At 51.5% G+C, this 139,201-nt stretch overlaps 4 protein-coding genes and 1 non-coding gene across 18 annotated transcripts in view; 4 read left to right on the top strand and 1 right to left on the bottom strand.

The window, feature by feature from the left end:
- Positions 1-49,164, top strand: part of Ube2f (ubiquitin conjugating enzyme E2 F (putative)) — a 53,412-nt gene extending 4,248 nt beyond the window's left edge. For 2 of the 12 annotated variants that reach the window (XM_027951651.2, XM_027951652.2), the window contains exons 3-10: positions 11,380-11,409; positions 15,532-15,597; positions 31,403-31,470; positions 37,773-37,843; positions 42,818-42,875; positions 44,327-44,359; positions 47,143-47,271; positions 48,895-49,164. In XM_027951651.2, coding sequence (XP_027807452.1) covers positions 11,380-11,409; positions 15,532-15,597; positions 31,403-31,470; positions 37,773-37,843; positions 42,818-42,875; positions 44,327-44,359; positions 47,143-47,271; positions 48,895-48,945 — 506 coding nt within the window. In that variant the 3' untranslated portion in view covers positions 48,946-49,164. The remainder of the gene's footprint in view (positions 1-11,379; positions 11,410-15,531; positions 15,598-31,402; positions 31,471-37,772; positions 37,844-42,817; positions 42,876-44,326; positions 44,360-47,142; positions 47,272-48,894) is intronic. The other 10 variants (XM_027951653.2, XM_071619503.1, XM_027951655.2 and 7 more) reach the window with 10 other exon arrangements.
- On the bottom strand, positions 26,069-26,171 carry LOC114105331 (U6 spliceosomal RNA). Its single transcript, XR_003584996.1, has one exon. It is a non-coding gene; the product is annotated as a U6 spliceosomal RNA (small nuclear RNA).
- Positions 49,165-60,431: 11,267 nt separating the features above from the next.
- Scly (selenocysteine lyase) lies at positions 60,432-90,075 on the top strand. Of its 3 annotated transcripts, XM_027951678.3 has the most exons (13): positions 60,432-60,573; positions 62,855-62,967; positions 66,411-66,508; positions 66,801-66,901; positions 71,230-71,410; positions 76,087-76,214; positions 76,397-76,561; positions 77,345-77,451; positions 83,269-83,305; positions 85,744-85,827; positions 86,229-86,328; positions 87,551-87,626; positions 88,990-90,075. In XM_027951678.3, the coding sequence occupies exons 4-13, from the start codon at positions 66,851-66,853 to the stop codon at positions 89,141-89,143; spliced, it is 1,083 nt and encodes a 360-aa protein (XP_027807479.1). In that variant the 5' UTR covers positions 60,432-60,573; positions 62,855-62,967; positions 66,411-66,508; positions 66,801-66,850; the 3' UTR covers positions 89,144-90,075. The 3 variants fall into 3 exon arrangements, with proteins under 3 accessions (XP_027807479.1, XP_027807477.1, XP_027807476.1); XM_027951676.3 differs by lacking the exon at positions 66,411-66,508; XM_027951675.3 differs by lacking the exon at positions 66,411-66,508 and having other exon boundaries at positions 60,432-60,582.
- A 983-nt stretch (positions 90,076-91,058) lies between these two features.
- Positions 91,059-117,811, top strand: Espnl (espin like). The gene is made up of 9 exons (XM_027951703.3): positions 91,059-91,352; positions 92,577-92,767; positions 95,015-95,201; positions 97,496-97,678; positions 107,914-108,045; positions 113,031-113,145; positions 113,666-113,778; positions 114,544-114,738; positions 116,210-117,811. Exons 1-9 carry the CDS (start codon positions 91,059-91,061, stop codon positions 117,809-117,811), a joined length of 3,012 nt encoding a protein of 1,003 aa, XP_027807504.3.
- Positions 117,812-123,350: 5,539 nt separating this feature from the next.
- On the top strand, positions 123,351-133,696 carry Klhl30 (kelch like family member 30). The gene is made up of 8 exons (XM_027951661.3): positions 123,351-123,411; positions 125,209-126,056; positions 127,152-127,284; positions 128,956-129,042; positions 129,609-129,764; positions 130,802-130,990; positions 131,719-131,864; positions 133,051-133,696. Exons 2-8 carry the CDS (start codon positions 125,283-125,285, stop codon positions 133,300-133,302), a joined length of 1,737 nt encoding a protein of 578 aa, XP_027807462.1. The 5' UTR covers positions 123,351-123,411; positions 125,209-125,282; the 3' UTR covers positions 133,303-133,696.
- Positions 133,697-139,201: the final 5,505 nt, after the last annotated feature.

The following is a 139,201-nucleotide window of genomic DNA, read 5'->3' as shown; positions in this document are numbered from 1 at the left end:
ATTTTGACTTAGCTTTGAGTTATGCAGGCTGATGGGTGATGGGTTAAAAGTGGAGTAACAATTACTTTTTACATCTTGTTCTTACCTCCTAAGCCCAGGAGAACCTCAGATTGTATTCAGAGCCTGTTAGCCTTTGGAGAGCAAGGGTCAGAGGCTGGGGCATGGGCTGGAGCACTACATTGGGTGAGCTGGACAAGATTTGGAGTCCTTTTCTCAGATTCTGGCCTCAAGGGTTCTACCTGCTGAGGAAGCCAAGAGCCAAGCAAACCAGAGGTTAGGGGGTGCTGTTGTGATACTTGGGCTGGAGAGTGTTTTAGAGCAGTGAGGAAGGCCTGGGCATCAGCTGAGGAGGAGCAGTAGAAGCTGACAAATAGACTATCCCATCTTTGACTGTCATCACCATGGTTAATAGCAGCTTTGGTATGGAGGGCCAGACCCTGTGTTGGGCACCATCTTAGTGCATTTGTGCTGCACTAATAAAATAATACAGACTGAGTAATTTATAAACAATAGAAATGTATTCTTGTTCTTCTGGAGGCTGGGAAGTCCAAGATCAAGGTACTGTCAGGATTAGTGTCTGGTGTCTGGTGAGGACTGCTGTCCTCTTCCAGATTGGTGCCTGGTTGCTGTAGCCGAGGGAAAAGTGTTGTATTTTTACATGGCAAAGGAAAGGAAGGGACAAAAGAGCCTAAGCTAATTTATAAGGCATGATCCATCTCTGTGGGCAGAGCTCATGATGTATTGCTTCCCCAGGGCCTCTCTTTATACCGCCACGGTGGGATTAAGCTTCAGCATGAATTTTGGCCACCTTCAGACTCTATTAGGCACTTTAGTTTAAACCATAGCAAACATGTTAGGAGTGATTCTGGTTTGCCTTTTACAAAGCCTTCCCAGGCTGGTCTTCGTTTTGCAGCTGAAGAGCTGAGAAAATGAAGAAACCTGCCCCCATTGCAGCTTTGTTGCAGCAGGATGGACAGACCCACTTCCTGGGGTGTGGCAGGCTCTGGGGGAGCAAACTCAGCAAGCAGAGGCCCAGTGAGCAGAAGTGCAAGTCCACAGGAAAGAGAGTGCTAGGAGGCTCAGAGTTCCTACTTCTATTCTGCAGGACTGACCTGGGAGCTTTCAAATGGTTTGGGGGCCTTCCCAAGCTTAGTGGGAGCCCACTGAATTTCACAAAGCAGGACAAGGTCTCAGCTCCAGGGCAAATACCTTTGGATGGTTGACAGGGCCTATCAGATTTTTCAACCTTGTGAGACCCATTCAAGGAGAGGTCCAGGTGGGGTGGGGGAGTCCATGCTGTGGGGCTGGTGAGATAGTTGGAGGGGTGATCATGATGAGAATCCCTTGACTTTTTAAAAAATAGGCTGTTTGAGTTCAGCAAGATTGCTACAGTCAGAACTGTTGTCCTGGGCTTCTGTGAGGATGTAATTCACAGGAATTGACAGGTTATAGAATTTTGTCATTGTGTATTTAGGACTTAAAGTCATAGACTGGGTTCCCAGAAGGGGAGGGAGGGAGTGTGTCATGCAGGGTACTTATTAAGCAATATCCTTGGAACAGTACCCATGGAGGGAAGGAGGTGAGAGAAACAGAAGGGGCAGAAGGAGGATTGCTTTGCAAGAAGTCCCCAGGACAGCCTCTTCTCTAGAGTGAACTTGGCCCCTAGAGCTGTCCCAGGCTGGTGAGATTGTCAGGCCTCCTTCCACAGTCATCACATGGAGGCTGGCCTGGGAGGGACTTGGCTTGGGGTGGGAGAGTCTGTGTAGCCACAAAATCCTGGAAATAGCTGAAGGCCATCTGCTCAAAGGCCCCTCTGAGGGGGCATCTGGACAATGTATCACAGTGGCTCTTCTGTGATGTGACTGGCTACAGGGCTGAGTGGACACCCATGGTGGGGAGGGATCTGAGTGGTTGCACAACCAAAAATCTCATTTATTGGAGTAGTGACAGAGGCTGGAGTCAGCCCTCCCTGCTCTGTTCCAGGTTGCCGGAAACCTTTGGCCTTGTCTGCACTGGCAAGGGCTCCCTTCTGCCACGCTGACTTTCGTTAGTGTCCCTGCTGGTTCTGAGGATGCCCTGCAGGCTGAACCAGTGACACTCTCCTAATAGTGGTTCCTGGAGTTGTTAAATGACTCATGTTTTTGGGTCTGTCTGGCCTGGCTCCTGGTAGCTGGGTCACAGAGGAGGGGCTGTGTTCCCTGTTGGTCTGCCTTTGTCAGGGCCTGACTGGGGTGCCCTTACAGGTGGTGTCAGCATTCCTGAGCCAGGGTTAGGCCCTGATTCTTCAGGTTTGGAGTTCTGAAGATGCTCCCAACCCCATAAGACACCCCTCAGAGCAGAACCAGCTGCTTCCTTGTCTGAAGTTGGCACTGGTGTTAGATAGCTAACAGCTGAATGCCTTTCTTTCTCCCTGTTCTTTCACTTGCTCACCCACCAAACACATGTTAGTGCCACACACTGTTAGTGACCCCCAAAAGACCCAAGGGTACTTCAGGCAGGTTGGCAGGAGCCCTCGCCTGTTAATCATGGAGCTTAAACACAGAGACTTGGAATTGAGGTCTTCAGGGTGGGTGTAGACTCGGGACTTTGTCCCTAGCAGCTCCATGGGCTTCCTATGATTCTCCTGTGTTCGCTGGTCAGGGTTGTGGAGTGTGGTGCTCTGAGCCCACCATCTGTGCTCCACTGATAAGAGTAAGGAAGGACTTCTGTGTCACTGTGGACCATCAGTGTATAGATGGGGCCCTGGCCTGCACCAGGTCTGCATGTGCCTGCATTCCAGTGTGGTTCCTGGAAAAGGAAGAAAGAGCATTTATTGTTTCCCAGAGGTACTCTCTTGAGTCAGTCCCTGCCCAGACCTCTGGCAGGTGGGTAGGGTTTGATCTGCCCCATTGTCAGGGCCATCATAGCGTTTGGCAGAGTGTGAAGCTGAGGGTAACATGCTACATTACACATTATTGAAATAAGAGCAGTGGCCCTGCAAGGAGGTATCCTACCAACGTGGAGGTAGGGTGGTTGGTCATGAGGTTTATCTTTGTGTACTCCATTGGGGCATTAAATACTGTTGAGGTACTTGGGGAGATTTGGAAGCCCCTTCAGGTACTCCCAGTAGTCTGGAAGGGCAGGGAGGTCCTGTGGGAATTTTGGACAGGGGCCCAGGTAATATGCTTATGAACAAACTAGGTGGCATCTGGTCTTGGGCCCCATTCTCAGTAACACCAGGCTCTTCTCAGGGGGCTGTGTCTGCTTTTCAGGGTTATAGCCTTGCTTCCCTAGAGTGTGGTGCTAGGAGGCCCTTGATGGTAGCAGCTAGGGGTCACTCAGGGGTAGCAGTATTCTCTGCAGAGGCTAATGCCCCAGGTATGGGTCATGTGCCTCCCAGATAAGTGCACTGCAGGTAGGTGTGGTGCAGGGAATGCAAAAGAGGCAGGATTTGAGAATTTTATTGCATAAAGACAGGAAGCCAAGGGATCAAGTTCTAGTTCAAGAACTGAAGGAGGCAGTGCTGCCAGTGGAAGTGGTTGGGTATCCTGGAAAGGAGCTGTTGTGGCTACCTGCAGGGAAGGGCTCAGCTATTCTGCCTGGAGTTGTTTGATGGGGCTTGGTGTTCCCTCTGGTTGTCTGCACCTGCTACTGCCTTTTGTCTTAGAGCAGCTGCTGTAAAAAACTGCCACAGGCATTTATATCTTATAGTTCTGGAGGTTGGACATTCAAGATAAGTTCCTAGTGAGAGCTGGTTGATTGAGTTCCTGGTGGGGACGCTCTCCTGGCTCATGAACAGCCACCTCCTCTTGGAATCCTCACGTGGCAGAGAGAACAGGAACTCGGGTCTTCCTTCCTCTTGTGAAAGCACTAATCCCATCCTAGGGCTCCCCCTTCTTGACCTCATTTGAACCTACTCGCCCCAAAATCCCACTTCCAAATACTATCACGTTGAGGATTAGGGATTTAGCATAGAAAAGAGGGGTCACAAATTCAGTCCACAACACCTTTGGAATGCCTGCTCAGTCTCCAACCCTGTAAGGAGAAAGGCTCCTGGCGTCTCAGGACACTCATGGCAGGGGCCGTGCCTCCCTATAGGCAGGTGTGTTTCCTTGTCTCACATTTCCTTAGCCCTCATGTGCTCAGCCCAGTGCCACATACTGGTTTCCTGGGCTGGGTCAGGCTGTGCAGCCCCTGCCTGTGAAGAGTGGGTAGATCCAGGTGGCAGTGGTAAGGAAGCAGCTAAAGGCCTGTGTTGTGAATGGCCCAGGCCAGGACAAGCTGAGAATGTGCAATGTGGGAGCCATTGTGGTAACTGGGTGGATTTTGCAATCATATTTGAGCTCAGTCATGCTTCAGGTGGGCTCTGTGGCTTGATCCTTAGAAAGAAAAAGAGTAATTTTTCAGAAGGAAGTTGTGAGTCATGGAATTGTGCAAGGTGCCTCCCAGAAATGCTGGACCACTGAGTGGTATTAGCATCTTGGAACCAGTGAGTCATTAGCAATTTAAAAATATTTTTGTGTTGTTACCTTACAGGTGGGATAATGTCTTTTGTATCCTGAGGTTTTGCAGGGAAGGGCCGCTGCTCTTCCAAGAGGCCTCCAGGCTGGCAAAGTGATGGGTTTGCTTCTTTGACCAGCCTTCTGTATGTTGACTCTGAGGTGATAACTATAGATGACAGTAAATTATACGTTGTCGTCATTTGAAGTGTAGACAAATTTGTCATTTATGACAACTCCCTGAGAGGATCATTGTGCAAGTGTTACTAGCTTATTTTATGTTCTCCACTGGGCCAGACCAAAATGCTCAATGTCTTAATTGAAACCTATGTCCCCAGGATTCTGTTTCTTGCCTGTGCTGGCTCTTGAACCAAAAGTCTGCAGGGGCTCTGCAGTGGGGTTCATTAATAGGCTTGAGTCGGAGGCTCAACCCTTGTTCACTTTCCTTGAGTGAGTTACACTGAACATGCAATTCATTGTGGAATTTAAATTCTTGACTATCACATGAAGTTATCTTAGAGCAAAACTTTTTTATTAAGTTCATTTATTAATTTATTTATTGTAATATTTATTTTTTAGTTGTAGTTGGACAAACACCTTTATTTCACTTGTTTATTTTTGTATGTGGTGCTGAGGATTGAACCCAGGGTCTCGCACGTGCGAGGCGAGTACTCTACTGCTGAGCCACAACCCCAGCCTTTAAGTTCATTTATGTGTGTAATGCTACCTGTACACATTTTTACATGGCAAAATGGTCAGTAGCATTTTCTGTACCTGGTGCTATAGTCTGAATGTTTGTGACCTCCCCAAGTTCTTGTTGAAATCTAATCACCAGTATAATTAGAAGGTGGGGCCCTTGGGAGGCAATTAGTTCATGAAGGTGGGGTTCTCACAGAGGGGTGAGTGACCTGTAAGAGACCCCAGAGAGCTGCCTTGTATCTTCTACCTTATGAGGATACTACATGAAGACACAGTCTTTGGCCAGAAAGTGGTCTCTCGTCAGATACCACGTTTGCTGGTACCTTGAGCATAGACTTCCCAGCCTCCAGAACTGAGAAGATAAATGTCTACTGTTCCTAGACCATCCGTGTAAAACGTTTTGTTATAACAGGCCAAATGGCCTAAGAACCTGGGGAAAATGAAAAGAATTCAGAGGCCAAGGCCTCAGCTGGAACTTTTTATACAACTAGTCTGCATTAGGGCTCGGGTATCAGGATTTTTAGAAGCCCCATATCTATTGGCTTGTGATGATAAATACATAAATCCAAAATTTACTAAAAATTAACTGAATCATTTAAAGTGGCTCTTTTTTTTTTTTTTTTTAACTATAAAGGAACTTTTGTTTTTGTTTGTTTGAAGTGGCTGTATTTTACAGTGTGTTAATTATTCCTCAGTAAAGCTGTTGAGAAAAATCAAATTGGCAAAACATTCCCCAAGCAAAGGCTGGGAATCCCTATTTGAGGTATGGTGTCCTTTGTTGGGAGTGTCCGCACTATCATCCCTGGAGGGAAGGGTTCTGGCCACGGTGCTGCTCATTTGTTGAGATGTCTGCTCCTCTCCTTCCTGCTTCTCCTGCTGCACTGTGTCACAGTCTATATTTAGCATTGGTCAGTGTCCTCCTTTCCTGTGCACCTCTTCCCCATCCCTGGCACTAGACTATACACTCTTGTACTTTTGTTACATTGTCCCTCACTAAAAATTCATACCTTCTGGGTATGTTTTTAAATTTCAAAAGGCAAAACTAAATGACAGGAGTTATCATAACTGTAGACAGACTGTCCCTCTGCCTAGGTGGCTTGGGCCACTGCCACAGAGTGAAGTGAGAGAAAGCCAGATAGATTCCTGTGGTCAACATCAGTCTCTCAAAGGAAGGTTCCTTGAGAACAGTTTCTTATTAATTCTTAACAAAAATATAAATAATACTGTAGTATTTGCTTTGAAACATAGTTTATGGATAAACAATTAAAAATGATTAGTGTGGATGATCCTTTTGCTGTCTTCCTCAGCCCTCTGCCTGCCTTACTTGTCCCCAGGAAGGGCAAGAATAGCTGGTCAGAAAGACAACTGAAGGTCAAGGTCTCAAGGTCAGTTGGGTCACTATAAACATCTCAGCAGTGAATCTTTCTTAGCTTACCATCATGCTGTTTTAAGTGAATACTTTGGATGTTCCATAACTGCCAAGAGGGCGGGCTTAGACAGAATTGGTTGCCTTCCCAGCCCCAGCCAGAGGGTGGTCAGTTGGTAGGTTTCTTTGCCCCACAACCTGCCTTGCTAAGATCTTTGCTCTTTTTCTCAGACAAGAAGGTCTCCCTGGCAAAGCACTGGCTGTGACAACCGTGGGGAGTGTGGGACTCTCCCTCACCCTAGCTCCTCCTCTGCCCCCTCTATTTTTCTGGGTGCCTCACCCAGGTTCCTGGGCCCTGGAGCAGGTACGTGAATGGTCACTTGCCTCCATCCACAGGCTCTGTTGTTCGTGCACAGCTGCTGCCACAGGCCCAGGGCCTCCCACACCCAGATCCTCAGTGTGCCTCTTGCTTTCCACTCGCCTCAGCAACCCTTCCCCACTTGCCTTCTTGGAGGAATAGTCTTGCTGCTGCACTGCACTTTCTTTTTTTTTAATATTTTTTTTAGTTGTTGATGGACTTTTATTTATTTATAAGTGGTGCTGAAAAATGAACCCAGCACCTCACATGTGCCAGGCAAGTATGCTACTGCTGAGCCCCAGCCCCAGCCCTTTGCCCTGCATTTTGACCATATATTTATTTCTTCCTGTCTTGCCCTCCATTTTCCATCTCCCTTGTATTCCAGCTCTTTGCGATGTCTCCAGTGGCCTTTCCTGGGGCCACATGTCCTCTTTCCCTGAAGCATTGCATTCTTGAGTCTTCTGCCTTTTGGCCTTTTTCTCACCTATGACTTTTCCTGCTCTCTGTCTGCTTTCTGGTGAAGTTCTCCCCCTACCCCTCTTTGTTGACCTTACCCATTCTCTTTATGACACGGCTTCTTGCCCTGGCTCTGATTGTGCTGGAGACTTTTCAAGTTTCTCATCCTGGGCTTCCCTGGTTGTGTCAAGCCGTGGTACCATCTCTGACCCGTCACCCCACCTTCTGTTGCCATACCTGTAGTTCAGTGTGCTCTCTGGCCCCTGGCCTCCCATCTTGGCTGGGTATCTGCTGCCCAGCACACAAGACATCTGGCCTCAGCTTTGCTCTTGTATAATTGTCCTCTGGAGGCAAAGCTTAGAAACTCTGGTTGAGAAATCTTCTTGGGCTGCCTTCATGATCTTGGCCCTCTTCTACCTTGCTTCCCGTCACTCTGCTGCTGTATGTGGACCTTTGCTCTGGCTGCAGGTCTATCGGCTTTTGTACGTTGCTGATTTGTATGCTGGGAATATCCATTTTTCCTACCTCTGTAGGATTAAAGTCTACTTATTCTTTGAATCCCAGCTCAAAAACCTCCATCAGTACCCCGTACACACACACTAGAAGGAATCTCCCTGGCCAAGGACCATTTTACTTTCTGCTTGAGGCATAGATTACTTTTTGGCCCATTTATTGCAGGGTATGCAATCAGCTACCAGACTAGTTTTTTTGATTTGTAATTAATTCATTTATTAAGTTACAAAGCATGATTCCTTGATGTGTGTGTGTGTGCGTGTACGTGTGTGTGTGTATATATATATATATATATATATATATATATATATACGCACACGCACACGCACACACCCATAATTGAAATGATGACTAGTCAAGCAAATTAACATATCCATCTCCTCACATGGTCACATTAGATCTCACATTATTCATTCTAACTGCAACTTTGTACCTGTTGATGAATATCTCCCCATTTCCTACTGCCCTTTCCTTGCTCCTAGTCCCGGTCACCATTATTCTGCTTTGTTTCTCTGTACTCTTCGGCTATTTTAGATTCCACATATTAGTGTTATCTGTAGTATATTTCTATGTCAGACTTATTTCACTTGGCATAATGTCCTTTAAGTTTATCCATATTGTCTCCAATGACAGGTTCTTCTTTATTAAGGCTGAATAATGTGCGCGCGTGTGTGTGTGTGTGTGTGTATAAATGTGTGATATATGTGTATGGTATGTATGTATGTATATCGTAATTTATTCATCAGTTCAGGCAGCTTCTGTATCTTGGCTATTGTGAACAGTGCTGCAGTGAATGTGGGGGTGCACAGATTTCCATGAGGTATGACCTCATTTCTTTTGGATATACATTGAGAAGAGGATTGCTGGGTCATGTGGTAATTCCATTTTTAATTTTGGGGGAATCTCCATGCTATTTTTCGTGGGGACAGGTGCATGGAGTACTGCAACACATGGCCTCCTCCAGGTACTTGGCCCCACACATTTTCTTCACACCCTCACCAACACTTGTTTCGTCTTGTCTTCTTGGTAGTAGCCATTCTACATAGGGTTGAAATGATATCTCACTGTGGTTTTGATTTGCATTTTTCGGTGTTTAGTGATATCGAGCATCTTTTTTATGTATGTGTTTGCTGTTTTTCTGTCTTCTTTGCTAAAATGTCTGTTCAAGTCCTTTGCCCCCACCTATTTTTTTAAGTACAGAGGATTGAACCTAGAGCATTCTTCCACTGAGCTATATCCTCAGCCCTTTCTGTGGTTTTTGTTTTGAGACACGGACTTGCTAAATTGCTGAGGCTAGCCTAAAATTTGTAATCTTCTTGCTTCAGCCTTCTGAGTAGCTGGGATCATAGGGATGCACCACCACAACTGACTCCTTTGCCCGTCTTTGACTCAGGTTGTTTTTTTCACTGTTATGTTGTATGGGTTCCTAAGATATTTTCAATACTTATTTCTAATTTCTTATCAGATACATGATCTGCAAATGTTTTCCCCTAGTCGTGGGTTGCCTTTTTTGCCATTCAGAAGCTTTTTGCTTTAATGTAATCCTGCCTGTTTGTTTTTTTTTTCTTTTTTTTCCTTTTCTTTCTTTTTTTTTCTTCTTCTTTTGCTTTTGGTGCTTGAGCTTTTGATGTGACTTACAAAAACTCATTGCTAAGGCCAAGTCAAGGAACTTACGCCCTTATATATTTTCCCTTGGAGTTTCATGTTTTCAGGTCTTCTGTTGAAGGCTTTATTCCATTTTGAGTTGGGTTTTGTGCAATTGTAGGTTATGAAGGTCCCCTTTCCTTCTAATGCCTGTGGATATCCGGTCTTCCTAGTACCATTTGTTGGCCTTCATCTCCCTATAGTCTTGATCTCCTTGCAAATTAATTGTGTGCTTGGGTTTATTTTTCACACTCTTTATTTTTTCTATTGGTCTATATGTCTGTTTTTATGCCATATCATATTATTTGATTACTATACTTTTTTAAATTTGAAATTAGAATATAATGCCTTCAACTTATGTTCTTCTTTCTTAGGATAGCTTTGGCTGTTTGGATGTTTTTATGGTTCCAGACAAATTTTGGAATTGTTTTCCATTTCTGTGAGGAATGCCATTGATTTTTGTTTTTAATACCTTTATTTTATTTATTTATTTTTATGTGGTGCTGAGGATTGAACCCAGTGCCTTACCCATGCTAGGCAAGGTTTCTACCACTGAGCCACAACCTCAGCCCTGCCAGTGAAATTTTGATAGGGATTGCATCAAATCTATAGATTGCTTTGATTAGTATGGACATTTTAACTATATTAATTTTTCTAATATATGAGCACAGGGTATCATTCCATTTCTTTGTAGCTTCTTCAGTTTCTCTCATTCATATTGTGTAGTTTTCATTATACAGATGTTTCAACTTCTTGGTTAAATTCACTATAAATATGCCGTTGAATTTTTTTTAATTCCTTTATTTTACTATTTTTTATGTTATCTTAAATGGGATTGTTTTCTTGATTTCTCTTTCAGATGGTTCATTTTTAGTGCATGGAAACAACTGGTTTTTGTGTATTGATTTTGTATCTTGCAATACCAAATCCATTTATTATTTCTAACAGATTTTTTTGTGAAGTCTTTAGGACCTTAAGTGCCATAAAGAATCATGTGTGCCAGGCGTGGTGGCACACGCCTGTAATCCCACTGGCTTGGGAGGCTGAGGAAGGAGGATCTCAAGTTCAAAGCCAACCTCAGCAAAAGCATGGTGCTAAGCAACTCAGTGAGACCCTGTCTCTAAATAAAATACAAAATAGGGCTGGGGATGTGGCTCCATGGTTGAGTGCCCCTGAGTTCAATCCCCGATACCTAAAAAAAAAAGAATCATGTCATGTGTGAACTTGGATAATTTTACTTCTTTTCTGAGTTGGATGTTTCTTCTTTCTTTTTCTTGTGTAATTGCCCTTGATAGTGATTCCACAGTACTGTGTTGAGCATGGGCACGTTGCCTTGTACAGGTTTGTCCTGTAAGCTCTTTCATAGCAGGCTGGTAGGAGGTAAGCAGTTTTGTTCTGCAGAAGGGTACTGAGCTTACACACCTGGTGATGTACTGATAGAAGAGGAACTGTGGTGTTGAAGGCCTCAGGAGAGGATTGAGACCAAGAACCGTAGCTACAAGGAGGCAGGTCTGAAAAAAAGATGTAAACACATTGTATGTGTCAATCAGATTTTAAGAGGAGTGCTTCTGTGACTCGGTGGAACAGTTTTCAAAAACACTGCAGTCACCATGTAATTTCTCTTTATTTAAGATGATTTGCATTTGTGTTAAAGTGAATTTTCAAGGCTTGTTGTCCAAATTTGTTGGCATTCTGAAAGTCACCTTGTATATCTGAAAACTAAATAGCTTGAGATAAAACTTTAGACCCAGTTTCAGTGTTTTCAGTGTTTTTTTTTTTTTCTTTTGTATTCTGGAAGAAATTGCTAATTTAGAACTGATGCATTTTGAAGACAAACATTAACCATAATCTCTTTGTTTCTACAGAGGTTGCAGACCTTGAAGCTAATTTACCTTGTAAGTATAGCATCACCAGTCAAAATTAAGTATTCTAAAATAATTGCATGAAGAAAGCTTGTTTTATGTTTAATGACCCTGCATAGCAAAAAAAAGCTGTTTTTCATGTATGTCAGAAATGAATTTTAATTTTGTACAAGAATTTCTAGAGGACCTACTAAGAGTACAGAGGTGTCTAGTCTTTGTGAACATCTCACATGCAGACTGATTTCTTAGTGTACCAGAGCTGTACCAGAGTTAGGTTTTGGATCTCTTCCACATGTATTTTGTCCCATGTCCAGTCTACTTTGTGAAAATTTAATCAATAACTGACAGTCCTATCTTTGTTAGTGACAATACCACTACTTGGGTCCAGAAGGTATTTGTCTGTGACCTGCCTTGGTGTTTGAGGTAGGGCTTCTGTACTGCTTATAGTCCACGAGTGTCTTCACCTTGATCAGTCTTTCCTGCCCCAGACACACAGGCCTGCCTTGGAGTGCCCACTCACCATGCCCTGCATGTGTGTAGTGTGTGTCAGGTTCTCCTTTTTTCTTCTATCAGTTCCTTCCCAAGCCTTTATTTATTTATGGTACCAGATATTGAACCCAGTGGTGCTTAACCACTGAGCTACATACCCAAGCCTTTTTATCTTTTATTTTGAGATAGGGTTTCTTTAAGTCCTTAGGGCCTCACTAAGTTGCTGAGGTTCTACAGGAACTTGCAATCCTCCTGCCTTAGCCTTTTGAGCTGCTGGGATTATAGGCATGCCCCACCGCACCTGGCCTCCCAAACCTTTTATATTTCCATAATAACATCAAAGTTTGAAAACTTGGACCATTTTACTATGTTTTTGAATTACAGCTTTTTGTCACACTTGCTTTAAAAACAGTTTAAGTAAGGATGTCTATTGAAATATTTTGTAAGTTGGTCTCCTGTTTTGGCTGAGTACTGCAGAGAACTTGGGGTATTGATGTGAAAACCCACTGACATGGCTAGGAAAGGGCTCATTTTCCCTGCCACCTGCTGCAGTCCTTGAGTGGTTAGCTTATGAGGGTAAGTACATAAACTAAGTGTTTAAAAGTTATTTTTAACGTATAGATAGATGAGAAGAGTGGTTATGACATAAAATGATTTTTACTTTGGGTCTCAGTCACAATGTTGCAAGTCCCTGGATTGCTTGCCCTCCAAGTGTTCGACTCAGAACTGAAGGCTTTGTCTTGGGATACTACTAAAAAGTTAACTTTCTACCTACTGAAGTATTTATAGATGAAATGATGTGCTTTAAAATGCTCCAGGAGAACAAGTAAATAACTGTGTGGGTGTAGGACAGATGAAGCACAACTGGAAAAAAAATTTTGAAGCTTAGTGATGGGTCCATTTTACTCTCCTTTGCCTTCACGAGTGTAGGTCACTTTCCTTTTCATTCAAGACTGCAAAAAAGTTCCCCTTACAAATGATTTATTTTATTCTTTTTTTTTTTTTTTTTTTTTAATACTGGGGATTGAACCTTGCTAAAATTGCTTAGGACCTTGCTGAGTTGCTGAGGCTGGCCTTTGACTTGACATCCTCCTGCCTAACCCTCCCAAGCTGCTGAGAGTATAGGCGTGTGCCACTGTGCCCAGCAGTTTGTTTTATTCTTGAACATGAATCTTACATAGATTGCTGGTTTGTACCAGAGTGTAGTTTCAAAACAACAAAACTTCACATCCCCTTTTTAAATTAGGATTTTAACTAAATAACTGAAAAAAGCATTTCAATGTCTGAGATAGCTGGTAAAAGACAGCATGCTACATGCCTCTTCTTTTTGCTCTTCCTCCCTACCCTCATCATGTCAGAGGCAGGATGTTTAAATTAGTTTATAAGGTAAGCTGTATTTTCTAAAGGCTGCAGCTTGTTACTCTTTCTCTCTGACTTTTTGCATGGTACTGGAGATTAGACATGCTAGGTAAGCAGTCTCTTACTGAGTCACATCTCCAGCCCTTTTTATTTTTTATTTTGAGACAGGATCTTGGTGTGTTGCTGAGGCTGCTCTCAAACTTGGGAACCTCCTGCTTTAGTCTCTCAGGTAGCCGGATTACAGGCCTGTGCCATCACAGCCTGCTGCAGCTCATTTGTTTTGAAGGGAACCAAGAAGACTCTTAAGTACTAAGTCTTCGTTATATTTGATAATCTTTCCAAAATGTTTACAAAGGCAAACACAATAATTTGCCCTGTGACAGTGTTGTTTCATAATTATTCAGAACTAGTTTGGACCTCTGTACATGCAGGTTCATAGAGATGTCTCTATTTGCAAAAAGTAGAAAATGTCTCTTTCATATAGATTGAAATATTGGAATTTTTGGGTAGCCCATGTTTGCATGTAGAGGAAAAGTTTAATGAAGTTTCTGCATTGAGTTCAAAGAAAACCTGACTTTTAACCTTTTTTTTTTTAGAATTTATCCTTTCTTGAGCTTTAAAATTTCTGTCCCCCATCATTTCATTATCTTTTAATCCACTTTGAATTTCTTTATTCCTGGTGGCCTTTCTTCTTCAGAGGACTCGTTTCTACATCTGTACCTTTGTTAGTGTGAAAGGAGGGAAATTCCAGCTAATTCTAAAGGATGCCAACCTTGGCTCATCATGGAACTGTTTCCTACACCTTCCTCATTTGTTTTTCTTGCATATATCTCACAAAGAAAGATGGTATTTATACTCTCAAGATTAAGGGAAATGAAGCCCTTTTCCAATATTCTGTACACAGATCTGAATGTATTATTTGGGGGAGAGTTGTAAACTTTTTGACCTCGAGTTTCTTTCTTTCTAAGGTAAGGAATATGGCACTGTTTCCACTAGGACTGCTCTAAGCTCTTCAAAGCTGAGCTGTCTTTCACTCTAGAAGAAAGCTCATCAGCAATCCTGAATAGTTTCTGTGTGTCATCTCTCAGTGTTCTGACTTTCACTAAATACCAAAAGGAAGTGAGGCCTATAATAGGGAAAGAGAGTCATGAAGTACTTATTAATTTGGGAGCTAATCTTGCTTCTGTTAATAACGTGTGATGTTGGGCTAGTCATAGAAACGCTCTGTCCTAATTAAGGATGTTGGACTAGAATGGTCTCAAAGGCCATTTCTGACTTTATATTTGAATTGTCCTATTTTTGTTGAAAATCAATATCATTGCAAAACTAAGTATTATCAGTGACTTGCAAGAAATAGTAGGTGAACTAAAGAATTTAACATTCTCAGAGTTTATAGATAAGTGTAGAAAATTTCTTCTTTTCTGGTTCCTTGGGTGTTTATCCATGAATGGTCACCACTTCAGTAGTGTTGGTGTGAGTGACAGAGGCAAGTGTGGACTACAGCCAACTCCCTTTACCTGCACCGGCAGGCATTGGCTCTATTCCCAGGGGAAGTTCCTTGTCCTGATCCAGGACACTTCTGGCTTGGGACCACTGAGCACAGAAAGTTCCCTCCAGGTTCGCAGAGCATCATTTCACCAACAAAACAAGCTGAGCCACCAGTTAGTTTGTGAAGATGTTCTTTTTTAAAATGTCATGGTAAACTCCAGTTGGAGCCAGTTCTCAGGAAGCACACTTATTTTCAACTTCTCTTCACCACAGTGGCCTGTATGTCTATGTGCTAGGGGAGCAGATTAGAAATTTGACCTGATAGTTTTCCTAGATTTTTTGTGTTTACCAGCCTTTACTCACTACATACATCACTCTCCCCAGGGGTGTTTTCTTCTTCCTCTTCCTCCCCTCCTCCTTTTCCTTTTTTCCCCCTCCTTGTCTTGGGGTTTAACCCAGGGCCTTGAGCATGCCAGCAAGACTCTACCCCCAAGCCACACCCCAGCCCTTGTTTCTTCAAAGTAAAATAGTGTAATTCTTGAAAGTAACAGTCAGATTGCTATGTTTAGTGATCATTTAAAGGTTGAAGGAAAATATCAATTTGGAATTAACTCATGAAAAACTATAAGGAGAAAAAGAATGGTAAAAGCCCCTGGTTTGCAGCTGGAGCCTGTTGGCATAATTATGGAACACACAGCAGGGTGGGTCTTGCATCTTGGGTTATCAGCAGCACTGTGGACTTGCTGCGTGCTCAGGTCGCCTTTGGCGTGCAGACTGCTGCTTACGCCATACTTTCCTGATGTGCTGTTTCTTTTGCAGGTACTTGTAAAGTGCATTTTCCTGATCCAAACAAGCTTCATTGCTTTCAGCTAACTGTAATCCCAGGTAATAAATATTCTTACATACTTCAGTAATAAAATGATTTTCAAACATCGAGTTTTTAAAAGTTTAAAGGTTATAATCTTTAACTTTCTCCGTTAGCTTTTTTAAAGTTAAGACATTAGCTGCTATTCCATATGAAGGCAAGACATGTGCTTTGTAGTCAAAGCATAGTAAGTGAACTTGAGGCATTTGGTTTACACTCCATTAACCATGTATAAACTTAACAACTAAAATGAATGTTGACTGAGTCTTTTGTATGCTGGAGTGTGGGCTGTGAAATGATGTGTGGGTTTCAGTTATGAGCCTCTCTTTGGAGCAGCACAGCCTTTGTTATGTTGTAGCCTCATCTGCAGAGCAGGCATCAAATGGGCTGCATCCCATAGGACAGCAGTAGGGTTGAGGAGACCGTGTGTACAGCACATGGCCCAGGTCCTGGTGCACAGAAACACTGCTTGCCAGCTGTCCTCATTAGAACCGGGTAAGTGTGTGCTCTCCAGGTTGCCCCTGCATGGCACCACCTCTCTCCGTGTCAGACCAGGCAGGAGAGGAGGACGGGGGGCTCTTCCAGCTGCGGTGCAGCCCCAGGAGACTCAGAGCCCGCTGTGCTGGGGCTGGAGCAGGCGGCAGTCAGCTTGTGCTGCTGTGGGGTGGCAGGAGGAAGGAGAAGGGGAATTCACCACAGACAGTCCTAGAATCCTGAAGTCTAAGTTCTTAGAATTTCTCTAAGAAAAGTAACATGTAGATGTTTGTAAAACTCCTACCAGAGTAGGAATTTCACCAGCTGGGTCCCCTTTCACTTTTGCTGCCTAAGGATTAAGCTGAAGCTGAAGTATTAAGAAGTATCCAAAGGAAGCCAGGTGTTCCTCAAGTGAATATTGTCAGTAAATATTCACTGTAAAGTCAGAAACGTTGGACAGAATTACCCCAAGGATTGTGGTAAAGAGGGGAAGGGATATTTGTCCTCTTGAAGTGTTGCTGATAGAACATGGCAGTTAGTGGGGGCTGAAGAGGTCTGACCTTTTGGAGTGGGGTTGGTTGAGGTTAGATACCCAGGGCTATTTTGGGGGCAGGCAGTCCACAGATTTTTCTGGCATCATTTGGCAAATGTAAAGTTCAGATTGTTATTTAGAGCTGAGGTGGGTAGAGAACGCAAAAAAACAAATAAGAAGGGAGTTTTGTCTTGGAAACATAGGGTGTTATTTTATTTGGGGGATGGAAAGGGAGTGAGGAACTAGGAATAATGAGTCAAAGCTACAAAAGCGGAAGAGAATACAGAATTTAAGTGGGTGATAATGAGCCTGGCCCTGACTTTGTGTAGGTGTGTTATTTGCTGTGGAAGATGTTTTATAATAACAAGAGAAATCCCAATTTCAAAATGTGCTTAATAGTGTTTAAATTGCATTTTCTCTATGTAGAGGCTGTGCAGAGGGTTCTGGGACATGCGTGTGAACTTGGTCTGGTACCCCATCATGCATGTAGGAGGAAAGTCCCAGGCCCGTTCTTAGAAGCGGCCTCTTAGTGAGGCAAGCCTCTGGGTGAGGAGCTGGTGAAGACTGCCCATCCCTTGCTGCCTTCCTCCGACATCACGGGCTCTGCCACGTTCAACTCGGTGCTGAGCACACAGGTGGTTTCTCGGTGACTCAGGGTCACCCTTAAGAGCCCCTCGAACTGTGTCTTAAGTAGTGTGTGGTGTTTCTCAGAAGTTCTTAGAGTGATCAAGATTGTTTCCTTTCACCAAGAACCTAGACCTGGGTGTTCATGGTGAAAGTTCCTCCCTGGCCTTTCCAGGTCATCCCGAGCAGCTATCAGGGGTTTCTTTTGCTTTTATGGTTGATTTTTCCAGGCTTCTGTCACATAATAGGGTTTCTGTGAAGTTTAACCTTCAGATAAATGTTCCTCTCCGGCTTTTTAACTTAAAGTTTTTACTGAATCACATGAATGTTGTGACTATTGAAATTGCGTATATGGTAGCATCTTTGTTGTTCATATAATTACTCTTGAAAATGGAAAATAATTATTATATTTTGGTATTCAGTATCTTATCAGATTAAAAAAATAACTTATTTTGGTGCCTATAAATACTTACTACTTCAGCATTTATATTTGTAGTAAGTACACACTGAGGACATTGTCATTGCATTGAACTGTCTGACACTGTGTAGCACCTGATCTTGTAGGGCCATTGAATAAGAGAGCTGTGGGGGCTCTTGCCTTTGGTTATTAGAGGTCTGTCAACTTTTAAAACTTCTCTAGTATCATGTTTTTCTTTAAAAAAATAAACTTTGGAACCATGGACTTCTTAAAACAAACAAACAACAACAACAAAAATATTACGGATATGTCTAAGCAGTGAAGCTTTAACTTCATGCCTAAGTAAAATTTCATGCCAGTTGTAAAACTGGCTCATTTGCAGCCATGAACCTACAGCTGGATCTGAAAACTCAAGAATGCATGTGAGATGGGCGTTCAGTGGTCTCTGCAGATTTGCATCTACGTTTCCAGCTCAAAACTCTTTGTCTGGCTCCTGGCCACTTGGTACCATTTTCATGGATTTGTTTTGGGAATGATTCTTCAAGCTTAGGAATAAATACACTCTTCAGAGAAAAAAAAAATGGAAATAGAATTTGGTGATGGAGGAAAGAAAGGGACTGTTGGGGGGTTCTCCATCAGCTTACAAAACAAAAGAAAGTCCTGGTCAGTCAAACAGGACCATGGGGATGGGCCCAGGCCTCCCATGGAGCCTTCTGGGATATTAGTGGGACAGCTTGAAAAACTGGGTCAGCTCAGTGGCCCAGCTGAAGGAAACACAGACTTTAAAATAACAGTGATTTAAAAAAAAATTTTTTTTTTTTTACTTTTAAAATCAGTTTTACTATAGTATAAAATTGCAAACAGTAAAATGTGCTAATTTGAACTGTCCAGCTTAAGGAAGTTTGAAAGTGTGTATACCAGTGCCACCATGACCCCAGTAAAGGTGAAAAACATTCCCAAGACTCCCAGTTTCCTTGTGTCTCTCTGTAACCAGTTGCTGCCCTTCATACCACCCAACATTTCTTTCTGGTTTTTCTTACCATAGTTTCGTTTGTTTGAATGAGTGGGCATTCTCATGCAAGCCTTTTTGGTTGTATTTTTCCTTCTTCTTCAGTTCCGCCTAAGAGTGGAATTTCTGAGTCATAGGAAGATGTATATTCAACTTTTGAAAAAACTTTCCACTGTGGTTGTACTGTACACTGACCAGCCACGTGTGAGAAGTTTCAGTTGTTCTGCACACCTCTCAGCATGTGTGTGTGACATGGCTTACCTTGGTTTCGCGCGTGTTTCCTAGTGCCAGATCATGTTGAATGTCCTTTCATCTACTGACTGGGCCGTTTGTCTGTCTTATGAAGTACCCAAGTCTTTTGCCATTTTTGATCTTATTTTGTGACAGTTCTGTCTGTGACCAGAGCATGTGTCCTCTGTCAGACGTGAGCTAGGAAAGTTCTCTCCTGTTCTGTAACTTATGCCTATTTTTCAGTGCTCTTTTATTGAGAAAATTTTAACTTTAATGATGGGAAGTTTTTCAGAAAAAATTAATGGTTTGTGTTCTTCGTGTGCTGTCCAAGAAATATTTGCTTGTCCCAAGGTTGGAAATATATTCTCCTATGTTTTTCTCTGGGAAGCTTTGTGGAAAAGAAGTTGATTTCTCTTCAGAATCATCTCCTGCAAAATGGTTATCTTTATACTCTTACTACGTGAGTTAGTGATTCTACTGCTAGATATTTACCTAGGAGAAATAAAACACACAGAAATGTGTGCACAAAATTCTGTAGCACTTTATGCATAATGATCCCAAAGTGGAAGCAACACAACAGTTTTTTCCTTGTGAATAGGTGAGTAAATTAATATACGTTCCTACAATAGAATACAACTCATCACTAAAAAGATGTAAAACTGCTAGCTGGGCATGGCACACACCCATGATCCCAGCAACTTGGGAAGCAGGACTTTGATCCTCCTAAGGCAAGAGGATCAAAAGGTCGAGGCCAGTCTCTGCAGCTCAGTGAGACCCTCAGCTACTTGGCAAGACCCTGGTCTCAAAATAAAAAGAACAGAGATGTAGCTCAGTGGTAAAGTGCCCCTGGGTTCAAATCCCCAGTACCCAAAACAAAAGTAAAAAATAAAACAAGAAACCATGTAGAATGCTTATGGCTGCAGCAACAGAGGTGAAGCTCAAAAGCTTATGCTCGGTAAAAGAAGATCACATTTCAGACAACACTGCTTTCTAAAACACTTCAAATGATGATCTAGAAGAAAAAGAGTAGTTAAATCCAAAGTATAAGGAAGGAAATATTAAATAATAGAAATGAATGAAATAGGCAAACAAGAACAGCAAATACTAGTTCTCTGCAGAAATTAACTGGATAAACCATAGTTCACATCATCATGAGAAAAACTTCAAATTACAGTATCAGCAATGAAAACGGGACACTGCTATTTTATAGTTTTCTGTGTCTTGCGAATTTTTGTTGAACCTAAGTATTTTGTGTTTTTGAGGCTATTATAAATAGGTTTTTTAATTTAAAGTTTTAATCTTTACTATATATAATTGATTTTTAAATATATTGATCATGTATCATTTGATCTTCCTGTTTGTTAGTTTTAGTAGCTTTTTGATATATTCTTTGAATTTCCATGGTTATTGTATCTGTAAATAAAAAGATTTTTACTTCTTTATCAGTATGTATGCCTTTTGATTCTTTTTCTTGGTACCTTTGTCATGATTTCCAGTACAGTGTTGAATAGAAGTAGTGAGGACATGCATCTGTCATCTTTATGATCCTAGGGGCACAGGTTTATGAGTCATTAAATATGATGTTGGCTTAGGTTTTTTATATATGTTGGTCTCTCAGGCATATTGTTTTTTTTGAGAGGTTTTTAAAATCATAAATATGTGTTTAATTTTTTCAGCATCAATTGAGATGATCCTGTGGTTTTTCTCCTCTGTTTTACACTTATTTGGTGAGTTATACATAGTGATTTTTGAATGGTAAGCTGGTCTCAGTTCCTGCAGGGTCTTGATAAGTTACTGAGGGCCTTGCTGAGTTGCTGAGGTTGGCCTTGAACTCATGAGTTTCTGGCCTCAGTCTCCCGAGTTGCTGAGATCATAGGCATGCATCACCATGTCTGGCATTCATCCTTGGCTCTTTTTAGAAAAATTCTTAAAATTTTAGTTTGGAGATAACCATTGTGAGGGGGATAAATTTGCAGAATAACAGACAGCCTTGCCTTGGAGTTTTTTTCCCTTCAAATAATTCTTAAAAAAAAAAAAAAAAAAAAATGGCATTCTCCTTTTCTTATGAATTCTAGGAATACAATTTGAGCTTTAGAGCAGCAGCTGTCAGTCACAGTGTCATCTGGCTTTTCTTAGGCAGGCACTCACTCCTGTCTTCCTTGCTCCTTGTCAGAACTCCATAATCCAGGGGTGGGATGCTGCTTTTCTTATGGTGGTGCTGAGGGGAGACTCCTGTTTCCCCATGCAGACACATCACACCTGTTCTCAGCTGAGTCCTGCCCTGCCTGGTCCCCAGCTCCCAGGCAGCTTACAGGAGCACTCAGCCTTCCTAAAGTGAATATAAAGCATGTTTTAAAAGGCATTCATTGAGCTGGGGCTGGGGCTCAGCGATAGTGCACTTGCCTGGCATGTATAAGGCACTGGGTTCGATTCTCTGCACCGCATTTAAATAAATAAAATTAAATTTTTTTTTTAAAAAAGCACTCATTGCCACGGTTAAGATACATTCTGGTGTTTACCAATAAATGTGTACGTTATCTATAAAAAACCCAAAATGACATAGCCATTTAAGTGCTAAGTTTTTTTAGCATTTAAATTTCTCAAATGTCCTTTTTAGCAGTTATAATTTACAGATAGTAAGTTCTCTGTTCTTAGGTATGATCTGCATTTTGACCAACATGTATAGAACTACCACCTCAATCAAGATAATGTGTCTGTCACCTTTTGCAAAAAGCTCCACCCCTAGCTCTGGCATTTGCTGATCTAATATCTTTCCTTACAGTCTTGCCTTTTCCAGGAAGTTTTCACACAGTGATTCTGAGGTTGCCGTGCTGTGGTGTGGAAGGTTTGATGGTGTGATGAGCTGCAGTTGTATTCATCGTATGATGGGCACTCGAGCATTCCCTGCTTTTGGCAGTTAGGAATAAAGCTGCTGTAAATATTTGTTCTTGGGTCTTCCTATGGACCTGTTTTCATTTTTCTTAGCAAAATGTATAGGAATGGGAGCAATGACTCAGGAAAATGTCTGTTTAACTTAGAAGAAACTATTTTTATTTTTTTGTGGAGTAGCTATACCTGTTTGCACCAATAATGCTTAAGAATTCCAATTGCTCCATATTTTCACCAGCATTTGGTTTAAAAATTTTAGTCATTATGATGGGTACATGGTTGTGTTTGATTATGTTATTTGCCTTTTTTAAGATGTCACTGTTACAACTATTTTTCCCTCTTGGGTTTTTTTGTTTTGTTTTTTTTTTTTGCGGGAGGGGAGTGGGTACTGGGAATTGAATCCAGGGACTCTACCACTGAGCTACATCCCCAACACTTTCTGTTTTTTAAATGTTTTAAAAAAATTTTTAGTTATACGAATACCTTTATTTTATTTATTTATTTTTAAGAGGGGCTGAGAATCGAACCCAGTGCCTCACACGTGCTAGGCAAGCACTCTACTACTAAGAATCACAACTTTGAAGTTGTTTTTTTGAGGCAGGGTCTCACTAAGTTGCCTGGGCTCGCTTCAAAGTTGTGATTCTTCTGCCTCAGCCTCCTGAGTTGCTGGGATGGTGGGCATGCGCCACCATGGCCAACTAGCACATATTTTTTTAGTTTAATTTTTTCTTTTTACACAATTTCAAGAATTCTTTATTCTAAATATATCTTCTCAGATGTGTGTTTTACAAATATTTTCCTAGTCAGTGACTTGTCTTCTTTTTTATACTTTTTTTTTTTTTTGGTACCAGGGACTGAACTCAGGGGCACTCAATCACCTGAGCCACTTCTCCAGCCCTGTTTTGTATTTCATTTGGAAATAGGGTCTTACGGAGTTGCTTAGCACCTCACTGTTGCTGAGGCTAGCTTTGAACTCGCGATCCTCTTGTTTCAGCCTCCTGATCCTATTTAAATTAAAAGAGAAGTTTTGTAGCTATAAATTTTAGTTAGATCTGTAGTCCATTTTGAGCGTTTTTGCACATTGTACCAAATAAGGGTCTGGCTTCTGTCCCTCTTGGCAAAAGATCGTCCAGCTCCTTTAGCACCATTTGTGGAAGAGGCTTTCTTTTTCCCATTGGCACCTTTTTTGGCATCATTTGACCTTGATTTCTGGACTCTCTTCTGTCCCATTGTTCCATGTCTAAGGTTACACAAATAACGCTGTCTTGACAACTGTGGCTTTATAATAAGTCTTAGAAATCCCATCGTCTGACTTCTGACTTCTGCCCCTTTGTTCACTTTTTAAACATAGTTTTTGCTTATTTTTGGTCCCTCTGTGTGTGTGTGTGTGTGTATATATATATATACATATATATATATATAAAAGTCAGCTTATCAAGTTCTGCCACAAAAAAAAAAAAAACAACGCTGCTTAGATTTTGACTGCGACTGTGTTGCATTTGTTGTAGATCAATTTGGGAAGAATTGCCGTTTGAATTATTGCATCTTCTGATCTGTGAACACGGATATGTCTCCATTTTCAGTCTTTATCTGAAGTAAATCAACTTATAAAGAAATACAATTTATTTTTGTGTAGTAACCCTATATTCCCAACCTTGGTCAGCCTGCTTTTAGTTCTAGTAGCTATGCTGGAGATTCCACAGTCTTCAGTGTAAACTCTCATGCACGTGTGAGCAAAGATTCAGGCCTCCCTGTCAGGCTTTTATTTTGGCAGTGTTGCACCCCAGCCCAGCCTTGGTGTGCTAGGCAAGTGCTCTGCCAGGAGTTTAGCCCCGCCCCGCTTTCAGCATCCATCCTTTTATTTCCTTTCTTGCCTTACTTTACTTCCTAAGGTTTACAGCACAGTGGTGGGTAGAAGTGGGGAGAAGAAGGATGTCCTTGCCTTGTTGTCGTTGTTGTTTTTAAATATTGTTTAGTTGTCAGTGGATCTTTATTTATTTATATGTGGTGCTGAGAATCGAACCCAGTGCCTCACACATGCTCAACAACACACTGCACCACAACCCTCCTTGCCTTGTCTCTAATTTTCCTGCCAGTTTTTCATCATGGAGTAGATGGTTAGACATAGGGTTTTTAAGAAACTTTAATAGAAGTTAAAGAATTCTTTTCCTAATTTGTTGAGACTCTTTATGATGAATGGCTATTGATTTGCCAAATGCTTTTTCTGCATTGATTGAAATGGCTGTATGGTTTTTTTTTTAATGAATCTGTTTTATAGCAAATTACATAGCCAGAATTTTTTTTTAAATGTTGAACTACTGCTGCATTTGTGAAATGATGAACCATATATTATGAGTTATGTGTTGGTGGTATTAATCCATTATGATGGATCGCTCAATTTGATATGCTTAATATTTTACTTAGAAATTTCTCGTCTATTTGTGAGGGATATTTGTAGTGTTCTTATGTTGGTTTGTCTGGTTTTGGTGTCATGGTAATGCTGGCCTTAGGATATAAATGGGCACATTTTCCCTTCCCCTCTGTTTCTGCATAAACCTGTGTAGTTTTAGTGTAAATTCTTTAAGTGGTAGAATTCACCAGTGAAGGCACACCGAGGTCTGGAGTTCTGTTTTGTTTGTAGTAAGATTTTAAGTATAAAAACAGTTTCTTCTTTCTTTTTTTTTGGCAATGGGGATTGAACTCAGACTGCCTAACCACTGAACCTCATCCCTAGCCCCCCCCCGCCCCTTTTTTTTAAATTTTGAGACAGGGTCTCGCTGAGTTGCTGAGGCTGGCTTTGAACTTGGGATCCTCCTATCTCAGCCTCACGAGCCACTGGGATTACAGGCGTGCACCACCACTCCTGGTTTCATACGGTTTCTTTAGTAGATATGAGGTGGTGTAGCTTCTTTATTTGCGTGAGCTTCAGTGATTTGTGCCTTAAGGTATTGTGCATCCACAGTTTCCAGTGTATTGGTATGAGGGTGTTAATTCTTCTTATCCTTTGAAGTTCTGTAGTCTGCACTAATATCCTTTAATTCCTGGTATTAGAATTTGTGTCATTTTTTTTTCTTGATCAGATTAGTGAAAGAATGATTCATTTTGTTGATCTTTTAAAAAAACAACTTTTGATTTCATATATTTTCCTGTATTATTCTGTTTTCAGCTCATATCATTGTTATTTCCTTTATTCTTCATGTTTTTAGTTTAATTTTTCTCTTTTTCTAATTCCTTTTTTGGATGGGGAGGTACCAGGGATTGAACGCAGGGGCACTCAATCACCTGAGCCACATCCCCAGCCTATTTTGTATTTTATTTAGAGACAGGGTCTCACTGAGTTGCTTAGTGCCTCACTGTTGCTGAGGCTGGCTTTGAACGTGCAATCCTCTTGCCTCAGCCTCCTAAGCCACTGGGGTTGCAGGCGTGTCCCACCACACTTAGCATCTTTTTCTAATTCTTAAGGCATAAGCTTAGTGCTATATTTCCTTTCCCAGTCCCAACCTTTTTTTATACCTAGCATGTGTTATCTTTGCTTAAGCAGCCTATTTTCTTAACATTTGCACATAATTTTGTATACATGTTTCTACAGATGTATGTTACACATACATTCTTCAGCGCTTAGACCCTCATTCCTTTTTATAGGTCTGGGTTTTCGTCGGTTGTTTTCCTTCAGCCTGAAGAGCATCCTTGAGGGTTCTTGTAGTGCAGGCGTATTAATTGTGTTAGGCAGCTTTCCAGTCACTGTAAACAAATATCTGAAGTAAATCAACTTATAAAGAGAAAATGTTTATTTGGGCTCACAGTTTTAGAGGTTTTAGTGCATGAGGGGTTAGTCCCATTGCTTTTGGCCTGTGGCAAGGTGGCATATCATGGCAAGAGCATGTGGCAACGCAGAACTGCTCACCTCATGCCAGGAAGCAAAGAGGTTGGGAGCAGAGACTAGGGTCCCACTGTCCCCTCCAGGGCACCTTCCCAAAGACCTCTCTGTAGGCCCATGTCGTAAGGTTTCCACCACCTCCCAGTAGCGTCAAGCAGAGGACCAAGCCCAGCACGTGCATCTTTCTTGGGTGTTCCTGATCCAGACAGCATCCCTCATGGCGAGTCCTGTCCGTGGTGTGGACTGCTGAGCCTCCCACTGACAGTTTTAGCATTTGAAGTCATTTTTCTGCCTTCTGGATTTTTTTTTTTTTAATGATAAGTCAATAGTAATTCTTTGTTCTAGTTTATGCTGTGAGTGTTTTATTCTCTTGCTGATTTTAAGATTTTTCTCCTAATCACTTGTTTTCAGCAATTTGATTATACTGTGATTTTTTTTTACATATATAATGTTTCACAAATTTGCATGTTGTCCTTGCGCAGGGCTGTGCTCCTCCTCTCTGTGTTGGTCTAACTTTAGTTATGTTTGCTCCCAAAGCTAGCACTTTGAAGTGATTTTCTTTTCATCCCACTTTAAGTTTATTGTGCTTTTTATATCTGAGCTTTAGTGTTCATAAAATTTCACATAATCTGGTCAACATGTCTTTATATATTCTGTCTCTTCCATATTTATTACCTCCAGTGTAAGTGAGACCTCCCTCAGGTTGTCGCTTCCACACTTTTCTCTCTGGGCTTGGTTTGGGGTGGCTCTGTTCCTGCAGTGTCTGCTCGCTGTGAAGCTCGTCCAGTGAATTTTAAATTTCAGATTATCATGTTTCCAGCTACTGATGTTTCATTTGTCTTGTTTTTTTCTAATTGTCCATTTTTTTTCCTCATTATGTTCATGTACTCCTCTAAATCCTCGCACCTCTTCATAATAGATAGCTGACTGTGTCTTCGGCCCAGTGTCAACTTTCCTGTTCCTGCTTGCCTCCCAGCCCTGGCTCAGGGTTTCTTGTTGCCCTGACCACTCCTCATGCCCCCAATGTTGCATAAGATAGAAGTTCTAGTGTGCAGAAATTTTGCCATTTAAAAATCAAAGTATGGCATCACTCTTGGAAATGTTTCCAGAGTCGGATCCAGCACCATGCATGCAGCTACCCCAGGTGTGCAGAGTGAGTGGCTGCACTGCAGGATGGATTCCTGCTGCCACTTATCCTCCTGGCACCATTACGTTTGTTTCATTTGTTCTACAGAATTTCAGTCTAAGGTGAAAATGTTTGTGCTTACAAGTGTTTGTCATTCTAGAATAGATAGATGGAGCTGCTCACAAGTCCCTTTGCTGGGAAGCATGTTAAGCAGCACTCAGGCTTCTGGCTCTCCTCCTCTTGTTGGCTGCCCCTCCTCCGTCTGGTCTCCCAAGCTCATCAGCTCATCTTCCTTTCCTACCTCATCTTTTGAAGTTAAGTGCTCTTACACTGAAAGGCTCTCAAACTCCTCTCTGCGGCCCAACCACGCTGCCGCCCCCCACCCCCTGCACACAGGACCCATCAGCTGCCCACTCCATTGGGATGTCACTTAATATCCATTGTTTAACTCAGGGTCAGAGACCTTAGCATCTTCTTTGACTACTTTCCCTCTCCTGCCCCACTCCTGATCTGTCTGCAGATCCTGGTGCTGCTCCCATCTCAGTGTCCCTTCACTGCCCGCTCTGGGCTAACCCTCTAATCGCTCACCTGGATGATTGCAACCTACCCTGCCCTCCTGGGCTCAGATCCCTCTCATGGTTCCTGTCTCCCCCTGAATCAGCCAGCCTCCTGGCAGGTAGTCTGCTTGTCACCGTGGACTGCTGACCTCTTTGCCTCTGCTGCCGCCTCCCTCTCTGGCCCGTTGGCCTCTGTGCTGTTCTGAGAATGCCAGGCCTCTTGCTGCTTCATCTGCCACCCCTGCCAGTGTCCCATGTGAGATGCAGTCTCTCCAGCCTCCTCCTTCCTTGCCTTTTCTCCTTCTGTTGGCTGTACTCGATGACTTTCTCTTCTGCCACTAGAATGTAAGTTTCCCATGGGCAGGCATTGTCCCCTGTTGACATGTCCCCAGTGCTTAGAACAATGTCTGTCACATAGTTGTCACTCATCAAGGATGCGTGGAATGGAATGATGAATTTAAGCAGTAGGTTGTAAATTTTGATGTTTTAAACATAAATTAGCATTTCATGTTCTGTGAACGCAGGACATTCCAGGACATGTTCTGTGAATGCACAACAGGAATAAGTGTTTAAATACCAGTTTCTTCATTTGTCTGTCTTTATAGATATAAATACTGAGAATTGCCAGTTCACATAAATAAGGAGACAGTCTTGGAAGGGGATTTGTTGTAGCTCTAACTTGGCGACTTTGCAGTTAAGTTCAAAGTTAAAACCAATAATCCGAGCAGGTATTTTCAGAATTGTTCAGCTGACTCCTAAACTAGGTGCCCTCTTCAGCGGTGTTGAAAACAGAGAATTAGAAACGCCTAACTTGGAGGAGGCTTTGCCACCCAGGATTCCAGGCCCAGCAGCTGACCATGAGTCCCACCTGCCACTTTCTTTCAGTGCATCTCACTTTACCTGAACGACTCAAGAGTTGAGAAAATTACAATAGTCTTAACTTCAACATATCTTTACCAATAGAATATCGAAAAAAAAATGGTACCACACTCTTTGTATTTTTATCTAAAAGTTGGAGCTGTAGATTTGGCTCATTTTATGAGAAATATCTGCCAAATTCATTAATTGTCAAACTAGTCACTTGCTCTCAAAGTCCTGCTTAACTTTCCACCACTAAGCATACCTCGACAGCCATCTGATTCCCTTCAGGGAGGGGAGGCATGAGCCGGGTGCTGGTAGCAGAATGCACCGAGGCTGCCTCATTGGCATTCGCTGCTTGCCTCTCGTGGGTGGGGGTGCCTTCTTTACAGTGATCTAGATTGGAGTTTTAATGGCCCCTGCCACCAGACTCCCTGTATCTGAACGCAGGACATTCCAGAGCGAACTGTTTTATTTATGGTGCCGCACTTTACCCTTATAGAAATTGGTGTGAGAAGGGAGAAACAGTTCTCCACAGCTCCTCCACCAGCTGGCCGGCCCCACCACTGGTCCTCTGGCCCTCGTGGAGTGTTTACGCCTTGAAGCAGAGCTTCCCCTGAGAGGGTGGAGGAGCATAGGTCTTCTTTTAAAGGTGGGAGAAAGACTGAAATAGGTCCCTTTGTCACAGGGTCCAGGTTTCTCCAGGTGGAGCCTGAGGATGTTGTGCCCTTTGGGAAGCTTTGTTCTCCAGGGTTATCCCATAATCTCCTTTGAAGATGCCCATGTGTGGTCCCTTGAAGGCAGGAGGGAGTAGGCTCCAGAGCTCCGGGAGCGAGAATTTGTTAGTGGGCAGCCTGGAGCTTTCTCCTGCTGTGTCTCCTTACTGCACTTTAAAGCCCCCTTTGCTGAGAAGCAGAACGTTTTCAGTGTCTGCAGCCATGGGTAGTAATAGAGTCGGCCTGTCTGTATTTGGAAACAGTGCCCAGGGCCATGTTCACACAATCAGGTGCTGATTGAGCCCTCTGATTGCCAGCTTGGAGTGCTGGGTGGGGTGGTGCAGGCTGTAGAGGCTGGTGCAGAGGGAGTGGAGAGCTCTGCGTCTGGAGTCACCACAGAGAACGCCTAGGGCGCAAGTTGCTTCCGGGTCTCCCCACTGCCTGTGACCTGGGCGTTGGGACTTCTGGGCAGATCTGGTCATTACTAAGCAACCTTGGTTGGGGCCAGCAGCTGTGCAGCTTCAGGGAGAAAGGAAGCACTGATTCAGAAGCAGGTGATTTTCCTCAGATTTGTTTTTTGAAAAAGAAAGAAATTAGAACACTCTGTTCTTGGTTTGCAGTGAGTTAAGATACAATTTGGACAATTATTAACTGAGAAGTGGTTGGGACAGAAGGAACATGATGAAATTAGAACCACATTTCAAAGTCCAAACTTTGAAACTGGTGGGCAACAGAGTTGAAATGTATTGAATCAGTGAAACAGGAAGCCAACCAGAGAGAAATTCAGTGTGGTGGGATGGCGTGGCTGGGCAGTCTCATGGATAGGCCATGGTGTGTGACGTGGGCCACGGTTGGTTCTGCAGGGTCAGCACAGAGTGGGCTGTGCACCTGCAGTGTTGATGAGCCTAGTGGTAGGCTTCCCTGCCTCAGTGGTCAAGGTCAGCAGGGAGACCCACATCCACAGAGTCCTTGGTGAAGGAGAGTGCACTCCACCTGTTTTATACATAAGGTGCCACTTTTAAAAATTCTCGTATCTGGAGTTTAACATTTTTCCAAACAAATATCTTTTCCAAAGAGTTTATACTATCAGTCACAAATCCAGATATATTTTTAAGAATCAGAAATATATAAAATAAAGTGCTGGAAGAATGGAATAGTAAATGCTGCAGGGACGGTGTGGTTAGGCATCCAATTAGAAGATAATAACACCTTATTCTGTGTAATGAGCTAGTGGTCTCATTAAATATAACATGTGAAATCACCAAATTACCAGAATAAAATGTAGGAGAGCATTTGTATAATCTTGGTTGGAAAAGATGATTTTCAAGCATGATATTAAAGACATAAAACGAACAAAGACTGATTTCTTAAAGATGGAATACTAGTGTTGAGAAATAACAAGATCAAAAGGCAAACAGCAGACTAACAAAAATTGCTAACAAAAATTAGGCAAAGGCTAATTCTCTTAAGAATCTTTTTATATTGATAATCAAAAGATGAACACCTTAGTAACATGTTAATGAATATTGATCATTCAGTTCTTAGAAAAAGTACGAATGACAAGCAATCTAAAATAAATTGCAGCCTCACTGGTGTTCAGCAGATGAATTTAAAATAAAAGAGAAATAGCATTTCTCTTCTTCATCTTGTGTCCAATTGCTTCCTATCAAAACCTTAGGGCTCAATGTAGCTCTGTGGTAACACAGTTGTTTCCTATGCAGGAAGCCCTGGGTTCCACCTCCCATGTGTGTGCAATCACACACACCCATATTGCAGATTTTTTCATGGTGGTAGATGTTTGGGGGAAAGTTGAGCCTTGGTTTTATAATGTTGCTAACTGTGGCACATTTCAAAGTTTGAAAACAGTCTGAGGTTTGGGAGTCTTTTTCCTGGTTATCCATGCTGGAGCGCCCTCTACAGGCAACAGCACTTGTAGCCATTTCCTGACACCCAGACAGTGCAGTTGGGAGAGAAGGGACTGCCTACGGTGTCTGTGAACCCGGGGCCCAGACATTATCCTGTAGCCCACCAGCCCCCATTTTCTGAGGGCCTGCTCTGAAGCTGCACCAAGCACTCACTGAAGAAGCAGTTTAGGTCCCGGCTGTGTCCCCAAGCCTGGCAGAGAGAGGATACTCAGCAAATATAAGCCCAGTGGCTAGAAGTCATGCAAGTGCTGGAGAGGCCAGGAGGAAGCAGAGGAGCTCACTCAAGCAGGAGGCAAGGTTAGGAGGGTGCACATCTATAACAGCGTGGAGCAGAAAGGACGTGGGTTGGCGAGCAGCCAGGCCCCCAGAGAATGCTGCTCTTCACTGTGCGATCCAGGTGGATCCCCTGTTGCCCAGGTCAGGGGAAGGCCCTGCCCATGTGCCTGCCTTTGGCTAAGGAACACTGCAGCCCTCATTGTAACCTCTTATTCTGTGTTTGCCATATCCTAATGTAGTATTTGTTTTTTGTTTCCTCTTTTTTTTTTTTAATTTAAAGGATTTTTTTATTTTGTTTTGTGTTTTTTGATAGATGAGGGTTACTACCAGGGTGGAAAATTTCAGTTTGAAACTGAAGTTCCTGACGCATACAACATGGTGGTGAGTAGCCTGCACCTGCACCTTGTCTTCCTGCACCCAGGGGGTGTCTGCCAGGAGGCCTGTGGCCACACAGGGCCTTTGCCCCTCCTCACGCCCTGGGACCCAGCACAAGATTGCTAGTGTTTCTGTGGTGAATTCACTCATCAGTCATACTTAATGCAGTAGACAAATACATTTGTTCAACAAGTGGTTGTGAATGTTATGTGCCAGGCAGTCGGCCTGTGTATTTCACGTAAAATCTTACTTATTAAGAAAGGAAAAAAAGTATATTTTTAATTTAAAACTAGTTTTGTTTATGGTATAACACCAAAGTTCCAGAAGTCCATAACATAGGTACTTTAGACTTTGAGAGAATAATAGCTTGTTGTAAGCTATGAGTAGTTTTTACCCATAGGTACATGTTAATCCCTCAAAGACCCTCCTAGATAATAACGATACCAAATACTATCACATCTCTCTTGGCTTTTGAGAACTAACAGAACCATTAGGGAGGTGAAATAAAGGGTAAAAAGCCAATGAAGCACTGAAAGTGGTAAGTAGCAGACAGGCTGATGGTGACAGGAGCCAATGTGTGGGCGTTCAGAGAAGGGAAGGAGGTCACTTTTGGAACGTGGTGAAGACCAGTGTGACTTCTAAAGAACCAGATTTGGGTTGTCCTGATTTGGCCCATAGTGGGGGGAGGGTGCTCCAGGTGAGCTGGGAATGTGTGGATCTGTGGTCACAGGTGTGGAAGAGCTTCCCCTGTGGAAGGCAGGGGGCCATTCGGCAGAGAAAAAATTGGAGTCAAGAAATAATGGAGAAAACAACAAGAAGTCTCTGGTTTGTTGGCCTTTTCGATTTGGCAGCGAGAAGCTGTGGAGGATTCTGGGCCCGGGGCAGAGGGGAAAAGGCTGCGCCTGGTGACACACCTCAGGCTGTGCCCACAGCAGTGCCTGTGGTATCAAGGTGTATGCTTAATACAGGATCAGAGTGCAGGGGTGTAAGAGAAATCTGTGGGGGAACAGGGACAAGATGGAGTCTCCTGTTGGCCTAAGGATGTGGGCCTGGGGACACCATGTGCCCCATTATTCTGCTTGTGGCCGCTGGCTTTCTTCTATCTCCCATCCCACGCCAGGTTACAGCTCAGAGCTGCAACTCTTGTTTGAAGCCAAACTTTAATCTCTAGAAATTGATTTTTGCTGCACTACTATGTTAAGAGTTCTTTATAAAGATGAGGGATAGTTGGCAATTTAAGGGGAAAAAAGAAATTTAATTTTTAAACAAAGCATGTGTATTTCAGGTGTTTGTCTAGCCCATCAGTTACCCACTGAGACTTTCCACCTTTTCCAGATTACACACCAAAAACCTTATTGAGGCAGCTTGGGAGGTTGTTTGGCTTAAGTCCAGGTATTTAGAATTGGAGACAGTTTGACTTCTGGAAACCTAGGAGTATAGAATGTAAAATTCTAGGCTGGATATAGGTCATCTCTGTAGACTGTACCTCAAAAGAATTAGGACTACTGAATTAAAGGTGGTAAGTTCATGTTACTGTCCTTTGGCTAGCTGAGGGAGAAGTTTAGCATGAGCCCGTGTGCTTCTCCAGCAGGCCTTGAGGAGCCATTTAGTTGTAAAGTTGTTGTTCTTGTTATAGAAAGAAAGCAAAGCGTGAGAAACATGAAGGTGGGAGCAGTCGTGACAGAATGTCTATGTCCAGGGTTTCTGTTCAGGTCACCTCTGTCAGTCCTCCACCATTGTTCAGGGGCTGGTCGTAATATTCTAGTCTCTTTATATGGTAGTGAGTTAGAGCTCAGCAGGTTAACTTTTAAAACTTAATCAAAGCTGGGCAAGGTGTCATGCGCCTGTTGTCCCATCTCCTCGGGATGATAAGGTGGGAGGGCACTTGAGTCCAGGAGTTTGAGGCCAGTCTGGGCAGCATAATGATACCCTGTCTCAAAGAACCCCAAACAAAACAAAACTTACTAACTAGTTTTGCCAGTGCAGACAGCTGAATTGCTGAGGCCAGTGCATGTGCAGGGCTGCCCAGCTTGTAAATGTGCGCCCTTCCCTTTGTCTACACCTGGTAATGTCCGTCATTCTGTTCCACCCACATGTGACTTTGAGAAGCGGAGAGAATTGCAGGAAAATGGAGTATACTGTGGCTAAAACCCCTGAACCTTTGTGTCTTGTGTCCCTCAAGAATTGAAGTCTGTCCCAGAGGTTGACTCTGCTGTCCATGCTGTGGGCCTCTGCTCCGCAGTCCTGCCCATTACAGTCCCTGAACAGAGCAGAGGTGCATCGTCCTGCAGCCGTGCTACAGATCCCATGCAGTGTCTGGCCATTGGCTTGTCACCCTTATTCTGTGTTTCCTTGGTCTCATTGCTGCTGCTCTGGCAGTGTTCTGAGAGATGGGCTGGCCAGGTGTCATGCTCTCTGCCCAAAGACACCCAGAAGACTGGGGTGGCCTTTGTTCCTGACTGTTTCTGCTCTCTTTAGGCAAATGTGGGGTCCACAGCAAGGGGTCTCCAGGAGACCAGGAGGTGCAGTGCTGAGTTGAATACAAAAGCGTTTATAATTCATCTTTCCTTATAGAGTTCTTTAGCCTCTTCCCTCTAGCCTGTGAGCTCCTGGCAGGAGCCTGCAGCTATCTTTCAGACGCATGTCCAGTGCGTAGCCTGTGCCTGTCTTCTTAGGCACCTGTTGCTCATATTTCTGGAGCTCAACTCTCTGCTTAATACTGTAGAAAACAAAAAGAAGCCAACATGTGCAAGGGCCAGGCTGCAAGTCCTTGGATAGAGGTCATGAGTGTGAGCCTGGACAGACGGCTCCACTGTTGGCAGTGTCAGACCCGAGGCTGGGGACGCGTTGGTTCCTCCACTCCTGTGCCACGGCTTTGCTCACGTGACTTCTGTACTTCATGAAGACTTCAAACACCCAAGAGTTATGGTTTTTGCAGTGAAGGTTGGTTATATGGATTATAAATTGAAAAAAACTTTTAATTAATAAAGTAAATCATAATTTTAGAAAAACTTGCAAAGAAAAGTGTCCATTCAGTATCCATCCACACACATGCTCCCACATCCCAGCAACTAGAATTCAGATTTCCTGGTGAGTTGTTTTCTTCCTGTCCCTTTGTCTCTGAACTTTTCCTCACGCCTGAAGCCTGCCTTGTCATCTCTCAATCTTAGAAACTGGCTGATTTGGTTTAGTGACACTTATTGAGCTCCTGCAGTATCAGGCACTGTAGGCCCTTAGGAATTCCGGTCACCCTGGACACAGAAGCAGGACTCCTGGAAGCTGATTCCTTGGGTAGAGTGGACCCCAGAAGAGTACTGACAGTCTGAGTGTTGGTCACCAGGCAGATTTGAGAAGCAGGAGAAAAAGAACGGCTCTGTACTCATTTCTCTGGTTTCCTCCTGGAAGTGACTCGTGTCATGCCGCTTTGTTTGTTGTTGGCCATTTCCGCCCTGTGCACCGAGGGAGGGAAGCCAGAGACACTCAGATGACCACGATGACTGCAGGTACCTCCTGGAATCCCACTTGCCTCTCTTCATTTCATTCATTGTATTTGTACTTTGAAACTGAGATGGCATGGCTGTGTAGAACAGAATGTTGATCACCAGTGACCCCCTTTGGAAACAGGGTCACAGGAAAGCTCAGGGTCTCTGCATGGAGCTGTCAACACAGAGCCTGGCAGCTTGGACTCCTCAACTCACAATGTGACAGACACTTACTGTATGGTCACAGCCTCATTAGCAAGGGTGCCTCAAATGCACCTCCTTGGAAAAAATGGCATAGGACTCCTTGGCAAGCATTATCTTATTCCTGCTCAAAGTATATAGTTTTGTGAGGACACTGTAAAATGAGCTCTGTACCATGTGCTTGGAATATATAGTGACTTCAATAAACATTCATTGTACAGTGTGTACTGGGTTAAGCCAGCCCTGTATTGTTGGCCACTGGATGGCTGGTTTTTGGATAGCTTATAAAGCAGACCTTCTGTAAAGGGCAAAGTGGCAAACATTTTAGATATTCTAGACTATGAATGGTCTTTGGCATTTTTTTTTCCCCTAGCGTGGTACTAGGGATTGAACCTAGGAATACTCTACCACTGAGCCATATCCCCACCCCCTATTTATTTATTTATTTAAATTTTGAGACAAGAATTAAACTGATGAGACTGGCCTCAAACTTACGATCTTCCTACCTTGGTCTCCCAAGTTGCTGGGACTTTAGGTGTGTGCCACTGTGCCCACCTTACATTTAGTTTTATTGTGTCTTGGAATAAAGCTGTAAGGGGCACCTGTTTTTCCAAATCGTTAGCCGGGGGTCCACTGAATAATCCCATTTTCCTTGTTGATGTGTAATGCAGAGTTAAGCTCTTAGCTGTATGAATGGGTGCCAAGCACCGAAGGGGGATCCAAGAGTGAGGGAGGGAAGGACTCGTGAGACAAGGTGCTGTTGGACACTTTGGGTCTCAGAGTCCAGGTCCACATTTCTAACGCAGAGCTCCGCCCTGTCACAGCCTCACAGTTAAAGGGCGCCAGGGATAGAGGAGGCGTCTGTGTCAGCCTCTGCTTGGGGGAGCTGTGGGGCGAGGAGAAGCAAGGACAAACAAGACACTTGGGGAGCTCTAGTAGCCTCAGCTCCAAGAATGCTCCAGAAAAGGCGCTTGGTCTGGAAGAGCGTCAAGCTGGCCACTCCTTTCTGTCCCACCCCGGACTGTGGCTCTATCCAGCTGTGTGGAGGGGTGCAGCTCTGACCCTCCTCCTCAGCCTAAACACCTTATTGGAAGTAAACATCAAGTCAGCTTTATTCCAGACACGACACGTTTAAATGCATTCCCACTTATTTGCAGAAAACAAAGGAGAGCATGTGAAATGTATTTAAACTCAACCTAAATTCTTTCACCCTCAGACATGTAAGTTTGCACAGTGGATTTAATCACATGATTTTGTGGTTTTGGTATCAGGTAGAAAACAGTGTTTGTTATACAATAAAAGTGAAACTGTGAGTATTAGAAAAAGTAAAAGGAGAGTATTTGGATGGTGAAAGGCATTTAAAGTATGATATCAGAAGAGAAATTTTGATCCCAAAGATTAAAAGAAAAACCTTTCACACCTCAGAAAGCAGCATAAATAAAATTGAATACTAAATGACAAGCAGGGAGCATGTCACCCCATTTGACAAATGGTTGATCCTTTATGAGATGAGATTCTGATGAGACTGTGCCCGGATGCTTACTACATACCAGCCACAGGGGACTGCAGGAGGGCCCCTCTGCCTCCCTGCGTGGGAGGCGACTTGGCCTCCTGAAGGACACAAAGCACTGCATGAGAGCTAGGATTCCCGAGCAGTGTCGCTCTCAGGCCTTCATCCTGAGGAGTTATTTCCTACAAGGATGTGAGCAAAGATATAAGCACTGTGTGGAATGGCTTGGAGTGGGGGTGGGAACCTGCCTACCGCCCAGCAGTGTTGTTAGATGTCAGGAATGCAGGAAGGTCGCCTGAGGTGGTCGCTGGGATAGAAAGAGATGCAGCACGTGTTCCCACTCCTGTGAAGAAAAATGCTGTACACACACACCTATGTGTGTCTGAGGCCTAGAAGAATGCATTAGCTGTGAGTGGAGATTATTTCTGGGTGGAATTATTTTGTGAGTGTGTACAATTATAAAAACAAGTGAAAGGAAACTTAACTTCATTTATGTAATTATGCATATAATATTATATAAATAAGTGTTTTTCCTTTCATTTTTGTTCTCCCTTTAATTACGAGTGTGATTTACTTTTAAAATAGAAGAACTTTATTCTAACATGCCAAGTTGTGAATGATGTTGGTACCTTTCATGCCCATGGGCCTCTTCATTCTTCCCCCTCTTTAAGTGGACTGGGACTATTCTTTAGGAAAATGTACGTAGCGTTAGCACCTTCAGAAGCACACAGCCAGGGTAACCGGCTGGTCTTGTGAGGAGCAGTGACGTTCAGCTGTGGCTCAGCAGCTTGGTACTCAAAAGAGTGTGTTGAGCTGCGGCCAGGAGGGCATGGGAACTTTCCCTGGAATGTACTGCAGACTCTGGCTCCACAGCCCTGTGTCCAGGGCCCTCAGGACATGGCCCTTGTAGAGAGGTGTGGTTAGACTCATGAGAGGAGCACTTGTCCTGCCTAGGCAACTGGGACAGCATTCAGGGTTGAGTTAAGCCTGGAAAGTTAGCCTACATGTTGGGCAAGCCTTGAAATTATGGCCAGATGGGGACGTGGAAAGGCTTGGGCCACGGGTGTGACCTAGAGAGGTTGTTGTGGTGACATCTCTCTCTCTTTATGTTGCAGCCTCCCAAAGTGAAATGCTTGACCAGGATCTGGCACCCCAACATCACAGAGACAGGGGAAATATGTCTAAGGTGAGCCTTCTCCCTCTCATGCTCTCCTGGACACTGGGTGAGTGCTGGTCTCTTTGCATCACATCTCCTCTCAGAGGAGACCTTGAAGCTTGGCCAAGAGTAGGAAAGGTCTGGGGTTCACTGAAACAGCTGCTTCCAAGCCTTGTCTTCCAACTGTGCCTGCAGATGGCATCCTTGCGCTGCATTTTGTGGCCAAAGCCCTGCTGGCCTTCAGTACGGGATGTACCTGTTGGAGGCCACTGCCCTTCTGCCACCTCCCTTAGTGAGAGGTCACATTCCCTGGATGTTGCTGATTTTAGCAAGAAGGGAAAATATGATTAATGAAGCCCAGGAGAAAAAGTGTAGGTGACAGGCTAAGCTGTCCTCAGTGCTTGCCTTGGATGTACTCTGTACCAGAATGGGCTTGATAAGTGGGGTGCAGTGGTGATTGCCTGTATTCCTACCTACTCCAGAGACTGAGGCAGGAGGACCACTAGTTAGCAAGACCCTGACTCAGAAAAAGAAAAAGACTTGGGGTACAACTCAGTGGTAGAGCACTCTTGAGGGGTTCAATCCCCAGAATGGATGTGATACATGTAGGAGCCCTTCTGAAGTGACAGCTTCCCTATAAGCATGTGGCCCTGTGTGTCTCATTCTTCTAGTGGCACAAAGTGAGGGCTTGTGCCCCTTCAAAGGGTGCTGGTCTCTAAGGGAGAGAACTGGAGAAGATCTGTGGATTAGGTTTTTTTACTTTTTGTTTTTGAAGTAAATTTATCATTTGGACTTTCTTTTTCTGCATATCATCTCCTTTTCTTAGTAAGGCAGTGATGTTAATTGTTCAGACCAAGTGGATTTAACTAGAGAACCACCTCTGGCAGCCGTGGGACTTGGGCAGGCTAAGTATTCTGTGCTCATATTCTACTGTGCTAGGAAAGGAGGCAGTGTGCGTTTTCGAGCACATATCTTGGGTAGTATGAAATGCTTTGGTTGGAGGCTGTTCTTGGTCATGGCCTCCCTGTCCTTTTCTCCCACTCCTCTTTCCTCTCAGTAAACACTTACCACTTTGGAAGGAAACAGAATGTATGTGGCTCTGAGCTACTGGGAAACCTTTTAGACCTTTTCTGGCTCAAAAGTGCAGTCCGTGCCCACTGGCCCAATCCATTTTTATGTGTGCTGTTTCCTTTCTTGCCAGTCTTATTTTGATAGATAGTTAAACTTACATTTTATGTCTAGGCATGACTTTTAAAGTATGTTTCCTTTAAGCATCGAAACCTTAGAATCTGAAGTCCCTAGTTGCAGGTGTGAGCCCCTCTCAGCTTCCCCTGCTCACAGCCCTCTGACTCCAGGGGACTCGCTTCACTCTGCTTCCGTGGGTGTCTCCTGCTTCTGTTAGAATTGGGACCAGGATAGGAAATCCTACCCTTGTGGTGTCTTTTGGGAAACCAGATTATTAGCAAAGTATGGCAGCAGCTAGCAGGTGGCAGCCTGAGACAAAAGCCAGGAACCTTAATAGAACATTGCCCAGTTGAACCATGTTAAAACTAAAAACACATAAGCACAGTATTGAAAGACGAAAGATTTCTGTGTGTAAATCATACTTACCACTCACGCAAAAGATGGGCACTGCCCCTGGAAAAATGAGTAGCATCACACATGGTGATTCACAGGAGAAGCAGATGCTCAGCCTTACTGGTGACCAGGAAAAGGCACAGAAACACCACGAGGTGCAGCGGGTTGCTGTCAGATGGCCAACACTGAAGCAGTGCTGGGAGTGGGTGGGCCTGAGCAGGCTCTTAGCTGGAGGGTGCGTGTTTGTACAGCTCTTCTAGGTCCTGCAGCAACATGGTCTCCCTATAACTTGTTTTTACCCTTGGACTTGTCTCCTGCTCTTCTAGGGAATTAACCTAAGAAAACAATATCATCGTGTGTACAAGGGCCAATTCATTGTTGGTGAAAAGTAGACAGTATCTTTGCAGTAGTAGGGCCTGACCGTGCATCTCCTGGATAAAGGAGAGAGAGCCAGGCATGCCTGTAGTGTGCAGAGTTCACTGGCATCCTCCACCTTTGTTCTTCCCAGCAGGCTTGAGTAGCGCCTGGATCCAGAGGGACACATGTCAATTAGTGTGCAGGACCACTTCCCTCTTTAAAGGGTTGCTCTGATCGGCCCTGTCATACTTATGTGCCCTACTCAAGGGGCTGCCTGGTCTTGAAGGGCCCTCACTCTGCTCCTGGCAAAGGGTCAGAAACCCCTTGTTGGGGGATTGGAAGGCCCAAGGTCAGGAGCTAAGTGATTGTGCTTCAGCCTTTTTCTTCCGGAGTCCAGGCTTTCAGGCCCTAGGTGTTCTCTGATTCTTTTCTTAGTAACCTGATGACCGTAAGTCTTGCACCTGATAGTTGGACAACCCTCTGTTGAGGCCAGGCTAGAACTTCCTCAGTGACTAGAGCACCACACCTTGAGAGCCTCACTGCTGCCCACAGGCTGATAAGACCCATGGCCAGCAGACCCTGAACCTAGCCTCCCCAGTGGCACTTGCTTCCCAGGTACCTGCTTCCATGTGTGAAGTTTTCCTGCCCTGGCAAAACCACGAGGACACTGACAGGCGTCTCATTAACCTGAGCTCCCTCTGTTTCGCTTGCCTCCCCTCCCTGCTGCTGATCATGCCTAAGCAGGTGGAGAGCAATTTGCATTCCCTGCTCTTATGAGGCTTGCTGTTTGGTAGGTAAGTCCAGGAAACCAACAAGCACCTAACCAAAGGTGACATTAAAAGAGGATGAGCTAGATCAGAACTGCCCCCCCCCCCCCCCCCCCCCGCCACTCAGTAATAGTCTTGTACTGGACCGTAAAAGCCACTAGGATTTGACAGATGGTTCCCCAAAAGGTATTCAAAAGTTGTAGAAGTTTCTAATTCATCTAACATCAAATTCACTGAAATCTCTGTGAAGCAGAAAGATGCCTATCCAGTTTTTAGGTTTCATGATTTGAGTGTTCTTTTTAAAGTTCAAAGTAAATTTTAATGGCTTATTTAAATTTGGTTATATTTTTTCTCACTGATATTCATAGATAATTAAGATTTTAGCTTTGATTCAAATTCTAAGTATTTATTTTCTCCTGATCTGAATCCGACTTATGTGGATTTCGTGGATTTCAACATATTTTAATAAAAAAAGTTGCCTTGCTGGGCATGGTGGCTCACAGCTGTAATTCTGCTAAGTCAGGAGGACTGTAAGTTGGAGCCAACCTCAGCAAGTTAGTGAAGTCCTCAGCAACTTAATGAGACCCTGTCTTAAGATGAAAAATAAAAAGGGCTGGGATGTTGCTCAGTGGTAAGGTGCCTCTGGGTTTAATCCCCAATACTGCCCCCCCACCATTGTCTCAGCTTATAATTATGGCCTTTTTATAAAAGCCTGATATCGACAGCTAGCCTGGGGACTTCTATGTACAGATCAAAGTAATAGCATAATATAATAATTTAACAAATGCAAAAATAACTTTATCTCCAACAGAAGCTTGACAGTAACTCGGTTTTTTTCAAAGTATGGAATAACATATGTGAGAGAACACAGTGTGCATTTGCAGCTGATATAAAATGATCCTCAGGCATCAGTTTAAGAAACAGGACCCCACCACACCTCTGAAACATGGTGTGCCACCTTGCAGCTCAGTCCTTCCAACCAAGGAGTGAATCCTCTCCAGAATTTTGCATTAATCTGCTGAAGTTTTCCCTTCTTAGTTTTTAAAAAAATATCTACTAACTTGTCTTGTGAGAGCTGGTACTGCAGTGCACACCTGCAATCCCAGGTGCTTGGTGACGCAGGAGGCTGAAGCAGGAGGATTGCAAGTTCAAAGCCAGCCTGGGAAACTTAGCAAGACCTTGCTTCAAAATAAAAAAAATAAAGGGCTAGGAGTGTAGTTCAGTGGTAAAGTATTCCTGGGTACAATCCCTAGTACTACAAAACTAAAAAATAAATAAAATGTTTTTAAAATGTCATGTGATTTGTGTGTGATGGTGCACACCTATAATTTTATCAGCTTGGGAGGCTGAGGCAGGAAGATCCCAATTGTGAGGCCAGCCTGGTCAACTTAGCAATATGTAGCTCAGTAGTGGTGTATCAGAGTTCCATTCACATTACCCCCCGCCACACCCACATAAATAATAACAAAATGTCTGTGTGATGAACTCAACATCGTGGTGAGCCCCATCAGTGGTGGCTCAGAACACAGGTTCTGGGTTTGAACGACACACCACTTGCCAAGCGTGCTCCTTGGGCATGTTTTCTCTGTAAGACAAGGAAATGTTGGCATTTTATTCACGGGTTGTCAGAGGCATGAAGTAAGTTTAACGACACAACACTTTCCATTATGCTTGATACAAAAATGGTCAGCTTTGGGCTTTAGTTATTGCTCTTTTCTTTTTCTTTCTTTTTTTTTTTTTTTTTTGGTACTAGGGCAACTCATCCCAGGGGCACTCAACCGCTGAGCCACATCCCCAGTCCTTTTTATATTTTATTTAGAGACAAGGTCTCACTGAGTTGCTTACGGCCTCACTAAGTTGCTGAGGCTAGCTTTGAACTCATGATCCTCCTGCCTCAGCCTTCCAAGCCGCATGGGATTACAGACGTGCACCACTGTGCCCAGCTGCTGTTTTCATGTTTGTTGCTATCATTTTTGAATATTAAATTGACCAATATTTCTTGTATGTTGTTTTAAGTATGCTTTAAACATCTGTGGCTAGGATTAAAGGTACAGTAAATAAAAATAACACAGGTCATTATAACTGAATATGCATTCAACCTTGGAAGTAGAGAAGGCAGCCATCAGCAGGACAGGAAATAGCAAGCTGCAGAGCAAAGACAGGTTTCCCAAAAAGTAGATCTCCTTTTGTCCTAAGATAAAACAGTGGGCTGAGGACTCTAGTTGTATTCCAGCTGTGCCTTTGGCTCAGGTAACTTAGGTGCTTCCTTTCTAGCTGCTGTGCGTTTCTGTGTCTGTTTCAGTTTACTGAGAGAACATTCGATTGATGGCACTGGCTGGGCTCCCACGAGAACCTTAAAGGTAAGAGTTGGCACCTTTGGGGCACAAGTCCTCCTCTATGGTCCTCACCTGGCACCCCACACAGGTGGCCAGGCACGCCTGCTTCCTCCTCTCCCCACTGCCCACTGCCTGGGCTGCTTGGTGAAGCATTGGCTCCAGTCTGTTCTGGTTGGGTCAGTCTCATTGGCCAGTGCCAGGTGCCATTCAGGAGCCTGGGACAGGAGCACACAGTGCAGGTTTCAGAGCCACACCAACAGACAGCATAGGAAGCCATTGATCATTCAACAGGAGTGTGCCCAGGAGAGAGCTGCAGTCTTTCCTGTGTAGATCACTCCTGTCAGATGGTGGGTTTCTATCACCACATTGACACTTTGGAAGAACAGTGTAGGGAAGGGGTTTTGACCCCAGTCCAGTGTCAGGGAATATTGCAGACTTCATGCAGTTGTGACCCAGTTCCTCCCAAGCTTTGGCCTTCTCTCCAACCTTTCTTCATGCCCTTGATGTGTTCTGTCCTCTCGGGATTTAGTGTCTGCCAGATTACCTGGTAGGTACCCCCTTCTCCAGACTTCCACCTGGCAGACTCCTGCTCCTCCTGCAGGCCCCCACTCAAATGACTGCCACTTCCACTGTGGGACCTCTCCCCCAGGATTGGTGCTCTGGTGTTGACCTGCTGGCCAGCCCTCTGTCTGATACCCCACCACCAATAGAAGTGGAGCTTATTCCCACACCCAGCTCCAGCCCAAGGCCTAGCTCACACCAGGAGGGTGGGGATTGGGCCAGTGGGTGGGTGGATGAAAGAAAGCAGAGAAGACAAATAAAAATTACCAAATAGCAGAGAATATGGGATGATCATGAGATCCAGTTTAAAAAAGATGAAAGACTCTAGCTGATGAAGAGGCAGAGGGAGAAAGACTTTGTAGTTGAGTTGCAGATCTTGAGTCAGTACAGATGGAACAATGCAGCTTTCAGTTTTATTTTAATAAAAATCTCTAGTCCTTGAACCGTGAGTCTTCCTTGATTCTGGAAGTTAAGTAGAGCAAAAGTATTAGAACTCAGTAGGACATAGGTAATTAGTTTATCCATGAGCTCCGAGTGCAATTGATGTTAAAAACGACAGATATTATTTTAAGGTACTTTTCAGAAGTCAGAAGCCTATTTGTCATGGCTGGTGGGAGTGGTTGGTTGGTGGCAGAAGCATGCATGTGGCCTGTGGGCTCCTGCCCTGGGTCTGAGGAAAGGCAGTTGATGTTCCTTTTGACCTTATATTTATTCCCGTGGCTGCTTGGTCTCTAAATTTCCTGGCTTATTATACTTGAAAAAAAAAAAGGTTATTTTCTCTTTGTCTTGAGGGGAAAAAAAAGTGCTTAGGATAGGTTTTGGTATGGCACAAAGCATATTTTTGGTCATGGGTTTAAAGACTTTCATTGAGCAGGAGCCTAAAATTTTGTTTTCTGTTTTCTTTTTTATTTCAGGATGTTGTTTGGGGATTAAATTCTTTATTTACTGTAAGTATATTGATCAAACTCCCAAGTTGTTTTGCTTTCCCTGGTTTGAAACATAATGCTAATATGTTTCAATTAATTAATCCCCCTTAATGCTAGCCCAGGGGATTAAAAGCAAGCCATGCATGTAGTTACCCATCGTTCCTATCGCTGTTTATGGTCAGAGATAGAACTGTGGCATGGGAACCTCAGGGGCTTTGGAGTGACATGGGGAGGCCATCAGGGGAAGCCCTGCTGGGCAAGCTGCCTCCACCTTCTGGGTGACAAGCCTGGTTCCACTTGCTTTGGCTTCTTCAGCAGGTAGCTATTCCTCTGTGTTTTTTGTGCCCAGTCCCTGCCTGTGCCTGCCGTCTCACCAGGCAACCCATTTGGTGGCCCTCTTCTCTCCTAGGGGTCCTGGTTATGTGGATGATGTGGTCATCCAGGAACCCAGGACCTTACAGCCGGTTTCTGTTGTCTCTGAGCCTCTGAAGTTTGCTGTTCTTGGATGACAGTGCCTCTAGGCTGACTGGAATTGCAGGCAGGCAGGACTGGAAGGACACACCTGAAAGCTTCTACCTTGGCTTTTAAATATATTTGTTTCTTGGGCTGGGGTTGTGACTCAGTGGCAGAGCACTTGCCTCACACAGGTGAGGCACTGGGTTTGATCCTCAGCACCACATAAAAATAAATAACCAAAATAGATGTATTGTGTCCATGTATAACTAAAAATTTTTTTAAAATATACTTGTTTCTTTGAATCTTTACTTTCTGATTCAGAGAAGAGCTTTCAAAGCATCCAGGGGTATGTCTCCGAATAAAAAATAATTTCTACTTTTGGAAAAGTCCCAGGACCCTCTATGAACACACACCTGCCCTGGACAGTCTGCCAGGGTGTCCTCCTGGCCCTTGTTGTGTGTATGCACTATTCAGACGTGCCACAGCCAGGTCTGCTGCTCTTCTTGACAAGAGCTTCATACTGAGCTGAGCGTCCCTGCCTACCTTTGCCTTTTTGTCTGTGTTCCTGGGCGACACCTGCCCCACAAGCAAAGAGACCAGCACTTGCAGTGATTTCCGGAGCTCCTTGCTCCCTGGAAAGGCAGCACCTGTGGCTGTGGCCTGCACTTGGCTCCCAGGACAGTCTGGCTGTGCCCGTGGCTCTGTCACAGGCGTTGGTTTCTTCATGAAGCAAATGAAGTTCCATTTGTGTTGCTGCAAAGGGAGAGCATGATCTTAAGTCAGCCCAGCAGTGGGACTGTCGGGTTGAGCCTTTGCGTCCTCAGTTTGCCTGAGAGCCACTGAGAGCAGGAACTAAGGCAGACCTCTTGGGGGCCCTCTCACTGTCATTTGCTCCACCACCAAAAGCATCTCTCTGGAGCCACCTGTCTGTCCCAGGTTCCTCAACCACAAGCAGGTTTTGGCTGGTGACTTGGTACTGGGGAGTTGGTGGAAGGAAATGCACATTAGTTCCTTAGACTTTTTATTTAGAGAAATCTGGTGGTGGCTCCCCATCTCCAAGTGCTCAAAGCTTCCAGATCCTGAAGAGCCAGTCAGAGTGTGACTTAAGTCTGTATTGGTTATTCCATCTAATATTTTCATTCTAGGTGAGGTCTATGGTAAAGGGAAGTCTTTATATATACTAGGTATTGCGTATAGTATGTACTTATATATTTTGCCTATGTCTAGGACTTGGAGTCTAATTTTCCAATTCTTAGGTTTTTTTTTTTTTTTTTTTTTTTGCTATATTTGTACCGTGTTATCCACCATTCCCATATATATTTCCAAATCAGGAATGCAGTCCCCAAATTTAACATAATTCCTGAAGAGGAATATGGTTGTCCTTACAATGACCCATCATAGGGCACACCTTACAAGTCTTGCTGGCCTGAGTTTCAAGGAGAACAGGGAGTTCAGATATGGCCTCTGCTTCAAAGTCCAGGTGCTTCTGGGAGGAGAGGAGAGTGGGTAGGCCATTGCTTTTTAAGGTATCAAGAATCTGCTCCCACCGGGCACAGTGGCACACGCCTGTAATCCCCGTGGCCCAGGAGGCTGAGGCAGGAGGATCACAAGTTCAAAGGCAGCCTCAGCAACTGCAAGACACTACTAAGCAACACAGTGAGACCCTGTCTCTAAATAAAATACAAAATAGGGCTGGGGGTGCTGAGGTTGTGGCTCAGCGGTAGAGTGCTCGCCTAGCACATGCGAAGCGCTGGGTTCAATCTTCAGCACCACATAAAAATAAAGGTATTGTGTCCAACTACAACTAAAAAAATATTTTTAAAAAAATAGGGCTGGGGATGTGGCTCAGCGGTTGAGTGCCCCTGAGTTCAATCCCTGGTACTAAAAAAAAAAAAAAGAGTCTGCTCCCCTGAGGCGGGAACGCCAGCCTGTGAGTGGGTGTCCATGAAGGCGAGTCAAAGACAGGGAGATCCAGAAAGTTTGGAAGATAAACAACAGGTGCCTGGAGGCAAAGGTATCATTAAATAAAGGGAAAATTAATGTTTATAAAACAGAATGGGTTTTTTATTTAGAAATGCTCACAGTGCGAGTGGTTATCATTCTCCATTTATCAAAAATATCAGAAATTAATGAAGTTAATGTGGTTGCTATTTTCTCTATTCCCACTGACGTTTAGACAGTTGTATATAACATACCCCTGAGCTCTTGCAATCAGCTGTCAGCTATCTTTTTGCACAGAGAACCAGCCAGCCCAGCACTCTGACACCACAGGAGCTTGAGGACTCAGAGGTGCTCCCAACTCAGCTGAGCCTGCAGGTGGCTGATTAGGTTTTGTTGCTGCTTTGTAGGGTGAAGACTGTGACACCAGACAAGCAGATTCTCCGGTGTTCACCTTGAGTTTCTCTCTTTTTAAGGACCTTTTGAATTTTGATGATCCACTGAATATTGAAGCTGCAGAACATCATTTGCGGGACAAGGTGAGCCATGAACAGGGTTTTTTTTTTAGGTTGGTGTAATAGTAAAAAGACAAATCTACCTTTTTTTTTTTGGTCTTTTCTTTTTTGAAACTAGGGATCAAACCCAGGGCTTCGCACATGCAAGGCAAGTGCTTTACCTGTGAGCTACATCCCAGCCCTAATTACTACCATCTCTTGATTGCACAAATGAGAAATTGAGAGTGGTGGAATGCAAGACTGGAAGTTAAAGCAATTTATATATATATATAATGTGTTAAAGAAAACTTGTGTGACCTTGGGAAAGCGTTTGCCTACATAGAGAAGTGGTTTTTATTAGATGGGGTTTCCTAGTAAAATTGAGTGTTAGTAACAGGCAGTGACTCCTTGTTTAACAGCACAGGCACATTGGCAACGAGTAGCAGTAGACCCCACTGCTGGGCTCTTGCAGGCTGCCTCCACCTCACACAGCCTTTGCTGAGCTTTTTCATGCATACACATGGGGCTTGACCTTTTCCCAGAATTGTGGTCTTGTTTCTTACTCTTAATCTTCCATTCCTTTTTGTCCTTAATTAACTTTTTCCCTCCCAATTAATGCATCAACCAGCACTCATTCATTTCAGAAGCTGCCTTATGTTCTATGAAGTGACTCTACCATATTTTTTAAAAACCATTCGCTGGTGTTCCCTATGAAGTTTTTTTTTTTTCCAACTAGGAACAGTAATTCAATAAATATCCTTTGTAAATACAACCTGAAATACTGGTGGTTTTATATCAACAGAAGGGAGTCCTAGAACTGGGTCACTGGGTCAAGGATGATATGCATCCTTAATTCGAGTAGCTTTCACCTGGTTGTTTTCTGTGGCTGTGACTGTGCCTGGCCTGCTGGCAGTGTAGATGGGTGCCTATGTCCCTTGAAGAAGACTATTTATTTTGAAACAAAGCATCTACACCCATGGGGAAGGGAAAAGCATAATGGAACTGAGCTGGTAAAGTTGCTGTCACTGAATGTGGCCCACACTTGAGCAGCTGGCAGTGGGGCTGGGGTCTGTTCTCACTGTGGATGAGGAAGCATTAAACCCCGGGGTGCGGGGGGGTGGGGGGCGTGCCATCTGGCCAGGGTGCTTGAGATGACCTGGCATGTGGGCCTCCTATGGATTGTAAGGGCAGCCGTGTGGGTCTAGAGACATCTGAAGCTTTCCTGTCATTCTGGCCATGCAAGTCCCACTACTATCACCTGAAATGCCTAGGCATCCAGATGGACTCTGCTTCTTGTGTGTGAAGTTTGCACTTCATAGCATACCCACCTTTCCTCTGGGCAGTGCAGTCACCCTGAGGCTGGGGCTAGGCTACTTGTGAGCCATGAAAGATAAGCATGTTTTAAGTGGGCAGAAGGTCCAGGAAAGCCACTCTGGAAGGCAGATCTGGAAACAAGGGCCCCAAGAGCAGCAGCTGATGCTTGTGTTTGTGGTCAAGGGAGTCTTGGCTTGTGGGCCAGGTGTGATCAGGGTTTGCAGATGTCTCTGCCCACCCCAGCACAGCAGGCAGTGTCATGAGCCAGGCCTCTTACAGGGGCTTTCCCTCTGGGGCATCTGACTCTGAAGCGTTGCTTCCCTCAGTCATGCACACTCTCTCTCTTCTCCACAGGAGGACTTCCGGAATAAGGTGGACGACTACATCAAGCGTTATGCCAGATGATAAGAGGAGATGATTGCAGGCCCATGGACTGTGTGTCACAGTTTGTCTCTAGTGTGAAGCAGCACGAGGTAGCCCTCCTCCCTGTCCTCACGCTCCCTCAATCCCACGGGATTGTCCCAGTCCTGTGACCTTGTCCTGAAGAAGACCATCCTCCTGACCGCCCACCGTAGGCGGGGAATGCAGCATAAATACAGCAGGAAACGTGTTTGGGCCTCTAAAGAGTTGTCTGCCTCCCTTAACATGTTCACTTTTCTGAAACTGTGCTGTCTAGGCTGTCAGTGAGACTCCTGGGAAGTAGTAATGGGCTCAGCATTGAGGCTAGCGCTTGCTTCCCCTTCCCCAGCAGATGGGTATCCAGTGTCATTTGCAGATTGACAATAAGAAACTATGGCACACTGTGGTTGGATGCACATTCTCTTAGCTTCTCCCGCAAATGCTGGCCCTGCCCAGATGTGAGGCTTCCCAGAGCACAGTCATTCACTGTAGATCTTACTGAAATGCGTATTTTATTTAATGTAAGTATATTTTGGAACAGATTTGTAATTTGTACAATTTAATGCTTTAATTATTTTTTTCTATTCTCATTTAGTTTGTATTTTCATTGTATAGAGCAGATAGATGTTGGGTCAAGCAACTATTGAAGAGAAATACAAAGTAATGACGAAAGACATCACTCATTCTGTCCAAATGAGCTGGAATCTGGCTCCTAAATACCAGCTCTTGCTTTCCAATTCAGATATGGCAAGGACATTTTAGAGCCCTTTGAAGCCACATCTGGATGATAAAAATAAAAAGGCAGGGAGCCCTTTCTCACACATTGCCCAGAGGAAGCAGGCTGGGAGGGGTATGGTGGTCCTGAGTGGTCACTTGAGTGTCAGCCAGGCCCTGCTTGTCAGAGCCAGGCTTTTACTGTCCCAAGACAGGACAGATACTCAGGAGGGAATCAGCCCAGACAGTGTCTGGACTCTCGGGACTGTACTGTGGCTGTCTCTGAGTTGCTGTGGTTCTGGGGCCTATCTGGGGTGAGCCTCCGAGGCCTTGGAGGGTCATGGCTCAGCAGCAGCATGTGCCACACGTGGACAGCTTAATGCGCTCCAGAGGAGGAGCCCTGAAGAGAGGCAGGTGGCTTCATTCCAGCGTTCAGACATCTGAACCAGTAGAATCAAATGCAAAATAAATGTTTGTCTGATTTCATTTTCTGTCTAACACTCAGGTTTAACTGCTAGCTTTCTCCTTTGGAGTTGCCCCTGTCTGCCATCTATGGGGTTTACTTGACTTTTCTTAATTACAGAATGTCTGATTGTTTGGTTAACCTCTGGTGGAGATCCAGCAGGTCAGCGTCAGGATTTTACCCTTAGACTTGAGAGTGGACCCTGGCTAACATGCCACACATCTGGGTGCAGAGGAGGAAGGGTAGGCATTGTGGGTAGGGATGCTCTCATGAGAGTGCTTCTGTGGGAGAACTGGTGCCAGTGCTCATTGTTTCTTGGAGACATGCCCAGGGTAGGAAGGGACCACAGTGAAAGCCATGTCAGTTGTTAGTTCTGACTTCACGGTATTTGCACAATAGGAAAACACTTTGCTTATTGTCAGACTTTTTCTTTAAAACTGACGTTTCAGATGGTTGAGTCATTTCATCCTGCCCAAGAGAAATCCTTCAGAGATATTTTGCCCTCCCCCACCTCTAAAGAATATACCCAGTCTCAGCTCATGGCAGTGAGTAGTTCGTGCTGTGCTGGGTGCTTGACCAATGAGTTCCCTGGGACCTGCTGGTGACTGTGACCCTGGCTTTCAGACTTATTGGCATCTTGAGGTTCCTCCCCACTCTCAGGCCAAAGCCACATTTCTGGCCCTGGTCCACATGCCCCCAACCAACTAGTAATAGTGAATTTCTGATCTGCCATGGATGGGAATCCTAGAGGCTCACCCGAGACGTGGATTGAAGTGGCAGGCCCTTGGGGACATGGAGCTTTTGGACATCCAGATCTTTGTTTCCTAACTCCTGTTCCTGGCTGTGTTCTGCAGGGTCTCTGTGACTCTACTTACAGTTTGATGTGCAAGCTGCGTGTTTTTCAAGCACTCTTAGAAGGAATGACTTGTGAGTGGGCCTGTCCTGGGAGGCTCATGTCTCTCCTTAGGTCTCCCCTACACACTGCACCAGCAGGAGCACTCCTCAGAGCAGAAACTCCCTTCCTTCCCAAGAGGTTTAAAAATAAATCACAAATTCCTATGCACATGAGACATTTAACAAATAATAAAATCAAGCAATTATTTTTCATGTAAAAATTCCAAGAAGTGTTAGGCCGCCAATTATAGTCTCCAAGCAGAGACTTTCTCAGCTGCGTACCATCTATCCATTCCAAGGGTGTTCTCATCTTTATCCATTTAAAAATGTTCCATCTTGGAAACTTAGATTTGTTTATGATTTCACTATTCTTCACAAAATGTGCTAAGTAAAATGCTAAAATATAGTCTTAGTAAAATGTTTACCATTCTTTCGTCAAAGAACTTGAAAAATGAGAAAACCTGTGAATCCGCCCTTCCTAATGCCCTGCCCTGAGGAAAAAATACCTTGACAGCTTAGGGAGGCCAGCTCAGAGGAGTCATACCACCCATCGCTGTTGCCTTCTTGTGCTGGGTCATGGGTTACAGAATTGATTTATTGAGTGGGAAAAACATTTATTAAAAAAAAAAAAAAGTCCTTCAAAAAGCCTTTGCTGGGAGTGTTGGATTTGTTGAGACTGTGCGTTTATTCGCATTGAGTTATAAAAACAACTGAATCCTCTCCTGAGAAAGCTCAGAGGTGGGCTCATTAATTTTCATTGTCAAATTCATAGATCCAGAGTTCTTCCAGTAAATGCACTGTTTTTTAGCTTTCAGTAGGGCTGCTTGGAAATGACAGTGCTTGTTCCAAAACCTTCCCTTGCCAGAGGAGAGACTCCCTGGGAACCAGGCCTCAGACACAGGCAGGCACCAGTCTCCAGCTGAGGTGGCAGCTGTAGCGGCTCAGGGCTTCATCTAGGTTCCTTCAAGCCTTGGTCCACAGCTCACATGGGGCATTTTATTCTCTGCTCTGGTGACAGTGGAGCGCCTGGCAGGCCTCCTGAGACCACCTTGCTCTGCTCTATGTTGGGTTTTCGCCCCTCAGTGTCCAGCCTCGCTGGAGTTCCCATCCTGACTGCTGTGCTGTGCATGGTGCTAGAAGGCCGTCTGGTCTCGTTCCCGTCATGGGTATTCTCAAAAGTCTCTCTTTTTTTTTTTTGAGGTGGCCCATCAGTGGAAGGCTTTTTTATTTATTTTTAATTTTTTTTTAATTTTGTTCTATGACAACAGAATGCATTATAATTCATATTAGACATACAGAGCACAATTTTTCATATCTGGTTGTACACAAAGTAGAGTCATATTCTTCATGTCTTCATACATGTACTAGGGTAATGATGATCATTGCATTCCACTGTATTTCCTATTCCTATGCCCCCTCCCTCCCCTTTTCCCCTTTGCCCTATTTAGAGTTCATTTAATCCTCAAACATCTCTCTCTTAAAAAAAAAAAAAGTGTTCCAACTTCAGTGGCCTCACTGTGTTCTTCCTTCCCCTGGCCATGCATAGCTGGGTGCGGCACTGTAGGTAAATAGCCGTATTCCCTGTTTGAAGGGTTTCAGCCACAAGTCGGATTGTGTTCTGTCTCCATGGCCCCATGGCACTTGCTGTGGGCCTTGCCAGACCAGTAAGAATGTGTGACAGAAAATGCAGTCATTGGAGGAAGCCCTTACCCAACATCTGGGTGAGGCCAAAACATGCTGGGGGTTTGGGGACTCCCCAGACCCTCCCTGCCTTGCCAGAAAGGTTTCTAAAACACCTCTGTCCATCTTCTTCACCTTGTAATCAGACCTCTGTCCACTCTTGCTAGCCTCATTTTCGCCAGCTACTGACCCAAGGTCCCTGGCCTCAAAGTAGTGCTTTCCTGCCCTGGAATGATGTCCACTCTGCTGAGACACTTGGCTTCCTTCTTGGGGCTCATCCCAGATTCAGTTCCTGTGGTGCCACTACTGTGACTTCTTTCTGCTCTTACAGCAGGTGGCCACTTCTGAGGAACCTCCCGCCGCCCAGGTTTCCCAAAGCACAGATGCCAGGGACTGCACTTCTTACATATGTATTCCCACCCTTCCCCAGGTCGGTCCACGCCTGGAATATGGACCTTCTATCTGCACGGCTGGGTAGGCCATTAATGAGTAAATGTAGAAAAGTATGTCAGAGGCAGGCTGTTCAAAGAGTCATCCAGAGAAGTAGGCACCCTCACCAGCCCAGGCAGTAAGTCACTCAGGGCATTTGCTGCCCCCTAACTGAGCTAGCTACCCTTCCATCAGAAGACAGGTGCCAGGTCTGGGCAGAGCGTATTGCTTGCATAAGGGCCTATGAAGAAATACTGCAGAAAGAAAGAATCTCCAGGACACTCTTAAGGATAAAGATAACAAATGAAGTATAGGATCAAAAAAACTTGGAGGAAAATCACATTTAGGAAAACAGCAAGCTGCGTCTTTGACTCAGTTAACTAAGTCACAAGTAGAGAATAGGCTACAAAGGTAAAAATGAAATACAGAAAAGGAGCTGGAAGAGGAAATAACAATGAAGCCCACATCTGAATGGACAGGATTGACACAGAAAATAGATCAGTGATATGGAGACAAACTAAAGGGTTTTCCCCTGGCTGCAGAAGGAATCTGACAAGCCATCAGAAGAAAGATAAAGAACAGGGTACTAGTGCTTGCAATGTGAGTAACAAGACTGGATTTACTTTCCTGAGATCAGCAAAAACCTGGGGGCAATAGAGAAGTTTTTAGATTCTGAACATCAGGCAGTGCAGGACAGTGATTAGTGGGTGAGACTTACCAGGTCCTAGCTCTGAAAGGGCACCCAGGTGGAAAGCAGCAGCTCCCTGTTATGATGGCACTGGAGAAGCCAAGAGAGCTGGGGCTCCAGGGGCAGAGAGCCACACCAGACAGGCTGCAGAGGTCCTAGGTATGCTCATGAGAACACTGAGATTGGAAGAGCACCACCCAAAGGAGCAGAGAACATGACACTTGGAGCTCACACAGGGCCAGGAGAGTCCACATTCCCATGAGCTAGAGTGGAAAGTCAATGCTTTGGGTAGAGCACTCAAGGTACTGGCTCAGTAACAGGAAAATTAACCCTACAGGCTGTGCTGGTTCCATCCAAAAATCTTACAAGCAAGCTGTCCCAGAATAAAGCCCCCCCAAATATTTGTAGAGTGCCACAACAAGCAGCCAAGCCTGGGAAGCCCTGATTCCACAGGCCTGAGACCCCGGTCCCCTATCCAGAGGCTCCAGGGTGGCTAGACAGCACCTGCAAAAGCAGTTCTACAACCACAAGCACCAGCCCCCTGAAGCCTCTTTGGCCTTCAGGGACCTGAGAGGGCCTGAGACTCTGAGCAACCAGAAACACTCGTCTTGCTGAAAGGAGCCCAACAGAGTGAGTGCCTAGCCAGGCACAGTTCAGCCTCTGATAGCTCTAGGTTCCCTAGCCTGTGGACACTTCCTTCCATTTTCACAGGCAGACCAAAGAGACACCATAGCCCCTCAGCTGCACCTGTAATGCTAGACCTAAACACAGTGCTGCCTGATTAAAAAGGTATCCACAGTCTCCTAACTAGGGTGTCCAGGACACTAAGCAAAAGTCACTCGTCATAACGAGAACCAGGAGAACAACTTAAATGAGAAAAAGCAATCAACTGACCACTAGTGAGATAAACTGAATGCTGGAATTCTCCATCATAAAACCAATTATAAATTCTCTTGGAACAATAGAAAATACCTACAAATACACAGAATTTAGAGATAAACAAAAACATTAAATTAAAATGTGCAATGATAAGCTTTAAAAACTTCCTGGCCTGAATACTACAGTGGAAATGATAGAAGATAGAATAAGTAAATATGAGGACAGAACAATAGGATTTGCTTAATCTGAGCAGAAAACACAGACCCCCCCCTCCTTCCCTGCAACAAAGAACAAATGTCATGGGGCTTATGAGATAATAGCAAAAGACCTAATATACTATCAAAGTCCCAAAAGACGGCTGGGGATGTGGCTCAGTTGGTAGAGTGCTTGTCTAGCATACACAAGGCCTTGGGCTCAGTCCCCAGCAACACACACACACACACAGAGTCCCAAAAAAGAAGGGAGCTGAAAGAGTAACTGAAGAGAGAAATTTCCCATATTTGGTAAAAAGATGTGGATTCATGAAGCTGAGTGAATCCTGAACAGGATGAAATCAAATCCACACCAAGAAATCAACCTTCTAAGAACAAAACAAGAAATCTTGAAAGCAGCCGGAACAAATGGTACATTACTTAATGGGAAACCAACTTGAATGACGGTGGGTTTCTCCTCAGAAACCATGGGGGCCAGAGAAAGTGACAAATGCTGAAAGTTAGCCAGGCATGTGGTAACCCTGTAATCCCAGCTGGTGGGGATACCCTACCTCAGAAAAACAAGCAAAACAAAGTAAATGTCAATCATGAATTAAATATCCAGCCCAACTTTTATTTATTTATTTTGGTGGTGCATGGGGAGTGAACCCAAGGCCTTGTGCACGCAAAGCAAGCGCTCTACCAACTGAGCTATATCCCCAGCCCCCAGCCCAAATTACTTTCAGAAAAGAAAGTGAAATAAAATTCACTCAGATGAAGTAAAATTAAAGAATTTATTGGACTGGGGTTGTAGCTCAGTTGGTGGAGCATTTGCCTTGCATATGTGAAGCACTGAGTTCAATCCCCAGCACCACATAAAAACAAATACATAAAATAAATGTATTGTGTCTGTCTACAACTAAAAAAAAAATTTTAAAAAGAATTTGTTACTTGTTTTTGTCCTGTGATTGTAAGTTTGTCTACATCTCCTCTCAGATCTGACTGTAAAGATTGAGGGAAATTCTGATAGAAGATGCAGACAAATCTATAATCAAAGGACCCAGTTACTGCATTCCTGGAGAACAAAATTTTGTTTACAAAAAACACACCAGTTTTCACAGGAGTCTTATTCATACTAGCCATAAACTGGAATCAGCCCAACTGTCCCTTCAATCTGGGGTGAAACACACACAGCTACCCTGGAACACTACAAGCAGCGAACATGGAAGAGGGGGTGTGTTTATAGAAGCACAATATTAGGTAGAGATCCTTGATGGGATAGCACTGTCGTGTCTTTTAAAATTTTTTTTTCAGTTGTTGATCGACCTTTATTTTATTCATTCATTTATATGTGGTGCTAAGAATCAAACCCAGTGCCTCACATACATGAGGCCCATGTTCTACCACTAAGCCACAACCTCAGCCTGTCGATCTTATCTTGATCATGGTCCTGGATACACAAACCTACATGTCTAAATATGACACAGAACTAAATATCCATACCAGTGAGTATAGCTTGCAAAACTTGAAGGAGACAGATTGATTGCAATCAATGTCTGTATCCTGATTGAAATATCACATACACATAGTTATCAAAGATGTTGCCATTATGGAAAACTGGGTAAAGGATTTTTCTATTATTTATTTATTTATCTACATGTAAATCTACAGTCATTTTCAATAAAAATTTCAATTAAAAATATTCAGCACCAAACAAGATAAAATGTATAATGTATAGCATTCAGTAAAAAATTATAAGGCATGAAAAGAAGAAAAAATAAGGCCCACTTAATCAGGAAAAAAATCAGTCAATAAAAACAGACCCAGAAATCATAAAAATGGCAAACAAGATAGAGCATTAAAAGACTTCAACAAGTGGAAGAAAGGTGGTGCATATTTAAGTAAAAATAGAAATATGTAAAGGCAAACTCAACTTACAGAAGAAAACAGTGGATATAATGAAAAATACACTGGATGTTTTTAATAATAGGTCACATGTTGCAGAAGAAAACTCACAAACTTGAATATACAGCAGTAAAAACCATAAATGAAAGAAAAAATGGGAATCTCCCCCTAACCACAAGGACTTCAGTGAGCTGAGGGATAACTTGTAATTTTGTGTTCTCAAAGAAGCAAGGGAGAAAGGAATCTCTGGGGGGGGGGGACCTGAAAATAGCGACTCTGGAGTCTGAGGAGGAGGATTGAAGTTTGAAGCCAACCTCAGCAACTTAGCAAGACCCTGTCAAAAAAGGACTGGGAGTGTGGCTCAGTGGTACAGCATCCTGGGTTCTATCCACAATATCAAAAGAAGAACAAAAAACTGAAAACACCAAATCACATCATAATTGCTTTAAATTAGTGACAGAACAAAAACAGTAGGCAAAAAATAAATAAACACGTAGAGGAATAAAGAGAAGTGCAACAGTAGATTTCTCACTGCAGATAACGTGAGCATGCTGGCCCGGGAAAGACATCCTTAGAGTATGGGAAAAATCCTCTGTTTTCCAGGGAAAGTCAGATGAAGGCAAAGCAAAGACTCCACGAGTAAAACAGTTGGAAGCATAACCCAGCAACTAGCACCAACTATAAGAAGTTCTAGCTGTTTAGGCAGAAGAAATGGTACCAGATGAAAATGTGGAGCCATATCAAGGATGCCATCCATGGCAATATTGACATTTTGGGCGATAATTTCATGTGGGGGGGCCATCTTACACACTGGAGGATGTTCAGTAACATAAATAGCCTCCATTCACCATGACCCCAAAGAAGCCCCACTCCAGGTACAATAGCCAAAATTCTCTCCTGCACTGCCGGACACCCCCAGAGGCGGTCACCCTGGCTGAGAATCACTGCCTTAGATGAATGTTTCTTTTGTCCTTTTCCATCTCTACCCTTTTGAGCTACATGCTCTGAGAGCAGTCCTCAGTTCAGGCACCTAGGTCACCAGTCCACCGCTCAGCTAGGCCTGTGCTATTCAGCCTAACTACGACTATTTTTTTTTTTAATGAAGACTTTTTTAGAGCAATTTTAGGTTAACATGAAAATCGATCAGTTACCATAACACCCCCTTCCCTGTACGTGAATAGCTCCCCCCACTGTCGACATCCACAGTGATCCATCTGGGACAGCGGATGAACCTGTGACCTTCATCACCTGAGGTCTACAGTTCACATTCAGAGTCACTCTTGGTAGTGTGCATTCTTCCTCCTGACAAACATGACATGTGCCTGCCGTTGAAGCATCATGCAAAATACCTTCATTGCCCTAAAAATCCTGTGTTCTACGTTGCCTTCTTTAACTCAAGTTTTTAAACTTCAGTTATTACCATTATAAAGTTCAATCTTTGTGTGTGTGTGAGGGAGGGGTCTTGGGGATTGTTCTACCCCTGAGCTTTGTCCCTTATCCCAATATCTTTTTAAATTGTTTCATAACTGTTCCTTCTTTTTTTAAATATTTATTTTTTTAGTTGTAGTTGGTCACATACTTTTATTTTACTTATTTATTTTTTATGTGTTGCTGAGGATCAAACCCAGGGCCTCACATGTGCTAGGCAAGCGTTCTACCGCTGAGCCACAAGCCCAGACCCTCCTTCTTTGCTTTTTGCAATAACATATGCACTTATTTCTTGGCAGATCTCTCTAGAGCTTGTTCTGGCACTGTGTTAACTTTGTGCTATTCCTCCAGTGTTGGGTCATTACTGGACACTTATCTCTGTAACGGAGATGTCCTGTCAATCAGCTCAAGCATGGTGCCTGCCATGCCTGTTGCACCACGTGCTGTATTTGGTAGACTGGAGGGGCAGAATGCACTGCTAGTATGTGACCTCAGCTGGTGTGCATGTGGACACAGTTCTTCCTGTCACCTCTTCTCTTCTGACTCCACCACTACACTCCTGCATCTGGGAACACAAACACTCTTATTGCTGCCCAGCTGGTCCAAGGAGCCCTGGAGATGCATCACCCTCCCGGCTTCTCCAGCTCCCATCCCCTTACCTTTCGACTGCCCAGCCCGCCCTTGCTCTCCTGCCCATGCTCTTAATCTCCCCTTCACCTCCTCTGGGGGGCTTCAGCTCTTCCTGTTTGCAGTCTCCTCCTTTCAGCATCCCCTTCATCTGACAGGTAGGCTCATGTGCTTCCCCAGTCCTGGATGTTTTTTTGGCATCTTGGCATTCTTCTTTCACCCTTCTTCACTACTTAGATGCCTCTGGCTAAATCTAACAGGGCCTCTAACAGTCCCACATTCAGCAGACACTGTGGACCATTAGCTGCACTCTTCTCTGACTCTTTCCCATTCACACCCCCACCCCCCCCACACACACTGGCTTTAGGTTCCCATGAAGTCACTTGCCTCTTAATCCTTGGTATGCCATTTGCTATTGGCTGCGTATGGCAAGAAGAGAGCTCAGTTTGCAGGCAAGAATGACAGAAAATGAGGCGTTCACACGTGGGACTAGCCATGCTGATAAAATCAAGTTTTTCTGGACCCCAGCAGGAGTTGAAATTGGCAGTTATGGGAAAGCCAATTCAGGTTCCACCTCTTGGTAAAGCTGGCCTGAACTCAGATCCTGCTTCCCACCCTACCCAAGTGGGTGGGACACTGAACTTTTCCAAACCTGTTTCCTCATATGTAAAATGGGGCCACAGTACCTACCTGATACTTACAGAATTAAATTAGTGGATACCTGAAAAACAGGGAGAACAGTGCCTGGCATATGTTCAGGGGTAAAGTTAGAAACTATTATGATGCCAAAAAGGCCAGGGGTGAGGGATGTTTTATTAGAATCAAGAATCTGGATCTTTGTCCTTTGCAACTTACCACCTTAGTGGCTCACAACCAACCCCACCGTCTCCCCTCCCTTGCTCCTTCCTCCACCAGAAGGAGGCTCTGAAGTCTTACCGGGTCACCTGGGCAGTCCCCTTACTAAGGCTGTTCCTAGTTCTATCTTATAGCCTAAGCCTACCTTGAATCCGCCCTTCCTACATTTCTGTGCCCACCGCCCGGCTAACAGCCTCCACTCCAGAACCCCGAAACTCCATCCTCAATGAATGGGCTTCTAATTTCAAACAAAATCACCCAAAGAACAGGTCAAATTACGGGAGTCGGGGCGCTTCTGTAGTCGGGGAAGCCCTGCCGACCGACGCTGCCTCGCTCAGAGCCTGCGGCTGTCACTCCCGACGTGGCACCGTGCGCCCGGCACTTCCTTCCCACCCAAATTTGCGACGCGAGTGAAGCTACATGGCCCTGCTCTCACGGAGCCTGCTCAGCCGGGAGGCTCCCAGGCCGGGGCTCCTCCCGGCTCGAGCCGCCTCTCTCGAGGCCCACACTTGGGCCCCACCTAACGGAGCGGCGGTCACCGCCTCCAGAGGCGGGCGGCGCTGCGGCGGGAGCCCAAGGCCTGGTGAGGCCACAGCATTCTCCGGCGCTGGTGGTGTTCGAGGGCCCGCCCATATCCGTCACCTGACCCCGATCAGCCAATCGGCCCGCCCGCCCTGCCCCAGCCCCTCAGCAGCGCGCGGATTGGCCAGTACAGACGCGCCCCGTCCGGCGGCCCCGCCTTCCCCGGCGCCCGGAGCGCTCGTCTGCGCCTCGGGATCGGCGTGCTGCTGGATGGAGACTGTCCCGACGCCGAGGAGGGCTGCGCGGGGACGGGCGATGAGTCCACCCGGCTGCCTCCGAGAGAAGAGTCCGCAGGAGAGGTGCGCGCGGTGAGGGGCAGCAGAGGAAGCGCCGGTGCCCCCCTCCAGGAAGCCTTCGAGGCGCTGCGGTGCCAGGGTCACTCCCGGGGGTCACCGCAGAGGATGGAGGGAGGGGCCGCCAGCTGGAGGTGTGGTCATTCTGGGGGTTGGGGTGCCTCGGCCAGCTGGAGCTCACTCTCCAGGTGGAGGGTCAGGGTTCTCTTGCCCGCGTGTTTTCAGGGGAGGCCTGAGTTAGGCTCTTGCCACTGGAGTCCTAGGCCAGAGGTCTGGCTCTGGGGGACCAAGTCATCAGGTCTGGCCAATTGCCCCCAAAAACAAACTGGAAAAGTTATGATGAAGACCAGTAAAGGAGCTTTCATCTGTGTAGCTACACTGGGAAGACAAGGGGACTTTAGCCCAGGCTCTCAGGGGCTGGCAATGACTTCTGGTTTTTTTGGAAAGGGGAATGGGCAAAGGTTGGGGGTTTGTGTAGCTGAACGCATTGCACAGCTGCCACAGCAGGTGATTTTGTCAAGCCCTGTCTGGTCTATCATTATCTCAGGGTTTAGGATTTGATGGGTCTTTGTCAGGATAAGAAAATTGCTCTGGCTGGGGCTGTATCTCAGTGGTAGAGCGCCCACCTGGCCCGTGTGAGGCACTGGATTGGAGCCTCAGCACCACATAAAAATAAATAAAGACACTGTGTCCATGTACAACTAATATATATATTTAAAAAAAAGAAACAAAGTAAAGAAAATTGCTCTTGCCTTGGGCACAGTTTTGACTCATGTCATAGATGTTTATCCTTCAGACCTCTTGTTTCAGGAATCCCAGGTGACTGAAGAGAATGGCTTTGGAGAACTTAGGGAGCGGAAAAGGAAAGGCAAAATGGAGTTATATCAGCAACCAGGCCCTCCTTCAACAGTGCTTTAGGGAATATCTGAGCAGATTATCTGAAAGATACTAATTTGAGATACAAGGTTTAAATTCATTCAGCCAAGCAACAGATTGAAAAGCTGCAGTCACATTCAGCAAACTAGCAAACTTGGGGCACTTTGGGATACTTACAGAAAAGAACACACTTAAGTGTGTGTGGAAAGTCCCTGCAATACAGGGAGACTCCTGAGATTCTCAATCTAACACTCAGTTGATCAAGGATGACTAGTCCAGCTTTCCAAAGCCCCAAAGCCTATTGGATGATTTCACACAGTTTATAGAAAAGGTGGTGTGTGAAAAACTAATGCACATTCAGCCAGGCACAGTGGTACTGTAATCCAAAGCACTTGGAAAGCTGAGGCAGGAGGATGGCAAGTTTGAGACCAGCCTCGGCACGTTAGTGAGACCCTGTTTCAAAATAAGCTGGGGATGTAGTCAAGTAATATAATTACTAGTATCAGGCAGGATTCTCTACTATATGGATTTTTGAAAATTTCTGGTACTGGTAAAAAGATGCACAGATAATCTTAGGGATCTTTCCGAGGACTTGGATTTTCTTTGGCATTTATTTTATCATCTTACAAAGCAAGACCATGCCGTGTGGCAGCTGTTGTCTTTGGCACTGGTGATAGAGCAGGAAGAAACAGACGAAACCCACAGGCTCTGGAAGGTGCACTTTTATTACTCGGTTGAAATGGACACTAAACAAGGAACACATGTCATGTGTGGGTCACATGACAAGCACTGATGCCAGGAAGGAAGTCCAGGCTGGCCTACAGTTTTAAATACCGCTGTTGAACTCACCCAGAAGGACAAGTTAAAGCGGACACTTAAAAATATGAAGATGGGGTGGGGCCAGGGTCATTGTAATTCAAAGAAAACTGAAAGTACAAGCCCTGCCCCAGGGGAGGAGGCCCTGTGGGGGTGGGGGAGAAGCCCAGCAAGGAGAGTGTGGCAGGAAATGGGCACCCAGATTCCCTGGAGTCCAGAGACCATCCCATAATAAAGAGAAACTACTGGTGGAGTTAAAAAAGGAAATGGGAAGATTCCTTGGGAATGTGCAGTCAGCTGGGTGATCCAGGCCCACAGACTTTTAATCTTGCCAGCCAGTAGTAGGAAACTGTGAACATCTGAATGGATGGTCTATTGATATAAAGAAGTTGGAAACTGTAGATTACTAGATATTATCCTTGCATGTTCCATCAGCAAGGGGGATGTGGAGGTCCTCTGGAGCAGTTTGTGGAAGACTGTTGGAGTATGCAGGGGAATCCACTGCCCTGGACATTATTTGCTTCTACTGACCTAGTCCCCCAAGAGCAGCTGCTTACCTCCTTTTCCTAACCTGGTATGTCTTCCTTTTCTTCAGGAAAATTTACATGGACTATAATGCAACCACTCCCCTGGAGCCAGAAGTTATCCAGGTCATGACTGAGGCCATGTGGGAAGCCTGGGGGAACCCTAGCAGCCCCTACACAGCAGGTGATTCTAGAAGAGGCACCGGGCTTGGGCAGGGGTGGGGTGGGGCAGAGGCCTCCTAAGGGGCACTCACCCCAGTGATGGCTTTGTTTGCAAAAGATTTTCTGTCTAGCTCTCCATCTTTAGCTGCATTTTTTTCTGAAAAGTTCAGCTTTGTAAGTGGAGCCTTGTTGAAGCCACAGCCTCCGCCTTTGCTGTTCACTGTCACACGCTCTCCTTTGCTTTTTCTCACATAAAAAAGAGGTCTCATCAGGAGCTATTGGCAATGCCAGTGTCTACTAAAATCCTTTCACATACCTTACAGAATTTGCAAAATATGTCTTTTAAATCATTAAGAGCATATAGAATCCCGGCCTTTTTTAAAAATGAAAGTCACTTGGGCTGGGGATGTAACTTTGTGATAGAGCACTTGGGGCGGGAGTGCAGGGAGTTGCTCTAAATTTTGTTACTTTTGTTACATGTTACAATTATGAATATTCTATTTCTTTCTGATTTTTTTTCTGTAGAGCTTTAAATTGGAGATTTTGGAAAGTAATTTGCTTCAAGTCAGTGGTTACCTGGCAGCATTACATTGTGTTTTCATTCAGACAGGCAGGCTGTAGTCTAGCCTTTTGTAGCTAACATTTATTGATAACTATCTTTAGCCTGGTGCAGTGTCACGCCTATAATCCCGGTGGCTTGGGAGGCTGAGGCAGGAGGATCATGAGTTCAAAGCCAGCCTCAGCAAAAGCAAGGCACTAAGCAACTCAGTGAGACCCTGTCTCTAAATAAAAGACAAAATAGGGCTAGTGACGTGGCTTAGTGGTCAAATGCCCCTGAGACCAGTTCCTGGTACCCCCAGCCAAAAAAAAAAGAGAAACCATCTTCCCTGGATTATGATGAACTAAAATAACTCTTCAAACAGGATATCGCCTAGCCTCACGGTTCAGAAATGCCTGTGGGCAGCTTCAGGGGGACCCAGTGCTTCTATGCCTTTTGCTTATTCAAGTTTTACTGCAACTTAGTAACTAAAAGCTTCTTCAAATCAGATACTAGTAATTTATTAACTTGTTTGTTGGCTAATCTGGACATTGCCTTGTGTCTAACCTCTCCTTTGATAAAATTGAACTTTCTGAAGCATTAAAGTTGAGAATATGGAAAATGATTAAATGCTAATAAAAGAAGGAGTTTGGGAAGCTCTCAGGGAGAGTATTCTTAGCCTGAATAATATATGCTGTAGACTGTTAGGTTGCTTCAACAGCTTTTGTTTCCACAAGTTAATAAAAAGTGGATTTTAGCCCACTTTCTGTTGATATTCAGGTAGAAATGCAAAGAGAAGGAGAAGAAAGGAAAAATTACTTTATCATAGACTGCTTCCGTTTTCACAATCTCTGGATTCAAGATCTTTGCGGGCAATTTAGGGAAGCACTGAGCACGTGTGGTAAGCTTTGTAGCACCAAAACATGTACCAAAGCCTCACAGTAACTGGGTGTGACCTCTGTTCATCAGTTGAGACCTGATTTTGAAGCATGGTGCTGCCCAGAGTGGACTTCTGGGCCCTGTTGAAGTGAGGTGTGGGCTGTATCCATGACCTAGAAGAATTATATTCGCACACAGTTCAAGTGAAAAAAAGCATGTGTAAACACATGATCAGCATGATTTCATTGTTTCCCTTTCCCCACCAAAGAAAAATCAGTGTCTGAGCAAGTGTGGAAATTATGGTATGTAGTTTTGTTGTAAGAAATAAACACCCAAAATAACAGCAGCCTATACAGCTTGCAGTTTATTTCTCACACAGTCTGGTCCCATGTAGAGCTCCCTCATTAGGGGTTGGCTCCTCCTTTCTTACACCTCTTCCGTCCTCCATATGCACTTCTTGTTGTTGCTGTTGCTGTTGTTGTACTGGGGTTCAAACCCAGGGCCTTGTGCCTGCTAGGCATCAACATGCATCTCGACTCTTAAGGTCAAGATGGCTGCTCCAGCTCAAGCCATCATGTCAACAGTTCTGCCTGTCAAAAGGAGAAAAAGAGGAGGATAAAGGTATCCCCGAGTCCTTCAAGGACACTTCTAGAAATAGCATGTGACCACTTTGCCCAGAAATTGGTCGCATGGCCACATGTAATTGTTATGTGAGTTGGGAATTGTGTTCTTAATTCTGGGCAGCCACGTGCCAGCTGGAAAAATGGGCCATCCACCTGGTTGGTTGGGGCCTGGGTCATGAGGATGGTGGGCAGCCAGTAGAGATGAGGTGCTCATGTGTTGGATACTCAGGTGTTAATACCTGCACAGCACTTGTCATCTAAATTTATCCACAACTGACACACATAGTGTGATGAGCAGCTTTGCAGTACCAACACAGAGGGAGGCACCTCTTCAGGCTCTGAAGGAAACTGTTAACCTTTTAAGGCCCAAACTGGGTCCTTGCTAACACCCCTCTTTCCTGCCTTCCTGTTCCTGCCCTAAAATGGTAACAAGCATGTGCTTCCGTCTGCTGTGCTCTGCTCCTGCATCTCCGTCACCTGTGACTGCTCTTCTAAGCAAAGCCCTTAGACTGTGGGTGACAGCTGGAAGGAAGCCTTGAGTTGACAGAGTGAGTGTGCTCAGGCTGCTTTGGCTAGCATGCTAGTGAGGACTGTGAGGTGGGCGCCTTTATTATCCCAGGTTTACAGTTGAGGTCCCTGAGCAGTACGTGGACATATGGCAGACCCCGTATGGAACCCAGCTCTTGCAAGTTGAGTCCTGGGCCTTTCCCACCACAACCACCCTTACTACAGTCAGACGCCCTGACAGCACTCCCTGGGGACAGCACTCCCTGGGGCTCCGCAGTCAGGGAGCTCAGACCTGCCTGCAGCAGCAACCTTCCAGGAGCAAGGAGCAGGGTGGACCCTCCCACTTTGAAGTCCGCCATATGCTCTTCAGCCAGCTCTTGGGGGGAAGTGGGATGCCTCTGGTGGGGAGGACTAGAGGGACACTCCAAGGGGAGCCAAGAGCATGTGCCAGACAGGAGGCCTGCCCGCATCCGTGGACAGTTCAGAGTGAAGACCCTGTTAATCCTCACACTTCACATTGAAATCTCTGCAGTAGAGTTAAGGAGTGTGAGAATTGCTTTGTAAGTTCATCTTGGCTTTTTATATTTCTATTTTTATGGTGTTTTCTGTTGTATAGTTTTTAATAGTGCCTGCTGAACTTGTTTTTACAATTAAGACTAGCTCGTTGGAGTTTGAGGGCTGCGGCTCAGCTGACTGAGAATGGTCCCTGAAGTTCTCAGCACTCCTCCAGAGCCCCCCTTCTCTGCCACAGGAAGCATGGCTCCGGCCCCCCTGTCCAGGGAACCTGGGCAGTAGCTGGATGCACAGCCTGTGTGGAAGTAGATGCCCTTATCACACACGAGGCTGCCCTGCATATTTGATTTGACGTTGTATGTGGAATCATGAGTTCTGTTTTTGCTTATTTTTGTTGTTTTGCAGCATGATCTTAAGCAAATTATTCCACCCTTTCATTCTCCTGTCTTGATGAACGGGAAGCCAGGCAGATGGCCACAGCTTCCCCTGCCCTCTAGCATCCGGTAAGAAGAAAGCCGTGTCATAGGGAGCGTGGAGTTCCCAGGTGTGCCCTGTATTTGTCTCTGGCTCTAAATTCCTTAGACCCCAGTGGTTGCCACTGGTTGCTAGTGTTTTCCTGCTGCCCCCTTGCCCAGGCACTGCTCGGCAGTAGCACCCTGTGACCACACAGAGGACCTCTTTCCTCCTCGGTCACCCACTCAGGTCTCTTGCTTCTTTGTGTGTGGTGGTTCTGTTGAATGTGTTGATCAGACTTGGGGCTACAATGGTAATGAACTTCCTTTTTGGTTTCTCAAGGTAAAAAGGCCAAGGATATTATCAATGCAGCTCGGGAAAGCCTTGCGAACATGATAGGTGGCAAGCCTCAAGACATCGTCTTCACTTCTGGGGGCACTGAGGTAATTTTTTTTTTTTTTATTGGTTGTTCAAAACATTATAAAGCTCTTGACATATCATATTTCATACATTAGATTCAAGTGGGTTTTGATGACCCACCCTCTTAGCCATAAGTGGCAATAGAATAGAGAGCAGTTTGCTCTGGGTTTATCTTATGTTTGGTTTGTTTGGTTTTTTAGGAAGAGTTGTGCTTGGTGTTGATGTCTTACAAATAAGCTTGACATAATCAGTGAGCATTTACCCTATAAGTAACTTCCAGTGGCTGTTGGGTGTTTGTAGTACAAAGTGTAAAGTGGCTTGCTTTGTCTTGCTGCTGCTCCAGAGGGCCCCCTTGGCTTTGCCCTGGAGTCACACTCCTGTGAGTCCTGCTGAAGTTGTTTGCCTTATTGAGTTTGAGGTTTGGCGCATCCAATGGAACTTGTTTTCACATTGATAAAGACCTTCCAGGACCCTGCAGAGAACATCCAGCATGGCCTCTGCTCAGTTTCTTACTGAAAGAAAGAGGCAACAGCTGTCCACATAGAAAATCCACAAGAATCTACAGCTCGATGATCAGAATTAATGCCAAGCTTTTAAATCCAAATATCAATTGAATTTTTTTTTTTTTTTTTAATATTTTATTTACATTTTAGTTTTCGACGGACACAACATCTTTGTTTGTATGTGGTGCTGAGGATCGAACCCGGGCCGCGCGCATGCCAGGCGAGCTCGCTACCGCTTGAGCCACATCCTCAGCCCTCAATTGAATTTTTATATGCCAGCAGCAAAGAGGTATTTACTAGACATGAAAAATACCAAGTACTTAGGAAATCTAGTAAAAAAAGAACCAGGAAAGTTAGAATATTACTAAGAGCCTTCAAAGAAGTTCTGAATAAAGGGGAGTGCATCACGTCATAGCCTGAAGACTCAGTGTTATTATAAACATTTCCATTCTTTCCAAATTAATCTATAGCTTCAGTACAACCTCAGGTGAAATTCTGACTCCTTTTTGGTGAAATCTCACAAACTAATGTATATAAAAATACAAAAGAGTGGTAATTGGGAGTTCTGGAGATTAAGAACACAGTAGGAGGTCTTGCTCTAGGTGGAATAAGGACCCAATTGTGACGATTTATCAAGCTGTTAGGTGAAAATTAGTATCTTTGTGCTGGATTTCTCAAATGAACTACAGACAGTGTCAGCCTGAAGTCAGTTCTGTAGAAAGCTGTCATAATTAAGGCAGGGTATTCTTCAGGCAAGGCACAGTGGGTCTGAACATCGTCATGCAGGTGTGGACACTTGCCATCCAACGAGGGTGGCCATCTGTCCTGCTTGCTCAGGGCAGTCCCAGGATAGCTATTTCTGGCACTTGCAGCAGTGCCCTCTCACTCCTCAGTTCTATGATAGGTAGTGAGGTCATCAGCGTGACTGACGAAGACAGCTCAGGAAAAGAAGAAGATCTCCTCATTGAACACTACTGGGCGACACAATCACAGAGGAAAGGCCACTGGACTTCTGCTTCAAAACAGGTAGAAAAAATAGCTCTAGGTGGAATAAGGACCAATTGTGAAGATTTGTCAAGCTTTTAGGTGAAAATTAGTATCTTTGTGCTGGGTTTCTCAAATGAACCACAGACAGTGTCAACCTAAAGGAAAATATTGACCAATTCTATCACAGAAACAACAAAATAAACTTTGGTTCATTCAAGAACACTTTGAAGAAAGTGAAAAGACAGCTGGGCGGCTCAGGGAAACATCTCCACGGGAGCTGGCAGAGGACTGGCCAGCATCCACGGAGCAGGACCTCATGCGCCGGTAGAAAGCCCAGCTGGAAAATGGGCAAGAATCTGGACTATGCACTCCCTAGAGGACCTTGGTGACATCTGCACATGGAGCAGTCCTCGGCCCCAAGGGTGACCTCTGTGAGAATATAGGAGAACAGAGCCTCTGCTCGCCCACTAGGAGGACAGTCCTCTGATGCCGAGTGTTGATGGGGAATGCAGCTGCAGGAGTGTGGACTGAGGGCCACTGTGAGCCACAGGTGTTACCGTAAGGGGGCAGGCATGAGTGTCCTCCCAGCCAGAGTTCACACAGAGGCTCACACCCTGGAAAACAAGGCAGTGAGCCAGGACATGAGGACGAGGACGCTTGTAGCAGTGCTGTCTGTGACCGCCGGAAACTCTTCTGAATCAGAAAGCACGCCCGGTCGGGCGGGGTGATAGCACAGGCTCTGCGGCAGTGTGGACGAATCTTCAGGTGCTGAGGAAATCAAATGAGTGTCTACTGCAGAGCCGGGCCTCAGGGAGCAAAGGGCATCTGAGGCTGCCACCTGGGGCCTGGGCAATGTGACTCAACCCTTGGCCTGGATTCCCTGGCGCACCAGGAGGAGCCACCTGGGCCTCAGCTGCCGAGGGGGCCCCAGGTCTCCATCTGGAGTGATGTGGTCACATCCCTTGTGCATTTTTCGATGTGACTCACTGTTTGAACAGCTCACTGATGTGCTCTGGGTGCTCACTTCGGCCAGGTTTCTTGGGGTGGCAGGAGTGTGCCTGGCCTAGGTGGAGTCCTGGGCCTCAGCCTGGCATCCCCCTGAGGTAGATGGGGTGCGGGGCTCAGGACACCACCATCATTTGATTCACCCTCTGGATCTCTGGCCTTCGAGTCATCAAGGACCACTTTACATGGGATTACAGGGCCAATGCAGCCACTTAGAGCCTTGAAGACCCTTCTTTCTGGACCCAGGGCTGCTGTGTTGGGTGTCAGTGTCCTCTGCAGGGGACCTGGGCTAAGGAGCCACCTGGTGCCTCGTCATCCCAGCCATGTCCTCACTGTGTGTAGTTGGAGGCCGCTCCTCTGGTGGAAGCCTGGGCGCATCCTCGGCTCTCCCCAGGTGTGGCTGTGGAGCTGCAGTGGCCTTCAGAGTCTCGGGGGCACTGCCTGGTAAGGTGCCAGGGACTGCAAGGTGCAGTGTCTGATAAGGGTCTGCTGTGGGGTTTCTTTTCTGGAACTTGAATAGATTGAATTTCTAAAGGACCAGAAGCTTCTGTTCCCTTCCTATGAAGGTCAAAAGAAGCCAGGCGATTCCGTTTCAGGGTGCTCTGACAGGAGGGAAGGTGCCAGGGGGAGCAAGGCGCTGAGTCCCGTGGCAGCCTCGGGGGGTGCGCCTGGGGGAGGCCTTCCCAGGTGCGGGCAGCATCTCTGATACTCAGATGTTTTCATTACACTGTCCTTTACAAACTTTTTTTTGGAGGGGGGGTACCTTTTCTGCTACATTTAACAATAAGAATTAAAAAAGAAAAAACGTTCCCCCACCACACTCCCTCCTACCGTCATCCACGTCCTCTCCCCGCGGGAGACCAGCATTTCTCTTGTACCCTCCAGAGAGAGTCTGCATTATAAAGCCAAGAAGCAAAGCACCTTTGACTATTCTTCTCATTTTGCCTTTTGAAAGATTTTTTTTTTTTTTTTTTTGCAAATGGATCTGTGTTTCCCCTTTTCTAGGAATCATAGAGCACTGTACGTAATGCCATCCACCATTTTTATTACCAAGTACATTTGAGAACTTTCATTATCAGCACAGAGAGCTTTTCTGATGTTTTAATGCTACGTGTTCCATCAAGTACATGTGTGTGATTTATTGAACAGGTCCCCTTGGTGGTAGACGTTCAAGGCTTTTCAAGGTTTTACTGTTACAGTGCTACTTTTGATGACTTTTATATATGTAGCTAGCTGTAGAAGAAAGCCCCAGAGGCAGAATCGTTGCATTGCTGGGCTCGTTTGATAGCAAAGCCAGTGGCCCTGTATGGAGGCTGTGCTACTCAGACTTCATCAGCAGATTCTGCCTGAGCAGCTCTTCTGACAGCTTTATAAAATTACAAAATTCAAGCTGGGCACGGTGGCGCACACCTGTAATCCCAGCTGCTCAGGAGGCTGAGGCAGGAGGATCATAAGTTCAAAGCCAGCCTCAGCAATTTAGTGAGGCTGTAAGCAACTCAATGAGACCCTGTCTCAAAATAAAATATAAAAAAGGGCTGGGTATGTGGCCCAGTGGTTAAGCACCTCTGGGTTCAATTGCTACCAAAAAAAAAATTACAAAATTTATCATGTTGCTGAACGACAAAACAGACATGCCAACTCTAAATGAATTCTCAAGTTTTTGCAAGTTTGGAACCCATAAATCTTGCAAAAGCTACAGCTCAGGAGGTTGTTGTAGTAGTTTGAAGCTGTTTTTTTTTTTTATTATTTTTAAATATTAGACACACAAGAACAATAACAAGTGGGAGAGATTGTTACCCTCACTCTTCCCTGAGGACAGCGTTTATAAGTGCTTTTTCTGCTCTCTCTCTCTGCAGTCGAATAATCTCGTCATCCACTCCATGGTGAAGTGCTTCCAGGAAAGCCAGACCCCGCCTGGGGCCGTGGTGGAGCAGCACAGCCCTGAGGAAGGGGCCAGGCCCCACTTTGTCACTTGCACCGTGGAGCACGACTCGATCCGCCTGCCCCTGGAGCACCTGGTGGAAGGACAGGTGGCTGGTAGGTGAACCCCGTGGCCTGGCCCACCCTGCCACGCTGGTGGGGTGGGACACAGCAGAGCACAAACTGCCTTCTTGGTTTGGAAGACGATGCTCCGCTGTGTGAGCTGCCGCACTTTATTTACTCATCAGGATGAGCACGGTCCATCCGTTGGCCGCTTTTTGGCTATTATTTATAATGCTGCTACGAGCGTTGGTATAGAAGTTACGAGTTTCATCTTTGAGGTGGCATCTCACTGTGTTGCCCATGCTGGTCCTGAATTCCTGGGTTCACACAGTCTTTCTTCCTTGGCCTCCCAGGTAGATGGACTCCAGGAGTGTCCACCGTGCTCGACTGTAGAAATTATGTGAACATTGTGCTTACTTCTCTTGGATTATGTCAAGGAGCAGAATTGCTGGGTCATATGGTAATGATATCTGACAAGTTCTGAAGTCCTTCTAACTAGCCCTGACGTTTCCCATCAGCAGCAAGTGGGGATCCGAGTTCCCCACCCTTGCCAACATTTGTTATCGACTGTCCTATTGGTGACACTCCCTGATGACCAGTGTCGAGAATCTTCTCAGGTCTTATTTGTGTATGTCTTCGTTGAAGGAAAGTCTATTCAGATCCTTGTCCATATTTTAATTGGATTACGTTTTTTGAGTTATAAGAATTTTTCCTATATACTTAACTCATGTATCAGATACATGAGTTGCACATTGTTTTGGTATTCATCATGTTTTTCTCCTTTCTCTTCATGTTTTCCTTTGAAGAATGGAAGTTTTAAATTGTGATCTAATTGTGGGGTGGGGGGAGGTGTTCCCTGTGTTGTATCTGAGAAGGCTCTGCCTCACACCTACGTCTCTGATGCATCTTAAGTAACTTTGTGTGAGGTCATTTCACAAATGCTGAAGAAGTTCCCTTCCTCTCTCGGTTGGTTGGGTGCTTTTATCATGGAGGTGTTGAATTTTATCAAATGCGTTCCCTGCATTTATGAAGATGATCACGTGGGCTTTGTTTGTCCCTCTGTTAATAATGGTGTATCACGTCGGTTCATCTTTGGGTGTTAGACCAGTCTTGGATTCCTGCCATGAATCACATTTTGTCTTGGTATGTAACCCTTTTCTTGTTTCTAGATTTAACTTAGAATGGCTCCAGGTTTGTTTTTCTTTTCTTTTTTTTAAAAATATTTCTTTAGTTGTAGATATTGTAAATATTTCTTTAGATGGACACATTATTTATTTATTTCTTATGTGGTGCTGAGGATGAGAACCCAGTGCCTCACGCATGCGAGGCAAGTGCTCAACCACTGAATTCCAGGTATTTTGTCAAGGATTTTTCTTTATCAGTATCTGTAAGTATTGATCTGTAGTTTTCTTTCCTTATGATGTCTTTGACTAGTTTGGTGTTGGGGTAAAATCCGTCCTCATAGAATGAATTGGGAAGTATTCCCTCCTCCTCTGTTTTGGAGAGAGTTTGTGAAGATGCATTTCTTTTTCCTTAAATGTCTGGTAGAATTCACCAGCAGCATCTCCTGGGCTTGGACTTCTCTTTGTGGAAGATCTTTACCTTGCTGACTCCTCTCTCACCTTGTTCCAGGTCTGCCTAGACTTTCTGTGTCCCCAGCAGCCCTTCTCAGATACTTGTGTCCATGCCACTTGTTACCTGGTCTGTTGGTATACAGTTGATGGAATATTCTCATTGCTTTCTTTTTTTAAATATTTTTTTAGTTGTTAATAGACTTTTATTTTATTTATTTATATGCAATGTGAGAGTGCTCGCTTCGGCAGCACATATACTATATGCAATGTGAGAATTGAACCCAGTGCCTCACACATGCTAGGCAAGCACTCTGCCACTGAGCTACGACCCCGCCCCTCTATTCTCTATTTTATTAGTGTCTACCTTAATCCTTAATATTTCCTTCTATTTGTTTTAGGTTTAGGTTTCTCTTCTTTTTCCAGTGTCTTAAGATGAAAAGTTATTCTTTCATCTCAAAGTTTTTTCTGATTTCTCTTGTGAATTCTTTGACCCATGAGCCATTTAGGACAGTGTTGTTTAATTTTCATGTGTTTTGAGTTTCTAAGATTTTTTTTCTGTGTTGATTTTTAATTTTATTCCATGAAGGATAGAAAATACACTTTACGATTTTAACTTTGAATGGAGACCCTCCTGGGCAGTGGTCACCTGGCCCGCACTGGTCTGCTCCTGCTGTCCGTCTTCTGAGAGCACTGCCAGAACGTCAGCCTTGTCCTGGATGTGGGTCAGCCTGGGGGGCCTTCCCAGGAGGGAGAAGCTGGCGAACAAGGACCCCTGCGCGTGACTCTCCGTGGACAGCAGAGAGCCGATTCCCGGTGCAGGCCGACACCCCTGCCTTCCTGTGGATGACGTGCCTCGTTCACACTCACTGGCACCGTCAGTGCAGTGACCCACCCTACAGCAGGGTCCCTGCTGTCTCCTAGGTGCCGGCTGCTCTCTCTCTTCCCCCTTTACTGCTTTCTGTTGCACTGGTTGACTGTTTTAATTCCTTAAATGCTTTTTTATTTTTCAGTTATTTTCCCAGTGGTTGCTGCAGGGCTCACTGTATGCACATTAACTGACAGTATCAGCTTTCTACCAGCCTCATTCCAAGGAGACACAGAAACGTCACCTTATGGTAGTTCTATCCCTCCTCCTCTATTTCTTTATAACCGTGCATATTGCGTCATGTACGTCACAAACCCAGCGTTGCACTGTCACAATCATTACTTTACTTCATTCCTTTTAAGAAAGCTAAGGGAAAAGAGAGCAGGTCTGTAGATAGTTCTATAGCCGTCGTCACGTATTCTCATGGTCTCCTCTGTTACCCGGACCTGAGTTATAATCTGCTGTCCTTCCTTTAACCCAACAGTTCTGCTCCCCCATGTTCTGTGTTTTATAATTGTCCTCTCTTGGAGTTCCATCAATGTAAACATCGGCCTTTTGTTTTATACAGTGGCTTTGAAATTCAGATAAGAGAGGAAAGGGCTGGGTGTGGTGGTATACACCTGTAACCCCAGCGACTTGGGAGGCTGAGGCAGGAGGATTGCAAGTCCAAGTCACGGGATTACAGGCATGTGCCACTGGCCCAGCAGAAGCTCGTGTTTTGAAAGCATGATTTCTAATGCCCAAAGGTTCCAAGACGAGGCTTAAGGCAGTGATGAAAACTGAGCCTAGCCGTGGATTAATCCATTTGGTGGGTTAATTTGGACTCTTGGTGGTAACTACAGGCAGATGGGTCATGGCTGGAGGAAGGTGGTCACTGGGACATGCCTTTGGGGATGATGTATTGTCCCTGGCCCTCCCTCTCTCTCCCTGTCTCCCAGGGGCCATGAGCGAACAGCTTTCCTCCACCACACCCTTCCACCCTGATGTTCCTCCTCATCTCAACCCAGAGCAATAGCGTCGCTCAACCGTGGACTAAAGTCGACTTTTCCTCCTCTAGTTGTTCTTGTGGGGTATCTTGTCTCTGTGATGGAGAGCCGGCGGCACAGGCAGTCTTGTGTTCCACAGTTTCTGTGGCTGTGTTCACTTTTTCTTCCTTTTTTTCTGATGTTCGTGGTGTGATCAACCCGTCTTCGAGTTCCCTGGTTATTTTTCTGCCAGTTACACGGATCTGCTCTTGAACCCCTCTGGTGCGTCTTTGTCAGCTGCCGCACTGCTCAGCTGCCGAGTTCCCACAGCTTCTCTCAGGATGTGGGCCTGGTCTTGCCCTTCTCTGGCTGGTGAGACATTGCCTGCACTGGTTTCCACTTCCTCAAGCATGGGCGCAGGCGGTTTCTGTTCCTTCCCTCCTCTCTCGCCTGCGTCCCCACACCCTGCTGTTTGTTGGAGACCGAGTACTATAGGTCACATGTTAGGCGGCTCTGGATGCTCGCTCCCGTTGTCACTCCTGTTGCTGGTGTGGCTCAGTGAGCTTCCTGCAAAGTCCTCTTCCCCACACCGTGCAGTTACTGCTTCACAGCTCAGGCCCAGCCCTGGGCAGGGGCACAGCCATCCTAGACTTTTTTTTTTTTTTTTTTTTTTAGTACCAGGGATTGAACTCAGGGGCACTCGACCACTGAGCCCATCCCCAGCCCTATTTTGTATTTTATTTAGAGACAGGGTCTCACTGAGTTGTTTACTGCCTCACTATTGCTGAGGCTGGCTTTGAACTCGCAATCTGCCTGCCTCAGGCTCCTGAGCAGCTGATTTCACATGCGTGTGCCACCGCACCTGGCCCCCAGCCATTTTTCACTTTTTAGTTTGTGACAGGGCTTCACTAAAGGCCTTGTAGCTGAGGCTGGTCTCAAACTTGTGATCCTCTTGCCTCAGCCTCCAAAGTTTCAGGGTTACAGGTGTGCACCACTGCACCTGGCTGCAATTTTGATCCTTTGTAGTCTTTGAAATTTGTGTTGGCACTGGGAGGGCTTTTAGCTCTGTTTCCTAGTCTGTCAGGTCGTCTAGTTGGCCTGTGGCTTAGCTTGTGCTGCCAGGAGCTACCACCCTTCCCTCGTAATTTCTTACCAGCCGAGTCTGTTGATTTCAGAGAACCTTAGACTCGAGCGTCTCCACAGCCGACAGTGGCTCTTATTCCTTCTTTTTAGCTGTCTGAACTTTGACAATAAGTGACTTTTATAACTTTGGAAATCATGCAGCCTTCATGATGGTCACCCTTGGTACTGTGCTCTGTACTTCAGAGGTCACCTTCGTCCCGGTGTCCCAGGTGAACGGGCAGGCAGAGGTTGACGACATCCTGGCAGCTGTCCGCCCAACCACGTGCCTTGTGACCATCATGCTGGCCAATAATGAGACTGGCGTTGTCATGGTGAGCCACCCACTCCCCTCCTAAGGGAGTCCCGGGGGAAGGTGCCCAGGCCGATGGTGTTCTCCTGCGTCTAGGCTTGGCCATTCTTTCATTTCACAACTGTCTGTGCTCCTCGACTCACTTCTTTCTCTGGTCTCTGTTGTCTCAAAGCCCCATACTCAGCTGTCTGCCTCCCCCTGCAGCCTGTGCCTGAAATCAGCCAGCGCATCAAAGCCCTGAACCAGAGGCGGGCAGCTTCCGGCCTGCCGCGCATTCTGGTGCACACGGATGCTGCCCAGGCGCTGGGGAAAAGACGCGTGGACGTCGAGGACCTAGGTGTGGACTTCCTGACGATCGTGGGGCACAAGGTACGGCTGAGGCCGCCCCCTCTCCTGGGGGAGGTTCCCTGTTGATTTAGAGGCCCACCGTGCGGCAGAGCCCACAGCACTGTGTGTGGGTTATTCACTTGCTGTGACGAGCAGCTCATGGTCTCCGTCCTCAGGGATTTTAAGAAGGGAGTGCCATCTTCCCCTAAGATGCCATTTGGCAAGTGCCATGACACAAATGACAGGTATCCCAGCCTGTGGGAGCAGGGGCAGGAGGTAGCAGCTCTGAGGTCTTCATGCGCCCTCATGTAGGACTCCCAGCTCAGATGTGGGGCTGGAGACCCTGCAGCTTTCTCTAATCCGATTAAAATGTGGCTGCTGCCCACGAAGGTTCACCTCGGCATTCTTGTCTTTGAGGTGGAGTGTGGGGAAGAGTTCATAGTGAAGGCCCTGGGGGTCTTGTCTGCCCAGCGCTGACGAGGACCTGAAGCGCTGCTGTCCTCCCCAGAGCAGTGCGTAGGCAGCCAAACAGGGCACTTTCATCCTGGCGCCTCTTACTTGAAGATGCGGAGTCCTGTGCAGGGAAAGCCCGTGGTGATCTCCAGTTCCAGTTGCTAGTCTCCTTTTACAAACTCTGGTGTGAAGTGCAGGGAGGTCCACCCTGCCTTTCAGGCTGGGGCTCTGCCCTGTCCCCAAAGGGCATGTTAGAAGTGGTGGCAGCACAGCCACGGGGCCACCACAAAGCCACAGGGCCACCACGAAGCCACAGGACGGTGCACACCCTGGGTGGTGCTCACTGGGTGAAAGACTGCCTTTTCCTTCCAGTTCTACGGCCCCAGGATCGGTGCACTTTACGTCCGAGGGCTGGGTAAACTGACCCCGCTGCACCCTATGCTGTTTGGAGGTGGACAGGAGCGCAACTTCAGGCCAGGGTAAGGTAGGAGGTCGGCCACATCTCCGAGCTGCTGCTGTGCCTTCATCCGTAGAGCAGTGGCATTTTGCCACGTCTCTGTCTCTTGGAAGCTCTGCTCTAGCACTGTCCACGTCACTGTGGGATCCGGGTGGCGGTAGTCACCGACTGGTACTTGGAGCACTGCTCAGGGATGATTCAGAGAACATGAAGGAAGTCTCTCCTCTCTTTTCCTTTTTTATTTTTTGGTTCTGGGGATTGAACCTGGGGTGCTCTACCACTGAGCTACATCCCCAGGTCTTTTTACTTTTATTTTATTTGAGAGAGGGCCTCCTAAGTTGCTGACCTTCGCCTCAAAGTTGCGACCCCCTTGCCTCAGCTTCCTGAGTTCTGGCATCCTAGGCAGGCACCACCAAGCCCAGCTCTTTCTCCCAGCTGCTTCAAAGCATCCACTTCCCCTTGTTATCTTGGCCCAGCCACTAAGGAGACGCTGCCTGGCCCTTGTGGATGGGAAGTGCGGCTCCTCTCCTCACTGTGGGGATTGGGTTAGCGGGCCACAAAGAGGTGCCCTGGTTTCCTGGCTGGTGGCTGCTGTGTCTGATTATGTTTGGTGACGTTGTACCAGGGAATCAGTTGGTGCCAGCACACACTTCGTTAGAAGCTTCATAACGAGAGAGAAAGAGAACAACGTGATGGGTTCCCTGGGCTTCCTTTTTGCCTCGTATATCCCACACTTAGAGCTGAAAAGCTGGCAGCAGTGATGACAGAAGAAACATGCCCCCTCTAGGTCTGCTTTCTAGAAAGAAGAGAAAACTGAAACCGTGCCTGTTTCACTCTAGCCAAGCATCACAGAGAAACCTGCCCTCCCCAGCTCACACTAGCAGAGTGTGTGAGGAAGCCAGACTGCCACTCACACTGCCGAGCCAAGAAGCCCCCAGCCCACAGTGTGTCGGGGAGGGCCGGCAGGGAGCCAGGATCTGACCCCTCCCACCAGTAACGAGGCCCTTTCTCTGTGGTGCTGGAGAGACAGTGTGGGACCCTGGACCTCCACCCATACATCAGTAGCAAGTGTCTTTTGTCTGGGTGTCAGCACAGGCCACGCAAAGGACCTGGGCCTCCACCTCTACCCGGCAGTGACAGGCAGCCACTCCTTCCCTTGACTAGCAGAGTCTCAAAATGAAATTGAGACTCTTTCATATATAGAAATGTCCAGGTTTCATTTGAAAATCATTCATCATGCCAAGAACCAGAAAGATCTTAAATTGTACGAAAAGACAATGGATAGATTCCTCCACTGAGATGACAAAAATATTAGAATCACCCAACAAATATTTATAGCAGACACAGTAAAAATGCTCCAGTGAGAAATCATGGACACCCTTGAGCAGATGAAGTAGACGAAAGAGAAAGACGTAAAGAAGAACCAAAATGGAAATTTTGGAACTAAAAACTGCAGTAACCCAAATAAAAACCTCAGGTTGATGCATTCAGCCATAGAACAGGGGGACAAAGGAGAGGATCACAAACTGGAGGAGAGAGAAAATAGACTGGGAGAAACAGCAGGTGAAGCCCCGGATACCCTGGAGACTCCACCAAGTGATAAACGTTTATTTTATCACGGGGAAGAAAAGTCAACAGGGCTGGGAAAGTAACTTGAGGTAGTCATGTCCAAAGAATTTCTTACGTTCGCCAAAGACAGGCACAGACTCAGGCCACTGGAAAGCACCCAATAGGGTGAGCCCCAGGAGACTTACCCACCAAGGCACGTGAGTAAGCTTCTAAAAAGGAAAGACAGAAACACCTGGAAGCAGTCAGAGCACAATGACAGCTCCCTGTTAGGAGAAGCACATCTGAGGGGCAGTGGGCTTCTCCCAGGAGCCGCGGAGGCAGAAGAAAGTGGACAATATTTTTCAGGTGCTCAGAACTGTCTGCTCAGAACCTCACGCCCAGGGAAGAGAGCGGCAGGTGCGTAGGGGAATCAGGCAGGTGCAGGAGAAGAACATCCCCACAGGCCAGTCGCGTTCCTTCTCCTCTGGCCTCTTCTACGCGGTGTGTGATGGCTTCAGTAAAAGTCATAGCGATTTCTCATGGTTGTAAATGCATATGGAGAAAAGGTTTAAGATAATTACATAAAGACAAAAAGCAGAGTGTCTCTACTTCATTTGAACTGGTAAGATGACAACACCAGTAGACTGACAAGTCTTACCAACGTGGTTTTCAGCCACTGAGAACACTACCGAGAGATGGAGAGATAACAGCAAAAATCCAATTTTAAAAAATGTTAAGTGCCCACAGGAGGACAAGGAAAAGAAAATAATTTTTTAAATGGGGCTGGAGATGTGGCTCAGGGGTGGAGCACTGGGGCAGAAGAGTGAGGCCCAAGTGTGCTCCCCGGCCCTGCAAAAAAGGGAAGAGGGGGGACGGACCAAGTGAAAGGGCGGGCTGAAGCCCTAGCACATGAGTGACCGGGTTAATGCAGATGTGAAATACACCTGTTAAACTCACACCAATATAGCAATAGGCAGCCGGAAAGTAAAGGGTGAAAGGGTTATTAGGTAAAGAGTCCAAGGACAGCAGGTGGCTGTCCAGTACTGTAGGCTCCAGAGCAAAGAAAGTGACCAGAGACAGGGAGGATGTACAGTGAAGGGGTCAGTCCACCAAGAAGACAGCGATTGGAATCTGGGGGCTGGATGACAGGCTGCAAAACGTCAAGCAAAAACTGAAGAGCCGGGCGCACGCCTGTAATCCCAGTGGCTCGGGAGGCTGAGGCAGGAGGTTGCGAGTTCAAAGCCAGCCTCAGCAAAAGTGAAGCACTAAGCAACTCAGTGAGACCCTGTCTCTAAATAAAACACAAGATAGGGCTGGGGTGTGGCTCAGTGGCTGAGTGCCCCTGGGTTCAATCCCTGGTACCAAAACAGAAAACTTGCAGGACACAGCTGAAGCAGGGCTGAGAGGCCAGTGGTGGTGCTGAGGCACGTGAGGATGAGAGGGAGAACCTCCAGTCGGCAGCCCAGGCTCCCACCCGAGCAGCAGGACCAAGAGCAGGCGGAAGAAGGAGGTAAAGGAGAGAAATCCCTGAAACTGAAGACAGTGACGAGAAAGCAGGTCAGGGAGACAGGAAGCTAGCTCTTCGAAAATAAAAAGCAAAAGAATGGCAAACCTCCAGCAAGACTAAGAAAGGCAAAAGGAATGGAGTAGAGGCCTCACCACAGCCCCCGCACCAACGGACAGTGAGGGACGCCGCAGACAGCCCTGCACAGGACGCTGACAGCGCAGACACCGACCGCCTCCTCACAGACTAGGTCCACCCGCGCTCACGGTGAAGTAGGTCATTCAGGTCGCTCTGTAACTGCTTGGGAATCTACAAAGGCTACACGACAAAACAGGAAATCTGTAGGCCCACATGGTTTACCAGAGAATTCTACCAAATGTTTAAAGAAGAAGTAATACCATTTTAATATACTGTCTTCCAGAAAATAAAAGAAGGAACACTTCCCAATTCATTTTCCAAAGCTAGCATTACCTGGATACCAAGACCCAAAACAGTGCACAACATAACAAGACTACAGACCTCGATCTCTTGTGAATTCATGTGTACAAACCTTTGACAAAACGTTAACAAGTAGGGCTCAGCAGTGCACAGACAGAGTCCTGGATTGTGACCAAGGCAAGGTTATGCCAGAGCCCTACGGCAGCTTTCGTGTCCAAACCCAACCAGTGCAACCCACCACGTTAACGTGGGATGGGGAAATAAAAATAACATGGTCATATTTTATGCAGAAAAAACTTTTGTCATAATCCAGCACCCAAACCTGATGTCCACTCCCATGCCTGGGAGCAGAGCAGTGACACCTGCTGCTGACTCAACTAGCACAGGAAGTTCTCATCAGTGCAAGAAAAAGAAGTCAAAGATGAACAGACCAGAAAGGAAGAGGCAAAACTGTTCCCAATCATGTCACAGGATTATGTAGAAAATCCTGAGAAAGGGACTAGAAAACTTCCAGAATTAACACAGCTAAATCACAGGGCACAAGACGTCCATTTTAAAAATCTGTTTTTAAATTTTAAAATACCATGTACGATAAAATATATTCAGATATATGTCTAACAAAGTTTATAGGACTTGGGGGAGGATGAAAGATATCAAAGAAAATGTAAAGAACAGAGACACGCCATGTTTCTTTGGGAAGATGCAACCTAGTGAAGATGTCAGTTCTACCCAGCTTGATAGACAAGGGAATACAGCTTCTCAACAAATAGTGTCAGAACAGCTTTCATGAGCACGGCAGAAAGTCGATTCGAACAGAGAAGAGACAGTCACACGGGTGCCATGGGAGGTTTATAGTTGTTTGTCCTGGAGATCGAACCCAGAGGTTTACTGAGCTACATCCCCAGCCCTTTTATTTATTTTTTTATTTTGACACACTGTCCTGCTAAGTTGTCTAGACTGGCCTCAAACTTGCCATCCTCCTGCTTCAGCCTCCTAAATTGCTAGAATGACAGGTGTATGCCACTGCAGCCAGCTCTAAGTGATCTATGACAAACACACACAGTTTAATGTAGGAAATACACCTTTTCAAAAACACATAGTGTCAAAACAATTAGGCGTCCACAGGCAACAAATGAACCTTGACCTAAGCCTCACACCTGACGAAATATCAACTCAAAATAGATGGTGAAATGTAACATAAAGATATAAAACTTTTAAGCCAGGTGATGTGGTAGCACATACCTCCCAGACACTTGGGAGGCTGAGGCAGGAGGGTAGCAAATTTGAGGCCAGCCTGGGCAACTTAGACCCTCACTCAAAATTATTTAAAAAAAAAAAAAAAAAAAAGCTCAGTGGTAGAGGGCTTACCTAGCAAGCATCAGGCCCTGGGTTCAGTCACCAATACCATGCAAAAGAAAAAATAATAATTTAGACATCATTTTGCCATAATATATATTATATTTATATATAGATAAAACTTTAAGGAAAAAAACATGAAAATCAGGATCTAGGCTAGGCAGAAGATTCTTGGGCTTGACAGCAACAAAAGTACCCATAAGAGAAAGTTTATATAAATTGGACTTTACAAAAATTTAAGAATGCTCAGGAAAAGAAAAGGATTAGGAAGAGTAAAAATATTTCATGGTTTTCTTTGTGAAAGACCTTATTAAGAGGCCAAAAGTCAGTGTGCTTCAGAATGTCTTTTCAAATGAACTGATCTGACAGAGCACTAGTATTCAGAGTCCATAAATCACTCACCAGACTCTACAGCAAAAAGCAATGGAAAATGGACGGAAGACCTAAAAGGACATTTCCCCAGAGGACACACAGCAAAGAAGCCCATGAAAAGATGGTCAAGGCCTTAGTAACGAGTGGTGGTCAAGGCTTCAGTAACTTCAGATGCCTATCAAAGCCGTATGAGATGCCATCGCCACACACCTACCCAGACACAGGCGCTGTGGATGCAGGGCGCACCGTGTCGGCAGGCCAGCACCAGCCTGCCGCAAAGGGTTAGGGACAAAACTTTAAATTAAGGAAAGTATGATGTTCTGTTTTTCTTGCAAGCAGGGTAGAGTTCTGATTCTGACATGCGAGCCACTGCTCCTCGGGCCCCTGCCCCGATCCTGCGCACGCACACCCGCCCAGTTGGCTCAGTGCCTACGGTGGTCTGTGTGGGCAGGATAAATGGGAACTTGGCCTGGGGGCTGGGGCCTGTTACTGGCACTGAGCACCCATGTGGCCCATGTTTAGGAAGATCATTTTGGTTTTGTTTGAATTCGATGATGTTCTTGGAGAAGGACTCCTTCCCAGGACTTTGGCTGATTCTGCATGATCTCTTATCTCCTACAGGACAGAGAACACTCCCATGATCGCCGGCCTCGGCAAGGTAAGCCTGGTGCCCTTGGCCAGAGGGGTCATACTGCCGTCACCTCAGCAGTGTTTGGAACCAAGGCTTCAGGGGGATGAGGTTCAGGACCCCATGAATGGACTGATAAGAAAAAGCCTAAATTTCATTCCTCAGCCTGGAGAACTGTGCCTTTGGAGATCTGTAGGGTGGGCTGCACCTGCTTAGGGGTTTTTGTTTGTTTTGTTTTGGTTTGGTTCAAGGGATTAAACTAGGGGCACTTAACCACTGAGCCACATCCCCAACCCTTTTTATTTTTTATTTTGAGACAGGGTCTCACTGAGTTGCTCAGGTCTTTGCTGAGTCAAACTTGCAATCCTCTATCTCAGCCTCCCGAGTATCTGGAATTACAGGTGTGCACCACCATGCCTAGCCTGCTTAGTGTTTCAAAAAGTTCTTCTGATATAGCAATGATGTCCTTGCCACCAACAGTGAGGCCCCAGTTTACCTGTCCGGCAGGTGTATGGCTGTCCCTCACTGCACTGAGGCTCTGCCCAGCTGCCACTTTGAGCAGCCCTCCTTGAGCCACATCCCCTCACTGCCCCTCTGTCCCCTTATCCTGCCGTGTGTCCCCTGCATTTTAGATTATCTGTGTGTCTTGCCTTTCCCTGCCTGTCTGCCTCATTATCCCCAGACAGAAGAAAAGGTCGGGAAGAGTAAAAGAATTGGCTGTAACTCAGAATACTCAAAGTCATCATTTTTTTCTTCTTTTTTGGCCATGGGGATTGAACCCAGGAGTGCCTAACTCCTGAGCCCCAGTCCCAGCCTTTTTATTTTTATTTTGAGGCAGGGTCCCACTACATTGCTTAGGGCCTCACTGAATTGTTGAGGTTGACCTTCACCTGGAGATCCTCCAGCCCAGCCTCTGAGTCACTGGGTTCACAGGTGTGCACCACCACATCCAGCATTCATCTTTTCTAAAAAAAATTGTAAGATGTGTCTGTAATGCTGGGGTTGACTCCAGGCTCCGCACACAGCAGGCAAGTGCCCACCTTTGAGCTGCACCCGGCCCCCAGGTCCTGCCCTTCCTGGCGTTGTGCTATGGTAACCACAGCTGTTGGCGGGAGGAGTGAGCGCTGGAGGCCTGGCACCTGCTCGTTGATCCCAGTGACGCAGGGAGGCCTGTGGCTGAGAAGTGCCCGGGTCAGATCACAGGGTCACCCGAGAGGTCCTCAAGCCCTGGGTGTGGTGGCTCCCTATGTGAAGCCTCAGCTCGTGGCCCCCCAGCCTGTGACCTCACGCTTAAGGTTCATTGCACCCGCAGCTGCAGAGGTGCCCAGCTCGGTCTCGGCTCCATCTCGCTCCTCGGGTCTTGTCCAGGGTCTGGCCTCCGCTCGCCTGGCCAGCAGGGTCCTGGGAGCAGCCTCCACTCTGCCAGCCTCTCCTCCTCATGACACGCAGCTTCTTGCTCCTCTTCCCTGTGCCTTGCTGAAGGGATGGTGGCCTCTGCTGTGTTGTTCCAGCCACAGGGCTGTCCCCAGGCCCTGGGCAGCATGACACCACCCCCGGCCAGTGACACCACACCACGGCCCCGCCCCCTGCATTGTCTGCTGTCGGGTCCACTCCACACCTGCCCTGGTGGGCCTCACCTGCCCAATGACCATAGCTCAGGGCAGGTCCTCACCTTTCTCCAGGGACACCCATGTCCCCTGCTGCTTGCTGCACATTTTCTCAGGGTCCAAAATCTTCCTGGGTCCCTCCTGTTCCCCCCTCACCATGAGGCACCTCCTGCCATCCCCATCCTCACTTTAAAAGCCTGGGAGACCCCTTGGGCCTTTCCTGTCCTCATCTCCCGCATCTAACAGAACATCCAGTGCTGCCCTGGTCTAATCTCATGGCCCCCGGCCCTGGGCCAGGTCCTGCCTGCCGTCCCTGCACAGCAGCAGGAGAGATGTGGCCATCGGCCAGGTCACCTCGCCTCTGCCCCTGTGACGGCATTTGCCTGCAGCACTTCACTGGATCCAGCTCTTAGGGGCCCGTGAAGCCTGTCCCCTTGTCCACTGCTGCCCTCTCCTTTGGCACAACAGCCCTCCTAACTTAGGGCACACTCCTGCTCCCCACGGGGCTGTGGCTGGGGTGCTGCCCTCACAGCCATCTCCGTCCACCCCAAAGGCTGCGCGGTCCCTCCTGGGTTGCCTCCACACAGGTCTTTCCCGTTCTGTTCCTCTCAGGAACACACATTCCTTGGGGTTGGGACCCTTCGTGACCTGTCTGCTGGGGCGGATGGTGCCTGGCACCAGCAGGGGGCGGCTATGGAGAGTGTGGAGCAGCACCCTCTCAGGAGGCCAGCGTGGTGGGCACTGTGGAGCTGATCTGTGCCCTTGGGCTGGGAGGTGTCGCTGGGCTCTTTAAGCCTTCCTGCTGTCCTTGGCTTTGCAATGACTGGGCTTCTCCCCAGTGTCACCTGTCTGTGTCTCCAGGCTGCTGAGATGGTGACTGAGAACTGCGAAGCATACGAGGCGCACATGAGAGACATCCGCGACTACCTGGAGGAGAGACTGCAGGCGAGTGGGGCCACGCACAGTGCCGGGGGCTGCGGGAGGGGAGCATAGCAGGTCACGCGGAGAGAGGACTCAGAAGCAGAAAGCGAGCTCCAAGCAGAGGTCCCCAAAGAAGGACCCTGGCCAAGCAGACTGTCCTTAGGCAGAGGCACTCACACGTGCTCAGAGTAGTGCGGTGTCCACCTTGGCTTCCCGTGGACTGCCCTTTGTCTTGCCTCCCCTGTGGTCCTGGGGATGGAACCCAAGGCCCTGCGTGTGCTAGGCAGGTGCTCTGAGCCGGGATCAGACCCTCAGCTCTCACGGTGGTGTTCCCCAGTGAGGTGAGTGGTCACTCGCTGAGACAGCTGCTGCCGTGGAGGAGTCTTTAAAGCCATCACCAAATGCTAGATTCCTTTTTCTTTCAGGCTGAATTTGGTAAGAGAATTCATTTGAACAGCCGGTTTCCAGGAGTCGAACGTCTTCCCAACACCTGTAACTTTTCCATCCAGGGACACCAGCTTCAAGGTGACTACCTGTCTTGCCCTGGCCCTCTTGATGTGTGTGGCTCCCGCACAGTGGGGCCACATGGATTTGGATCCAGGACAGTGCCTCCCCTCTTGCTGTGTGCCTGGGTACCGCAGCTCGAGCTGTTAGCAGATTGCCAGGGGTGTGACTATCACGGGGCCAGGCTCTGAGAACCAGCCTGTCCCCTGGGTCAGCTTGTTGGTGGCTTCCTATGGCTCCAGACATTGGCAGCTTCGTTGCTGACCTTGCGCATTTTAGGAACACTGGGTGTGGATACTCTCAGTTCTCACATCAGCCATTAGCTGTTAGGGAAGCAAATAAAATCATCCATTGCTGAGAAAGCTCGTCTGTTTTGTTAGCGATTTTATAGAATAATTTGAGAGGAAGAGAAAATAGAGGCAGTCATTTTTAACACCTGGCTAAGTGAGGGCAAAGTGCCCCTCTATGGGATTTGTTTATTCCTGTGACCTTCTCCCCCAGCCAGGAAGCGGGTAGTGTCCCTGCCTCCCAGAGGTGTGTACATCCTGGCCTCAATTCCCTGAGGTCCCAGTCCAGGGCCTGAACTGCCATGTTTCATGGGTAGGGGGTATGGTGGCCCAGAGAGCATACCCGATCACACCTGCACACTCAGTTGGACTTCCCAGAAGGGCTGTGGGTCTCCGTGGATCACACAGGGAAACTGGCCCTCCTGTTGGACTCGCAGACTCCCTTGGGTGCCATCAGTGTGGCAGCATGACTGAGAACTTGGCATTCCCACAAGCAAGGACGCAGGAGGCCACTCACCCTCTGCCACACCCCTTACCCGGGAGAGTGCTGTTCCTGGCCACCTCTGGGGCACTTTGTGCAGCGACTCTCCTGCAGCCACCCAGTAGCCGGTGGCTCTGAAGTCCCATGCTGTGGAACAGAGGGAGGCACCTGCCACCTCATCAAGGGGCTCCCAGGTGCTTCTACCCAGAAAGGAGGTGAACAGGTGACAACCCAGCAACAAGCTGTAAAGTGAGGTCAGAATCCCAGGGGTCCTGGAGGTGAGGGTGTGAAAGGCCATTTCCAAAGCCAGGCTGATGGGGCAGGAGCCTGCCCTTCTGCAGCCAGGAGAGAGGGGAAATGTTTTCACTGGGTGTTGCTAAATTGCCTGGAGGGACCAGGCCTGAGTGGGGAGGACTGGGAGGAGTGGGGAGGGGTGGCACAAGCCCTGGGTCTCAGGCGCGTGCTGTCTTTGCAGGCTATGTGGTGCTTGCACAGTGCCGGACGCTGCTGGCCAGTGTGGGGGCTTCCTGCCACTCAGACCAAGGGGACCGGTGAGTGCTCGTGGCCACATCCAGTGCTCGGGTGGAGGCAGAGGGGACTGAGGGCTCTGGTCACCTGAGCAGCAGTCCTGCAGGGAGAAGGCCCATCCCTGGCTTGCTGTGGCTGTGGTGCTTGTAGGTAAGCGGAGCTGCATGAAGAGCCCAGACTTTCAGGAGAGCAGCCCTGTGGTGGCCACAAGTGGCCATTCAGGTCTGGAGCTAGTGGGACAGTATTAGAGAAGCAGCCCTGCCCCAACTGGCAGAGGAGGATGAGGACAGGAATCGGGTTAGCACCCAGCAGCAGGAAGGGCTACAGAGGGCTGGCATGGCCAGGAGGCTGGGGTGCAGCAGTCCAGAGCCTCCAGATCAGAGAGATGCAAGTGAGAGGGCAGGCACAGGGGCTGCCACTGATGGAGCCCTGAGGCGGCCTTGCTGTGGGTGCTCACCACAGCCCTGTGCTGAGAACCGTGGGAGCCTGTTTCTCAAATGAGGCAACTGAGGCCAGAGGCGGGGACAAGCTCAGGAGGAACAAGTGCCAGTGGTTCCTGAGAGGAGGCAAGAAGTAGGGTCCGCCCTCTGGTGACTTCTGTGTCCTGGCTCAGGAATTGAGGGTATCCCCCAGGAGGCAGTGGTGAGGTGGGGAAAGGGTTGGACTGACTGGGAGCCCCACAGCCCGCCAGGGCCTCGAGGGTCAGGGCGGGGATGCTGGTGGGGATAGCTGTGGAGGTGGCTTAGGGGCTGGCACTGTCCTTGGCTGACAGGAGGCAGGGGCCCAGCACACAGATGGACTCTTGTCCTGTCACTGTCCTCAGTGTGGTGCACGGAGAGGTTGGGGGAGGAGAGGCAGCCCTCGCCTGGGCCTGCGTGTGAGGACCTTGTTCCTGGGGCACTCGGCTGGTGCTGTCCTGGTGTGTGCGACCCATGAGGCGACCCTCAGTGCCCCTTGGTGGTCTTGAGGCACTGCACCCTGGAGCACTGGCGGGCTCTGGTGTGTGCAGAGCAGCGCCTTGGCCCAGGCGCCTGGGTTAGGCCTTTGCAGTCTCTGTCAGTACGGGACAGGGAAGCCTGGGGCCCTGGGGCTGCTCAAGGGGAGCCAGTGTGAGGGGCAGCACCACCACCCTCCTGCTGTGAGGGCTGTAGGGAGGCTCCTGGGGAGACCTTCACCACAGGTGGCTGGGGTGGGCTTGGTCCAGGGTGTCCCTAGCAGATGACGCTGAGGGCAAGGGGCGGGGGAACAGCCAGGCCATGGAGTGGGCATGGGGTTTACCCAGCCCGACCTGGGGGCTTGGCTGAGAGTAAAGGGCAGTGTGTCTTCCCTGAGTGACATGAGCAGGAGACTGTCCTCAGGGGCCGCTGACGCTGTCCTCCTCCCCAGGCCGTCCCCAGTGCTGCTCAGCTGTGGCATCCCCTTCGATGTGGCCAGGAACGCGCTCCGGCTCAGCGTGGGCCGCAGCACCACCAGGGCCGAGGTGGACCTCGTTGTGCAGGACCTGAAGCAGGCCGTGGCCCGGCTGGAAGGCCAGGCCTAGTGCTGGGGCCGCCCTTGCCCTCGGTGGCCAGGACAGGGCCGTGGTCACTGCGCCCATAGGAAGCCCGTTGCTGAGCGCTCGGTGTCTGACTGTGCCTCTCAGCTGCGCCAGGGCCACACTTACTTCCTTTGATCCTCGCTGTCATGGAGTACCCAGGCACAGGGGTGTCCGTCCGTGTGCCTCCTCTCCTGAATGTGGGCTGATGCAGAGATGTCCTGCCCAGCCCAGCTCCTGACAGGCCCAGGACACCAGCACCCACGTAGGACTGTCCCATGGCGCTGCCAGAGGCTGTGTGGAAATGGAAACGCTTCTCCCCTTGTCCCTCTGGGCACTCAGGACTCCCGCCCTCCGAAGGCTGGCTTTATCCAAAAGATAAAATCCACTGCCAGTAAGCTGCTGTCAAAGATAGGAAACTATGGCACCTGCACCATGTGATGTGGCCTCCCCTGACCTCCGTGTGCAGTGACCCCCAGATGGGTGGTAGCTGCTGCTCTCGCCTCCCTGGCCCCACCATCATCCTGACGATGCCTTGTCCCCGTGGGACACCTTCCTGGCAGACAAGCATGGTCTGCCCTCATGGTTCTGTGGGCCCCTGTCCACTGCCCTGCCCAGCCCCCCATTGTGCCCGCTTCCCCCTCTGCTGTCTTACTCAGGATTCAACTCCAGCGTCACTGCTGTGAGTGTGTGCAATTCCGGGTCACCCCGAGGTGGGGGCCAGGTCATCCCTGACTCTCCTTACTGTTTGCAAAAGATTTGTTCATCCTCACAGAATGTATGGCATACACATCAAATGCCAATATTTACATAGGAATAATTTTCAGAGAGTAACATTTTTAATGTGCTTTTAAGGTCCAAAGAACTATAGGATGATATTGAGGAAAGGATTATCAGAAATTAAATGAACTAATTAAAGATTTCCATGCCTACCTGGACATCTGTGGCTTCCTGTGTCTGTGACCTGTCCTCTGGCTACCCTCTGCCTGTGCCGTTCTCAGCGGCCGAGGGTGTCTGTCTGAGCCGACAGCAGGAACGTCATCCCAACCTATCATCTTAAAGTTGTGCTTTAGTCTAAGAAACGCAGCTTGGGATCCTGCTTCTGGGAGCCCTAGAAAGTAGATCCTGACCAGTGCCTGCCAACAGCCCTGCCAGGAAGAGACCTCGCTTGTCCTGACCTCCAGCAGAGACCCATGTAATGTCTAGACCCTTGATGAGAACACTCTGGAAAGAGGTGCTCATAATTAAGACTGCTGCCCCTGAAACTGGAGAGGGGCTGTGAGTCCCTCATTCTCACTTTGGAGACCCTCCCATCACAAAACCACCTGGACACACACTGAGTGTCACGGCCAAGGGCAGGACCTGTCTGTAGTGATGACATAGCACAGACACTTAGGCCCCAGGGGCAAATCACCCTTCCAGGAGAATTGGGAAGTGCCAGGGGGCCTGGCAGGGCAGGGCACAGCAGGTGCTCGGGAGCCCATGCTGTCTGTAACTGGAAACACCTCTAGATGCTGAGACTCGTCCTGCAGAGAAACCTGGTGTGCTTCCTCCTGCCTCACTGCAGGTGAGATGAAGGCCCTGGCAGGAGGAGGAGGTTCCAGCTGCTGGGCAGGACAGTGTCTGGGCTAGGGCCAGGCTTCCCCTCGCTGGATGGTGCCCACCCTGGGCAGCCCTTCTCCCACTCTGTGTGCCTTCCACGCTCTGCAGCCCCAGGCACCTGGCCCTGGGGGACTGTAGGAGTGGCTTGGAAAGAGCTGGTCCCCTGGGCCTGCCCCCACCCCTGCACCAGCCTGTTGCCGCCTCCCATCTGCCCTGTGCTCTGCTTATCATGTAACCAGAGCCGGCAGCCTCATTCACGCCTGAAACAGGAAGCCCCGCTGGGCCTGTTCAGGAGCTGCCCCAAGAGCCGGGCCAGAGGATGGAGGAGCAGCAGGCAATAGTGGCCGCCAAGGAAGGGGATGTGGCCACCTTGGAGCGGCTGCTGGAGGCTGGTGCCCTGGGCCCAGGCATCACTGATGCTCTGGGGGCTGGGCTAGTGCACCATGCCAGCCGGACAGGCCATCTGGACTGCGTCAAGTTCCTGGTGCAGCGAGCCCAGCTGCCCAGTAACCAGCGGGCCCACAACGGGGCCACACCGGCACACGATGCGGCTGCCACGGGCGGCCTGGCTGAGCTGCGCTGGCTGGTCCGAAATGGAGGCTGCGGGCTGCAGGTGAGCAGGAAGGGGACAGCCGGCAGCCCGTCTCCAGGAACCTTGCTGGGGTGGAACAAGAGCAAGAGCCCAGAAGGCCCCGTTCACCAGGCTCTGTGGCCCTGGGTTCTTTCTCAACCAGTGGCATCTGTCTGCCCTGTGCCCATCCCCCAAAACAGCAGAGAGCCCTCGAAGACAAGGCCACCTCCTAAACTGTACCAGCTCAGAGTAGCTCCTCAGGCTCTCCTGGCCATGTCTGGAGCACTTGGCCTGGCAGGGGAGGCTCCCCAGTGAGCAGGACCCCTGTCTGATCAGGCCTGAACAGCTGGGCTGTTTCTCAGAGGGCCAGAAACGGATCCAGGAAGAGGCACGGCAGAAACTTGGGCTCAGAGCTTCAGGCTCTGGTGGCATCTGCCAGGCTATAGGGGCAGTTTGAAGCTGTCATGGTGAGGAGAGGGCTCTCGAGTCTCAGGGACCATACTGTCCAGGCACTTCCACCAGGGCCCCACCCCTTCCCTGCCCGCCCTGCCCTCCTCTGTGCAGGGGAAGGACCTTAGACCCTGGCTGGGTTCTTGGGAGCAAGCCTTAGTGCCCCACCCAGTGGTCGGCAGTGGGTGGCCGGGAGCTCCTAGGACCTGGGGGAGGAAGACGTGTCAGGGCTCCTCTCGGCACCGAAGTCTGCTCCAGCCTCGGCACAGATTCTCCTCAGCTTCTGATAACCCAAGGGCAGCAGGCAGGAGCTGTGTCGATTCCAGATTCACTTCTGCTCACCCCCGGACACCCACGGCTGCCGAACGTGCCACACCTGAGGTGGAAAGGCTCCTTGGCCTTGGAGACCTATGGCAGGGCAGGGAGGGAGGAGCAGAGGCCCAGAGACAGGGGTCCTGGACACTCCCGGCAGGCATACTGGGCAAGTAGGCTGCTTCCTGACCTGGAGCAGAGGGCTCAACAGCCAAAAGGCGTACAGGGCCTGGACTGGGCAGGATCCCAGGATGTGACCCTCGAGCCTCGACTTGAGTCTGAACCCTGCCTCTCTGGGAGTAGGACCCCCTCAGTCCCAGCAGGGGACCCCTCCATGGAGGGGAACGGAGGAACGTGGGAGGAAACGGGCTCCTGGGCCAGGGCTGTGGGTGGTGTGGGGTCCTAGCAAGTCCAGCCTTGAGCAGCTGACTGGCCGTGTGGCACTGCCTGGCCGGGTTGGGTTGGGACTTGCCACCGGCCTGCTCCCTGCCTGTGCCTCGGTAGGACCAAGATGCCTCGGGCGTCTCCCCGCTGCACCTGGCTGCCCGCTTTGGACACCCGGCACTGGTGGAGTGGCTGTTGCAGGAGGGCCACGAAGCCACACTGGAGACTCTGGAGGGCGCGTTGCCGCTGCACCATGCCGCTGTCAGCGGGGACCTGACCTGCCTGAAGCTCCTGGTGGCCGTCCACCGCAGGTGAGGGCCTGGGACTGGAGATGAGCAGAGAGAGCACAGGGGGCTCAACAGGGCGTGGGCAGGACCTTCATCCTGAGGCACAGCAGGTCAGCAGCGCTGACGGGTCAGTGAAGACAGCCAGTTGCCTGAGCGGAAAACAAGCACCTGGTGTGGGCAGCTGGGCACCTTTGTGGGCACCTGAAGGGAGCAGAGGTTGTTTAACTAGGAGGCTGGCCTGGGTTTGCCTCTACACTGTCCATGCCAGACACTAGGAACCTCTCCTGCTGGTGGCCAGCTGGCCACCTCAGAGACCTGTGCCCACCTGCCAGGATTGGTGACTAGTTGGTGATGACCCTTTGCCCATCTTTGCCCAGCACGGAGGGTCACAGTTGTCATGGTGACGGGGCAGGAAAGAAAGAGGCACCCAGTGTGTCCCTTCCTTCCCAACCAAGAAGCCTGCCCTCTGCCTGTGCCCCCACCCCCGCCAGGAGCTTTCTGCTTGTCCATCTTGTTTCCCAGGGACAAGCCAGGATAGCGCAGCTGAGAACAGTGTCCTGTTTCTGTCCCATTGTGAACAACCTGGAGAGTCTGGGTGGGCTTCCAGCTGTTCTTCGGAGCACCCACATTGCCCCAGGCCTGCGCAGCTTTTAAAGCGGCTTCCAATATTGAGCTGGGTGACTTCACATCAGCACATACACGCATACCGGCATGCACACACACACATCACCACATACACACAACTGGGAGTGTCCTGTCCCACCGGGCACTCCCACTGGGTACTGACTGTGGGGGCAGATTTGCAGAACCAGGCCATGTGCACACTCCGGCAGCCCCAGACCCACTTTCTGCACCACCTGCCTGCTCCTCGGCCACCATGCTGGACACTGGCCTGTTCAGCCCTGGTGGGAGAGCTTGCCCCAGGAGGGCACCAGCGCACACTCAGCCCTTTGGAACTCCCCTCAAGTCACGCTCAGGCTCTGTAGTCCAAGGAAGGAGCCCTGGATGGGCTGAGCAGGTACACAGTGGGTCCAAGACCAGGGCTGTGCCCAGGGTCCTGGGCACCTTGCTAGGAGCTGAGGCTAGTCCTGGCAGGAACTTTACTAGGGGAAGGAGGTTCAGATCCCTAGGCTTTTCACTCAGCTGAAGGCTGTGACCAGACCCTCTGCCACTTAGGGGGAAGTGGCCCTCTGGGGTGGATCCCAAATTGCTCAAACTCATCCATTCTGCATGGGGCTGATGGTGGGCACTCTTGAGAGCGCCCCCTGTCCAGCAAGTGCCCTGGCTCAAGGCCCTAGAGGTGGAGGACCTAGGACAGAGCCAGGCTGGGACAGAGCTGGGGCTTGGGTGAGAGAAACAGAAGGAGAGCAGAGGAGCCCAGAGTCCCACGTCCAGGTCTCCTGCCCTCCACCAACCACTGTGGCCCTGGCAAGCACACTCCCAGGGCAGCGCGAGGCCCCCAGCTCAGCCTCAGCCCAGCTGCCTCACCCTCAGGGCTGCGCAGTGCAGGGTGCAGGTGCTCAGAGGCAGAGGGGAGCCCTTGGGGGGCTCGGGGGTTGACCGAGGGTTGATTCCATCTAAGACTTGACCACCTCGAGTCTAAAAAGATTGATTTTATAACCTGCCCCCAGGTGAGGAAAGAAGGGAAGGGGACAGCCATGCCCAGCCATCTGGGGAGCCCAGCCAGGGGCAAGGACCCCCAAACCCTGGGGCAGCAGCTGGAAGGAGTGTGGAAACTCAGTATGTAATGGCTAGGGCCAGAGGTCCAGGGGTGCAGTGTGTCACCAGAGGATGGGCTTGGCCTTGGTAGGGGACTGGCCCTCCCTGCAGCTGGCTGGGGGGGACGTGCAGTGTGGGGGCAGAGTGGGTTTAGGCGGATTCTAAGACGCTGCTCAGCCCATCCTCACTGGGGACAAATGTTGGTGCCAACCCTGGGTATGCAAGGCTCCTGTGCTATTCATGGTGGCCCTTGGCTCCCGTGGTAGCCCATGGCAGCTCATGGTTAAGGGGCTGCCAGCCTTAGGCCCCACTGTGCTAGCCAGGCCAGTATCGCCCCTGCCAGGGGTGAGGAGTGCAGCCGGGAGTGGGCTCAGCTGTACCCCATGAGCCAGCTCCCGGCCCTCCCCATCTTGGACAGCACAGCCTTGTAGCTCTACAGGTGATGGGGAGGAGATGGACACAAGCAGGTCAGAGGCTGGGCTTCGCCTCCTCTCCATCTTGCCCTGCCCACAGCCCCTGGCCAAGCTCCCTCTGAACCCTCCCTCCCTGCAGCAGCGTGAACCACAGGACTCGCAGTGGTGCCTCCCCCCTCTACCTGGCCTGCCAGGAGGGCCACCTGCACCTGGCCCAGTTCCTGGTGAAGGATTGCGGAGCCAACGTGCACCTGCGTGCCCTCGATGGCATGAGTGCGCTGCATGCCGCTGCTGCCCGCGGCCACTACTCGCTCGTTGTCTGGCTGGTAAGGGGGTGCAGGGCTGGGGAGGAGGACGTCCAAGTCCACGGGCCTGCAATAAACAGGGCCTGAGGCTCCACCGGGAACGGGGACCACAGGGCAGCGGGGCATCACACAGGCTCCACGGCTGTGACCACAGAGGCCTCCAGACCTGGGCACCAGCAGTGGGTCTCCAGGGTGCGCTGGGGTTGGTGGCACCCCAGGTGCTCTGTCACCAGTGCCACAGACAGTGCCTGGCCTGGGCACCTTATCTGTTAGTTCAGGCCCACTGCCTCCAATCCCTAGGCCAGTTCCCCTTCCTAGAAGGGAGCCCTGAGCCCCACAGCATGGAGACAGTGGGGATGACTCCTGCAGGGAGGGCAGGGACCTCCATGCCACAACAGAATACCAGCCTGGCAGGGTTGTCGGGGAGCTCTGAGGGTCTATGGGAGACCTGATGGATCTCAGGGGAGGGAGGGCCTCACCAGGGAGGTGGCAGTGGGGGCACAGCAGGAGGCAGCTGGGCTGGGCAGGGCCCAAAGCAGTTTCCTGGAGAAGGGAGCACCTTACCCGTGGGCTTGGAGATGGACTGGGAGGGCAGCCTGGGCTCCCCACTGAGGGTGCTAGAGAACATTGAGGTCTCTGAGCTGATCTGCTGGCGTTCCAGAAGGCCACTCTGGCTGCTGGTGGAGAGGGGAGAGCCTGCTGCTAAGACTTCCCACGCTCGCCCCTCCCACCCTCCTCCTCTGCTGCTCCTGCCCCAGCTGCCAGCTCAGGGCCTTTGACCAGGCTGCACCTTGTGCTTGTTCAAGTTGGCCTCGTGTCCCCCAGGTCATCAAGCCTGATCATGTAATGTCAGGGACCTTCTACCCCCTGGAGAGTACCCTCTGGGAGTCCTGGAGGGCCAGGCCTTTGTCCATCCCCTCATCCCCTGTGCCTGCAGCAGGAGGGCTGGGGCATGTGTACTGATCAGTGGACAGACCCGGGAAGGAGCAAGGATGGCCCCAGCCTCCCTGGCAGCCTGAGGCAGCCCTGGTGCCTCCCTGAGGGAGTGTCACCCTGGGGAGCGGGGGTGGGACCCGGGTTCTGCTGCACGGCTCTCCACACATGGCCCCCCTGGTGTCCCCGCCTGTGGCCTCACTCCATATGAAGAGCCCCAAACATGCTGTCCCCTCCCTGGGCCTGCTCCAGGCTCCCACAGCAAGCCTCAGGGCTGCCATGTCTGCCACATGGACGTGACCCGCAGGCTGTGGGGGAGAAGCAGCTGTGGTTGGGGTGGTGGGTGCCATGGGGGCAGGAGGGGGGCACTCACAGAGGCTCGCAGACTGTGCTGCTGGAGCAGCCGGTCCAGGGTAAGCAGTGGCCCGGGCCGCGGGGTTCTCCAGGTGGGAAAGTGGCTGGGCTCCGCCTCGCACGCTCTCCCTGGGTTGCGGGGACGGCCTTCAGGGTCCCTTTCTCTAACACACACTGGATTGTGGGGTCCGCCAGGAATGCCTGGGCTGCAGGCCTCCCACCCCATAGGGGGAAGCAGGGCAGGGACTGGCGGCCCTTCTTGGCCCTTTCCTCTCGGGGAAGTTGGCCACGTTCAAGGCAGGAGGAGGGTGGAAGGAGGCACCACGGCCTAAGGAGGCAGAACCTCCTGCGGCCCACCCTCTCTGGGCGTCTCCCCTGCCAGACATACATTCAGCATGTCACCCTGTAAAGGGCTGGCATGGCTGTCGGCTGGGACAACCCTGGGAGGCGCCTGGCTGGTGCTGTGGACCAGAACCCACGACACCCTTTCAGGGGACAGGCGAGGCTCCAGAGCAGGCCTGGCCTCAAGTCACCCGTGTGCTTGTCACCAGGCTCCAGGCCAGGCGGGGAGGGGTCCCAGCACCGGCTCACCTAGCAGCGTCCTCATGCTGGGCTGTGCCCGGGCTGCGAAGCCCGGAGGATGTGGTGCCGCCCTTACCTGAGGATGCCCTTCCTCGCTGCTCCCTTCACCAGCAGCCATTCACACATTGTCTGTCCCCTAGGGGCCAGATGTGGCACTTTTTCATGACATTTGGTTTAAGACCTGGGACTGTGGGGTCTCCAGATAAAACCACTGCAGCGCGTGTCCCCACCTCACCCTGGACGCCATGCTGCCCTAGGGTTGTGGCCATATGATATAAGCCAGCTTGTCCCAGGGCTTCCTGGGAAGTATTGCCCCCACCTCCAGGCCTAGCTGAAGGTCAGCTCCCACTTTAGCTCTGAGCTACCCCATGTCCCTCCTCTCTGGAAGTGGTCACTCCAGGCTGGCCTCTGCTGACCAGCCCATTCCCTATGGCACTTCTCTGCAGGTCACATTCACAGACATCAGCCTGACCACACGGGATAATGAGGGGGCCACCGCCCTGCACTTCGCTGCCCGCGGAGGCCACACACCCATCCTAGACCGGCTCCTGCTGATGGGTGCCCCGATCACGAGAGACTCTTGGGGTGGGACGCCCCTGCACGACGCAGCAGAGAATGGGCAGATGGAGGTACCACGTGTGGCAGGAGCTGGGGCTGGGGCGGTGCAGCGAGCACTCAGGAGGGCTTGCTGACACCTTCCCGAGTGTGTCACAGAGCCCTCTGAGCCCTGCGGAAGTGTCATCCTTGGCCTTTTGCAGATGGGTAAACCGAGGTTCAGGTATACAGCATGTGTGCAAAGCCACGTGCCCTGGTCTCCACACCTCCTGCACATGTGCCCTGCCCCTTGCACAGAAGTCCCCTGTGGCCTGTCCCAGGCTGCTTGGTGGCCTGCCTGGGGCAGCCCTCGGCCCACACCAGGTTGTGAGTGGTTAGAAGCCTGAAGCCAACTGCTTCCCTGGCTGGGTCTCAAGAAAACCACCTGGGGAACCCAGTGTTGCAGAGGGGTCACAATGTCCCTGCACTGGTACCTGCTGCAATGCCCTTTTTCCAACACAAGTCCACACCCAGGGCAAAGCACAGCTCCCTCCTGGTCCCATTGGGGCCCCAGCCACACCGTTGCCTGCTCAGATCTGATTACCGCCATGGTGTCACTTGGCTTCCGGGTCATTCTGAAGCCCTGTGGCTGGGGCAGCTGAGTGGAGAAATGTCAGATCCTCCAGTCCCTCCTCCAGCCCTGCCCTCTAGTCCCCCCTCCAGTCCCTCCCCTCCAGCCCTCCCCTTCAGTGCCCCCCACCAGCCCTCCCCTCCAGCCCTCCCTTTCTCCCCCCTCCAACCCCCCCTCAAACCTTCCCCTCCAGTTCCCCCATCCAGGCCCTCCCATCCAGGCCTCCACTCCAGCCCTCCCCTCTGCCCCCCATCCAGCCCCTCCCCTCCAGCCGTCCCTCCAGTCCCCCCCAGTCCCCTCCAGCCCTCCCCTCCAGCCCTCCCTCTTCCCAGCTCCCAGCAGCACTGCTCTCCACCCCTTGGGCCCCAGGCCTCCTCTCACTCCTCAGCCCTTCCCGACACACACAGCTGACCATCTCCCAGCTCTGTCCCTACCTAAGCAGGGACAGGAAGCAGGGCAGCTCTGGCCTGAGAAGAAGCCTGCACCTGCAGCAATCCTCCTCCTCCACCTGAGAAGACTCTGCAGGAGGGAAGGGGCCAGCTTAGAGGCTGGGGGAAGCAGAGGTTCTGTGGCAAGGGTCTCCACTCAGATCTGCTGGGGAGGGCCACGTGTCCCCTTCAGGCAGCTGAAGCAGGAAGGGCTCGGACTGAGCTCTGCTGTGTGGCCCCAGCCCCCACAAACCCGGCTGCTCACCAAGGGAAGGTGACCAGGACACTGGTGTCCAATTATTTCCCAAGCAGCCGATCTTTCTGCAAATGAAATAGTCACGGGGCGGCCAGGAGCCCTGCAGCTCCTGGGGGAAGAGGAGAAACCCGGGCTCAGAGCAGAGCACTCCTTCCTAAGACCTTCATGGTGGCACACAAGCCAGTGTCCTCAGCTCACCAAGCTCCTTCCCGCTCCGGCATTATCTGAGAGCAAATCAGGGACATCCCAGGGTTTCCTCCATAATACCAAAGCCCTGAGCCACGTGTACCTGTTGTTTAAAAATCACAACCTGGATTATTCTGTCTAAAATCTAGCAATAATTCAAGTATCATCTACTGCCCAGTCCAGCGTCTCATGCCCGCTCCCTGACTGTACAGCAGGGCCTACGCAGGGTGGCGTGTGTGGGTGGTCTCTCTTTGCTCCCTGGACCCTCTGTCCAGGATGGGGGGGTCATGCTCCTCCCCCACCTGCCAGGTGAAGCATGTTCTTACCTTAGAGCAGCTCAGCAGTTTCAGGTGTGCATAGGACGTGAGGAGACAGCACAGAATGCCCGCGCCCAGGCCATTCCCCAGTGCCACTGACTTCCATCCACACAGGACACTTGTCACAATTAGTGAACCGAAATTCATATGGTGTTATTAGCAAAGTCCACACCCAGATTTCCCCTCAGCTTTTATCTAATGTCCCTTTTCTGTACCAGCACCTCACCCAGGACGAAGGACATTGAGTCAAGCCTCCTTATCCCCCGGCCAACTGTGACTGTTTTTTCTTTTTTTTCCATTTAAAAAAAAACAAGACTTCAAAATAACGAGCTAATGTCCCTGCGACCATGCTGGGGACGGTGGTCTTTTTGATGTTTCACGATGTCGCTGTCTTTTTCCTTTGAGTGCTGCAGTTACCCTGACTACTCTTTACAAAATTTTTAATTGCAATTTAAAGATACTCTCGTCCACCATCTGGAGGTCCAGGGACACTAAACACGCTCTGGGGCAGTGCAGCAGATGGCCAGGGCCTCCTCCCCTTGCACGACCAAGGCTCTGTCCCGTGAAGCCCCTGCCCCTGCCCGGCAGGCCCGCCTCCCTTCCGGGTGCTCATCCTGGTGTCTGGTGTGCTTCACCCAGCATAATGTCCTCGAGGTCCCTACTGTGGATCGAAGGTCAGAGTGTCCTTTTCAAGGCTGAGCAGTGCTCCTCTGTGTGGTCTGCTGTTCCCTTGGTCAGCCATGGTGGAGCCGGAGCCCCCTCCTGACTGCTGTGGACGTGGGATGCAGGGTCTCCTGGGGACCTGTGCTGGAGCGGGCCGCACTGACGGCTTCCTCAGCTGAGGCCAGCCCTGGCTCCGGCGGTACGTCCACTGGTCGTGATGGTTGCTTGACTTGCAGCTAGCTTTCCTTTGCTGGTGTTTTCTTTAGGATTTTAGTCTTTGGGAAATTTGGGTTTTATTAGATTTATTTCTTCTTTAAATGTCTGGTAAAACTCGCTAGTGAAGCTATTTGGATCGGCATTTTCTTTGAAAGAAGGTTTTAAATAATTCTTTGTATTAATTATAAAATCCTAGGTTTTTCGTGTGTGTGTGTGTGTGTGTGTGTGTGTGTGTGTGTGTGTTTTGATTCAGTAAATTATATATTTTTTGGCTTTATTCCTAGAAATTTTTCTGGGAACTAATTTCATCTAAGTTGTCCGACGCAGAGGACAGAGCTGTTTGCGATGACCCTCCTCATCCTCTACTGCGGGAGGGGCTGCGGGTTCTTCTTTTTCCTTCCCGATGATCTGAGTTACTGCTTTTCTCATTTCTATCTTGTTCAGCCTCACCCAGAGACTAATCGGTGTTTAGTTCTTCAAACAGCCAGATTTGGCCCGTTCTGAGCCACTAAGGCACCGCTCCCTCTCCTGTGCATCTGTCCCCTGCCTGGCTGACACCCACACTCACCTTCAGCCCTCTGCCCCCAGGGCTGGGGCTGGGTGCTCCTTGTGTCTCCACGGTTCCCCTTTTCTATGTGCTTGCTTAAGGATGGGGACCTTGCTCTAAGTCCTGCTTGACTGCACCCCACAGTTTCGTAGTTTCTTGGTTAAGAATGTTTTCTAATTAATTCCCTTTTTGACTCTTCTTTGTCCCCAGGAATTACCCACCACTCTTTCTTAATTCCCAACCACAAGGGCTTTCCAGCTAGCGGTTTGCTATGGATTTCTTCTTTTTTAGTTGCAGATGGACACAATACCTTTATTTTATCTGTTTTTATGAGGTGCTGAGGATCAAACCCAGGGCCTCACACACGCTAAGCCAGCGCTCTACCACTGAGCCGCAGCCCCAGCCCCTGCTATGGAATTCATTCGGTTGCACTGTGGTCAGAAGGTGTACTCTACGGCCATCTGTTAAGGGTGTTCTTCAAATCTGTGTACACAAAAACTCGTGTGTGTTGGATCTCCAATGGGTTGAGGGAGATGTGTTGAAGTCTGGATTGTGAGTTTGTCTGGGTCCCCGAACCTGCCCTGTGTTGGGCATTTCCTGAAGCCCATCTCATCTGCCCTCCTGCTATGGCTCTGCGGGCTTCTCTGTCCCTCACTGGCCTGGTGAGCCTCGTTCCAGCCTTTCCTCTGGGCCTTCTGAACACCCGCCTTCCTCTTCTTCTCTAAGTGTCTGGCGCCTGTGCCCGGGCTGGACATGGGCAGCCTTCTCTGAGTTTCTTGCGGTTCTGACGTCCAGCTACTGTTCATCTCACCCACTCACAGTCAGTGAGTTACTAATATTTAGGGGTTAATTTTGTTCTCTCCTTTCTCCTTTCTCATTGATGGTCCTTTTCCTTCTGTGTGAGTTTGGAGAAGGCACTGGGAGGGGAGCTCGGGGGTTGGGGCTCCAGGGGCAAGCGAGGCCAGCAGGACGTCCTTGGTTGTGTTCCTGCAGGTAGGGACCCGCCGCTCCGTCTTCTCTGGATTTAAAAGACCATCTCGTGCTATTTCCCTCCACCACACTGACATTGAATCTCTTTGTGCTTTTCGTGACCGCCCTACCTCTCGACTGGAACCCTAGCCAACTGAATCTGAGGTGAGGGCTCTGCGGCCATCTCCACACCAGACTCCTCACAGTCAGGCTGGCGAGAACCGCAGGCTTTGCTTGGAGCGGGTGTTAAATGTATATTTGAGGTCAAGTTCATGCCAGGGAACTTACCATTTAAAGTGACATTCCACGGCCCTTCTCACAGGGACACTTGTGCAGCCAGTGCCTCTACCTAGTCCCCAAACATCTTCACCCAAAGGAACTTCTGTGTCCAGGAAGCAGGCTTCCCTCCCCCGCAGCCCTGCAGCGCTGCTGCCCTGCTCTGCTTCCCGTGTGTGGACTGACTTGTGATGTCTCCCACAAAGGGAATCCCACCATGCCTGGCTGTCGCGTGGCGTGTTTTCAAGGTTCACCCACGTCAGAGCAGGTGTCAGAACATCTTTCTTTTGGGGGGCTAAATAATACCCTATTTTTGTTACCCATTCATCTCTCTTTCTCTCTCTCTCTCTCTCTCTCTGGTACTGGGGATTGAACCCAGGGACACTCAACCACTGAGCCACATCCCTCAGCCCTTTTTATTTCTTATTTTGAGACAGTTTCTTGCTGAGTTGCTGAGGACCTCTCTAGTTACTGAGGCTGGCCTTGAACTTGCTATCTTTGTGCCTCGGCCTCCTGAGCCGAGCAGCTGGGAACTCAGGCATGGGCCCCGCACCGGGCTCCATTCATCTCCTGGTGGAATTTTAGGTGCTTCCTCTTTTCGACTGATGACAATACTACTGCTATGAATATTCATGGGCAAGCTGTTGCTTGAATCTTGAAGTTACACAGTTTGCCTGTTCTCAGTTCTTTGGGGTATGCGGGAGGAGCAGAATTGCTGGATCACGCAGTCATTTTTGAGTGATCTCCATGCAGCTGTGCCATCTTACATCCCCACAGTGCCGTAGAAGGGCTCCTATTTCTCCGTCTCGCCAGCACGTTTTATCTGTTTATTATTGAGCCCCTTGGTAGCTGGGAGGTTGTACCTCATTGCACTATAATACATTTTCAATAAAATCACGTATTAAGACAGAACTCAGTAAAAAATATTTGCCTGAGGCCCCAGATACCCAGGAAGGAGCGCCAAATGTGTCCAAGAACCAGTTCAAGGCCATCTCCCCCTTCTTGGTGCCTGTAGTTCAGAGGCACGAGTCAGTAACAGGGGCGAGGTCAGCTGAGCCTGTCAGGAGTGAGTCTCAGGCCCGTCGGGACCTGCTGGGTCGTGCGCCGCTGACACAAGGTCCCCCCAGGAGATCCGGAGGCAGCTGAAGGTGGCGAAGAGCACAGTGCTTCCACCTCAGGGGCGGAGAGTGAGTCCACCAGAGCCCACGGGGTGCAACAGGCCCAGGAGCAGCTGAGCGCTCCAGGAGAGCTCTGCCACCTCCAGAGAGCCGGCGGCCGGGGCCCTTGGTGGAGCCTGAGAAGGACTTGCCAGACTCCTCACGGGTTCTCACCCAATTCAGGGCCGTTTCTCAGGGCCGCTTCTCAGGGCCGTTTCTCAGGGCCGTTTCTCAGGGCCGTTTCTCAGGGTGGGTTTGGAGAGTGTGAAGAGCATTAGCTCGGTGACTCTAGTGACTTCACAGAGCTGGACAGAGGCAGCTGTGAGTGCGGGGAGCGAGCTCAGCCCACAGCTTCCTGCAGAGGGTGGGGGTGCCAGGCCTGCCGGGCTGAGCAGACGGGGCTGGGGGACAGGAGAGGAGCCTGGGCGGAGGTCTTGGAGCCCAACACTGGCTTGACTGTGGTGTAAAAGGGCCACTGGAAGCTGCTGTGGGATCCTGAGCAGGTGACTTTGACCTTGTTCCGAGGGGGCCAGCCACAGAGCCAGAAGCTGCTATGGGACAGGGCATGGTCCCCCAAGGTCCCTCATGGACAAGGTTTAAGTGGAAGTGCGGGAACACAGGTGGAGCCAGTGCCTCTGGGTTTGGTGTGTGGTTCTGACCCACCGGCAGCTCTCTACCCATCAATCCAAGGAAGGGCATGTACCGCTCATTCGGGGCCCATGACCACTGTCCATGGTGAGCTTCCCAGGACCACGAAGTTCTGGTTCCCCCAGGGTCAGCCCCTCCTCAGAGTCCCTGACTCCCACCGCCCTTCCCTGCTTTCCCTCCTTCAGATCCACCCAACAGTGTCACCGAGCACTTGCTTAGGATCCTACAGAGACTCAAGGGCCCAAGAGTGCCTGGCGTGGATCAGTGTTCTCATGGGGCGATGCACAGGGCTCTTGGAATCTGGGGGTTCCCTCGGGCTGTGGCATTGCCTGGGTGTACTCCTGGTTTGTGGTGGTGGCCAGGAGTGTCAGGGACCAGCACTCCCAGGCCAGTCCTGCCCGGTGAAGACTGTTCCCTCACCCCACATGGGTCCCTAATGGCTCGTTCAGCAGGGAGGGTAAAAACCCTACCTTTAATCATCTGAGCTGAGTACAAAACCTACTTCAAATACATTTAATCTTCTAAGTTTAGAACCTAACACACACCCCAGTGCGTCCTCCCAGGTAGGTGTGAGATACCATAGCCTCTCCCAAGTAAATATTGAGAGAAAATGGTATTTTGTTTCTCTCTGCCCCCTGAAAGTGACGTCAGCCACGGTGGTGCCAGCCTGCTGCCTGAGTCTCCAACAGTTCCCTGTCTGTTGCGCCAGCAGCAATTCTGCAAGTCAGAATGTCAAAGAGTGACGTCCAAAGTGTTGGGAATAGTGACTCCTTCCAACTACAAAATGAGATGGTGGCAAAGATTGCTACTGGACTCATCAGCTAACGAGGAACCCGTGGTCTGAAGTGGCTGAGCCGTGTGCTCAGAGGAGGGCTGACTGGAGGCAGCATGGGCCCCTGTGCACAGGTGGCCATGGGACTCCTCACGGTGGCCCTCCACGCTTTTTCTCTTGCCTTCCAGTGGGCAGGAGCCTTGTGCAGGGCTTTGGTCTCTACAACCTACAGAGTTGGTGGCTCAGAGGCAGTGGACGGAGCTGAACAGGATGCCAGGGTCCACCTGTCTGACCATTTCTCTTTCCCAGCTGATCCTGACGCAGCCATCTTTGTTCTCAGGGTAGAACTGTAATTATTTTAAAATTGTGTGCGCAGGTAGATGCGACCTCCTGTGGAATCCGTGTTGGAATGGTACACAGGTGTGGAAATGGTGGTGTGCAGGTGGGGCTGAGGGCCCTGCCCCGACTCACCTCCATGGGTCTGCGGCTCCTCTCTGTCCAGGGTGCCTTGGAAAACATGGCTCCTGGGAGCCCCAGGAGGTGGGAGCTGCACCATTGCCTGGCATTGTGACCTTGGGACCTTCTTTGCACATCTTTATCATCTGGTACGAAATTGTACAATAATAGACTCCCAGAGTGACGTGAGGATCAGACAGGTCTCTCCCATGGAACCAGGTGACGGCAGATCTCGTGGGAAGGTCTCGTCTCTCAGCATGGAAAACTTGTTCCAGATGTGGACACACTGGTCCCAGCAGCTCCAGATGCCCGCCAGAGGCCTTTGGCTTTCCACAACAAGGCCAAGGGCCGGGTGGGAGGGCAGGAGGGAGAGGGCAGGATGACAGGAGGTCTAACAGGTGTGGGAGGCCGTTCTTGATGGGTCTTATGTCTACAGCTTTTAAAATCCTGTAGGCATTATCGTCTTTATTCAGTCAATGAATACAACACTTTGTCTAAGTTTTCTGCAAATTCACTACTTCCCTCTTCCTTCTTGCAGGCTTTGCCCACGGAAGCTCTTCCGCTCAGCCTTCTCACCAACTATTTGTTTTCTTTCTTCTGGTTTGCCTCAAAATCTCTTTCTTTCACCTCCAGTACCGAGGAGCCTCTGTGCTGAGTGCAGGTGGCAGTGGGTGATTTCCCGTCGCTTCCTCTCGTGCCTGAGCACGCCACGCCTGCCCCCCATGTCCAGCACTGTGCCGAGGCGGCCGCCAGCCGCCTCCCTCCCGAGGTCACCCTTTCTCTTCTCCTGTGGGTTTCCTCAGTTTCAGTGGAAGAGGTCTGGAGAGGGATTGCCCTTTGTTATCCCACTTTAGGTTTTTGGAATTCTTGAATTTGTGCTCTGGTGTGTGCCCCGCTCTGTAGTCATCAGCCATTCTCTCTCAGCGATCGCCTCTGCCCACGGTCTCTCCTCTCCCGGGATTGGCACTACGTGCATGTTGGGCCTTGTTGTATCAGTTAGCCAGCTTTCCATTCCTGTCCCCTTGGCCACATCAGGCCACAGGCCAGAGAGCCTTCAGGACATCCTCTCATCCCTGCCCTAGCAACCCTGCAGGCTGGGGACAGACCACACCTACTGACCAATCCTGGCCCACTGCCTGATTTCCTATGGTCCACCAGCTAACAAATGGGCTCTCGTGTTTTTAAATGGCTGGGGACAGACGAAGAACGTCTCGTGGTACATGAGAGTTACACGCAGTCACCATCTCAGCAGTCACTAGTAAAGGTCCACGGGCGTGGTCACACGTTGGCTGTCAGCTGAGGTCACCTTTGCCCCACAATGAGAATGGAGAAGTCCTGCCGGAGTCAGGGGGAGGCTGCACAGCCCTGAGGAGTACAGCTGTCATGGAGGAGTGTACCCCGCAGCGGGACCAGAGCCCGACTCAGGGCCTCCACTCGGCATCCACTGCTCTTGCGCCTGGGAATCTGCAGAGGTGCCGGTGCCTGCGTTGCTCTTGTGGACAGGCAGGGCCACTGGGCCCAGCTCTTCCCACCCTGCCTGTCCTCCTCTGCCGGCACACTGGCCACCTCATGGCTTCTGGGCTGGCTCGGCTAACGGGTCTTGGGGAGCAGGCTTTCTCCCTGGGGCCACAGTGGCCCTCAGCTGCTGGCCGGCTGCCATGGGCACAGTGGGGCCAGGGAGGCTGGTGGTGTTCAGAGGCCCAGTATTGTGTCCGTTTTCACTGACCAGCAAGTGGTAGAGCCAGGACGAGGTCAAGTTCCACTGGCCCTTCTGCCAGGCACCTCTTCATGCCCACCTAGGTCAGCATTTATTCCCAGCGTGGTGCACCCAAGGCCTACCCTCCATCGCAGCTCACAGGGACCCTCTGCAGTCCCCAGAGGAGCGGTTCCTTTGGGATTTTGCCTTTTTAGTCCAATCCAGTTTAAGATGAACGAAGGAAGATGAGGCCCTGATGGGGTAGTCATAAAGCAGACTCTAGGTCAAGGGCACACAGTGTAGGAAACCAAAAACGTCACTCAGTTCAAGTGACATTCTGTATTTCTTCCACACACAAAGAGGACAAATACTTGCAGAATTCATATGGACAGAATAAATGCCAACTATTTCTTGAGGCTCCTATCTGAGTCCTTCACAAGCCCAAGTGTCCTATAGCCTTCTGCTCCTTCCAACCTCTCCTGCTTTCCTCCAGTGGGGGCCCCAGGGGATGCAGGCCCAGGCCCCTGGGCTGGCTGGGTGAGGTAGCATGGCCTGGGTTCAGGCCTGAGCCCTGCTCAGAGCCTGAGGGTCAAGGTTGGCACTGGAGGAGCTGGCCAGGGCCTGGGGCTGGGCAAGGGCTCTGGAAAGTGCAAGGCCACCTGGGGAAGGCACCTCCCTCACCTCCAGAAAGGAGCTAGCTGAGATGAAGGCCCTGAGTTCCAGGTGGCCGGTTCTAAGCTCCTGAGCCCCAGTATGTATAAATGGGACACACCCCTGAGGGTTGGTTGAAAAAATGAGACCCCATCTGCATCTCAGCCTGGGGCACAGTAGCTTTGGGCTGCATTTGGGCTGGCCACCTGGCTTGAGTCCAGCTTGGCCTGCTCACAGCTGTGCCCCAGAAGAGCGGCCTCTGCACCTTAGATTCCTCTCTTGCCCTGGCAGGGGCAACTGCTGCCTGCAGCCCAGGCCTCTGTTCTCTGTGGGCCCCAGCACTTAGCTCAGGCCAGGGCAGCTGTGGGGCGAGGCTCAGAGCTCCTCCCGCGGTGGCTGTGCGTCGAGCCGGTGAGCTGGCCCCGGGAGCTGTGCCAGCCAAGGTGCCCCATTTCCTTCAGTGCTGCCAGACCCTGCTCTCCCACCGCGCGGACCCCTCCCTGCGGGATGAAGACGGGTACACGGCGGCAGACCTGGCGGAGTACCATGGACACCAGGACTGCGCCCAGTACTTGCGGGAGATGGCCCGGCCAGTAAGTCCTTGGGGATCTGTCCTGGGGATCTGTCCTGGAGGCCTGTCCTGGAGGCCTGGGGGGTGGGACCCCGGTTACCTACCTGGATCTCACTGCACATACCTCATAGCCCATGGTTTTGTCAGGACAGGGCTGGTACAAGATACAGCCAGCTGGGACAGGGACTGTGACAGCAACCAGGCTTCGGTGAGGGCTGGAACTCAGCCAGCTGTGCCTTCCCTGGGAGCCACAGAAACCACGCCTGTGAGGTGGGGCCTCCTGGCTGGGCTCTGCTCGGGGGATGTTCTGTCAGCCTGAGGACACCCAGGGTGGGACCAGGGCCCAAGTCCTGGCCAAGGTGGCCCTGAAGCAGCCCAGAAGCAGCATGTCCCATCCCAGTGCCTGCTCATGTGTGACGCTCCGTCTCCCCACCTTCCAGAGCCAGTTTTCCCGTTCACAAGGACAGGGACCTTGTTGTCCTGCTGAGCCCGGCCCCAGCCCATGACAGGGCAGAGGAGCAGAGGGGCTGATAAGTGGGTCCCTCGGGCGCAGACAGGCCGGCGGGCAGTGGCGAGGGCTGGGCTGAGGAGGACCAGGGACCCGAGAGCACGGAGCTGCAGGCTCTTCCCCGGCACCTCCCTGTCCAGGCCTAGGGCAGACACTATGATGACCGAGTCCCAGCTGGCCAGTTTTCTGTTGTGGCCAGCGCTCCCTCCATGAAGATGCCCTAGGGTCACCTGACCCCACTGTCAGAGGAGGGCATTGAGGTCCCCTAACTGGGGTCTCATCAAGAGGTTTTAGTGCCTCCTCCTCCCTGGAGGGCATCACCTCCGAGCATTCAGGCCCAACCGTGGCAGTGTCCTCCCAGCCTCCAGGCCTGCCAGGCGGTCCTCACGTGGCCACCACCTGAAACCTGCCCTGCCTGCCACCCTCAGGGCAGCTGGGACAGGCTGCAGGGATTGCCTGCCCTGGTTTTTCCCGAGGTAGTAGTTTCAGAGTCGAGAATTCAGATACTGATGAGATACTTTGGGGGCTAAGTGTCTCACTGGCTGTTGTTTAGAGGAGGGTCCTCTTTCTGGCATGGGTGGAGAGTCGGGAGCTCAGCTGGTCTCGGGCGTGGTCAGGGCTGCATGTTCACAGGCCCATGGTGGTCTGTCCTGGCTTCTGCACCCTCCCTGGGCTCTGCCCCCCAGCCCTACCTGGACGGCAGTAGAGGTAGGCAGTGGGGAGGGCAGCCACACCGCTGGTGCCCCCCACCCTGCACAGCATCTGCTGTAAAGGGCAGGCCCTGCCTGGCCTCCGGGCTTCCTGCCCCTGTCCCCACCCCTGCCACACTGTGGAGCCCATGGCCTGAGATCTCTGTCCAAGCAAGGTCTCAGCCTTCCACCCCTAGGCCCCTTGTCACACTGGCCACCCTTCCTAGACCCGCTGCCCCACTGCTCAGGGGAGGGGTCCTGCCTGCTCTCCTGACACCTGGGCCGGTGGAGCTCAGTCCCTCTCAGGTTTCCTAGGGGTTTCTTCTGGTCCTGGCTGTACTATGGGATTCAAGGCAGCAACAGCGCCCAGAGCCCCTGAGCCCCCTGCATGTCCCCATCATGGAGTTGGAGGACATTGCCGTGTCCGGCATGTCCACCTGCAGCCCCGTCCTGCCCACACCTGCCTGGCTCCTGCACTCCAAGACCCGTGGCCTTGGGGGTCTCTGGTGTGTAACCAGAGTGTCTGGGAGCTCAGGATCAGGACTCAAGCTCCATCCCCGTCCTCTCCCTTGGAGAGTGGTGGCGACAGCAGAGGGTGCCAGGCTCTGCTGCCGGCAGGGACCGTCCCCAGGGCTCCCACTTCACCTTGGCAGCGCCATCTCTGCTCACTGGGGGGCAGGCCGGCAGCTGTGGGGCGAGAGCTGCGCCTGATGCAATATTGATGGAAATGCGATATGCAGAGGTGGCCTGCCCGCTGTCCCGCTGGCCAGGAACAGGTGGTGAAATCCTTCATTTTCCCCTGAGGGACAGCCCCAGTCTTCCTCCCAGGGGACTTGGGCAAGGCTGCCTGTCAGTGGTGAGACCTGCCCCATGGCAGACACCCCCTTCAGGACCTGCTGCCCAGTGCGAGGCTGGCACGTGGCACTCAGAAGCCCCTCTGCACAGGAGGGTTGATCTCACTCACCTGGATGGGCAGAGGCTGGGGAGCCTTGGAGGCACATCCCTGCTCCCCGTCCCCATCCCCTCAGTTGGGCAGCCTGGCCGTGGGAGCCGGAGGGTCATTCCTTCCGGGAGCTGCGGTCAGGAACAACCTGGACAGCGAGTGTGGCCCTCCACGAGCTGGAGGCAGAGCCCAGCGTCCAGGTGGGCCAGGCCAGCCTACTCTCTCCCTGTGTCACTCCCCTCACGGCTGGAGCAGCTCTTCCTGGGCATGGCCACTCCAGAGTCTGAGTGGCTCTGAGCCTCGAGTTCCTCGCCATGTACCAGGGCTCAAGGCTTGTTGGAGGACAGAGGTGGTGCTCATCTCTGCTGAGGTCACCTTGGCACAGGCCGACCTGCCCAGGTCCAGAAGGCCCAGAACCCCTTCATTTCACAGACGGGAAGACCGAGGCCCAGAGAGGGAGAGACTCCTCTGGGCAGCGTTTTGTCCAGGAAACAGTGGGGCCTGGATGCCTGGCCAGTAATCGAATCTCGGCTGTGGCGATCGGTGTCCAGCGCCCATCTGCAGGTCATGATTTTCTCAGCCTGGGTGGCGTTACAAGCCTGTAACCCAGCTCACCACACTGCCTCCATGTATAATGCATGGCCAGCTCAGCAGCGCTCAATCCTCACCAGAAACCCAGGAGAGAGGTGCAGGGCCTGGGGCCAGGGTGACCCCAACCTCGGGGACAAGGTTCAATGCTGGGACTCAGGGGCAGCATGTGCCCAACTCTCAGGACCCCAAAGGACGGGACACTGACCTTTTCCCTCCCTCCAATCCTTTTGGATTTTCTCAGTGTCAGGGCCTTAAAAGAGAGGTGTGGTGACTCTCATCACCTGGGGACACCACAACTGACTTTGTCTCAGCTGACATTCAGAGGACTGATAGGACGCAGGAAGGCCAATGGGCCAGGACCCTGCCAGAAGCACCCGAGTTCCTCTCCTTCCAGTGGCGGACTCACAGGTGACACGAGGCCCTGAGTGTCTTCCCAGGGCTTCTGGGTGGTAAGGAGTGCAGTAGGGCTCAGCCCAAGGAACCCAAGGTCCCCAGGCTGTAGGGAATGCACTGGAGCCAGGCAGTGCCCCTGTCAGGCCAACGTCCAGTCCAGTCTCTCCATCTTCCAGCATGAGGGGCTGCTGCCAGCCCAGCTGAACCCTCGCTCTTCTGTGGGTGAGGTAGGGAGGTGCTTTCTTGCCTTCCCGCTGACAGCAGGGTCCCCTGGCCCCTCCAGGCCCCAGAGGAAGCAACCTGCTGTGCCACAATGCGCTTGAGTCTCAGCTGAGGATGCTGTGTCCAGGACCCCGCCCCCTCTACCATGTTAGAGCGAGCAATGAGCAACCTGCCCCCCACCATGTTAGAGTGAGCAATGAGCAACCTGCCCCTGTCCCTCTGGGTTGCTCCCTGCAAACAGCCTGAGAGGTGCAGAGGAGGGCAGCCAGGGCTTTGCATAGGCCCTAATGCCACTCTCCCCAGAGCTGGCCCCCGCCTCTTCCTCCACGGCCAGAACTTCCACACCCAGGGAGCTCTGGGCCTGCAGGAGCAAAGGCTGGGCTCTCCAGGAAAACTTGACCCTCTGCTGTGTCCCAGCTGTGGGACCTTGGGTGGTCTCTCTTCTCATGGGCTCAAGGATTTCAGTGTTGCCTCCCATTTCCCCAGAGGGTCCACTCCCCAGCCCCTGCCATTTGGAGGGTTAAGGCCCTCTGGTAAGAGATCCCCACCCAGCCCCAGCCCTCCTGGCCACCTGACACCTCGGCTTTCAAATATTCATGTGCCACCTCCCACTCCTGGGGGCGGTGGCTGCACCAGCCCCTGAGAGCCCAGGGTGGCTGCAGCTTCCTGGGCTTCACAGCCCAGCTCCTCCTTCTAAGGTGCTCCCAGGCTGGGGCTTGGCAGACTCTCCCCAGCCACACGTGTGGAGGCTCCTGGGCTCCCTGCACAAATTCCTGGAGAGAGCAAGGTGCGTGGGGGCTGGGCAGATGGGGTCTCAGGCTTCGTCCCCTTCCCCATGACTTGTGAACTAAGGTCCTGGATGGCCTGTGACTAAGGGCTAGAACTGGGCCCACTATGGCGCCAAGACCATGCCAGTCTTCGACTCTCAGCTTTAAACCAACGGGCTGCAAAGCCTAGCTGGAGGTCCTGGGAGGACACGGGAGGCAGGGTCGCCCCCAGGCTAGTCTCCTTGAGAGGGCAGCTGGGCCCAGGGCCAAAAATTGGGGTTGGAGTCAGGCTCTGCTGGCCACCCTGCAGCATAACCTGTGCTCCAAGAACCAGTCTTTGCCTAGAAATGGACTGATGGGCACAGCAGGGACTCCTCCTGGCCCACTGCCCTCCCCGAGCCCTTGCCAGCTCTGACCAAGCCTCCCACCTGAGACACCAACAGACCGGTCGATAGGGTCCAGGCGGGTCTCAGGTAGGTCCAGACAGGGGTGTGTGTGTGTGTGTGTGTGCTCCTGGACCCAAGCCCTGACCCAGTGCCCTAACCCCAAGGTAAGCTGCTCTAGGCGGAGCCTCTGAGCCGGGCCTTGAGATGCAAGGTCACTCAGTGGAGGTGGTGTGGGGGATAGTCAAGGTGGAGGGCACAGTGAACCCCAGCTCCCAGACAGAGCTCAGGGTGTTTGGGGAGGGTGGTCACCTGGCACAGAGCAGGTAGAGAGCGGTGGGCGGCTCCTGGCCCTCCCTCCTGCACGCTCCCTTAACACTTCTCGGGGATGCATAGGCTCCAGGAAGGCCCAGGGCTGCCCACTGGATGCCGCATTCCTGCCTGGCAGATCTGGGTGAGTGCAAGTCAAGGCCCACCTGAGCCTCCACTGACCAGGCCTGTCCACCCCCAGGTGCCAGTCCTGATGACACCCCCGCCACCTCCATTCCCACCTCCTCCACTGTCAGCTGCAAGACTCTCCTTGGAGGACAGAAGTAGAGGTGGCTCGGGGCTCAGGAGCCACACAGGTGAGTACACACCTCAGGACCCACCAGGCCTGAGTGTAGAGGGGCCTGTGACCTTGCCTCAGGACCTCGAGGGCATGGGAGCTGTTGCATGCGTGTGTGTGTGTGTGTCTGCGTGCGCGTGTGCGTATGTGTGTGCGTGTGCGTATGTGTGTGCGTGTGCGTGTGTGTGTGTGTCTGCTTAGGCCACCATGCAGAGGTGTTTCTTACCCTGGGCTGGGGCACTGGTATGTGTGTGTAGTGGGGCGGGGCACTGGGGACAGTAAGTGGGCAGCTCTGGGGTCTGGCCGGGTTGCATTAGGTTGTTGGGCCTCCATGCATCATGCTCCATTGATGTCCCAGTGAGGAGTCCAGCGGTGTTGACCAGTGTGCCCAGGACCAAGGGGCATTTTGGGCAGGACTGGTGGTGTCCTTGGCTCCAAGCACATTGCTCCCTCAGGGGCTAGCCCTGTCCCTAGGTCCAGGGGCTCTGAGCTTCTCTCCACTCCCTGTGCCCCTGCCCTTTCTGTTCCCTTCTCAGCAGCAGCGACTCTCAGCCCTTCCTGGCCTGGCCAGCACAATCAGCCTGTCCCCAGTGAGCAGATGGCCCGCACAGTCCTCCCACAGATCACCACCAGTGCCCTGGCTGCTCCTGAGGTGCGTCCCTCCCCCCAGCATCCTCATCTCCCAAGGCCCCCAGCCAACCCAAGCCACCTCACTGTCCTCCCAGAGTGGCCAGGCTGCTCCTCCAAGAGCAGATGCCCCACCTGCCACCAGGTGCAACTCTGGCTGGCTATGGGCGCACTGAATTCTGAGGAGAGGGGAATTTCAGGGTGGCAGTGACTTGCCACCTCAACGTACAAAGCATAGGGACCCTTGGCTGTCATCCTAGAGTCCTGTAGCCCAGGCCCCTCAACCTGACCTTTGAACTCACAGATGCCTGTGCCCTCTTTGGAAGCTGCGACCACAGCACAGAGCAGCAGCCTGGCACCTGCCCCTCCTCAGGGCCTGGGCCAGCTCCCCTTCCCTGCTGCTCTTTCCTGGGCCCTCGGGGTCCCAACAGGTCCTGGTGGGACTGGGGATGCTCCCCTGTGCTGGGCTTGAGCCCTCGCAGCACATGAGGCAGGTTTTGCAGTGTGGGATTCAGCTGTTGCCCCCGCCACCCCACAGCCTGCTCTGGGCAACCTTCTCTCTGCCATTGCAGAGGTGGAGGGCCCTGGTAGCTGCTGGCGGCCAGCAGACCCTCCTGTACTGCCGGGGTTCCTGTCCTGGGAGTGGGATGCTGGTATGGCCGGAGGCCCCCACTGCCTGTCCTCCAGGGGTGCCTGGGCGGGCAAGCTGGGTGTGTCCACAGTCCTGTCCCCTTACTCAGGGTCACCTTAGGGCCTGTGTGACCGTGACTGCACCCTCCTGTCTGCACAGGGAGCGGAGTCAGCAGTGGGTGACTCCCCCGATGGCCTGGCTGCGCTGCAGCTGGACGGTGTGCCATCAGGAGACCTGGACGGGCTGGTGCCCACGCGGGACGAGCGCGGCCGGCCCATCCCCGAGTGGAAGCGGCAGGTGATGGTGCGGAAGCTGCAGGCGCGCCTGGGCGCAGACCGTGCTCGCGAGGCCCAGGTGCGCCCCAAGGGGCAGGGAGGGGCCAGTGCACGGGGAGGGCGGGCTCCCTGTCCAGATGTGGAGGCCGAGACCAGGGTGTCCCCTGCAAACTGTCTGGGACTCAGCTTCCTCTTCAGAGTCAGCTCCAGGCGGAGGACGCAGAGCAGGGGCAGGCTGTGCTTCCTGCTCTCCCATTTGACTTAGTGCCCGCCCTGTCCTGTCAGGGACGGGCAAGCCCTGCCCCCTCCTTGCCGCCTGGACTCTCAGGGAGGTCACAGGGCAGGTGCACGCGGTGGCAGGGATGAGGTGATTCCCCCACCAAAGAGTCAAGCCCTGCAAGGGGAGCTCTACCTGTGGGTGTCCTCTCGGGGAAGGTGACCTTGAGCAGGGGCTGGGAGGGCGCTGAGGGAACGTGGGTCAAGCGCATTCTGCATTCTCGGCGATGGGAGCCAGAGTGAAGCCCTGGGTGGGAAAGGCTGGCTCAGGGGAGGAGCAGCGGGAGGCTGGGGCGCTGCTAGTCCACCCGGAGGGACGGAGAGGCAGTGGAATTGAGGCTCAAGGGGCAGATGTTACAGGCCTGGGAAGGTGTTTGGGGCCCTGCTGAGAGTCGGAGCAGAGGGCTGTGATCTCCCCGGATCTTTACAGGCTCCCCGACAGTGGTTCTGGGGTCTTGCTGAGTCCACAGTTTTGTCTGAACACTGTCTGGGGGCTCGGGCTGCACTGTCCTTCAAAGCAGCAGCCACTTGCGGCTAAATTCGTAAAAGCCCTGCCCCGAGTTGCACCCCTCATTTCACTCCTGCCACAGGTGCAGGCTCCAGAGCCCAGGAGAGTGGAGTCTAAGGCCCAGCCCATCCTAGCCTGTCAGGGTGCAGGGCCGAGCAAGGTGGCCAGGGGCAGGGGCCTTCCACCACAGCCAGGAAGCCCATCCAAGTCCTGGCCCCGGGCTGGGCCCCAGGGGCTCCACAGAGCAGAGAACTCAGGGAAATGGAGGGTGGGTGGGCTGAAGGGGCTGGGGGCTTAGTCCCAGCCTGACTGAAGGCTAGGAGTCCCTGCACAGGTCCTTGTGGGCTGGACAGTACTCAGGATAGTGGATGAGGAGGGGACAGAGCAGAAGACTGCAGCCACCTGTCCTGCTCTGCCCTGTCTGCCGTCCACATACAGAAGGCTCCTGGGTTTGTTGGGAAGGGTCTGGGGAGCTGCAGCATGAACCATGGTGATGTGGGAGAGACTAGGAGGACCCCGAAGGGCGCAGAGCAGGGGCACCTCCAACTGTGGGGGGGACCTGTGCCCTCCAGCTGCACCCCAAACTGTGCTAACCAGCACCTGGCTTACTTTCTGAGGTCAGATAAGGGCCAGGGGCTGGACTGGGTCTGTAGGGGGGCTGGGAACTGGGCCATGCCAGGGAACTTGTGACCCACAGGAGCAAACCTGCTCCCCAGTGCGCGGCAGAATGGGCCGTGGCCCTGCTAACTCCCCTTCCTGTGCCCAGGATGACAGTGGGAGCCCAGGCCTCCTGGAGCAGGCGGCCTGGCGGTACTCGCAGGCCCACCAAGCGGTCCTGGGCCCCTTTGGGGAGCTGCTGACCGAGGACGACCTGGTCTACCTGGAGAAGCAGATCGAAGACCTGCAGCTCCGGCGCCGCTGCCAGGAGTACGAGAGCGAGCTGGGCCGACTGGCTGCAGAGTTGCAGGCCCTGCTGCCTGAGCCCCTGGTCAGCATCACCGTCAACAGCCACTTCCTGCCCCGGGCGCCTGGGCTGGAGGAAGATCAGGCCCTGGCCCTGGTGGCTGAGCCCACGGACTCAGCAGAGACTGGGGAGGCCGTGCCTGGCGGGCAGCCTCTGCCCTTCTGGTGTAGCCACATCAGCCGCCTGGTGCGCAGCATGTCCCTGCTGCTGAAGGGTGTGAACGGGCTGGTGCAGAGCGAGGAGTCGGCCACCCAGGCCCTGCAGGATCCCCGCGGGGGTGCCGCAGTCAGGCCCCCTCGCAGCGAGGCCCAGCGTGAGATCCAGGAATGCGGGGTGTCTGTGCGAGTGCTGCGTGGCAACTTTGAGTTGGCCCCTGGACAGCCCTGTGCCTCAGACCTGAGCCCTTGTGAACTGGCCGCCCAGCCTGGGCAGTGCCTGAGAGGCTGCTGCCCGGCTCCCCTGCAGCCCCGAGCCAGCACAACGGGAGGGGGGCCTGGGCCAGGTGACACAGAGGAGGCCAGTGACTCAGGCATCAGCTGTGAGGAGGCCCCCTCGGAGGCGGGTGCCGTGCCCAGCCTGGACTCAGCCAGCCTGCGCAAGGAGCGCATCGTCATGCTGTTCCTCAGCCACTGGAAGAAGTCAGCCTATACACCTGCCCTCAAGACGGCGGCCTGCAGGACCCTGGAGGCCCGCAAAGCTGGGCCACGGGGACAGGAGGTGGCCAGGAGCCCTCGGGCGCCCTCCCTGCTGCCCAGTGAGGACCCCCGGCTCAGCCACCTGTGGCCGCAGCGGAGCATCATCACCCAGCTGCTGGGCAACTGGAAGGCCATCATGGCCCACGTGCCGGCCCGGCAGCTACGGCGGCTGAGCCGGCGGCCCCGCAGTCCCCTGTCCCCTGAGCAGTTCCTGCCCCACGTGAATGGGGCTCCTGTGCCCTACAGTAGCCTCCCACTGGACCTCTTCATGCTGGGCTACTTCCAGCTCCTGGAGTGCGACCTGCCGGCCGAGGAGCGCAAGATGCGTCACCTGCTGTGCTTCGAGGTCTTTGAGCACCTGGGTGCCCATGGCTGGGAGGCTGTGCGTGCCTTCCACAAGGCCGTGACTGATGAGGTGGCGGCTGGCCGCCGCACCTGGACTGATGGCTTTGAGGACATCAAAGCTCGCTTCTTTGGCTCCAGCCAGGGTGCCACTCGGGACACGGAGCCTGGTCGAAAGTCAGGCCTGACCCCCCTGGGGCCACTGCCTTCTGCCACCATCCCAAGCAGTGGCCCGGAGTCCCCTGCCCAGCGGCTGGGGTCTGGCTCCCAGCGGGGCAGCTTCAACAGCGAGGACATCTGTGGCTACATTGACCGGAGCTTTGCCTTCTGGAAGGAGAAGGAGGCTGAGATGTTTAACTTTGAGTGACAGAGAGTGGCTGGGAGGGAAGTGCCGTTTCCTCTCCTCCTGTCCTTTCCAGGCCACCTGGAGGCGAGGCAGGCCCAGGCCAGGCCACAGGTGTGCAGCACCAGCCTCCATCCCACTGTGGCCAGAGGTCCCTTCGGCTGAGGCCTGTGCTCCTCTGAGCAAGGACTGGACATCAGATCCTCTCCAGGAGCCCCGGCCCCTGTGGGCCCTGCAGGCAGGCTGCTTGCTGTCCGAGGGCCCTCGGCCTAGTTGTCCCCGAGCTCCTGTTCCCTGCTCCCCTCCTCTGGTGCTCCGAGCCACCTGGGAGCCCTCGTCCGTCCTTTGCCTGCTGCTCTGGTCCTAGCTCAGGTCTTGCCTCTTCTCTGGGGCGACCTCCCATCTGCCGAATGGGGGCGGGGCTGGCAGCTGGAGGGGGCGGGACAGGATGGGAAGGGGCCTCCCTAGGAGCAGACCATCCTCCGAGTCCTCAGGAGGTGGTCCACAGGGACTCACCAGGGCACTGCAGAGCACCTGGCCCCAGAGGGAAGGCTCCCTGTGTGGCCCTGTCTTCTGGCTGGCCAGACCCTCCCAGAGCCTCCCTCAGGGCCTGGGGCAGCAGCAGGGTTGGTCCTGGGCCACAGGGAGAAGAGCAGGCCTGTGCCCCTCTCAAAGGGAGCACACAGCAGCGGGTGTGGCCACTTCCAGGGGCCTTTGAGTGCCACAGGGCATCTCTTCTCCACAAGGTGGAAGGACAGGGGAGGGTCTCGAGTTGCTGCAGAGAACCTCCTGAACCAGGTGCTGGGGAGGGAGCCCTGAGGGCTGCCTGTGGGGTGCAGCTTGCCCCACTCCCAGTGACAGCCAGAAGGATGGGACACCACCTAGGCTGGGGGGCTGTGAGTCCAAGGAGGGCTGGGCTGGAGCCCAGGGGGCTCTGGGGTGGGGGCTTTGTGCGATAGCCCATCAGGTGGTGGAGGGGGAAGGTTCCGAGAATCTTACACCTACCACCACCTCCTCAGAGAGGCCCCTGGGGACAAAGGGGCCAGTGGGGACTGGCCACCTTCAGGGGTCTCCTGCAGTGCCTCCACCTCACCACTGGGGGCAGGGCACCTTGGACCCTGGGGCTTGGAGGGTGGAGCCGGAGTGGAGAGCCCCAGAGAGGCAGGGTCCCTGGGGGAGGGACGGAAGCCCCCTCCCCAGCCTCAGGCCTGGCCGCCCGGGGCCCGCTGCACCTTCCCTGGTGTCCCCCACTGCCAGGACCCTCACTGTGCCGCTGACCCTGAACCTCTGCCTGCTAAATACAGCTCCCTCTCCTGGCCAACCTTTGCCCTGGGCTTGTCGCCTCCTTGTCCAGCGGGCACTGAGGCCCAAGCCTCACTTAGTCCCACTGGGACCTGAGTGTCCACTGCACCAGAGGGATGGCATTCTGGAGGGGTAGACTGAGGCCAGGGGAGGGCCTCTGTCCAGGGCCATGGCCTCACGCTCGTCAGTCTGTGGTCAGTGCTATAGAGGGCTCTCACAGGCAGGGGCTGTGGGCGCCTTGAGCCAAGCACCAAGTGCTCTTTCTTGGCCAGTGAGGCCCTGGTGCTGGACCCCACGCACCCCACAGCCGTGGACGAGGCTGACAGAGGGCCAGGATAGGAGGGGGGACTGGGCCTGGAAAGGTCCTGCGCTCCTACCTCCTGCAGTTCCTTCATGACCACGCGTCAGGTGCTGTTGGTCCAAGGGCCTGACAAAGGAGGGCCTGGGGGCTGGGTGGTGGGCAGAAGACAGAGCCCGGCCTCAGGCCACGTCTGGGCAGGAGGTTGGTGCATCTGGCTCAGGGCATCGTACCTGCGTACGATGGCCTCAGAAAAGCCCCTGGTAGCCTCTGGACCTCAGTTTCTCAGCTAAGGGGCAGATTGAGGCTATTAGGGGGCACCTGACAAGCCCAGGGGTCCTCGGGTCAGGCGGGCTGTTGGACGAGGGAGGCAGTGGTAGCTCAGGGCCAGGCTTGTCGCCCAGAAGGAGGTGACCCCCAAGTGGCCTTCTGCAAACTCCCTGCTTCTGGGGGGAGCTGCCCCAGAGATCCTAGTGGCCTTGGCCTGATGTGGGCCTGGGGAGCTGGCTTTTAAAGACATCTCAGGGTTTCTGATACCATTGGCCTGGGAACCCCTGGCCACTCACAGCTCACCTGCGGGGAGTTCTGTTTGGTGCCTATAAATGTCTCCAGTCGGCAGAAGCTCACTGGAGACCCCGGAGGCCCTTCTCTGAATCCTGGAGGCTGCAGACTCAGGAGGAGGCCAGACAGGAACAAGGTCAGGAGGGGCCTCTGCCAGCCTGCCAGCGTGCGCCACGGGGAGAGGCAGGAAGCAGTCGCACCAAGGGCAGCGCAGGGGCCGCGCGTCTTCCCTCCTGGTGGGTTGAGCTTGGTGAGACGTCCGTGCTCCACACCACTGTGTGGGCTGGTGCACATCAACCTTTCCTTGTCCTTTTTCTTCTTTTCCTCCTTCTTCTGTTTTTGTTTTGTTTGAAACAAAAAATGAGCAAATGAACTCTGAGGCCAGGCTTCAAGAAGTCCCCTCGCCACCTGGTAGTCACAGCCCCAGGTGCCCCCCCAGAACACCACTGAAGCTGTGGTGTCCCTTCCACCTGGTTACAGAAGACACCGTGGCTCTGTCTCCTGTGTTCTCTCTGACTCTAGGGAAGCCCACTGCAGAACAGGGAAGAGTGCAGGACAGCCCAGCAGGCTCCCCAGAGCTGCCTTCAGATCACTACAGTATGGCCAGCTCCTAAGTGCAGCCTCAATTAGACATTCTGAGAGAACCACCCTGGAATAAAACCAGATTTGTTTGTTGTCCTGAAACACTAGGTGTGGGGCAATTTGTCATGCAGCAACAGCTGACTGATACAACAGGAGTGATGAGGAGATGCTGGTGTTCAGATCTAAAGGTCTCATGATCACAGAGCAGTAGTCCACTGCACTAGGTAGCCCTGAGCCAGGAGCATGGTCACTCGGGTAAGCAGATCAGAACAGACTGGGCTGACTTAACCTGGCTGGAGATAAAGGGGCATCGGCACATCCCCAGGGGAAGAAGTGTTGGTAACCGTGCCGAGATTGTTTAGAAAAGTATCTTGGAAGAAGAAGAAAGCAAAACTTCATGGCGTCCTAAGCACAAAATAAGTCTCGCTTGGAAGAAGAGACCCCATGGGCTGGCTGGCACAAAACCCAGGGGGGCTGGCCAGTGCGGCCTGCAGGGTCCTGTCTCGGGCCAACCATACAGTCTGCAGCCTGGCCGGGGCAGCCACGGAAAGAGCTGCACTTGAGGAGAGAGGGCACTGCCTCAGGCAGGCTGGTCACTCTGGTCTGTGCACAGGTGCTGACGAAGGCCACACACTAGAACTTGTGAGTTCACGCTCAGAATCTGTTCTGGGAGGTCACCACAGCCACATCCTCTCCTCCTAACAGTAGCGGGGGAAAACCGGACACCCACAGGGAGAAGAGGACACGGGGCTTCACTTCCCACTTCCTGCAGCGAGGCATCGCCCTGCTGAGATGGAATTCAAAACCATGTTTTCAAACCTGATCTCATCGGAAGTGCTGGCCATGTGTCATCCAGTGACGAGGACCACACAGACACACACACCCACTGTGAGACCAGCGAGGCCTGAAGGGAGGCCACCAGCGTGTGAAGGCCATAGTCTCTTTTCTGCTTTATGTTTTTCTGATTTCCAAAATGAATGCTTTGTTTTTATCATCATAAAAGGAAATGAGAGTGCTCGCCTGTAATCCCAGTGGCTCAGGAGGCCGAGGCAGGAGGATCATGAGTTCAAAGCCAGCCTCAGCAAAAGTGAGGTGCTGAGCAACTCAGCGAGATCCTGTCTCCAAATAAAATAAAAAAGGGCTGGGGATGTGTCTCCATGGTTAAGCGCCCCTGAGTTCGATCCCTGGTACAAATAAAAGGGTGGGGGATGAGCAGTGCACTTTCAAAGGCGGACCCTCCGTTGATGGGGATCCCCTTTGAGCCCCGTCATTGAGTCTCCCTGACTGGCCAGGTCTCCAATCCCCACTGTGAGGCCAGCACATTTGGCACACAGCACTGTCCCCAGGCAGAGCCAGCTCCCTGTGACAGCAGCCTGTCATCAGGATTCCTGTCCTCCTTCCCTCCAGCCTGAGCAGGGACAGACACCCTGAGCAAAGCCAGCCTCTCCACTCCCCCTCTAGCTCCCTCCCCGCGATGGCCTGACATATGACACTTGGGGACATCACGGGGCTCTCTCACCCCACGTGAGCGTGCAGAGCAGGGCTGGAGGAACAGAATGGGGAACAGAAGCAGAGAAGGGGCGGGGCGGGGGTAGGCTAGCTGAGGAGGGGCGCGTGGAAGGAGGGACCCCACGCGGGAGCCAGGAACGTTCTGTCCAGACTTGATGCCAGGCTCTGTGTGACCGCTGTCCCCTGCCTCCACACACTCATCCTGGGAGCAGGGGCTGTGGCCTTTAGCTTCAAACCAGGCCACAGCAGCTGGGTTGGCCAAGCAGGTGCCTCTCGTGCCCGGACACCCCACTACCTTGAGAGATCGCCTCGCTCTGATGGGAGGCTGTCACCGGGGCCACCTGGCCCCTCTGCTCTGTAAGACACTCCCTGACTCGGCACTGCCAACACACCAGAGATGGTCATTTTAGTAGGAAGAGCTGACCAGTGAGCCTCCAGCCTGACCGGCCCAGGCTCAGGACCAAGGGCTTCTCTCTGGTGCGTGGAAGCCCCTTGGCTGGGAAGACTGGTTCTGACCACTGGCATGAGAGACTCCCAGAGACCCCAGCCCCTGGGCTCAACCTCCTGAGCCTCATTCAGGCCCAGATGCGAGGGGCTCCCTGTGAGCCCTGTGTGTCTAGATGTCTTCGCTCTCTCGGGTGCTCAGGATGAAGGAAGAGACCAGGCAGCCCAAGGCCAAGGCCATGGCATGGCAGGGAGGGAGCCTGGCCTCTGGTTCCCTGCATCTGCTGGTGGGGCTTCCTCAGTACCCTGTCACCCTCTTTGCCACCAAAACCTCCCCACTGCCATTGCAGACCCCAACCTTTGAAAGGCCTGGCTGACCGACCCTGCTTGTTTGTGGAGAGACTTCACCACCCTACAGCAGAATCAGAGGGCTCCTGGGCCCTGTCAAGTAAACCAAAGCGTCCCCTCCCCCGGTCCAGCCACGAGCTGAGACTCTCCATGTGGCCCCTGGTCCCCAGCATAGGCTCCCACTGTCCCATCCTGCAGAGGAGCAAACTGGGGAGGGGGTTGCATTCCCACCCATCAAGTTAGCCCAAGGGCCCCTGGAGGGGTGAAAGTTCGTGGGTGCCCTGGAAGCTCCCCACTGTCTGTTCTGCCCTGGGGTCACCTGGAGGCCTCAGGCCCTCTGATGTGACATGGCCAGTTTGGGCTTTCACAGCAGACGTCTGTGAAAAGCTATCACCTCCCCTCTTCCTCCAGCCCATCCCGCCCCACCCTCCCTTCTATGTAGACAGAGGCTAAAAATATCCCGTCGTCCCCACGTGGCCACCCAGCCCAGACCGGGAGGCCTCCATGCCCCTCGCTGCGGCTGGGCCGTCCTGTCCTCAGCTCTGTGTTCTCAGCGACGGGCGCCAAGGCTGGCTGAACGGTAGGGGCAGGGGCTCTGAGGGGGCGGGCAGCAAGGGAGGGGCCAGGCAGGGGGCAGTGGGGGTGAGCAGGTAGGTTGTGCTGGTGTCCCGTTGTGCAGCCTGGGGGTCACGGAGCTGAGTGCTTGCGACAGAGGCCCCTCCACAGGCCGAGCCCAGTTCCTCAGGGTGAACTGGGGGCTCAGCCAACAGGCTTCCTCAGTGGGCGGGGGGCCAGGAGGCCCCCGAACCCCAGGACTGCAGCCAGGGCCACGCTGGCCCGCTCCCCGCAAGGCTGGGTTAAGGCTGCGAGCTGCCCGCCTGCTCACCCTCCCTCCTCCCTGGGCAGGTGCTGGGTGAGGCTCCGAGGCCCTGGGACCCCTGTCCCATGCTGGGATGGCAGCAGCATGTGCTCAGAGGCACCCCTGAGGTGGCTGGGACGTGCTGGGCGCTCCCGTCTAACAGCCACGGTGTCACCATCGCAGCAGCTGGCCAGGGGAAGGCAGCAATGACGGGAATGCAGAGCCTGTGGGCGGTGGCCCAGGACAGCCCCGCGCCTGCAGCTCGCTGTCTCTTGTGCTCACCCTGCCCGAGGGGGTGAGGGGGTCAAGCGTGTTGGATGGCCGGCCGGGTGCTGGCCCTGGCCTCCTGAGCTGTCCTGTCCCAGCATGAGCCCAGGCTGGCCCCCGGAAGGCCTGAGTGGGCTCCTTGGGAGCATTCGGCTCGGTAGGAAGGAGAAGGGCAGCGCAGGCCACGGAGTGGACAGGCCTCCAGCGCCTGCCCCGCGTCTCCGGCTCGGGCCTTGAGGCTGAGTACTCAACCTTTGGGTCTTTCTCGTGCTTATTCGGCTCTGTTTTATCTTGTTTTATTTCTAGAGCATTCCGTACCGCCTGGCCCTGGGGGCTGTGTGGGCGCCCCCTGGTGGATGGGATGCCTCTCTGCTGTGCAAGCCTCTGCCTTGGGGTGACTGGGGGCGAACCCTTGGTGCAAACTCTTGCTTTAGGATGTTTTCTGAGGGCAAAACACCAGAAGCCCATAAATTAACAGGCTCGTCCTTCAACGTGCCCAGGAGGAGCCTCTGGCTGAGCCACAGGGTCTTCAGTGGCCCAAGTTTGGCCGTAGCCCCAAACCTGGCTGAGTTCCAGGGTTGGCTCCCTCAGTTTCTGTGTGACCCTGGGCAAGTGACTCAGGCTCTCTGTGCCTCAGCTTCCCTGCTGTAAAATGACACCCTCACCTCCAGGATGGTGGGGCTGCGTGCCGAATGCAGAGCGAGGTGGGACCTGGAGACCCCCGTTTGGGCAGGGTAGACTTGGGAGGATGGTGGTCCAGGCCCTTCACCCCCAGCTTCTCCATTGGCAGATGAGGAAATGGGACCAGAGAGAGGAGCAGAGCCACCCAAGGCCACCAAGAAAAGGCCTGGCCGGCGGTGCGAATCGGGGGCAGGAGACCCTGAAATGCCCCCAACAGTCAATCAGTAACGCGGCCCTCAGGCAGAGGGGTAGGGGTAGGGCCGGCCTTTGGGGAGCTCGAGTGGCACAGGAGTCCTGTCCTCTGGGGGCTTGTGAACCCCAGAAGAGGAAGGGAGACCCAGGGCTGGGGTTCTTTCTTGGGCCTGTCCTTCCCCAGTGGCTTGGCCACCTCCCTCCCTGTGAAATGGGAGCTTTTCCCCTCCAAGGGCTGGGCCTGGGTCAAGGGAGGTGGCAGACGGGGCCCCGTGTCAGCCAGGCTCAGCCAGGGCTTGCTGGGGCAGGGAGGGTGTGCACCAATGGTCCCCAGAGGGAGTGAGCCTGTCACCCAGGCTGACCCTCTCCCCTTCCTAGGAACTCAGGTGGGCTCCAGGTGCCTCTACGGTGACAGGGTGGGCTGCAGAGTGTCCCTGCCCAGCTCTGGCATCATGGTGCGGAATGTGGACGACCTGGACTTCCAGCTGCCCTCGCACGCCCAGGACATGCTGGACGGCCTGCAGCAGCTTCGCTCTCTGCCCAAGCTGGCCGACGTCACCCTGCTGGTGGGCGGCCGGGAGCTGCCTTGCCACCGCAGCCTGCTGGCGCTCAGCAGCCCCTACTTCCACGCCATGTTTTCTGGTGACTTCGCTGAGAGCTTCTCTGCTCGTGTGGAGCTACCTGACGTGGAGCCGGCCGTGGTGGGACAGCTGCTGGACTTCGTGTACACGGGTCGGCTGACCATCACGCAGACCAACGTGGAGGCCCTGACGCGCACGGCCTCCCGCCTCCACTTCCCTGCCGTGCAGAAGGTCTGTGGCCGCTACCTCCAACAGCAGCTGGATGCCACCAACTGCCTGGGCATCTGCGAGTTCGGGGAGCAACAGGGGCTGCTGGGGGTGGCCGCCAAGGCCTGGGCCTTCCTGCGGGAGAACTTTGAGGCCGTGGCCCAGGAGGACGAGTTCCTGCAGCTGTCCCGAGAACGGTTGGCTGCCTGTCTGGCCAGTGACCTGCTGCAGATGCAGCCGGAGCAGAGCCGGCTAGAGGCCCTGCTGCGCTGGGTGCGCCATGACGCCCAGGCCCGGGCTGCCCACCTGCCCGAGCTGCTCAGCCTCGTGCACCTGGACGCTGTGCCCAGGCCCTGCATGCAGCAGCTGCTGGCCACGGAGCCGCTGATCCAGGAGTCAGAGGCCTGCCAGGAGGCTCTGTCCCAGGGCCACAGTGGGGTGAGTGAGGGCAGCCCTGAGACGCCACCTGCCCGGGGAGCAGGAACAAGAAAGGGGGGTCACCAAGGTGCCACCAGCTTTGCACTGCTCCTGCCTTGGGTTGGTCACCTGTGGGGGCATTACTCATCCCTCAAGTACAGATTGTGCCCTGAGAGCCACACCCTGGGTATCAGAGTGGGGAACCTAGAAGTGGCCCCATCCAGAAGGACCCCGTGGCTCCGCAGGAAGAGCCTGAAACAGACCCCAGGCAGAGGGGGAAGGCCAGGTGCTCAGGCACCCTCCAGGGGCTGGCGTCAGGAGCTCTCTGGAGGAGGGGGCATCAGAGCAGGGTCCTCGAGGAAGGAGCTCAGCGAAAAGGAATGGGGCGGGGGGTGTAGAGATCGTCCAGGGAGGTGGCCCAGGTGGTTCCTAGGCAGGGGGCACAGGCAGCCTGGCAGCCACCAGCATCTGCCCTTCGTTTTGTGCTGACTGCAGGTGGGGCAGGTCCTGGTGAAGTGACAGACCTGGACGTGGCTGAGTCAAGGAGCCACGTGGGTCAGCCTCCAGACAGCCTGGAGGGGCGTTGGGGGAGGCTTGGCCCAGCCTGGTGGCTCCTGGCAGTGTACAGGGGGCAGAATCCTGACCCCTGCCACCGCCGGGCCCTGGCCAATCACAGTGGGCCTGGCCTCATGCTGCAGCCAGCCTGGGAGCTGCCCGGCTGGCCATCACAGTGATCCTGGCGGTGGGAGGCTGGACATTCTGGAGAAGGTCCTGGTAGCCTGGGACAGTGGCTCCTTACTGAGACTGTATCTCCCAGAGCAGCCCAGCCAGGGGCAGGGGGCTGTGCGTGGCTGCTGAGCAGCCCTGGGCTCAGTGCTGGCCCTCGGCTCAGTGCTGGCCCTCACACACGCTGCCTCCTCAGCCGTCTGCACCCCACAGCCACTAAGGCAACCCGCACACGTGTGCACACATGTAAGCACACACACACACACACACACACACACGTGTGCACCCCTGCTGAGGCTGGCCCAGGTGTGGCACTGTCACAGGGACCTCCATGGGCCCCTGGCATGGGGAGATGGTGGCCAGATGCTCTGCCCCTGCTCCTGCCCACAGGTGATGCTGGGCCTCCCGCAGAAGATCGAGGAGGTGCTGGTGGTAGTGGGCGGGCGGGCACTGGAGGAGGACGAGGGTGGTGAGGAGCCCACTCCTCAGCCTGGGAACTTCGCCTTCTACAACACCAAGGCCCGTGAGTACCTCCCCACACCCCTTCAGGTGGCCCTGGTGTCACCTTGCAGATGCACAGGGAATAGGGCCCTTGCCCAAGTCCATGTACTGAGGGTGCTCGTCGGGCCTTCTTGGGGACTGCAGAGGAGCCCAGGCCATAGCAGGGGTGGGGACACATTCAGTCCCCTCTCCCTCCAGCCAGAGTCCCCATCTCTGGTCTTTATCAGGTTCTGGTGGCCAGAGTGAAGGTCCCACTGCCCAGGGAGAGCTGTGTGGGGTGGTGGCCTGGGTCACTGCTTCTTCTCAGTGCCCCTTCCCTGGCGCAGGGACAGAGGGGCGCAGGCTGCCTGGGTGAGCGCTCGGCCCACGGGCTCTGGCCCCAGCCTTGAGCAGGCTGCTCTGCCTCCCTGAGGGTCCTCAGCTTCCTCCTGGGTGCCCTGGGCACCTGGGGCCTCTCACAGTCACCAGGAGGCCAGGAGCCGAGGGCACACCGGGGACAGGCCTGCTGTTTGGGGGGGCCTCCCTGCCTTCCTGGGAAGGGGTGAGGGGCTCTGAGGGCTCCTCATGGCTCTGTTTGCCACTTCCTGGGAAAGTTCTGGGGCAGGTGGCCAGCCACCCGCAGGGCGGCAGCGGCTGGTCGGCTGGAGGAAGTCCGAGGCTGGCTGTCCAGGTCAGAGGCTGACGAGAGGGGATTTGGGGCTGACGTCAGGAGGGAGCAGCTGTCCCTCAGACCTGGCCAGGAGGTCAGCAGGGCAGGGTGGGGTGCTGGCATCCAAGGCCGGCTAACTACTGGGCAATCCCCACCCTGGGGTGACACAGGCATGAGTCAGGGGACACTCGGTCCCTGCCCACGGTGCCAGGCTCTGCTCACCAGGAGGCCCTGAATTCCAGGTCCTGAAACTCTCAGACAGTAAGCATTCCCAGGTGCTTCCCCGAGGGCTGGTCTCGCCCACAAACGCTTCCATTTCTAGGACCCCAGTGTCCCCAGACAGGCTCTTGCTGATTTTTTTTTCAACATCTTCTCATCTCTTGCCTCAGTTTACCCAAGAGCCCCAGGAAGGCAGGTCTGACTTGGCACATCACCCGCTCTCCCAGCAGTGAGAACACTCCCAACACCCACCACTGTGGAGCAGTCCCCGTGCCCCACCTGTCCTCCCATGCCCACCCCTCCCCAGGGAAGCAGGAGGACCCCCTTACACACAGAGGGAAACCAGGGCCAGGGCTCATCCACACGCTGGCGCATGAGAGCTGGGGTTTGGACCCGTTCTGCTTCCCATAGGGCCAGTGTCCGATGCCCCATGGGGCAAACAGGGGGCTCAGGGGGAAGGTTGGGTGGCTGGATGGTGAGTGAAGCTTTTATAACCCACTAGTGACACCCACAGATCAGGTAACTTAGCCCACACCCCATCTGACTAAGGGGAAACTGGACCTGGGACTGAATGGCCGCTTGGGGTCAGTGGGGTGAACCACGTGGCCTGGCCTGCAGAGCCTGACGGCCTTTGCTACTTCCCTGGGTGCCGCCCGTGTCCAGGCTGGGTGCCAGTCTCTGCGGTGCTGGAGGTGAGGTCATGATGAGCCGGAGCACGCAGGGCCAGGCTGGGTGTCGTCTCACCTCTGTGGCTGGCCGGGGCCCTCTGTGCCCCTTTGTCTACAGCGAGGGGTGCTTCCTCAGCATGCCCCTCTCTCCCCGCAGGGAGGTGGATGGCTCTCCCGGACTTCCCTGACTACCACAAGTGGGGCTTCTCCCTGGCAGCACTCAACAACGACGTCTATGTCACAGGTGGGCAGCCAGCTAGCCCCTTCCAGAGAGCCCTGCCCAGTGAGTGCCTGGCCTAGTACTGGCCCCAGATTAGCTCTCCCCTCTCACAGGGTCCCTCCAGGCCCGGCCAAGCTGTGAAAGCAAGGAGTTTGAGTCCAGGGGTGACCGGTAGGCGCTGGAGCCGGGCAGTGTTCACTGACTGCCCAGGGCCAACCTGCTGTGCTCCTGCAGCCAGCGTGTCCCCAGAAGGAGCTGGTGACAGGGTGGCCCCCTGTCCTTTCACATCTCAGGATTTGGGGTTCCTGATAGGATTTGGCTGGGGGAGAAATCTTCCCCTGTTGGGGGTTGGGAATCCTGATCTCCCCTTGTTGATGAGGAAGGAGGTCCACAACTCCATGCCACCCACAGTGCTGCCCGCAGCCCAGGACCTGGAGGCGCCACACACTCATGATCATGGCCTGGCACGGGGCAAGGGCATTTGTACCCAGTGGTTACCCATGTCACTAGTGGGACATTGGTACCCAGACCCCAGGGATCCAGAGGCCCCACACTGGTGGTACCTGTGTAGATAGAACCTCTCCTGGCAGGTGGCTCCCGGGGCTCCAAGACAGACACCTGGTCAACCACCCAGGCCTGGTGCTTCCCGCTGAAGGAGGCAGCCTGGAAGCCCGTGGCACCCATGCTGAAGGCCCGTACCAACCACGCCAGCGCCGCGCTCAACGGGGAGATCTACGCCATTGGCGGTGAGGCCTCCCTCCCCACTCCCCGCAGCCAGCCGCTGGAAGCCCCTCCTTCCTGCCCAGAGCTCGCCATCTGGGGGAGATCAGGGAAGTCCACAACAGGGCTTCCAGTGGGTGGCTCTCAAAACCCATGCCCTGGGAGACCTCAACAGCCAGCCCAGTGCTTCGGATGCCTTTGGGGACAGAGGAAGCAGGACGATGAGTCAGGAGGGGGCCGGCAGAAACTGAGGCCTTGATTTGCCAGCAGGGGTGACCAGGCCACCCCTGAAGCTTGGACTCAGCCTTTAGCTCAGGGTCACCGGGAAGTCTCAGAGTGAGGAACCCGCTGTGGCCCCTTTCTCATTGCCGTCAGGCCCACTGAGCCTCTAGCCTGAAACAGGACCAACTAGTCACGCAGGCACCCCAGTGCTAGAGCAAGCAGCCACCCCGGGAATTATCAATCCCAGTGTTGAACACGAAACGCATGCGACCCGCGAGCTCTGTAGGTAACCTGCCTGGCCCTACAGCCATTCCTAATGCCCACCTGTCCCCTGTTCTCTCAATGGCTGCTGTGTCCCTAGCCAGGAAGCAGAGAAACACATAACCCCCAGGGCATCTCCACCCCCAGGGTCACATGGTGGGGCACCGTGACACCCTGGGTGCCATCAAGACTGGGGCACTAGGAACGTGAGGCGCACCTCTTGCTCCACAGCCGGGCTCCCCTTCTTTATCACATCCAGACCCCACTGGGGACTGGGCACGGGCTGCCGATAGCTCCAGCGTCTTTCTTCTTGCAGTCCACCCTCTCAGGCCTGGCCGGGGACCCTTCAGGGTCTAAGTGACTGTCCATTCCCTGCCCGTTGTCGGTGGCAGGGCCTCGGGCAGGCAGCCCCAGCTCTCGGAGCCCCAGCCTCCCTGGATGTGGGAGGCTGGCTGCCTCTGGAGGCCACGCTCCCCACTTGCCCCCAACCCTGTGCAACCCTGAGAGCTCCAACCTGGGGTGCAGGCGCTCCCTCTGGAGGCCCTGCAGCCTCCCCTCACGTGGCTGAGCTGCCCCACAGGCACTGCCCTGGGTGTGGTGGAGGTGGAGAGCTACGACCCCTACACGGACAGCTGGACGCCCGTCAGCCCGGCCCTCAAGTACGTCAGCAACTTCTGTGCGGCCGGCTGCCGGGGCCGGCTCTACCTGGTGGGCTCCAGCGCCTGCAAGTACAACGCGCTGGCCCTGCAGTGCTACAACCCCGTCACAGGTGGGCAGACATGGGACCCGCCGCGCCCTGCGGCCCTCTGCAAGGCTCCCAACCCAGTCCCAGCACAGTGGGCCGAGGGTGGGGCCTCTAGGGCAGGTGGGGCCAAGAGGAGGGGAGAGGTGGCCTTGGACCTCTCATGAAGGGCCACGGCCCCTTTAGAGAGGGATGGGAAGGGCGGCGGGCAGTGCGGGGCCGGGTCGCCTCCCAGAGGGCAGAAGCCTGTCTGCGCTGCCCCAGCCCCTCGCCTGGTCCTGAAGCCTGCCTGGTTGCTTTGTGCACCTGGACTGGGCCTCACGGGCAGTGATCCTGGACCTCCGAGACCCAGTGAGTCTCAGCTGGGTATTCTCCAGCAGGGTGGCCTTCCCAGCCCTGGTCTCTGTCTCTTTATCCTCTGGACAGTGGAGATGAGAGGGACCATCTACCAGTGAGAGCCAGACTCCAGGTGGGGATGGGGCCCCTGGGGAGACCTGGGGGACAGGCCACTGCGAGCAGCATGGAGACAGGGAGGGTGGGGTGACCCGGCCGAAACCTCTCCTGAGGCGGAAAGGCCTCTGCAGTTCAGTGGGACTTGGCCTCGCAGGGCACGGGGACAGCCCCCTCCACAAGTGTCCAGTCTCAGTGAGGGTGCTCACGCTGTCCGCAGCAGAGAGCAGCAGGCTCCGAGCGGCGCCTGGCCTTGGCTGTGGACCGCGCCCGGCCCCTCTGGTGAAGGTGCCCGTTGCCTGCAGATGCGTGGAGTGTGATCGCCTCGCCCTTCCTGCCCAAGTACCTGTCCTCGCCCCGCTGTGCCGCGCTGCAGGGGGGGCTGTACCTCATCGGTGACAACACCAAGAAGGTCTACGTGTACGACCCGGGGGCCAACCTGTGGCAGAAGGTGGGCTCCCCGCCCCCCAGGCCCCTCCCCACCGATGGCCCTGCTGGACTCCTGGCCCGTGGGGCACAGAGAGGCCAACAGGGAAGTGAAGACAGGCTTCACTGTCCCCTGGATGCATCCCGCCACGCCAGCGCTGAGGTTACCACCGGCACCCTGTCCCTGGGGAGTGTCCCCAGGCTCAGGCAGTGGGAGTTTCAGAGGCAGCCACAGACTAAAAGGAAGCAGCTCCTCCCGCGGGCCACGAGGGAGTGAGCCTGGTTGGGCCAGGGAGCGGATTCCTGAGCTGCCCTCCTGTGGGCTCCCTAGATCCCCAGGCACCCCCCACTCTGCCACTGGCCCAGGGGAGGATGGAAGGTGGTCATTCCAGAGGCCAGCCTGGGGCCACTGGAGCCCCGGTTTTCTCCTCATTGGAGGCCACGATGGGTCTCAGCCCGCGCTGGACACTGGGCCTGCCCTCCAGAGGCTGAACTGAGGCTTCCCTCCCGCAGGCGCCCTGGGAGGCTGCAGCCGCTGTCCTGGCAACAGTGGGCCTCTGCATTCCTGTTGCCTGCAGCTGTCCCTTGGTGTCAGCCCTCTGCTGACCTGAGGCCCCCACCAGAGTGGCAAAACAGGTGCAGGACAGGCCCTGCCAGGGGCACTGCTTCCTGGGCCCGTCCTGCACCAGGCCTCTCCCGCCATGCTCACGGGCCAGGCTGGGGTCCCACCACCCCGGCTCTCCCAGGAGTGCCCACAGTCTCTCAGGCTATGTCCTGAGAGAAAGCTACGTCCTTGTCCCTCAACCCCTCTCCAGGGCACTCCTGAGGCCATATGCAGGGGCAAGGAGTGTGTGCAGGGGCAGGGGTCCCGGGGTGGCTCGCCCTCCGGGGTGTCTGCAGGTGAGCACACCTGCCCCTCGTGCCCTCCAGACAGCCACTGTGAATGGAGGCTCAGTCCAGCCTCACTGGAGGCCCCTGGGCTCAGGCCTCAGGGTCCCCTCAGCCCCTCTGACACCAGGAGAGGTCATCCTCTGGGGAATCGCAGGGGCTCCCCCAGAGGGAGTCTGAGGAAGCCTGAGGGGTCCTGGTGACCTCCCCAGGAAGCTGGTACAAACTGCCCTGCCACCCTCCCCCACCCCGCTGACCCTGGTGAGGACGCTGTTGGCCAGAAGCCTCTGGCCTGCTGGATGCTGACCACTGACCATCCACAGGTGCAGTCCCAACACAGCCTGCATGAGAATGGTGCGCTGGTGCCTCTGGGTGATGCCCTGTACGTGACAGGTGGCCGCTGGCAGGGCATGGATGGCGACTACCGTGTGGAGATGGAGGCCTACGACACGGTGCGGGACTCCTGGACACGCCACGGGGCCCTGCCCCGCCTCTGGCTCTACCACAGTGCCTCCAGCATCTTCCTGGACGTCTCCAAGTGGACACGGCCCTTCAGCCCAGCCCAGGAGCACTAGGTGGGGAGCAGCTGGCGGGGCATCCCCATCAGGTCCTTGTCACCCTGTGGAATCCCCTGGGCTCTCACCAGTTCCACCAGAGCTGCTGTCTCCAGGGCTTTGGGCCACAGGGGACTTCAGAAGGCACACTGAGAGGACGTGGCCTGTGTCCACAGTTCTGGCAGCACGGCCTGATCTCCAGACACCTGTGTGGGAGGAGGGCTTTGCTGACCTGGGATGCCAACCTCAGAGGAAGGCACCGGGAATCAGGACACCCCAGAACTCAGGCCTCTCCTGGGGTCAGCTCCTAGGGCCTCTGTGCCCCACCTGGGCCCTCGGGAAGTTGCCTAAATGAGGAATGAACGTGGGCACTGAAGCAGGGCCCTGGGATGGATCAGCACCAGGCCCTCTCTGGCTTGCTCTGACCCACTGCTGTGTGACCACACCTGGCAGCCTGCTGGCTCTGGCCTTGGGCTCTGTGCTCACTGCAACAGGACCACAAGGTGGGCTTCGAGTCCCGCCCCCCACAGTGGCACTGTGCTGAGAGCCACAGGAATGACGCTTGGCATTTTTGCCAGAAGGAGTGGTTGAGAGGTGACGCCAGCGAGCCATTGAGATGATGATGGTTATGTTAAGCTGTGCATTCAATTGTATATTAGATCCCTGCTGTCCGCCTTGGGCGCCCCCTACTTTGGAGTTCTCGCGGGATTCCTGGAGAGTTCTCGTTGGTTGGGGAAGTTCCGGAGGAGGGATTTCCGGTTGGTGTGTGGTGTTCCTGGAAGCCCGCGAGGGAGTGCGATAATAAAGGAGTTCCGGTTTTGAACCTACAAGTGCCTCGTGGCGGCTCGGTTATTTTGTGCCCGGCCAGACTGCGGCAACACTGTGTTTCCAAATTTGCTTCTGGGGACAAAGGAGGCCTTGCTCAACCCTTTCTGTGCCCCCTCCAGGATGCCCTAGGAAAGAAGGGGGTGGGGCATGAGGCACAGAAGGGTCTGAAGGTGGGCGGCTGGAGAGGGCGCTTGGGGACAGGATTGCCCTGCTTCTTGGGACAGTGTTCATCAAAGAAAAGGCTCTGGAATGAAATTACCCACAGGGTGGGACCCACTGGAGTCTGTAGGGACTTTTGTGGCTCTGGGGTCTGAAGGGGGTCTTGCTTCCAGAACCCTCCTGAGAGAGGAAGCTTGGGGACATTGATGGCCTCCTGCTGGCTCAGGCCTGCCCCAGGGCCCTTGAGTATCACTGGGGCCCATGCAGGGTTGGCTCAGCCTCCTGCATGCTCCTCTCTCTCTCTCTCTCTCTCTCTCTCTCTCTCTCTCTCTTGTCCTGAATCAGGCACCATGTTTGTAACCAAGGACATATTTAAGGACTCTCACTGGGTCTGAGTGCCACACCCCCTCTGTCACAGGCTCCATCAGAAGATGAGCTGCAAGTTAGGAGTCAGCCCTAGCACTGGCCCTGCCCTGACCCTCCAAGGCCCCAGGTCCAGCCCATGGCACCTGGGCTTTTACCCCTGGGTTCTAGTTCATGTCAGGGTCCACTCTGCTCCCAGGCCTGACTTCCATGCCAGTTTTCTAGGGAGAACTGAGCTGACCTTGGGCCCAGGTAGAGCAGGTCCTCCAAGAAAAAGAGCCAGGGCCTGAGGGACCCAACTGCCTGATGGACAGGGTGAAAACAGGGCAAGGGTCTCTGGGACCCTTGACTCTTGCTGCACAGAAGTTTCCAGGAACCCTTTCTAGGCTGTTTAAAAACCGCGCCTTGAAGAGTGAGACCGACTTACGCTGGCGGGAAAGGTGGGGCGCTGGCCACAGCATGCATGGGAATGGGGGCCGTTCTGGGGTGGGGCACATGCCAACCGGTGCCCGACCTGCAGCTTCAAACCACACCTTGGCTGGTCCACGGAGCTGCCCAGTTCAGGACACACGCCGTGGTTGTGCGGGGAAGGCAGTGCCCTGAGGGAGGACGTGGAAGAACAGGTGCTTCTCACTCTCCTGTCTCCTCCTGTGAGTGCCGCACACCAGCCAAACCAACCAGAATCCAGAACAGAAGGAAGAGAGGCTGTGGCACCGTCCACAGGCCACTCTGGTGCGGAGCAGGTGGGGAAGGGGACAGGCCACTGGGATGGCACACAGGGACTCTCGGGCCTGTGACTCAAACCCTGGGTGATGGTGCTCATTCACACAGGACAGGGATGACCATGGGCAGCCTGGATATCCTCTTCTGTTACTGAAGACCTCAGGAACACAGGACTCAGAAGGATTGGGGCTCACGCGGGCTTCTAGAAGGGACAGGGGGCACTCCAGAACATGTGCCAGCCAAGCACCACCCCTACCCTGCTCTCAAGCTCCCCTCCCAACCATGGAGTGGGCGTCTGCCAAGCGGGTGCAGCATGTCCTCCGGCTGATGGTGCTGGGGGAAGAGAGTCCCTGCAGCCGCCCAGCCCCCAGGGTGTCCATAGAGCCTCAGCAGCCAGGCCCCGCACCACGAGTCAGGGCCCAGGGCGCTGCAGCCATTGCCACTGGGCTGGGGTCTGCCCGCACCGCCCTGCGTCACCCAGCCTCTTCATGGAGCCAGCTGCAGGCACCTCATGGAAGGAGCCGCAGGGACAGGCAGCCTGGAGGGCCTCTGTGGTCAGTGACCCCCACTCCTCGGCCCGTTAGGCGGAGCCTTCACCTTCACTCTGTCAGGAACTGAGGGGAGCGAGGACACAAACCCGCACAAGGGCCTGCGTATGGTCCCTGTTATGGTCTGGATGCGAGGTGTCCCCCAAAGGCTCCCGAGTGAGACAGTGAGAGGGTTCCGAGGGGAAGTGACTGGGCCTGAGAGCCTTAGCCCAGCCGGAGAACTGATCCCTGCGGGCACTGTCTGGGGTGCCTGAGGAGGTGGGCACTGGGGCGTGGCTGGGCATGAGGTCTGCATCTGGACAGTGGAGCTTGCTCTCTCTTCCTGACCATCCTGTGAGCGCTTCTCTCCGCCGCTCTTCCGCCATCGTGTTCTGCTCCCCTTGAGCCCTGAGGAATGGAGCCTGCTCAAACCCTGCGCTCCTCCCCTAAGACCGTTCTGCTCAGATCTTCTAGTCACAGCAGCGAAAACGCTGATGAAAACAGTCCCTGCTCCCAATGTGGCACCAGATGCCCAGCCTCCGGAGGGCCTGCGGTGGAGGTGAGCCACTCCTCGTCCCCAACCACCAGTAAAGGGGTCTTCCTGAAGGAAGGGTTCCTACGCGGAGGCAACGTGGCCTCCCAGGGCCCACAGAGTGCTCGGGGACTGCCAGGCTCACGGGTGAGGGTCGTTTCCATCACAATCACATTTAAGAATGGGAAACTTTTGGGGCTGGGGCTGGGGCTCAGTGGTAAAGCACTTGCCTAGCATGCATGAGGCACTGGGTTCAGTTCCTGGCACCACAATAAAATATGAACAAAATGAATAAAGGTGTTGTGTTCATCATCATCATCAACAACAAAGTGACCCTTCCCAGCTACTTGTGAGGCTGAGGCAGGAGGATCCCAAGTTTGAGGTAAGCCTGGGCAACTTCTAAGACCCTGTTTCAAAATAACAAATAGAAGGGCTGGGAACGTAGCTCAGCGGTAACGTGCTCCTGGGTTCCGTCCCCAGTGCTGGTTAATTGATAGATATCAATCCCGACCAGAATGCCAACAGGACCAGTATCTACCCTTTTGCATTATACTGTGAGCTAAAAGCTAATTCTTTAAGTTTTTAATCTATTGAAAACATGGAGGCCATTAGCAGATTATAACCCAAGAGGCCCCAGGGAGGAAGAACTCTTCCCTTGACCTGCCACAGCCTAGCCCCTGCCCAGACGCGCAAGGTTCCACCCCCACCTTGTGCCCAAAACTTGAGCAGGAACAGAGGGAACAATTCATGAATTGAATTCAGTCTGTGAGTCCGTCACAGCTGCTGGCCACAGGCCGTGGGGGCTGGACCTGGACACCATGTTGTTTGGTGACTTCATGACCTTGAGCCAAGATCCTGGGGTCCCAGGATCTGAGCCCGAGTTTCCTCATCCATGTGACGGGATGATCTTGGGATTCAAGCATTGGTGGCCCCATGTGCACGCTGATGGGGGGGGGGTGGCGGGGGCCACACAACAAGTTGACTGCAGACTCCCACTGTTTTCGGGGCAAAGGGAGCTTTTATTCCCATGACCTCATCGGCCAAGGGCCTTCCTTTGGAGAAAGAGAGGGGAGTGGGAATCACTTGGCTGCCTTAGGCTGCCGGGCAGCCAGGCTGAGGCCAGGGCGCCAGGGCCCGAGAGGGAGGGTGAGGTTCCAGCCAGGCGTGCAGGCTGGGGGGCCACCTCCTGCTCTGCAGGCCCATCCTGTGGCCACTCATTCAACTTAGGACTTCCACCCCAGGGGCCACCCCCACCTCTGAACCAGGGCCGCGCCTATGGGGTGGGCAGCAGGAGCGACCTTGCCTACCGCCTTCTCTGAGGGCAAGCTGCCATGAGGTGGGAGCCCAGGCCCAGGCCAGGCCCGTCACACGCCCAGGCTGGTGTTCCAGCAGGCCATCCCAGCACCATGACCGATGGGACTTGGGCCCTCTGGCAGAGCCCATGACATCACTAGGATTTTTCCCTGTTTGGGAAAATAACGGTTTTTTTCACAGGGCGATGGCTCTTGTCCCCAGTGCTGGCTCTTGTGCCCTCGGGCTCCACACTCTGAAAGGGAAAGAAGTCACCAAGCAGCTGAAGAGCCATGCTTCCCCTCTTCCCACGGAGCCCTTGTGCTGCCCAAGGGGACAGAGCTGGGAGCAGGTTGAGTCAAACCACCCACCTTGGGCCACTACGGGGAAGGCCCTGCAGGAAGTGCGCACGGGGGGCGGGGGGGCACAGGGAGAAGACAGGGCCACCGGCCTCCACAGCCCCAAACACACCGCAGGAGAACTCAGCGTCCCACAACTGGAGGAGGAAGACCCCCAAAGGGCTGTGAAGAACTGACCACACCCACTGGGGAAGTAGGCCTGCCCCCCACGGAAACCCAGCACTGCCTCCGGGCTGTGCATCCCTGGGCAAGCCGGCCACCTCTCTGGACTAGTCCATGAGCCGGGAAAAACTTTTCAGAAACAAGAAGGTACCTGCCCGCACAGAGCTGCACCCCCAGGCGGGGCCCTGCACAGCAGATTGCAGGTTCTGACAGGAACCCCTGGGGTCCTGGGGTCCGCAGGCTCCCTGAACAAGGGAACAGAACCAGCTTGACTTGCTTCACAGTGGGGCGCAGGCCCCAGCACCCCCGGACCTGATCTGGCAGAGTTCCACTGGCCAGGCTGCCAGCCGTCATGTCCCACCCCCAGCAGAAGTGCACACCTGCCAGGCAGTGCCCCATGCTCCGAGGGCACACAGCAGCACCCTCCGTCCCATGTGTGGATTTGGGAGCCAATGTCCTCATTGTGATTGATCTACCACAGTCTCCAGATAAAATAAATTCAGGCATTTTGCTGAGCACACGTTCATAGGTCAATGCTTCTCAGATGTGTTCTTAGAGATCTGTAGTTTCCACAGGAATTAATATTTTTTCATTCCATGGTAACATTTAAAGAAATTGGGTGTCAGTGTTAAAGGCAGAGCTTCCCTGTGTTCAGTCCTAACCTGCCAGGGACCTGAGACCCTCATGCTCAGGGCAGGCAGGGTGTTTTCTTGGAGCATTTCCCCAGGGAAGAGAGGCAGAATTCTTTTGGATGATTTACAACTAAAAGCGCCTCTTTTTGTGGGCTGGGGTTGTGGCTCAGTGGCAGAGCAGTTGCCTCAAACATGTGAGGCACTGAGTTCCATCCTCAGCACCACTCAAAAATATAAATAAGCAAAACAAAGATATCGTGTCCATCTATAACTAAAAAACAAAAACAACAACAAAATAATTTTTTAAGTGCCTTTTCTCACTCAGGGCAGTGTTTCCTGTTTGTC

The sequence above is a fragment of the Marmota flaviventris genome, chromosome 11, assembly GCF_047511675.1.
Source record: "Marmota flaviventris isolate mMarFla1 chromosome 11, mMarFla1.hap1, whole genome shotgun sequence".
Lineage (NCBI taxonomy): Eukaryota > Metazoa > Chordata > Mammalia > Rodentia > Sciuridae > Marmota > Marmota flaviventris.
The sequence above is the reverse complement of the archived record's forward strand: the minus strand, read 5'-3'. Positions and strand labels throughout refer to the sequence as shown.

Bases quoted from the DNA above. Each gene is read 5' to 3' on its own strand.
- Scly (XM_027951675.3), top strand. From the start codon at position 60,485: ATGGAGACTGTCCCGACGCCGAGGAGGGCTGCGCGGGGACGGGCGATG. The intron at 66,902-71,229 runs GTAATTTTTTTT...CTCTCTCTGCAG, and splicing joins TCACTTCTGGGGGCACTGAG to TCGAATAATCTCGTCATCCA. The intron at 86,329-87,550 runs GTGACTACCTGT...CTGTCTTTGCAG, and splicing joins CCAGGGACACCAGCTTCAAG to GCTATGTGGTGCTTGCACAG.
- Espnl (XM_027951703.3), top strand. From the start codon at position 91,059: ATGGAGGAGCAGCAGGCAATAGTGGCCGCCAAGGAAGGGGATGTGGCC. The intron at 91,353-92,576 runs GTGAGCAGGAAG...GTGCCTCGGTAG, and splicing joins ATGGAGGCTGCGGGCTGCAG to GACCAAGATGCCTCGGGCGT. The intron at 113,779-114,543 runs GTGCGTCCCTCC...CTGTCTGCACAG, and splicing joins GTGCCCTGGCTGCTCCTGAG to GGAGCGGAGTCAGCAGTGGG.
- Klhl30 (XM_027951661.3), top strand. From the start codon at position 125,283: ATGGTGCGGAATGTGGACGACCTGGACTTCCAGCTGCCCTCGCACGCC. The intron at 126,057-127,151 runs GTGAGTGAGGGC...TCCTGCCCACAG, and splicing joins TGTCCCAGGGCCACAGTGGG to GTGATGCTGGGCCTCCCGCA. The intron at 129,765-130,801 runs GTGAGGCCTCCC...GCTGCCCCACAG, and splicing joins GGAGATCTACGCCATTGGCG to GCACTGCCCTGGGTGTGGTG.